The sequence below is a fragment of the Trachypithecus francoisi genome, unplaced genomic scaffold (genome assembly GCF_009764315.1).
Source record: "Trachypithecus francoisi isolate TF-2019V2 unplaced genomic scaffold, Tfra_2.0 Lachesis_group10, whole genome shotgun sequence".
NCBI classification, from domain to species: domain Eukaryota; kingdom Metazoa; phylum Chordata; class Mammalia; order Primates; family Cercopithecidae; genus Trachypithecus; species Trachypithecus francoisi.
In genome coordinates, this window is record NW_022681455.1 from 98,678,499 (window position 1) to 98,822,677 (window position 144,179).

A 144,179-nucleotide genomic window follows, 5' to 3' on the forward strand; every position below is an offset into this window, starting at 1 on the left:
CAACTTCCGCCTCTTGGATTCAAGCGATTCTCCTGCCTCAGCCTCCCGCATAGCTGAAATTACAGGTGTGTGCCACCACACCCAGATAATTTTTGTATTTTCAGTAGAGATGGGGTTTTGCCATGTTGGCCAGGCTGGTCTCGAACTCATGACCTCAAGTGATTCTCCCACTTTGACCTCCCAAGGTGCTGGGATTACAGATGTGAGCCACTGTACCCAGCCTTTCTTTGCCTTTTTATCAACCACAGTGTCCCTCCTGAGGGAAAACAGAGAGATACAACTTCCTCCAAAACAACAGCCTCCCTCCTTGAGATCCACTATTAACTCATCAGCGAGTGCCATACTGGCAGGGACAGAGACATGCTCAGCCCATGTTGACCTCTCAGCCAGATGCTGGTCCTCCAAGTCACTCCTTCCCAGTGAATCCACCCAGCGTTGGCTGCAGGGTGGTACCGTGTCCAGTGCCTTCCGTACATGATCTCATTTCAATCTTGAAACAAGCCTGTAGTGTAGGTGATATTATTATTATCGCCCACGGCGAGGCTGGCTATTTGGGCCATTTGTAAACCTGTTTTTACATTTCTCCATTTTGCTTTTGCTTTTTTTTTTTTTTTTTGAGACTGAACTTCGCTCTTGTTGCCCAGGCTGGAGTGCAATGGTGCGATCTCAGGTCACTGCAACCTCCACCTCCCGAGTTCGTGATTCTCTTGCCTCAGCCTCCTGAGCAGCTGGGATTACAGGTGCATGCCACCACGCCCAGCTACTTTTTGTTTTAGCAGAGACAGGGTTTCACCATGTTAGCCAGGCTGGTCTCGATCTCCTGACCTCAGGTGATCCACCCACCTTGGCCTCCCAAAGTGCTGGGATTACAGGCTGAGCCATCATGCCCAGCCCATTTTGCTTTTCAATATCCAGGAGTAAAACAACAACAATGACCAGGTCTTTCTTGATTTCTGTTTGGCTCTGTTCATTCAGCACCTGCTTATTGGGCACTTGGTCTGTGCTGCTCTCTCCTCAGCATGGGGATAATACAGGGGACAAAACAGATGGCATCCCTGCCTTCAAGGAGCCTTTGGCCTCCAGCAGGTTGGGGTGAGACTGAGAGACCGTGAAAGTGTGTTATCACTTTTGATCTTCATAACATACCGTAGAGGAGCGGATGGGAGGTATAGGTGGTCTTCTGTAAGGTCATGCAGAAAGTGGCTGGCAGAGGACTAGAGTCTTCTGTAGCCACAATGGAAACAAGAGGAATCACAAACGAGAAGGAAGGGGACGCCTGAGAGTGTCACAAAGTCCTGAAGTTTTAACACACAGTGAACTCTAGATGCCAGCATCCTTCCCCATGGCCATGATTTTATCTCATTCTGTTCACAACCATATGAAGTAAGCAGGCAATGCTTCTTCATTTAATTCATTCTTAATTCTTCATTAAGAGAGGCTCAGAAAAGCTTGCTTAGGTCACACAGCTAGCAGGAAATATAAGAGAGAGGGGACTCCAAACCCAGTTCCCTTGCTCGTTCCATCATTTGGTGAAGCTCAGAGGAAGGAGGATGAAACCAAGATTAAAAGGGGCTCTGAGCTGGACTTGGTGGCTCACGCCTGTAATCTCAGCACTTTGGGAGGCCAAGGTGGGCAGATCACTTGAGGCCAGGAGTTCGAGACCAGCCTGGCCAACATGGTGAAACCTCATCTCCACTAAAATACAAAAATCAGATGAGTGTGGTAGCTCGTGCCTATAATTTCAGTTACTTGGGAGGCTGAGGCAGGAGAATCCCTTGAATCTGGGAGGCAGAGGTTGCAGTGAGCTAAGATCGCACCACTGCACTCCAGCCTGGATGGCAGAGTGTGACTCTGCCTCAAAAAAAAAAAAGAGGATGGGCGCGGTGGCTCATGCCTGTAATCCCAGCACTTTGGGAGGCTGAGGTGGGTGGATCATGAGGTCAGGAGTTCAAGACCAGCCTGGTCAACATGGTGAAACCCCATATCTACTAAAAAGAAATCCAGAAATTAGCTGGGCCTGTTGGCACATGCCTGTAGTTCCAGCTATTCGGGAGGCTGAAGCAGGAGAATTGCTTGAACCTGGGAGACAGAGCTTGCAGTGAGCCAAGATCGCACCACTGCACACCAGCCCGGGCGACAGAGTGAGATTCTGTTTCAAAAAAAAAAAAAAAAAAAGGACTCTGGCTTTCCAGACTGACCCACAACATGGTCTAATGCTTGGAGGTTTACAAAACACTTTGATGCTCCCTTTCTGGTAGCACTGTTCTGTCTCTTCTTTTGTGATCCGTTAGGGCAGACCTCACCTGTGCTCCAGAAGTGAGCATATGTATTAGCAGGACATAGGTGGCACATTCAACTCTGTCACTGAGGAGGGCGTTATAAAGGGTCTCTTTACTAAGGTGAAGGCAGGATCTAGGGAGACAGACAAGAGTTGGGGCACTGTCTTGGGTCCTGCAATAACAGCAGGAAGCCATCATCTCCCGTATCTGAAGGGGCAAGGAGGGAGGGATTACTGGACCCACGAAGAATGGTGCTGTATGAAGAAGGCACCTTGGCAGGAGCTGCAACCTTCAGTGGACACACGCAGCCAGTGCATGGAGGCCTGGGAGGGAAGTAGCTGAAAATGCACACTCTGACCTTACTCCCTTCCTGCCCTCCAGTCTCCTTCCTGTGTCTCCCATTTGCTGAACTCTACCTAAACCCGGAAGGCAGGGGAACTTGTTTTTGTCATCTCTAAGGGTCACCCTCCCAAGGCACAGAGCAGGGTGGAAAGGGTGGAGAGTGGCTGTGGAGAGGCAAACAGAAGTGATCCAGCACAGCACATGACCTGGGATTGGTTCAGAGATGACACGTGACCCAAGCAGACCCATAAGCCCTGGGACAGTTGCAGATGGTCTGGGAAAAAGCCACTCTCTCATTTTTCAGGTTGCACAGCTGGTGGGATATGAGCCCATGGCCATCGAACATCTTGTTGCCACACAAGAGCCTGCCTCAAGGTGAAGCCAACACAGAGGTAAACTGAGTCCAGAAGAGAGAAGAGAGTTGGTAACTTGGTAACATCATTAATTGTGTCTCTGGATCCAGCCATGCCTGAAGATGGAGGAAGATCCAATAGATCCTTGTTTTGTTTAACTTGACAGGCGCTAGAATTCTGTCATTTGCACCAGAAAGTGTCCTAACTGACACAGATGCCTGATGCACAGACACATGCAGGTGCTTGACTAACGTCAGGTCAGCATGGAGATCTTGCAGGCCTGGGCCATGAGAGATACTTGTGAACAGCAATCCCTGCGGGTAGTGGGGGTTCTCAGGAATCATTTTAAGCGATGAATCTAAGAATGGGTAGATGTCTCCAAAGGCCACAGCCTTTATGTGAAGTCATGACAACCGCCAACATCATATTTACAGCTCTCACGTGCCAGCGGCTGCATCGAATAGTGTCACCCTCTGCAAGATCCTCTGGAGGCACCACATCCCCATTTTACAGATGAGGAGGCTGATCCATAGAGATGTGAAGCCACTTGCCAGGGCCAAGATTTGAAATCAGATGTCTTGGCCCTTCTTAGCCACCTTCCCCACCTGACTCCCTGCAAACTTCCCCAGGCAAAACAAAGTGAAATCCCAATACACCAGGTCAGATATGATGGCTCATGTCCATGATCCCAGTGACTGAAGGGCTGAGGTGGAGCTTCCCTTGAGGCCCAGAGGCCAGGAGGTTCCCTTGAGACCAGCCTGGGCAACATAGCAAGACTCTATCTCTGCAAAATAAAAATTAAAGCTGGGAGTGGTAGCACGTGCCTACAGTTCCAGCTACTCAGGAGGCTCCAGTGTAAGAATTGCTTGAGCCAAATAGTCCGAGGTTGCAGTGAGCTATGATTGTGCCACTACACTCCAGCTGGGGTGACACAGTGAGACCCTGTCTCAAAAAATTAATTTAATTTAATTTAATTTAATTTAAAATCCCAATATACCAATATATAAAACAGATACCTTTTTAAAGCTGACTTGGGTTTGGATGTCAAAGTCAGGGTTCAGAGAACTCAAGCAGAGCTCCCTGAGGTTCACCGTGACACTGCGGAATTCCCTATACCTCCCCATTTGAGCATTACTAGGATAGGCCCACCATGGAATGTGATGAGGAGGAAGAGAGGTTATTCGAATCCACATTCAAGAAGAACCTCAAACATAGACTTTTGCTTTAAATATCTTATGCGGGAACACAATTATACTTGCATCACTTTTTGTGGGGGGTGGTTAAAAACCATTGGTTTTATAAAATGTAAACACTTGAAATATACTGCAATATGTATAATTCTTAATTTGAGCATTCTTCCTCATCTTCCTTCTCCTCCTCCTCCTCCTTCTCCTCCTCCTCCTCCTCCTCCTCTTCCTCCTTCTCCTCCTTATGCTTCTTCCTTTTTTAAAAGTTGAGGTGTAAATTCTCTGCCAAAAGGAACCAGGAATGTTTGGAGAAATGGCTGATACCAGTTTTGGATAAGGGAAATAAATACAGATGCACATCTAGCTTGCCAAAAGTAAGTGAGTACACAAAAAATGATGGGAACATGTCAAAAGGACACTGAAGCCAGCTTGAAGGGGCTCCTATTGGTCAAATTTGGCACAATTTGAGCATCAAATGGAATAATGGTAGTAAGAGATTATAGCTCATAGCATAAATTGTTTTATTGGTACTGATAAAAATAAGTGTAGAATCCTGACTAAGAAATGTAAAAGGAATGATGGAATTAGAAAAATCACCATTTGACAGCTGTCATAGTAACAATGTATTTAGGCAAGCATCACCAATGAATGCTGAAACAGGTGGGTGAAAGTATGATGAGAAACAGAATATTTACATCGACTCAAAGTGTCTTCCCACAAGATACTGATAAATTACAAAGGAAAAACAGTAATTTTACAGTAGAGAAATCTGGCAGGCACCATCTAACCAAGTGATCAACGTGAAAATCACCACCTAGGTCTCAAATGCCTCCTGATGCACTGCACTGAAAATGATGCTTCAGTTGGTGATCTTCCTGCCCACAATGCAGAACCAGACTCAGATCGCGAGGAAGCATCAGACAAGCCCAAATTGAGAAGCACTGTTCAAAAATAACTGACCTTTACTCTTCAAAAATGTCAAGGTCGCAAGACAAAGACCAATGAACTGCACCAGATCAAAGAACACTAAAAAGACATGACCACGAAACAAAATCCTGAAACAGAAAATCCATTCACTTATTGTACTCTAAAGGATATTAGTAGGACAATTGACATTTTTTTTTTTTTTTTTTTTTTTGAGATGGAGTTTTGTGCTCTCATTGCCCACGCTGGAATCCAATGGAACGATCTCAGCTCACTGCAACCTCTGCCTCCCAGGTTCAAGTGATTCTCCTGCCTCAGCCTCCTGAGTAGCTGAGATCACAGGCATGTGCCACCACACCTGGTTATTTATTACTACTATTTTTTTGTACTTTTAGTAGAGATGCAGTTTCACCATATTGGCCAGGCTGATCTCAAACTCCTGACCTCAGGTGATCCACCTGCTTCAGCCTCCCAAAGTGTTGAGATTACAGGCATGAGCCACCGCGCTCAGCCGACAAAATTTAAATAAGTTATCTCATTAGATAACGCTATTATATCAATGTTAATATCTTGGTTTTTATAATCTTTTAAGAAAATGTCCTCATTTCTAGGAAATATACACCAAAGTATTTAGGAATAAAGAGCCATTAGATTTGTAAGCTACTCTTCCATGTTTCAGAAAAAAACAGAGAGAGAAGCAGAGAAAGAATGATAAAACAAAGGTAGTGAAATGTTAACATTTGGGGAATTTGGAGAATCTGGGTAAAGGGTGTATGGCAATTCTTTATTCTATTTTGCAACTGAAACTATTTCAACATAAAAAGTTAAAAATAATGCAATGTTAAAAATATATTTCATACATCGGGATTATTAATGTGATTCCCAAAGGGGCAATTTATGACTAGAGGCAAAGGTCTAGATTATCATAGGCAAGTTCATTATACAAATTATTTTATCAGATAAAATGAGCTAATTGTTAATCTGTTAAAGCTGAAGGTTATGACTTGTTTTCAGGCTATTACTAATAAAAACAAATAAGTACACAAATGAAAAAAATTGAAGTGTAGCATACATGTGGTAAAGTACAATTCTGTGTTATGTGTGTGTGTGTATATATGTTTGTATACACACACACACACACACACACATACACACATACTACTTCACTGATGCTTATTCATTATTTAATCCTCTCAGGAACCTGGTCAGGTGGGCATCATTATTTTTATTTTACAAGAATGAAGGAAACTAAAGAAGGTCCCACACTAGCAAGGGACAGAACCCAGATTTGAACCATTGTCCTTGGAATTCCAAAGCCGGTGTTTTAAAGCACTCTGCTACACTAATTACTGATGCTATTGTCATCAACAAATATTGACTGGGTACCAGTTACTCCACATCCCTGTGCCCCAGTTTTTTGATTTGTAAAATGGGATCACAACAATACGTGCTTAATAAGTTAAGACATGCTAACTGCTCCGAACAGTGCCTACATATAGTAAATGCTCACATGTGGGTTATTATTATAACCTACTGTGCATAAGGCACTGGGAATACCATGAGGTCTAAGATGCCATTCTCCACTCCTGGGGCTACTGTCTATCCAGGAAGCCATCCAGGCAATTCACACTGAGGACTGGCGTGTGGATCTCTGATCCACAGAACCAAACAGAGGGATGCCTTGGAGGGAGCAGCCTTGGCCAGCAGGACAGAAGGCGGCCTCCCCATATTGCTCCTTGGTATAGGAGGAGCTACTGCACTTATTTGGCAGCCATCCTTCTGGTGACTCCCCAGGCAATCTAGAGCTTATCTAGGCCCTCTGCCCTCCCCCTGGGTCTGCCACCACCGGTGGAATGGTCTTAGTGAATGAGACTTGGCCTTCTGCCTGGAGATCTCCCCACTGGCCCTGATGGTCCCTGCCAGGATCAGTGAGCGTCTAACCACAAAGAGATAAACTATTCTAAAAGCATTTAAAACGGGCGGTGATTGTAGGAAATTGGATACCTAGGTGATGGATGAGTGGGGAAACCAAAGAGGCACGACAGTAGGAAGCCACTGCTGCCTTCCCCTCCCCTGCTCTCCTGCTCCTGGCTGCAGGAGCAAGGAGACAGGGGATACTACTGCATCCCATGGAAGAGACGCAGTAACAACCTGTAAACTTCTTCCATTCTCCTGCCTGGTGGGCTGTAGGTAGCACTGTCCAGCTGACCCAGGGGCCTGGGAAACCGAGACTGAAGGGCTCGGCACCAGCCTTTACCCCTGATCAACCCACCCACCCACGCGCTACCACAACACTCACAGACACAGGGGAGGAGAAGGGTGAGGAATAGATCTCAGGGCACGTGAGGCCAGCACCAGTCCCTGGCCCTTCCACCTGAGCATTCCAATCACCCACCCTGGCCTGGGCCTGGCACAGATTTGAGTTCCATAAATGGGTTGAACAGATGATTGACTGTTGGGGAAAGAGGGCACAGTGCCTCATGTCACTGATTTTTTTTTTTTTCTTAAGTGAGTGCCTGGTATAATCACCCTGGACAACTATTTGGCAGTAACTACTAAAGTGGAACATTTTATGACCTGGCAATTCTACTCCTAAGTGTATACCTAGCAGAGATGTGTCTGTGTGCTCACTGAAAGACATACACACACACACACACACACACACACACACACACACACACTGGAGTGATCATAGCAGTGCTTACTGCAGTAGCCCCAAACTGGGAACTCCCCAGATACTCATCAACAGGCAACAGTGGAACGGATAAACACAATGGAATACTGTACAGCAACGAGCATGAACGATCTATAATTAACCTTCATCAAAGTGGATGACTCTCATTAACATGATGTTGAATGAAAGAAGCCAGTCACAAAGGAGAATGTACTGTGTGATTCCATGTATCATAAATAGAAAGGCAGGCAACACTAATGTCCGCTTCAGAAGTCAGGGTAGTGGTCACCCTTGTGGGTGGCAGTGACAGTGAAGGAGTATTTGAGGGGCTTCTGAGGCACTGGCAATGTTCTGTGTCTTCAACCACGCGCAGATTACACAGTGCACTCAGTTTTTGAAATTATGTCAAGTTGTACTTACAATTTACATGCAGCTTCTTGTACGTAGTTCTTTTTTTCTTTGTGTTTTTGTTTGTTTGTTTGTTTGTTGTTGTTGCTGCTGTTGTTGTTGAGATGCAGTCTCACTCTGTCGCCCAGGCTGGAGTGCAGTGGCGTGATCTCGGCTCACTGCAACCTCTGCCTCTTGGGTTCAAGTGATTCTTGTGCCTCAGCCTCCCGAGTAGCTGGGACTACAGGTGCACGCCACCATGCCCAGCTAATTTTTGTATTTTTAGAGACGGGGTTTTACCATGTTGGCTAGGCTGGTCTCGAACTCCTGACCTCAACTGATCTGCCCCCCTTGGCCTCCCAAAGTATTGGGATTACAGGTGTGAGCCACCATGCCCAGCCTGTAATTCTTTTTTTTTTTTTTGAGATGGAGTCTTGCTCTGTAACCCCGGCTGGAGTGCAGTGGCCGGATCTCAGCTCACTGCAAGCTCCGCCTCCCGGGTTTACGCCATTCTCCTGCCTCAGCCTCCGGAGTAGCTGGGACTACAGGCCCCGCCACCTCGCCCGGCTAGATTTTTGTATTTTTTTTTTTAGTAGAGACGGGGTTTCACCGTGTTAGCCAGGATGGTCTTGATCTCCTGACCTCGTGATCTGCCCATCTCGGCCTCCCAAAGTGCTGGGATTATAGGCTTGAGCCACCGCGCCCGGCCCTGTGATTCTTTAATAAAAAATGAATACCCTAGTGGAAGGACTGTTTTCTTTTCCCACTTCCTGCTTTCTCTTCCCACTTCCTGCTTTCTCTAGTGAGCCTCCCTGGAAACCTGATGAGGAAGGCTGGGTTCAGAGATGAGAAGGAAATGAACCCAAAGGACTGGGCTCTTTTTGGGTGCCAAGCCCTGTGCTGAACCCTTAGGAGAATGGTCCAATGACCCGTCTGTAGCACACAGGCACACACCCCTAAGGGACGGTATCATGGTTATGAGGAACGAGGTTGGAGAGGTGAGGTGACTTGCTTCGTAGTACACAACTAGTAAATGGCTGGGGCAGGATTTGAACCCAGGTCACCTCCAAACTCCCCAGGCCAGGCTCCTCATCCCTTTGTTCCTCTAAGATCCAGAGGAAACAGGAGACACAGGTAATGACTATGGTTCCTGGCCCTTAGCTATGAGTTTCTGATTCTGATTTTTAAAATAGGTGCTATCTTGTCAGTGAACAGGCCACAGCTCTGATGCTTTGTGGGGACTTTGTGCCTCTGCCTCATCCTTGCTGGGACAAAATAATTTCTAGACACCAAAGATGCCTGATGTCCCTCTCTAAATGAGGTCCAAAGACTTTGTCCTGGCCTAGGTCAGGCCTAGATATGAGTCCCTGTAACTTTAGGAAAAAGAGAATCAAGTTCAACATAAACACCAAGAGAAAGCATCCAACTGGGCTTGGTAGCTCATGCCTGTAATCCCAGCACTTTGGGAGGCTGAGGCAGGTGGATAACTTGAGGTCAGGAGTTCACGACCAGCCTGGCCAACACAGTGAAACCCTGTCTCTATGAAAAATACAAAATTTAGCTGGGCATGGTGGTGCAGGCCTGTAATTCCAGCTACTTGGGAGGCTGAGGCACAAGAATTGCTTGAACCTGGGAGGTGGAGGTTGCAGTGAGCCAAGATTGCGCCACTGCACTCCAGCCTGAGCAACAGAGCAAGACTCTGTCTCAAAAAAAAGAAAAGAAAAGAAAATATCCAAACAGCTCACACTAGAAAGGAAGGTCAAAGGGAGCCCCCAGAGAACAGGGAGAAAAACCAAAAGGTGGATATTAGTAATCACCGCCTCAGCTTTTTTTTTTTTTTTTTTTCCTAAAAGATGAATCAGCTGGACGTGGTGGCTCATGTCTGTAATCCCAGCACTTTGGGAGGCCAAGACGGGAGGATCGCCTGAGGCTAGGATTTTGAGATCAGCCTGGGCAACATAGCAAGACCCTGTCTCTATGAAACAAAACAAAACAAAAATTAGCCAGGCATGGTGGTGTGTGTCTATAATCTCAGCTACTTGGGAGGCTGAGGTTTGAACCCAGGAGTTCGAGGATACAGTGAGCTATGATTGCGCCACTACACTCCAGCCTGGGCAACACAGTGAGACACTGTCTCAAAAATAAAATAAAATAAAATAAAATAAAATAGTGAAGCATAGACTGACTTTCCTTCAATTCTTCAAATGCACTCTCTTTTCTCTCCAGGCCTTTGCACAAGCTCTTCCCTTTCCAAATATCACTCTTCCCTTGGCCTTTGCTTGGGGCCTAAGGTTGTGGTGGAGTCTGGCTCACCTGGATTCAAATTCAACTTGGTCTGCACATCTCAGCTAAGACCTTACTTACTCCAGGAAACCTTCCCTGGTGCCTTGAAATCTGGTACACCTTGAACTTCTTCCATTACAGCATTTATCACCCTAAATTGTAATGGTCTATATCAGAGTGGAAGCTCAATGTGAACAGGGACACCACTGGCTTTGCTGCTCACTGCTGCATGTCCAGGACCAAGCATATAGCAGCTGCTCAATACATATTTGTTGGAAGACTGAAAGAGTTTTGTTTTGTTTTGTTTTGTTTTGTTTTTGGTAGAGACAGGTTCTCTGGCAGCCATCAGATGATAATTTTCACAACTTGCCTGTGAGCCTCAGTTCCTTTATCTGATATTGCATTGTTTTTGTTTGTTTTTAGAGACACGGTCTTGCTCTGTTGCCCAGACTAGAGTGCAGTAGCATGATCATAGCTCACTGCAGCTTCAAATTCCTGGGCTCGAGTGATCCTCCTGCAGGTGCGTGCCACCATGCCCAGTGGATTAATTTTTTTTTTTTTTTTTTTTTTTTTTTAGAAACAGGGTCTCACTTTGTTGCCCAGGCTGGTCTCCAACTTCTGACCTCAAGTGGTTCTCCCACCTTGGCTTCCCAAAGTGCTGGAATTACAGGCATGAACCACTGCACCCAGCCCCTTTATCTGATTTTTGAGCAGCTTCCCATTTGGGAAAGAAGAGACCAGGTACTTCTTACTTACGGTTGAAGGTTAATACTTAGAATGGATCAGACCCTATTGTTCAAAACATAAAATCCTGCAAAAATGCAGGCAGGAACAGTATCCCCATAAAGATACTGGGGGCTAAATCAGAGTAAATGGGCCCAGAAAGGTGGAGGGACTGAGCGGGTGGGAGAGGGTGGCCTCTGGACTCAGAGAGGGCAGCCTCACCCACTCTGAGCCCCTTTCTGTTTTTAGCTATCAAGATTAGCAGAGGCAATTCTCATTGCTTTCCCGAGAAGAAATGCCTCTCTGAAGCAGGGGTTCTCAACCTCAGCACTACTGACATTTGGGGCCAGATAATTCTTTGCTGTGGGAGCTGTTCTGTGTATTGAAGGGTGTTCAGCAGTGTAGAGGGTATGAAAATTCATACCCATCTGGTCTGATTTCAGCCCCACCCTGGGAATAGCTATGTGACCTTCAGCAAGTTGCTTAATTTCTTGGAACCTCAGCCTCCCTGTGAGTAAAACGGGGGTTAATGAAGTTACCTGAATTTCACAGAATCCTCAGGCTGATGAAATGAGATAATGTGTAGACTGTGCTTAACACAGTGTTGAGCATACAGCTAGCACTCAATAAATAGTAACTGTGATTCTGGAACAAAGGTCTTAGCAGATGTAATTAGTTAAAGATCTCAAGATGAAAGAATTCTGGGTTTAGGGTTGGCTGTAAATCTAATGATGTACAATTATTATTTGTCAATTAAAAAAATAAACCTTATGACTGGTGTCCTTATAAGAAGAGGAGGGGACACACAAAGCCACAGGGACAAAGTCCATGGGAAGATGGAGGCAGAGATTGGAGTGCTGTAGCTACAATCTAAGGAATGACGAGGTTGCCAGGAGCCACCAGAAGCTAGGAAGAGGCAAGAAAGGATTCTTCCTAGAGCCTTCAGAGGGAGAGTGGTGGTGCAGACACCTTGCCTCCAGACTTCTGGCCTCCGGAACTGAGAGATGATACATTTCTGTTGTTCTTATGGTAATTTGTTACAGCAGGCCTAGTAAACTAATACACACAGCATCTCTGGCTCCACCCATGAAATGCCAATGTCACCCCCTCAGTTAGGACAAACAAAAATGCCTCAGATATTGTCAAATGTCGCCTGGGGGAGGGGGCCAAATCTTTCATGCCAACTTGCTGAGAACCCCTGCTCTAACGGAGCGGAGTGGATTTGTGGAAAAGACAGAGCAATGTGGAATAAGCCTGGGTTTGGATTTCGGCCCCACCCCAAACGGCTACGTGACCTTGGACAAGTTGCTTAACTTCGCTGAACCTCAGTCTGCGTATGAGTAAAACGGGGCTAATGCAGGTACCTGTATCTCACAGAATCATTATGCTGATGAAATGAGATAATGTGTAGAAGGTACTTAGCACAGCGTTGGGCACACAGCTAGCACTCAAGAAATATAGTACCTGAAACAATACTTGTTACGAGTGTTTTTTATTAAGCAATAATAATATTACCTAATTGGTAATAAATACATTAAGAAATAACAATGACAAGTACATTATCATTATTATCACTTAAAGCCTGGAAGCTGACTCAGTTTCTCAGGTGGTAATCTACTATAGACTGCTGCCAAACCAGGGCAGTGGCTCCTCTCAGAGGAGGAGGTGCTGGGGTGCCCATCTTCGTGTCACACTTTCCAAACTGCTGCCTCTTCTTACTTTATCCCATTTGATGGCATATTAGCCTGATGATGTCCTTGTAACATGCATAGGGTAAACGCTTAAAATGTCATCCCCACTTTACAGAGGTGGACACTAAGGCACAAAAACATTAAGTTATTACCAAAGTAATTACCAGTAGCCAAGCCAAGCCTGGAACCCCGGGTCATTTAAACACGATCTGCTCTTGACTCCCCGACCTCCAAGGCATCCCCTTTCCCACTTCTTTGAGACACCTGTTATTACCCCACCCCCTTACAAAGCCTGGCTCCAAGAAAAGAAGCCGATACCCTACAGCTTCGAGTGACTTTATATTCAATCGTCATCTTCCTGAGGGATATTTGCACAGTGAATCTCTGTCTAGTGGGCAAAAAGGTAGTTTTTGGAGCTGATGTGAAATCCTCAGGTAGCTGGAGTCCAGGTGTATTTATTAGTCGGGGTCCTGTAGGAAACAGAAGAGACCTCAGTTCAGCTGAAGAGACCTTAGTGACGGGGCTGTTTCCATTCCCACGGGACTGTGAATAAGGGAACCTGCGAAGATGGTTGTGGCACCCAGAGACCAGCAGCATTCCAGGTAATTCTAGGTGAGACGGGGGAGGGGAGGGATGATAAAACCAGCGTCCTGGGTCAGCCAGACACGAGGTATGATCAAGGAGAGGCTGTGCGCCGCCAAAACTGGGGTGGGAGAGCAGAGAAGAAATACACGGGGTGCTCTCCCTTCCCGCCCGCCTGTCTCCTTGGACGCCTCTTATTGGCTGAAACCAACTCGAAGTCAGCCGCAAGGGGGTCTGGGAAATGGAGTCCACAGGAACCAGCCTCCCAGGGTTTAGGGCAGGGAGTGACAGGATTATGGGGAAGGGGATTGAGGGAGGGAGCATCGCTAGCACACGGATGGGTGAGGTGGTGATTTGAAGGGGTAAAGGGAAAATCAGCAGCACAGGCAAGGAGCTGATGTGGTGATAACCGTATTTGTATGAACTTTTCTGCTAGGAACAGGACGCCTGGAAACATACTGGCTCACACTGACTTTGTATTTTTGGTGCTTGCTTTAAAATCAAACCACTTCGCTTGCTAAGTTGCCAGGACCAAGAAGGGGGCAGAAAGGAGGAGGAGACCTCCTTGGAAGATAATCGAATCTGAAGGAGGTGAAGGGATGAGCCATATGTTTATCTGGAGGAAGAGTGTCCAGGCAGAGGAACTGCCAGGATAAAGGCTGGGAGGCAGGAGGATGCATGTCACGATTGAGAAACAGCCAGGAGACCAGTGTGACTAGAAAGGACTAAGTGAAGGGGTCGGGGTAGGAGCCGAGGTCAGAGAGGAAATAGCTGGGGTGATAGACAGGGTCAGCCACAGTAAAGCACTTTGGGTTTTACTCTGAGTGAATTGAGACGTCATTGGAAGGCTCTGTTAGGAAGAGGCATGATCTAACTTACGTTTAACAGGATCCCTCTGGCTGTTGGTGTGGTGAATGCACTACAGGAGGTGGAGGTGAGAACAAAAGGGGATGAGAATTTGGGATTGGGCAGCATTTCCCTCCCTCCCTCTCTCCCTTTCTTTCTTCCTTTCTTCCTTCTTCCTTCCTTTCCCTTCTTTTCCTTCCCCTCTTCTTCCTCTTCCTTTCCTTCTCCTCCCTCTTCCCCTCCTTTTTTCTTCTTTCAGCTTTCTTTCTTTTCTCTTTTCTCTCTCTTTCTTTCTTTCTTTCTTCCTTCCTTCCTTCCTTCCTTCCTTCCTTCCTTCCTTCCTTCCTTCCTTCTTTCTTTCTTTCTTTCTTTTTTCTGAGACAGGCTCACTCTGTTGCCCAGGCTGGAGTACTGTGGTATGATCTTGGCTCACTGCAACCTCTGCCTCCCTGGTTGAAGCAATTCTCCTGCCTCAGACTCCCAAGTACCTGGGATTACAGAAGCATGACACCATACCTGGCTAATTTTTGTGTTTTTAGTAGAGACGGGGTTTCACCATGTTGGTCAGGCTGGTCTTGAACTCCTGACCTCAGGTGATCCGCCCACCTTGGCCTCCCAAAGTGCTGGGATTACAGGCATAAGCCATCATGCCTGGCCCTCGCCCCTCATCTTGCAGTTTTATTGACCCATAACAAACTGCAGAGTGATGAGATAACTGCTATAATGTAGACAAAATATGATGGTGGCTTGGACTAGAGTGGTTGTAGTAATGAGAAGAGGTCAAGTTCTAGCTTTACTCTGAAAGTTGGGCCAGTGGGATCTGCTGACAGATCAGATGTGGAGGTGAGAGAAAGAGGAGAGTGAAGAGTTAGTCAAGGATTACTCCCAGGTTTGTTGGAAGGAGTAATGAAGTTGTCCTGGAAGGATGAAGTTGTCATTTACTGAGATGGGGAAGAATGGGTTTGGTGGGAGGGGGAAAGTCATGAGTTTAGTGCAGGTATGTTAAGTTTTACGTGTCCATTACACATGTAAGTGCAGATGTTGAGTAGGTGGTTAGATGTAGACAAGGCTGGAGTAGAGAAGACAGCATGTTTATTTGTTTGCTTTACAGCGTTATTGAGGTGTAATTGAAATAAACAAACTGCAGGTATATAAATATTGTACAGTGTACAACTTAATAAATTTTTTTTCTTTCTTTCTTTTTTTTCTTTTTTGAGATGGAGTCTCGCTCTGTCACCACGCTGGAGTGCAGTGGCATGATCTTGGCTTACTGCAACTTTGCCTCCCTGGTTTAAGTGATTCTCCTGCCTTAGCCTCCCAAGTAACTGGGACTACAGGTGCACGCCACCACGCCCAGCTAAGTTTTGTATTTTTAGTAGAAACAGGGGTTCATCATGTTGGCCAGGATGGTCTAGATCTCTTGACATCGTGATCTGCCCGCCTTGGTCTCCCAAGGTGCTGGGGTTACAGGCATGAGCCACCGCGCCTGGATGATAAGTTTTGATATATGTTTACACCCACGAAATCATCACTCCCAAAAGTTTCCTTGTTCCCCTATGTGATCCCCTCCACCATATTCCCACTTCCCTGCCCCCTCCATATCCCAAGCAGCCATTAATCTGCTTTTCATCATTGTAAATTAGCTTACACTTTCTAGAAGTGTGTACAAATAGAATCATACAGCATGTACTCTTTCTAAAATCCAACTTCTTTCACTCAAACTATTTTGAGATTTATGCGTGTTGTTGCCTGCGTCCATGGTTTATTCCTTTCCCTTTTTTTTTGGATGATAGATAGTGTTCCATGGCTCATATATATGTGTGGGTTTGTTTCTGGACTCTATTTTATTCCATTGATCCATTGTTGATTTGTCACCAATGCCATGCTGTCTCAATTACTGTAGCATTATTTTTTTTTTTTTTTTTTGAGGCGGAGTCTCGCTCTGTCGCCCGGACTGGAGTGCAGTGGCCGGATCTCAGCTCACTGCAAGCTCCGCCTCCCGGGTTTACGCCATTCTCCTGCCTCAGCCTCCCGAGTAGCTGGGACTACAGGCGCCCGCCGCCATTCTCCTGCCTCAGCCTCCCGAGTAGCTGGGACTACAGGCGCCCGCCGCCTCGCCCGGCTAGTTTTTGTATTTTTAGTAGAGACGGGGTTTCACTGTGTTAGCCAGGATGGTCTCGATCTCCTGACCTCGTGATCCGCCCGTCTCGGCCTCCCAAAGTGCTGGGATTACAGGCTTGAGCCACCGCGCCCGGCCTACTGTAGCATTATAACAAGTCTTACAGTCAGGTAATATAAGTTGTTCAACTTTGTTCTTCCTTTTCCTTTGTTCTTCTTCTAAAGTTGTTTTTTCTTTGTTCTTTGAATTTCTGTGTGGCCGTTAGAATCAGCTTATCAATTCACAAAAATAAAGTCTGATGGGATATTAATTACAGTTGCATTGATTCTACAGATTAATTACCCAGTATAACTGATATCTTAATATTTAGCCCTGTGATCCATGAAGGTGGTCTCTCTCTCTCTCTCTGCAGTATAGGCATTTTAGTATTTTAACATTGTGTCTAAACACTGCTTTGGATGCATGCTATTTATTTTAATATTTGGTGTTTGATTTTTATTCAATTTAAAGTAGTTTCTAATTTCCTTATTGATTTTTTTAACCTATTTGTGATTTAAGAGTGTGTTATCTTGTTTCCAAATATATTAGAGGTTTTTCCAAATGTCTTTCTGTTTCATTTCTAATTTAATTCTATTGTGGTGAGAGAACATACTTTGTATGGCAAATACTTTTAAATATATTGAAGTTTATTGTTTTATGAATATGGTCTTCTTAGTCATGTTCTGTGTGCACTTGGAAAGAATGTGAGTTCTGCTGTTGTTGGGTGGAGTGTTTTAGAAATGTCCATTAGGACACTTCAGTTAATAAAGCTGCTTAAATCTTCTATTTCCTTACTTATTTTTGTGTCCTTTTAGCCTATCAGTTTTTGAGAGATTGGTGTTGATATCTTTGAAATCTTTATTATTTATTTATTTTTGAGATGGAGTCTTGCTCTGTCGCCCAGGCTGGAGCGCAGTGGCGCTACCTCAGCTCACTGCAAGCTCTGCCTCCTGGGTTCACGCCATTCTCCTGCCTTAGTCTGCCGAGTAGCTGGGACTACAGGCGCCCGCCACCACGCCCAGCTAATTTTATGTATTATTTTTAGTAGAGACGGGGTTTCACCGTGTTGGCCAGGATGGTCTCGATCTCCTGACATTGTGATCCACCTACCTCGGCCTCCCAAAGTGCTAGGATTACAGGCGTGAGCCACCACACCCAGCCTGAAATCTTTAATTGTGAATTCGTCTGTCTGTTTCTTCCTGCAGTTCTATTGGTTTTTGCTTCATGGATTTTGAAGCTCTCTTATTGGATGCATAAATATCATGTATTTATGAATTCATCCCTTTATTATTATAAATAGACCCTCTTTATTACAGGTAATAATATCCTTTGTTCTGAAATCTACTATGTCTGATATTAACATAACTACTTCACCTTTCTTTAGTGTTTGTATTATTGTTTGACTAGTGTTTGTATCTTTTTCCCTTTTACTTTTAACCCACTTGTGTCTTTATATTTAAAGTGCATTTTTTTATAGGCAGCACGTATTTAGGTTTTGCTTTTTTATCCAATCAGATAATCTTTGCCTTTTAGTCAGAATGTTTAGATCAATTACATTTGATGTAATTATTGATATGGCTGGATTTTAATCTACCATCTTGATATTTTCTACTTATTCTTTCTTAAAAACAGCTGTATTGATATATAATTCACATACTTAACAATTCACCCACTTAAAGAGTAAATTCAGTGACTGTTACAATATTCAAAAGTTGTGCATCTATCACCCCAATCAATTTTAGAACATTTTTCTTATCCCAGAAGAAACTCCACACGCCTTATCCATCCCTTATCCCTCATTTTCCCTACCCCAGCCATAAACAACCACTAATCTATTTCTTGTCTCTAGGTATCTGCTTATTTTTGACATTTCATATACATAAAATCACACAATATGTGATTCTTTGTGATTTTCTTTATTTTTACTTATCATAATGTTTTCATGCTTCATCCTTATTGTATGTATCCATACTTCATTCCTTTTATATTGCCAAATAATATTACATTTTGTAGATACAACATTTGTTCATCTGCTCATCAGTTGATGGACATTTGTGTTGTTTCCACTTTTTGGTTAGTTTAAATAATGCTCCTGTGCACATTCATGTACAAGTTCATGCATAGATACGTGTTTTAATTTCTTTTGAGTATATAATAGGAGTAGAATTAGTGGTTCATAATGTAACTCTATGGTTAGACTTTCAGGAAAGATCAAACTTTGTTTTCCGAAGGAGCTGCAGCATTTTCCATTCCCACCAGCAGTTTATGAGGGTTCCAATTTCTCCACATTCTTACTGACACTTGTTTTTATCTGTCTTTTTAATTATATATGTTTTATTATATATTACACTTCCATGATGACTAATGGTGCTGGGCATCTTTTCATATGCTTATTGATCACTTGTGTATCTTTTTTAGAGAAATGTCCATTCAAATCATTTGCTTATCTTTTTTTTTTTTTGAGACAGAGTTTTGCTCTTGTTGCCAGGCTGGAGTGCAATGGCATGATCTCGGCTCACTGCAACTTCCGCCTCCTGGGTTCAAGTGATTCTCCTGCCTCAGCCTCCAGAGTAGCTGGGATTATAGGCATCCACCGCCACACCTGGCTAATTTTTTGTATTTTTAGTAGAGACAAGGTTTCACTGTGTTGGTCAGGCTGGTTTCAAACTCCTGACCTCAAGTGATTTGCCCGCCTCAGCCTCCCAAACTGCTGGGATTACTGGCGTGAACCACTGCACCTGGCCTATTTGCTTATCTTTTACTTATTGAGTTGTAATAATAGTTCTTTATGTATCCTGAATATAAATCCCTCATCAAATATATGATTTGCAATTTTTCTCTCATTCTGTGGATTGTCTTTTCACTTTCTTGATGGTGTTCTGTGAAGCACAAAAGTTTTTAGTAAGTCCAGCTTATCTATTTTTTCTTTATTGTTTTGCTTCTATTTGTTCTTTTTGTTTTGTTTTCCTTTTTCTGCCTTCTTTTGGATCCATTTGAATATTGTACAATTCCACTTTATCTCCTTTGTTGACTTAGCTGTATTAGTTTCATAGGCTATTGTGATCTATTGCCACGAACTTTGTGGCTTAAAACAACACAAATTTATTCTCTTACAGTTCCAGAGGCCAGAACTCCAAAATGGGTTTCACTCAGCAGGACTGTATTTTCTGTAGAAGCTTGAAGGGAGAATTCTCCAGTTTCTAGAGCTTCATTCCTTGCATTCCTTGGCTCCTAGGCCCTCTCCTCCATCTTCAAAGTTCACAGCATAGTGAAGTTCACGTCAAGTCTCTCTCTGCTGAGGTTGTCACATTGCTTTCACTCTTCTGTAGTAGAATCTCCTTCTGCCTCCCTCTTGTAAGAACACTTGTGATTGCATTTAGAGCCCACTTACATAATCCAGGATAACCTCTCCATTTTAAGACCTTTAACTTAATCGCAAAATTGTTAAGACCTTTCCACCCTTTACAAGGTAATATTCACAGGTTCCAAGGATTAGAACATAGATATCTTTGTGGGCCATTATTCTGTCTACTACATTGTCTAGACATTCGGTCTAGAATTAAAGCTACTCTTTTAGTTTTATGTCTTTGCTGTGTCATTTTTGTCATTGCTTTAGGGTTTATAGTACATTTCTTTAACTTAGTAAGTCTATTTTCAAGTGTTATTATACCATTTTATGTATAGTATAAGAACTTTATACCATCACACCCCCATTTCTCCTCTACTATCATTGTCGTACATTTCACTTATAAACTCTACAATGTAAATTTTTTTGTTTGTTTGTTTGTTTTTCTTTTTTTTGAGATGGAGTTTTTTGCTCTTGTCTCCCTGGCTGGAATGCAACGGCCTGATCGCGGCTCACTGCAATCTCTGCCTCCTGGGTTCAAGTAATTCTCCTGCCTCAGCCTCCCAAGTAGCTGGGATTATAGGCATGTGCCACCACGCCTGGCTAATTTTGTATTTTTTTTTTTTTTTTTAGTAGAGATGAGGGTTCACCATGTTGGTCAGGCTGGTCTCAAACTCCTGACCTCAAGTGATCCACTGGCCTCTGCCTCCCAAAGTGCTGGGATTACAGGTATGAGCCACCATGCTCAGCCACAATGTAAATGTTGTAAACTCTACAAGACATAATTTTTATTATATAAACAGTCATTTATCTTTCAAAGAGAATTAAATGAGAGAAATATATTTACTTACCCACTTAGTTACCATTTCTAGTGCTTTTCATTTCTTTGTGTTAATCCAGATTTCCATCTGGTATCATCTTCTCTTCCTGAAGGACGTCCTTTAACATATCTTTATGGTGAAGCTCTTCTGGCAACAAATTCTTTCAAGCTTTTGAATATCTGAAAAAATATTTATTTTGTCTTTATTTTTAAAAGATATTTTTGCTGTGTAAAGTATTCTAGTTTGACAGGTGTTTTTTTTTTCTTTCAGAACTCTACCAACTTGAATTGTTACCTACAAGAAATCTGCTATCATTTTAATCTTTGATTCTTTGTATATACTGTGTCTTTTTTTTTTTTTTCCTGGCTGCTTCTAAGGTTTTCTGTTCATCACTAGTTGTAAGCAACTTAGCTATGATTTCTTTGGTGTCATTTTCCTCATGTGTATTGTTATATGAGATTGGTTGAGCTTCTTAGATCTATAGGTTTGTAATTTTCATCAAATGTGGAAAAATTCAGCCATTATTTCTTCAAATATTTTTTCTGTCTCCTCCACACTTCTGAAGATGAGCAGGATCAAGGAAAGACACTACAAAGGAAAATATCAAGAGAAGGCAGTACAAAGGAAAATGTACTAAGCTTCTTACATCTTGGAGATGCACATTTGCATAGTCAGGACTTTAATCTAGGAAAATAATAACCCAGAGCTTGCTCCATGCCTGGTACCTGATTAAATGTAATCTCAATGAACTCTTCCAAGACCTTAGTGGGAATGGCTTTGGATGGATAGGAGAAGGACTGGGATGGGAAGGAATGAGTAATGATTAAAGGTACAAGCTTTCGGCTCCAGCTCTGCATGTCACCTGCTGTTTGAGTAATTCACATCACCTCTCAGGCTTTCACTTCCTCACCTATACAAATGAGGTGAGTAATAGTGTAACTGACCGAGTCCAGCTGCTCGCCGCTTGGAGGCCAAAAACACGAGAAGTGAGGTGTAGTGAAAGGAAAGCAACTTTATTCAAATACTAGCAGTTGGAGAATGGCCAGGCTCATGCCTCTGAAAGACCATTCTAACTTTTTGGGCTGAGTGAAGGGGTTTAAGAAGGAAAAAGGTGGGGGAAACATGCGGGAGTGGTGCAGCGGGAGGTCTTGTTATCTTGAGTCATCACCTGTCTGGAGGACCGGTTTGCATCATCCTAACTGCAGTAGTGGTGGGCTAACTGCTCCTAACTCCCCCTAATCAGAGGGTTCCGCAGCCGGGTCTCTCTGCCTGGCTTGTTTCAAAATTGATCCCTGGAATTTCTAGGCAAGCACATAATTAGATAAGCGAGTACTGTTCATAGAAGTGGCTGGTGGGAAAGGGCAAAACAAAAAGTTTCAAAGTATGTTTCAAGGCTGGAAGCAAGAAAGGAAAAATATTTTAAAACGCATTTTGAGGCTGGGATACTTGGTTACAATAGTACTTATTTTACAGGGTTAGGGGACAAAGCACTCGAATGTTGGCTGTTATTACTACTATTTTTTTGTTTGCCAATATTTGAAATATCCCTCTTCCTTACTAACTCAATTCTTCCTTAACATCGATTAAAGCAATATATATTGCTCAGCTGTGACTGACTCCACTGACTGAGGATTGAGCCAGGATCTGTTTATTTCCTTCTTCAGCTCCACGTCTCTGGAGCACTCCCTGGGATATGGAGGTTTTCAGGATTAATAACTGGATGAGATACTCAGCTCAGATCAGCCTCAGTCTCCTTTTCCCATCTTGCTTATCTCCCCTCCTCTTCTCCACTGTGCTGCCTCTGTACTTTCCAGGGTGGAGTCTGAGAGAACAAGGGGAGACTTAAGAGACAGAAGAGGTCTCACATGACAGCAATGATTTCGGGCTTATGCTCTTGTGACCTGCTTGTGCCCCCAAAGCTTCTTACTCTCGAAGGGCTACTGTGGGTTCCCTAATGATTCTCCCACAGATAAATTCCACTGATTCCCTGACATGAGCCACAGTGTTTTCTCTTAAGATTCCTCTTGGTCTTCTGCATTTTCTGGATATGTCTCCAGCCTCTTTCTGTGAAGACATCTGACCCGTGAAAATCCTTTCTCTTGCCCCATCTTGGGGTCAGTGCAGCCTGCTCCCTGGTAGCCCTTGCCCCTGCCTCCCGCTTAGATATACAGATCCCTCCAGCCTCTACTTTTAACTTCTTGGGGGCATGAGGCAGATGTCAGCCCCTTGCCCCCAAACTCCAGAGTCTCAATAAGCTCATCTGGTGACAGTCTGGAGACCCCTCATTTGGTATGTGAAACCTCTCCTGCAGTAACCCCTCCTGTGCCTTTCCTTACAGAGAAAGTCCAGAGTACTAGGACAGCTGTCGCCAAAGGAATTGTCACTTCTCAATGGTGTACCAAGAGCAGGGTAGTGGGAGGTTCTACCTATGGTGTAGGAAATAATTTAGAATTGCATTGTCCATAAAGACCTTTAAAACAATAACAAAATCAATGAAAAGTTGGTCTTTTAAAAATTGTTATTACTGGGTGCTGGCAATTCTAAACAATGACAGCGACAAAATTCTCCTCCCCCCAAAAATCATGTGTGGGTCTAAGTCCTAAATAACGGCTACAGTTAATGTTGAGCTTTTATGGTACACATTTTGGCTTCAAATCGGCATATTTCGATTCAGAGAACTGCTTGCTATACAGTCATCCCCTGAAACTCACAGACTCAGTTACACTCATTTATTTTGTGAATAAGTTTCTATAGGTTTGGAAAAGTTTGGGCTTGTTTTGGGTAAAGTTCTCATCTCCAGCTCCTGTGGTATAATATATTCTTGCATTTGAACAACGGGTTCAAAATAAGTGAGGATAGTACAGTGACAGCAAAGACAAAGAAATGGAACTTGAGTTACTTCAATTTTGTTATTCTGTGTGACTTTTTTGGAATTTTAATTTGTGTTTAAAAGCTAAGGCAGTGACTGGGCGCAGTGGCTCACGCCTGTAATCCCAGCAGTTTGGTAGGCCAAGGCGGGCAGATCACGAGGTCAGGAGTTCGAGACCAGCCTGACCAACATGGTGACATTCCGTCTCTACTAAAAATACAAAAATTAGGCCGGGCGCGGTGGCTCAAGCCTGTAATCCCAGCACTTTGGGAGGCCGAGATGGGCTGATCACGAGGTCAGGAGATCGAGACCATCCTGGCTAACATGCTGAAACCCCATCTCTACTAAAAATACAAAAAAATACAAAAAAAAAAAAAAAAAAAAACTAGCTGGGCGAGGTGGCGGGCGCCTGTAGTCCCAGCTGCTTGGGAGGCTGAGGCAGGAGAATGGCATAAATCCAGGAGGCGAAGCTTGCGGTGAGCTGAGATCCAGCCACTGCACTTCAGCCTGGGTGACAGAGCGAGACTCTGTCTCAAAAAAAAAAAAAATTACAAAAATTAGCCGGGCGTGGTGGCCTGTGCCTATAATCCCAGCTACTCAGGAGGCTGAGGCAGGAGAATCGCTTAAACCTGGGAGGCAGAGGTTGCTGTGAGCCAAGATCGTGCCACTGCACTCCAGCCTGGGCAACAGAGTGAGACTCCATCTCACAAAAAAAAAAAAAATTAAGGCAGTGATGGAAGCAATTCAAGTGTCCATCAACTGATGAATGGATAAACAAAATGTAGTATATCTATACAACAAAATATTATTAAGCCTTAAAAAGAAAGGAAATTCTGACACATGCTACCGTGTAAATGAACCTTAAAGACATGCTAAGTGAAATATGCCAGTCACAAAAAAACGAAAGTATATGACCTCGCTAATGTAAGGTACCTAGAGGAGTCAGATTCATAGAGACAGAAAGTAGAACTGTGGTTGCCAGGGACTGGAGGGAGGGGGAAGCGGGTATAGAGTTTTATAATTAATATGGAGTTTCCATTTTGCAAGATAAAAAAGTTCTGAGGATTGGTTGTACAACCATGTGAACATACTTAACACTACTGTATTGTACACTTAGAAGTGGTTCAGATGGGCTGGGCGCGGTGGCTCACGCCTGTAATCCCAGCACTTTGGGAGGCCAAGGCCAGCAGATCACGAGGTCAGGAGATCCGGACCATCCTGGCTAACACGGTGAAACCTCGTCTCTACTAAAAATACAAAAAGTTAGCCTGGCGTGGTGGCAGGCGCCTGTAGTCCCAGCTACTCGGCAGGCTGAGGCAGGAGAATGGCGTGAACCTGGAAGGCGGAGCTTGCAGTGAGCCGAGATCACGCCACTGCACTCCAGCCTGGGCGACAAAGCGAGACTCCGTCTCAAAAAAAAAAAAAAAAAAAAAAGAAGTGGTTAAGATGGTAAATTTTGCAGGGCGGGTGCAGTGGCTCACGCCTCTAATCCCAGCCCTTTGGGAGGCTGGGGCGGGCGGACCACGAGATCAAAAGTTTGAGACCAGCCTGACCAACATAGTGAAACCCCATCTCTACTAAAAATACAAAAAATTAGCCAGGTGTGGTGGCTGACGCCTGTAATCCCAGCTACTCAGGAGGCTGGGGCGGGAGAATCGCTTGAACCCAGGAGGTGGAGGTTGCAGTGAGCCGAGATCATGCCATTGCCCTCCAGCCTGGGCAATAAGAGTGAGGCTCCATCTAAAAAAAGAAAAAAGAAAAAAAGAAAAAGAAAAAAGATGGTAAATTTTATGGGGTTTTTTTTGTCTTTTTCTTCTCACCTGCCTGGGCCTCCCAAAGTGCTGGGATTTAGAGGTGTGAGCCACTGCGCCCGGCCATGTTATGTATTTTTTAACCACAATTTTTAAAACATGTAAAGCAGCTTAAACAGCAAGGTGATCCAAACAATATTTTTGTTTGGCAAGTGCAAATTTTAGTTCATACATGTAATATGTTACCAAATTAGAATAATATCTTTAAGACTGAAATTTATTCTTTGTGTTGGTTTGAGTCCTCCAAACCAAGATAAAATTAGACATGAAGAGATCTCTTTCTCGGGGAAAGCGTCTGTGATGGACAAAGGAGAGGAAGCTGGAGTAGACAAGGACAGCCTCCCACTGTGATGACATCTGGGAGAGGACAGAGGGAGGGCCAGGGAGCAGGCATCCCAGATCAAAGAACAGCGCTAACAAAGTTCCAGCCAGCCTGATGGGGAGTCTTTGAGTCCATGATGCCAATTAGGCCAGGTACAGTGGCTAATGCCTGTGATCCCAACACTTTGAGAGGCTGAGGCAGGAGGATCTCTGGAGGGTAGAGTTCCAGACTAACATGTGCAACATAGCGAGACCCCCATTTCTACAGAAAAACAAAAACAAAACAAAACAAAAAAACAGAGGGAGAAAGAAAAAAAAATTAGCCAGGCATGGTGGCATGCATCTGTAGTCCCAGCTACTCCAGAAGCTGAGGTGGGAGGATGGATTGAGCCCAGGAGTTCAAGGCTGCAATGAGCTATGAATGTGCCACTGCACTGCACTCCAGCCTGGGCAGCAGAGTGTGACCCTGTCTCAAAAAAGTAAAAATATACTCCCCCTTCCAAAAAAACAAAAACAAAAATTAAAAAAAAAAAAGTTTCCAATTAGATGAGTCCCCTGGGGCCATTTCTCTCTCCACACAAAATAGATGACCAGCCGCAAGACCACTTACAACTCTGCCAGTTGGGAAGTTTTCCTTCTCCACTGTCTTTCACCACCTTTTGTGAAGTGGTTGTAATGCAGCCACTGTCCATTTTTGGCTTCCAAGCCAGCCCATCTGTAAACTGAGCTCAAGCCTTTGCCTTCTCTTCCAGGTGGTCATGAACTCCCCAAGCCCCTGCAAATATACTCATACATTTGAGCTGGGGGAGGGATCCTGGTGCAAATGTAGTGGGTGCCACGTTGGTCTGGGCTACCTGCTCATGCAGCTTACTCATAGTCTCTGGTCTTGCTGAGGCCCAACCCTGGATTAACCATTTCCAGGACTGAGGCTGGGCCTGTCCTGCTTAATAACTCAGTGGGTCCAGTGGAACCCAGCTGGTAGAGGGCAGGACTGGATGCATGGTCACTTGGTACCCCATATATTCAGCGTTCTGTCTCTACCAGGGTATAGTAACAGGCCAGGAGTTATTTCTCAAAAGACATATAATTCTCTGCCGTGGATTGTATGGTCTTGTTTCAGAATCCTGGGTCCTTTGTTGTGATTCTCCTGCTGGGTCTTGCTTTAAGATTCCTGCTGCATCTTTTTTCACCACTGATACCCCCAATGCCATAGAGTCTATTGTATCACACAGCCCAGTTGGCAGGGTTGTTTGCATCATAGCCTCTCAACTTGCTACAGAGCCCTTTCTTGCTCTGGGTACACTTGCAGCTGGCACCTTTTTTATGTCACCTGGGGATAGCATCCATTTGTGTCACCTTGAGTATGGACATATTAAGTATTCCTAAATGTGGTCTGCATTGTCCCTAGAACCTAAAGAGGCCTACCGCCAGAGAGAAGGTAGTAGGGCTCCAGCTTTCTGCTGCCATCTCCAGTAATTCTACTCTGGCCCCAACCTTGTGCACCCTGAGCAGCAAAACAAAAACCCTCCCTCAGATCTAGGGAGTGCCTGTCAATGCTAATGCATGTCCTTTGCAGGGGAAGGTGGCTGACATGCACCCCAAGCACTTTATCACATCTTGCTTTCTAAGCACATCTAGAGCTCACCTCCCTAGGAGAAGTCTCCCCGTCCTGCCCTCTGTCCTCTTTTATCCCGATGGGGAGCAGAGAGCTCCCGTATTGCCTCCCTGATCCTTACCATGTCTCACATCAGCATAGAAGTTGACAGCAAGGACTTTGGGTTCCACCGGAGCTTGATTCCATTCTTGAGTGGAATGGAACCTAAGCTACTCCATTCCTTGGTTTTCTGATCTGTAAGATGACGGCAATAATATCAATTGTACCAGATTGTTTTGAGGATTTAAGGAGATGACTACGATGCACAGTGTGACGCATGATGTTGCTGTCTGCACCCCAGGTTCCAGCGGCTTGTTTAGAGGCTGTTTCACTCATTTAATTGGAAGCTCTTTGAGGATCAGAATGGTCTTTTGCAGACATTCCCCCTAGGATACTAAGGACACAGTAGATATTCAGAAACTAGGGATGTCTCTTGAATGTACACCCATTTTTATTAGCCACGTTTTTTCCTTCCAGAAATGCAGGATGTTAATATCTGAGAGGAGCTGCTGTTAGCACGTAGGAAGCCCCAGGTGGTGAACAGAGCAGGGGCCTCCCAGTGGGACAGGCGAAAAAGGACACTGATAAATCGCGTTAATTTTCTGGGCCCCAGTTTCCTTATTGGGAGAATGGAGAGAGTGATAGATACCATTACAAGGTTGTGGCGAAGGTTTTTCATAAACTATGCTTAACACGATGCCAAGGACACAGTAAGTGCTGAGAAACAGCAGCTGCTATTATTACTATCAATTTAAGAGTTATTGTTAAAGAAGTGAAACTGAACGCGCTTAAGTGTGCGGTCAAGGCCAGCAAACTGGCTGGGTCCGCACGGAGACAGGCGGGGCAGGGCGGGGAGGGGCCACCGGAAGCCCCACCCCTTTCCTCGCGTCCGGTCGCCCGGGTAACGTGCCTCCGCATCTCCGCGTCGCAGCCGGAGTGACGGGTGGCCGCCGGCACCCGGAGCTCCTGGGCACACTGCATTGGCAGGGACCGCTTCGGCAGAGTGATGACTGATGATGAGATCGACAGCGTCCTCTCCGACTCCCATGAAGGGTCGGAGCAGGAGCTGCCTGTTATCCAGCTGTGCGGGCTGGTGGAGGAGCTCAGGTACCGCGGCCTGCGCCTGGGGGCCGCCCCTCTTCCTCCTGGGCCCTCCTTCCCGGGCGGCCTCGGACCTGGGGACCAGCATGGAGAAGATCCAAGCCCGCACTGAGCACTGGGGAGACTTTGCCTCTGCTCCTGCGTCTCCACCACCACTGAACCAACAAGCTGTTGGTGGAGCTAGAACGGGGTGGTGGGGCGAGGGGGTGGGGCCGGTGGTGGGAAGCCCAGAGGGTAATTGGGGAAATGAGAGTTTCAGCCGGATGAGTCTCTCTCGTGCCAGACGGTGTGCTTAGCCGATCCACAATTCTACAGCGGCAAGTTGGACCAGGTTACTTCTAAGCCCTTTTCTGATGCTAAGATTCTATGATAAGGCCGGACACGGTGGCTCACGCCTGTAATTTCAGCACTTTAGGAGGCGAGGCGGGCGGGCGGATCACTTGAGGTCAGGAGTTCGAGACCAGCCTGGCCAACATGGTGTAACCCCGTCTCTACTAAAGATACAAAAATTAGCCAGGCGTGGTGGCGCGTGCCTGTAATCCCAGCTACTCTGGAGGCTGAGGCAGGAGAATCACTTGAACTTGGGAGGCGGAGGTTGCAGTGAAGCGAGATTGTGCCACTGCACCCCAGCCTGGGCGACAGAGAGAGACTAAGTCTCAAAAAAAAAAAAAAAAAAAAGTGATAAAACTAACACGGCAGCAGAATAGAAACCTAGCTATTCAGATGGTTTTAGTATGAGGCAACGTGTGCCTGAACCTGGATATAGGCATGGAGATGGACAGTAAAGAATGACTGGCCCAATAGTCTGCGTTTATTTTATTTTATTTTAGTTTTGTAGTCTACTTTATATCTACTACTATAGCAAGTAAATTGGATATCAAGATTGCATGATGTAGTTTTGTTGTACAACTTACTGGTCTTGCACAGAATATCCTAGCTCTAGCAGCTGAATAGATGTTACTTCTACACAGCTACAAATACTTTAGGTCAGAACTGAGGTATTATTACTAATAGTTCTCATTTTTGAGTGTTCCTATGTACCATGCATTTACATATATGATCTTATATGATGACACTGCAACCCTAGGAGGTGGGTAAGGAAACAAAGACACAGAAGTGAAGTCACTTCCCTAGGTTCACACAGTTAGTGGTAGTGCTGGGATTCAAACTCAGGTGTGACTCCACAGACTACACACACCTGGAGCATGATATATGCTGAAAAAGCAAGCTAGTTTGATAGATTGTGTTTTCCATTCAGACTTTTCCACTAGTTTGTTTTGTTTTGTTTTTGATATGGAATCTCACTCGCTCTGTCGCCCAGGCTGGAGTACAATGGCATGATCTTGGCTTACTGCAACCCCCGCCTCCCGGGTTCAAGTGATTCTTCTGCCTCAGCCCCCGAATAGCTGGGATTACAGGCGCCTGCCACCACACCCAGCTAATTTTTGTACTTTTAGTAGAGATGGGGTTTCACCATGTTGATCAGGCTGATCTCGAACTCCTGACCTCAGGTGATCCACCTGCCTCGGCCTCCCAAAGTGCTGGGATTACAGGTGTGAGCCACCACATCTGGCCCCACTAATCTTAAAATTCAGCCAAACAGGAATTATTAAAAGTAATGGCAAAAACTGCAGTTACTTTTGTGCCAACGTAATAGATCAATAACACATGAAAACATCAAAGTTGTTCTCTCTCTGATATATATATACTTACATATGTGTGTGTAACACACACACATACACACATAAGAGAAGTTAAGAAGTTAAAAAGGTTATAACCTTGGCATATACAGGATAAACTAGGTATGTTTTTTTTCCTCTGTTCAAAGTTTTCCACAGTTTATGATAAACTTCTGGTTGATACTTTTCATCTATTGGGTGCTGGAAATAAAAGAACTGAAAAACATAAACCAAAGGAAACATCTGAAGATTGTGGTTGTGTGTAACTTCAATAATATAGTAATTCAGGATGGGCACAGTAGCTATTATTGCCTGTAATCTCAGCACTTTGGGAAACCAAAGTGGGAGGATCACTTTAGGCTGGGAGTTGGCGCCTAGCCTTGATAACATAGCAAGATACCACCTTTACAAAAAATTTTTTAAATTAGCCAGGCATGGCGTTGTGCACCTGTAGTCCTAGCTACTTGGGAGGCTGAGGCAGGAAAGTTGCTTGATCCCAAGAGTTCAAGGTTACAGTGAGTGCAACAGAGTAAGACCCTGTCTCTTAAACAAATTTTTAAAAAAGTATATATATAATATATAGTAATTCAGAAATAATTTCCCAAATGGGTTCAATGATACTTGAAACCTATGACCATTTTCCATGTAATACTAGTGTTCTGAATTTTATGGCTCATTAAACATATTAATAAAAATATCAAATATATAGCACTTACTATGTGTCAGGCACTGTCCCAGAGGCTTTGTCTTCCTTATTGGAACCCTAAAGTTCTATTCCTATACCCATTTTATAGGTGAGGAAACTAAGGCACCAAGAGGTTAAGGGGTCTTGCAGGTCCACTAGTTATTAAACACTAGTTATTTGGGGTTTAAACTCTTATTACTAGAACTTACTCAGGTACCCTGTCTTGCAGCTATGTAAACTCTGCTCTTAAAACTGAGACTGAGATGTTTGAGAAATATTACGCTAAACTGGAGCCCAGGGATCAGCGACCTTCACGATTATCAGAAATTAAAATGTCAGCAGCAGATTATGCACAGGTACACATTCTAGAACATTCTTTTATTGTTTGTCCCCTTAAATGCAAGTGGCATTTGTATATCTGCCTTTGGTGTGCCCTCTATGGCCAATTGACCATGGGACCTTCTTCTCCCTGTTTTACTTTTGATTTTTCTTTGCTCTCTAGGGTTTCTCTTTCAAGTGACTATGAAAGAAACTGGGTTCAGTTAATAGCGGATTGAGTCTCCCAGCATATGTTAGTTTACCTGAAATAATTTCTTTTGGCTAGGTGCAGTGGCTCAGGCCTGTAGTCTTTGGGAGACTAAGGTGGGAGGATCACATGAGACCAGGAGTTTGAGACCTGCCTGGGCAATATTTCTAGACCCCATCTTTACAAAAGAAAATTCTTAAATTAGCCAGATGTAGTGACGTGCACCTGTAGTTTTAGCTACTTGGGAGGCTGAGATGGGAGGATTACTTGAGCCCCGGAGTTTGAGGCTGCAGTGAGCTATGATCACACTGCTACACTCCAGCCTGGGCAATAGAGCAAGACTCTGTCTCAAAAGAATTTTTAAAAAAAATCATTTAAATTAAGGGACTCAACTGTTTACAAGGCCCAGCCAGCCACCTAAATGAGGAAAGTAGGCCTGGCACAGGCCCTTGTCTCAGAGAGGTTGTCTGTGGAGGCTTATCCTTTGAGGGCCAAGCAAACCCATATGTACCCTGGACCACCCACTTCTGACCTTTGCCTTAAATGTGTAGAAAGTCCAAGATGTTTGTTTGTCTGTTTTGCTGAACACAGTCCCCCACGGATGCAGTTTCTTTCCTGTGTTCAGCTCAGGAAGTACCTCTGAGCTTCCCCTGTCTTTGACTTGAATGCTTGTCTATAGCAGGTTCACAGCCTTTCCACCTCAAGACGTTTACCCTTATTTATTTTCACTTCATTGTCAAACACAGGCCTTTGAAGTATTTAGTGCAGGGGCTTAGGATGACTTGAGAAATAAATGTCAGCTCAGGCCTAATATCCAGCATCCTTTTACCGTGAATTTATTCTCCCTGGCTGTCACTCTGGGGAACTTCTAGCAGGTCAGAGGATCATTTCGATGGCTACTAATTCCTCTTTGACATTGGCTTTGTTTCTGTTGGGTTGCAGTTTCGAGGCAGGCGTAGATCCAAATCCCGGACAGGTATGGACCGTGGGGTGGGCCTGACTGTCGACCAAAAACTTGAGCTGGTACAAAAGGAGCTGGAAGACACGAAGGATGACTTACGGCACATGAGGGCAAATGCAGAACGCGACATGCAGCATCACGAGGTACACCTTCCTCCCGGCGCAGCCTGTCCTGCGCGGGCTCCCCACCTCCACCCCATCAAGAGGTATCTAGAGTGGGTTCATGTGATTGTTGGGGCTTTAGAAGAAACACAAGTAGGATGAGGTGAATCCAGGGCCTATCTTCAAGGAACTTACCACCTGCTTGTGGGGATGACACGTTTTTGAACTTTTTTTTTTATGGGAAATTTCAAAAATACACAAATGTAGAGAGGCTAGCACAACAAACCCCTATGTACTCAACACCTGGGTGCAGTGATCATCAACATATGGCCTCTTTTGGTTGATCAACTTTCCCTTCATCTGGCTGGGTTACTAGGAAGTGAATCCTAGTGAATCTCTGTACATATCTCTGTACATATTTCAGTATATATCTTTAATATATGAATTCTTTTAGAAGACATAACCACGATAACCCTAAATGCTCTTAAAATTTTACAATAATTTCTTTTTTTTTTTTTTTTGAGACGGAGTCTTGCTCTATTGCCCAGGCTGGAGTGCAGTGGCGCGATCTCGGCTCACTGCAAGCTCTGCCTTCTGGGTTCACACCATTCTCCTGCCTCAGCCTTCTGAGTAGTTGGGACTACAGGCACCCGCCACCACGCCTGGCTAATTTTTTTGTATTTTTAGTAGAGAAGAGATTTCATCATATTAGCCAGGATGGTCTCAATCTCCTGACCTCGTGATCTCCTGCCTTGGCCTCCCAAAGTGCTGGGATTACAGGTGTGAGCCACCGCGCCCAGCCTATAATAATTTCTTAATAATACAACAGGTTTGAGGTTTAAGTCAGTGTATTCGGGTTCTCGAGAGGGACAGAACCAAGAGCATACATGTATATATGAAAGGGAGTTAAGTTAATTAGGGAGAATTGGCTCACGTGATTACAAGGCAAAGTCCCACACAATCGATCGGCTATCTGCAGGCTGAGAAAAGAGAGAAGCCGGTAGTGGCTCAGTCCAAGTCTGAAAGCTTCAAAACCAGGGAAGCCAACAGTGCAATCTTTAGTCTATGGCCGAAGGCCCTTCAACCCCCAGGAAGCCGCTGGTACAAGTCCCAGGGTCTAAAGGCAAAGAACCTGGAGTCTGATGCCCAAGGGCAGGAGGAGCTGAAGGAATTGTCGGGCGTGGGAAGAAGAGGGAGAGCCAGAAGACTCAGTACACAAGCTTATCCACCTTCTTCCACCTGCTTTGCTCTAGCTGCTCTGGCAGCCAATTGGATGGTGCCCACCCACATTGAGGGTGGATCTTCCCCTCCCTGTCCACAGACTTAAATATCAGTCTCTTCTGGCAACATCCTCACAGACACACCCAGAAACAATACTTTCCCAGCCATCTAGGCATCCCCGAATCCAGTCAAGTTGACACCTAATATTAACCATCACAGTCAGTGAATTGAGTGAAAAGTCCCTAGGTCAGCATTTCTTTTTCTTCTGCTTCTTCTTCTTCTTCTTTTTTTTTTTTTTTTTTTTGAGATGGAATCTTGCTCAGTCACCCAGGCTAGAGTGCAGTGGTGTGATCTCATCTCACTGCAAGCTCCACCTCCCAGGTTCATGACATTCTCCTGCCTCAGCCTCCCAAGTAGCTGGGACTACAGGCACCCACCACCATGCCCAGCTAATTTTTTTTGTATTTTTAGTAGAGACAGGGTTTCACCGTGTTAGCCAGGATGGTCTCGATCTCCTGACCCCGTGTTCCACCCGCCTCAACCTCCAAAAGTGCTGGGATTACAGGCGTGAGCCATCGTGCCCGGCCCCTAGGTCAGCATTTCTATACGGCACACGTGCCCATGGTTCATGCCCTGTTATAGACTAATATAGTAGCGTCTCTTAATGAGTCCAATACAGTCAATTTCCTCCAGAGAAGAAACATCACTGTTAATTCGGTTGCCCACAGGATGACGTTGTTAGCTTGCATTTGAGACCCATGTTGTATGAAAAATAGATACTTCTGTTCTATTTCTAAAGTTTTCTATTTTTCTGTTTCCAAATGTGGGCATTCACAGAATCACACTTGTCTCAAGAGGGACCAATCAGTAGACTCATGTCTCTCTCATTGATGCAACCATCTGTATACATCAACTGATCCCGCTCTCCCACCCCTCCTCTCTCTCTTTCCAAACATGCATTGTTGAATTCTAGCAAGTTAAAGGAGGTTGGGATGTGGTAGCATTATCCTGACCTGCTAGGTTGTGCAATGTAAGCATCAAGTGCAGAGACAGAGATCAGTATGGGCTAGAGTGGTCAAAAAGAATGTGTTGAGGAGGTAGGGCTTAAAAGGGACTTGGCATGATCTTGAAGAATGATGGCATCTGTTTAAGGCACAGGGAAAGAAAGGCACCCCAGGTAAAGAGAATGACATGGGCAAGGAAGTGGAGGTGGGCACAAGCATGGTGAGCTCATGACATTGAGGAGGCTGGTGTGATTAGAGAAGAGGCTACTTTGGAGGCTGCTTTAGGAAGTCAGGTTGAGTAAGGCCATGATTTCTTGAGAGCCATGCCAAGGAGTTTATCTTTGATGTCTTAGAAAGCTGGACCCCACTGAGGATACTTGAGTAGGAGAGCAACGTGTTGAAAGCAGTGTTTCAGGTGGATTGATGTTCTATCATGTAGAGATGATGGGGCTGGGAAGAGGCTGGAGCCTGAGGTCAGCCAGTGAAAATGCTTTTGCTTCTTGGTGCCCAGAAAAAAAGTCTGAACTAGGATGATTTGCAGCCTGGCTACAGATACCATTCCATTTTATTTTCTATAGTAATGTGTGTGTGTGTAAGTGTTTTCTTATTTCAAGGCAATCTATGTTGTAGAATGTTGAAAAATACAGTTAAGCTAAAAGAACATTTGAAAACATTCACAATTTACCACTCACAGGTAATTTCTGTTGACTTTCCATTTACCTCCTACAGTTTAGATAATTTTCTATGCATATATGAATTTCTTCTAAAAAATAGTATCATGTTATTTTGTAAACTGTATTTTTCAACATCTCTTTTTATGTCAATACACATATTCATTTTTTTCTTGTTTCATTCAATTGTCACTTTATTGCAAGATGGTAGAATTAATTGCAAATTTAAACTATAATCTGGTAATCTTTAGTCAGGCAGCAAGTTTTTATAAAGGCAAACTGCTTATTCAGAAGTGATCATGGAACAACCCAAAGGCAGAGTAAGAAGGATGAGAAACATCTGACTGGCCAATAGAGATTTTGTTCTCTTACTATATGAAAAAAATTTTTCATTTTTAGGAAGGGTAAACTATAACTTCAGTAGACATCAATACAGAAAGACTTCGTCAAATAGACTAGTTTCCATTTAGTCTGTCAACTGTTTCTAGCTGTCTCAATTGGGATAGATTCATTTACATAACCGGCTGTGCTTGAGCCTTCTTTGCCAGCAGCTTTAGGTCCGCAATGCACTTGGCAACTGTCTCCTTTTCCTGCTGTGCGGAGATGCTTTGCACCACGTGCTTCTCCACCCAATTTATCATGTGCTCTTGTTCCTTTCGACGCGTCATGTTCTGCACAGCTATATGATAGTCCAGGCGATTCTTTACTTCCTTATATGCTCTATATAGTCGTTTCCGGTAAGTAACCTCCAAAGCCATAGCGATGTTATTCCTTTGCACATCAAAAAAGGTAATGGCGCTTCTGAGTCAGTGCCTGCTGTGACTTCTCCATATCAATTGCATTCTGGATTTGCTGGATGGAAGCCTGCTTCGCCTCATTGAGTTTATCAGCAAATTCTGTAACAGAAGGACTATATTTTTTAATTCCATAGACCATTATCCCTATTAATGACATGGCAGTGAAGGTCTCTGCGCTAATCACATATATTTCTTTGGATAAAGCATACAAGATAAGCCCAGTTCCGAGCACATAGGGTCCTGTTACACCAGTTTTAGGATAAAGAAACTGGAAGAATTCCTCAGGGATCAGTCCATAGCGAACTTTTCCTCCATATTCAGGAAGAGGTGGTACAGGGGCAAGGTGTGGCTGCCCTGTATGGAAGGTCCTTGTTGCCTGCAATACTCCTGGACCTAGGTAGGCTGCATTCTTCAGAGACCGGGCCGCTGTGGCGGCGGCGGAAAGTACCACCCGGGACAGCATGGTCAGCGAAGGCGCAGGTAGCAATCTTAGAGTCCCTGTGACCCCGACAGGAGAACCTGTCAGGGCAGGAGCAAGATGGCCGCTCCCACTTATTCATTTTATAACAACTTTTTTTTTTTTATTTTTAAGAGATGGGGCCTCACTGCATTGCTCAGGCTGGGGTGCAGTGGCCATTCACAGTCACAATCATAGCACACTACAGCCTCGAACTTCTGGCCTCCAGCAATCCTCTTGCCTCAGCCTCCTGAGCAGCTGGGACTACGGGCACCATACCTGACTTTATAATATCTTCTTTATTTTTTTCCATTTTCCCCCCCAAATACTCAGGCTTGGAAGTATAATGTCTTTTTTTAAAAAGTAACAGAAATATAATAAGAGTGCCTCTTTATTTCCCCACTAATCCATCTCTGTAGATGTAACTGTGGTTCATGTTTTGATGTATATCCTTACAGATATTTTTAATGGATAAATAATTTCAAATATGGAAATACATATTTAGATAGATACCTTGGCCAGGCATGGTGGCTCATGCCTGTAGTACCAGCTCTTTGGGAGGCCGAGGTGGGCGGATCACCTGAGGTCAGGAGTTCAAGACCAGCCTGGCCAACTTGGTGAAACCCTTCTCTACTAAAAATACAAAATTCAGCTAAGAGACACCACCCGCATGGTGGTGGATGCCTGTAGTCCCAGCTACTCAGGAGGCCGAAGTAGGAGAATTGCTTGAACCCAGGAGGCGGAGGTTGCAGTGAGCTGAGATTGTGTCACTGCACTCCAACCTGGGCAACAGAGGGAGACTCTGTCTCAAAAAAAAAAAAGGCCAGATGCGGTAGCTTACGCCTGTAATCTCAGCAATTTGGGAGGCCGAGGCGAGTGGATCACAAGGTCAGGAGATCATGACCATCCTGGCTAACACGGTGAAACCCCATCTCCACTAAAAATGCAAAAATTTAGCCAGGCGTGGTGGCGGGTGCCTGTAGTCCCAGCTACTCGGGAGGCTGAGGCAGGAGAATGGCGTGAACCCGGGAGGCAGAGGTCACAGTGAGCCGAGATTGTGCCACTGCACTCCAGCCTGGGAGACAGAGCGAGACTCCATCTGAAAAAAAAAAAAAAGATAGATACCTAACATCTGTTTTGTTTGCTCTCTTTTTATGGATTCTATTTTTCAAAGAATGCTTTTAACTAATTACATTGAATAGTCAAGTTTGTGTCTTAAGGATATGTTCGTAAGACTGAGAAGAAACATATTTCGGGGCACAAAGAGGCCTGGGAACTTGGGTTTTCTTAGAGGACACATCCTTGAAGATTGCTGGACACATTCTTCTCTCTTTGTGCTGATCCCCCAGGCGATCATTGAGGAGGCTGAAATTCGATGGAATGAAGTTGCGAGAGCAGTGCATGAGTTTGACAAAGATATTCTAAAAGCCATATCCAAGAAGAAAGGGAGTATTTTGGCCACTCAGAAAGTGATGAAATACATGGAGGACATGAACCGCCGGAGGGTGAGTTGGCAGACGGAGCTTAAAAAGGGAAAAAACATTCTTGCAGGGATGTTATAGAAATCATCCATGTGAAGCAGCCTAGCTCCATTTGGTCCACCATAAATGTTGCCCACATATGCAGATTTTCTTTGCATCCCTGAAAGTGTATGTGTATATGCATGTTTTATAATGTATGTTTATGGCTGGGCGCAGTGGCTTACGCCTGTAATCCCAGCACTTTGGGAGGCTGAGGCAGGCGGATCATTGGAGCTGGAGGACCAGCCTGGCCAACATGGTGAAACCCTATCTGTACCAAAAATACAAAATTTAGCTGGGTGAGGTGGTGTGTGCCTGTAATTCCAGCTGCTTGAGAGGCTGAGGCAGGAGAATCGCTTGAACCTGGGAGGCAGAGGTTGCGGTGAGCCGAGATCATGCCACTACACTCTAGCCTGGGCAACAGAGCAAGACTCCATCTCAGAAAAAATAAATGAATGAATGAATGAATGAATGCATGTTTATCAAGGTTAACACCAGCCAGGCAGGATGTATATTAACAGTACCTCAGATTGATTTCTATTTTTCTTGAGAAAGGTATGAGACTGGTCTGGTCCAGCCTGTCTAGAGAGATGACTGTGGAGTAGGACAGGTAAATCTCTTCTTCAAATTTTTAAAAAACCTTTTAAAAAATTGTTATAGAGATGGGGTCTCACTGTGTTGCCCAGGCTGGTCTTGAACTCTTGGGCTCCAGCAGTCCACCTGCCTTGGCCTCCCAAAGTGCTGGGATTACAGGTGAATCTAAAGCTCTTTGAGATCCTTTGTTATCAGGAGATAGACCTTGGGCTGTTATGAGAAAAAAGGAGAATTTGGGGGGTAACCTTCATTTCCAGAGATTTTACAATATGTCAAGCTTTAGATCCTGGAGACAAGGTAGGGTTACTAACCCTAACATGTTAAGAGTAATAAAAATTATGTAAACTACCATGGGAATACAAGACCAAAAATCGTAAGATCATTTTGTCAGGAAAGACCCCTACAGTAGCATATACCCAAATAATCTTGACTTTGAAAGCAACGTAAAATTTGCATGTTGCAAAACCAATGTCCTCTGCTTCTTGGTCATGAAATATCATACTAGCCCCAGCTTAAGTAGAAGTAAAAGGACCTAAAATAAGTGACAGAATGTTAGAGGTCAAGGTTTGGTTTACAGCCCCAGAACCATCCACTTTTCAAACCAATGGGAAAAAGGAGAGAAATGGATTAAATGCATTAAAATATGCCTTTATGTTTTAGGATAATATGAAGGAGAAGTTACGTTTGAAAAATGTTTCTCTCAAAGTTCAGAGGAAAAAAATGCTTTCACAGTTGAGGCAGGTATGTGGTCCTTTCTCTCTCTCTCTCTGTTTCTTTTTAAGGTTACCGTGGTAGGCTGAATAAGGTTCCCACCCCCACTCCAAAATGTCCGTATCCTAATCCCTGGAATCTGTGAATACATTAACTTACATGGCAAAAAGGATTTTGCAGATGTGATTAATTTAGGATCTTGAGATGGGGAGATGGTCTTGAATTACCTGGATGGGCCCTATATAATCTCCCTCCTTATCAGTGGGAAGCAGGAGGGTGGGAGAAGCTATGATAACAGAAGCAGAGATCAGAGTGATGAGCTTTCATGCTAGGGAGAAGGGGCCAGGAATCGAGGACTGCAGACAGCCTCTAGAAGCTGGAAATGACAAGGAAACAGATTCTCCCTTAGAGCCTTGGGAAGAAATGCAGCCCTGCTGAGATCCTGATTTGAGCCTCCCAACCCGTTTCAGACTCCTGACCTCCAGAACTATAAGATAATACATTTGCATTAAAGCCACCAGGTTTGTGGTGATTTGTTTCAGCAGCAATAGGAAACTCATATGATGACTGTGCAGGCAAATCAGAGGTTTTCTGTAGACAGAGTTGGCGTGAATTTAAAAGACCCTCAAGACGTACTTGTTGGCCCTTTCTGGGAAAATGGCCTGGTGGCACAGTTATATGTGCTTTGATGTGTCTCGCATTGCCACCAGCTGACCCTAATGGCTCCTGATGAAAGGCAGTAAGGCAAACATGCTTCCGTCCTTTCCTAGCTCAATATTTTGATTATTAACTTGAATTCGGGCACTGGTGGCATGCTCATCAAAGGGGGCTACTGGCAAGGACACAAAACTGGGCAGGAGAATTAACACATTGGGGCACTATTGCTTGAGTGACTTGGGATCCAGAAAGACCTCAGCAAGCTGGGACAGATTTAACAGCATGAAGTGACAAAGGACAAGCGTAACACCCTACACTTTTGATCCCCCAAAATACCTGATCAGGTGCAGGTTGGCTTAGCCATAGAGTACCTGATAAAGTCAGCTCAGCTGGTGGTGATGCTATGGTGTAGGCTGCACTTATAGAAACACAGTACCCAGAACAAGGAAGGGGTAGACTTTCTCTGCTCTGTCTGAGCGGCCCCTACCTGGAGTGTCATGTCACAGGGTGAGCCCCACCCTTGGAAGAATTGGCAAACTAGAGTTCACGTCGGAGAGCAAGCCAGATGTCGGGAATAGAAACCATATCCAAGAGCCTGGGACTGATGGGCCCAAGGAGAGAGGGCCCAGGAGGGCCACAGCCATGTCTCTAAGTGCTCAGGGTTGCAGCAGGAAGGGAGAGCAGAGCTGGGGCTGTGGATGGAGGTGTCAGGGAAGGAGATTTGAGTTCAGTGCAAGAAAAAATTCTGCAGTGAGTGGTCCCAGTGGAGCTGTCTGCAGATCATCAGTTCCTGGTACTTGGAGGTTCATGCAAGCACGAGCATCTTGAAGAGGGGCTTTAAGCTGGAGATAGGGAATAGGTGGATGATCTTTAACCTTAATGCTGCTGCTACACAGAGATAACACAGACACGGGCCCTGCCCTTGTGAGCTCCTAGACTAGTGGGCAGCAGTGTTGTGAGAAAAGGTGTGTATGTGTAATTGTATACAGAAGCTATATACCAAGGACTGGCCGGATGCGGTGGCTCACACCTGTAATCCTAGCACTTTGGGAGGCTGAGGTGGGTGGATCACGAGGTCAAGAGATTGAGACCATCCTGGCTAACACAGTGAAACCCTGTCTCCACTAAAAATACAAAAAAATTAGCCAGACATGGTGGCGGGTGCCTGTAGTCCCAGCTACTCGGGAGGCTGAGGCAGGAGAATGGCGTGAACCCGAGAGGCGGAGCTTGCAGTGAGCCGAGATTGCGCCACTGCACTCCAGCCTGAGTGACAGAGCGAGACTCCATCTCAAAAAAAAAAAAAAAAGAAGCTACATACCAAGGATCACAGAGCTAAAGCTTCCAAGGGCTCATCAGAGAGAGGGATCACCCTCCGGTGTGGAAAACAGGTTGGGAGCATTGGAGCTGGAGGAATGGTTGTACTGGGGCTTAAGGAAGTTGTGTTGTTTTGGGAAGGGGAAGAAGATGAATCCCAGGAGATAGGACAGACAGCATGAGTGAGACGTGGGAGTGAGGAATAGCAGTTCCCAAGTTGGGCTGTTGTCTGCCACAGATATAAAGTGGCATAGACCTGGCAGGGCTGGTAAGGTCAGCCGGGACAGGGAGGGAACCTTATACACTCGGGCACTGCAGTGCAGAAATATCAGATGATCAAAGAAGGGGGAATCTATGGGCTGCTTGTCCTGGGTTTTTCATGTTAAAAACAACTTTTAAATGGCCTGATTCTTTCTCTTCCTTCATGGCCCTGTGAGGCACCACCCACTGTGGGATGTCCTCTGTGCCTGACTCAGTCTTTCATCCTCCCCTGGCCTGGCTTAGCGACTTCTGTGTGCCCTCTGCCCCCACTCCCCCACATTCCCCCCAAACAACACATCCCACTGCACCACACTGTTGAGTCAATGGCTTGTCTGTAAACCCTCATATGCACTGCCTGGAGCCAGGGAACATTGTATTTACTCAAATCTCTATTCCCAGTGCCTAACACCATGCCTGGGACCAAACACATGCCCAATATGTGTTTGTTGAATGACTGAATGATGACTGACCTCCAAAGTCTTATCAAGAGTTGTAAGATGTGAGCCATACATTCAGAATCACAGCTGACGTATCACCTTTTCTTTCATCTTTCTGAGCTGTAGAAAGAAGAGGTGGGTGAGGCCCTTCATGATGTTGATTTTCAGCAGTTGAAGATAGAGAATGCTCAATTTCTCGAAACAATTGAAGCAAGGAATCAAGAACTGACTCAGCTAAAGCTGTCATCTGGAAACACTCTGCAGGTCCTCAATGCCTACAAAGTAAGGCCATCCCTGATGCTGAAGGCTCCCTCAAGGCTTTCCACACTCACCTTTCTGGCCACAGGGAGGTTCTTGTGCACTCCAGTTTCACACAGCACTTAGGTGCCCCCTCACTGTCAAGCCATGTGTCCTGAAATTTCCTGAATGCTCCCATAACCCTGGCTGTGTGTGAGAACCAGGGTTTTTATTTAAAAAGAAAAAAAAATAGATAGATAGATGATAGGTAGGTAGATAGATGGATGGATGGATGGATAGATAGATAGATAGATACATAGATGACTAGTCCCACTCTGACTAATTGAATTAGGAGGTGAGGGCCATGTATCTTATTTATTTTGTTTTCTTCTTTATTGTTGTTGTTAATTCCCCAAGTGATTTTTATGGATGGTGAGTTTTGAGAGCTAACCACATTTAGAGCCCTGTTTAATTTGAGCACATTATAAGCACTTTCCTGCTTAAAACCCTGCAAAGGAAAGCAGTCTTAGCTACAAATCAGAAAACTACTAAATAATTTATCATCCAAACAGAACCCTTTTGGGAGGGAAAAGAGGCACTATTAATAATTAGGCAGAGACTATAGGCACACAAAGGACCTGGCCCCAACAGACGAGGCCATCTGGTCACCCTGCTAGAGACCATCTAATGTAGTATTCAGCAACTGCAGGCCAGTATATCCCCACCCACTGCCCTGTGAGCTAAGAATGATATTATAGAAGAACCTTTATAACCAATTTGATTATAGAAAACACTAACTGGAAACCAAATGAAGCAAAATTGGTTTCTTCCCTAGAAATTCCATTTCTTTCATTAGTAGACCTATATTCTAAAATATTGTACTCAATTATTATATCTTGAATTGAATCGATAAAACATTGGTGGGATTTTTTCTCTTGTTAATATAAGTATACAATACCCATAATTTTGCTTCTGGGCTTGCAAAACCTAAAATATTTACTATGTGGTCCCTTACAGAAAAGTTTTGCTGACCTCTCGTATAGTGCCCAGGTGACAACGTTGGTTATGAGCTTAGGTAACTCGCAGGTGGGCTTTGTTTGGTCCACACAGTTTAAAAATGTGAATGTGAATGCGTTTAGGCCAGGTTTATGTTTGTTCAACATTTTCCTTTTACAAATGAAAAAACCGAGGGTCAAAGATGCAGAGTAGACAGGGAGCAGTGGCTCACACCTGCAATCCCAGCACTTTGGGAGGCCTAGGTGGGCAGATCACCTGAGTCCAGGAGTTCGAGACCAGCCTGGCCAACATGGCAAAACCCCGTCTCTACGAAAAATACAAAAAATTATCTGGGTGTAGTGGTGCACACCTGTAATCTCAGCTACTTGGGAGGCTGAGGCACAAGGATTGCTTGAACCCCCAGGGGCAGAGGTTGCAGTGAGCTGAGATCATGCCACTGTACTCCAGCCTGGGCAACAGAGCAAGACTCTGTTTCAAAAAAAAAAAGATGCAGAGTATTTGCCAAATTCAAGCAACAAGTTACTGACAGAGGTGGGACTCTCAGTCCAGTATGCATCCCACCTAACTCAGTGTGTATCCCACCCGACTGCCTTTTCCAGCATAAAGTATGTAGAAAACAGTGTGCTGGCATTCTGAAGTTTATGTGTCATAAGCATGCAACAGATCCTCTACTTTTAGCTTCTCTCATCAGTTTTTAGCTTATCTGATCACTGTTATTTATAGAGGAAGCCAATTCCTGTGACTCCCAGGCCCTCGTTGCCTGGAGAGCAGGTTGTACTTGCTTAGATCACACTGGACCTCGATCTTATCCCGTGGAATCAGTTAAGTAGCACAGGGTCTTCCTGGTCTTGTGGGGGAAAAGCCAAGCGTTTTGGAAATGAAGCTACTGAGTTTTAAAAATCAAACTGCCAGGTTGCAGGGCCTGACCTCTTTAGGATGGGTCTAAACACACAGTGCAGATTGCTTGCAGTACCCGAGATCAGCAGCACAGGCCACCATGGGCAGAGTGAGAGCCATTCTTGGGGGAAATGGAGGCAGAACAACTGAGTTGTGGAGTCAGACCTTGCCTGTGCTTGAATGTTCTGCTGGGGGAGGTGCTTCATCTAGGCAAGATTCTTCACCTCTTAGAAGCAAGTTTTGTGTCACCAGGATGGTGCTCTGTCTAGCATGTGTTGTGTCCCCAGCATCAAGGATGGTGCCTGGCCAAAGCAGGTGCTTGACCAATATTGCTGAATGAACTGCTTGCAGAACAGGTGTGTATTTGGTAGGCGTGGGAGGGTGACAGGAGGGGCCACTTTGATGTAAATATGAAACATTCATTCTCCCAGCAATCAGAAAATGAAAATAAAGAAACAAATATCAAACACCCAAGTGTGAAACCTTGTTAAAGACATGCAGAATAATTTTCCTCTATACTAAAAGTACCAATACCTTCAGTAGGGTAGGCACCAGGCTAAGTGCTAAGGGTACAGCATTGAGACAGCACCAGGCAGAAATGGGCTCTTCTCTTCTGTGAGTTTCATGTGTAAGCCTGAGTCAAGGTGGCAGCTTTTTCTCTGACTTTATGCCCTCAAGCCTTGCCTGGTGGAGTTTGGTAAAATGTAAGCATGTGACTACAGCTGTGATGAGTCACTCCAGACTGCCTATAAACTAGTGATCTGGGGCCTTGTAGGTAGAATTCTTAGATGTCCCCAAGACTCCCCAGCCCCTGGTATCTACACCCTGTATAATCTCCGGCCAGGACTGTGAATGTGATGGTTTCGGTTAAGTTCTGTTCTGTTCTATGATTCGGTTATACTGTATGGCACAGTTGACTAAAGACAGGGAGATTACCCACTTGGCTTGACCTAATCACACGAGTCCTTTGAAAGAACAGTTTCTCTGGAAGAGGAAGTCATAAATGCGAACCATGAGGAGAAATGGCTGGAGGGGGTCTTCTCCATTGTGGGCTTGAAGACAGAGAGGCCACATGGAAGGGATTCAAGAGGGACCTCTGGAAGCTGAGAGCGACCTCCTGCTGACAGCCCAAAAGAAAACAAGGGCCTTGGTCGTACAGCTTCAAGGAATTACCTTCTGCCAACAATAAGTGAGCTTGGAAGAGGATCATGAGCCCTTAACAAGAACCACAGCCCTGGCGGACACCTTGGTTTCAGCTGGATGTGACTGTGGGGGAGAATCCAGCCACACTGTGTGCAGACTTCTGGCCTATGGAAGCTGCGAGATAATAAATGGGTGTGGCTCTAAGCCACAAAAGTCTGTGGTAATTTGCTACATAGCAATAGAAAGTGAATGCAGTCCTTTTCAGAAGTGGCCTCCTCAAGGGACCCACGTCTTGACTCAGCATCACCAATGCAGCTTTTATTAGCCTTCGTGGAGACTGCCCTGGCAGAGCCGGTGATGGCCTCGCTGCTATTCTTGTACCTCCATTCCTTCCTGCCCTGCCGCTCTAAGTTGGTGACCACTTGTCTTCCCTCCACTCGCCTTCCTCCCACCTGAATTGCTGGATTTGCAGCAAAGTCCTGCCGCATCTCCCTGACCCCCCACCTCACCCTGTCAGTCTGGTCTCATTCACTTTTGCTTTCGTTAGCAGAGCAATTCTCATGCAGGACATGGAACAGGGAATGAGCCTTAAAGAAGTGAGGCCTGAAAATAGGAGTGAGGAAGAGAATGGCCCCTGGGTGCTGGAAGGTCCCCCAGGCAGGTGGTTCTAGTCTTCTCTGTTTTGACACCCTGGGGCAATGCCCTTGCCCCCTCCTCCTGCCTCCACTTCGACTGTGGCCCTGCTGCTCTCTACCCACTCTCCCAGCTCCTGTTAGATCCTCCTCTCCTTGGTTCTTTCCTTAGCTTGGAATGTTCTCTTCCCTCTTCACCTAGACATACTGACTCAACCTTTCAGCTCTCTTTCCAGCATATATATATATATAATATATATAATATTATATATTATACATTTTATATATATATATATATATATTTTTTTTTTTTCCAGGAAAACCTTCTCCAACCCTGTCCTGGCATTCTCATAGCTTGGCACAATTGCAGTCTTACATTTCTTCTTGCAATTATTTTACTGCCTTTCCCCTACTGTCCGGGCTGTGAGCCAGCCTTCTGGTGGCAGAGCCTAGTTTGCTTCACTGGCCAGTGCGTGGTGCAGGGACTGGCGCCTGGTGGGTGGGTTTTCAGGGTTTGTTGAGCGAGCTCCCCCAAATCACTGCGTCTTTCCCTTGGCCCACTCCTCTGCCCAGCAAAGCACATCCCAGCGCCTCTGGCTGACTCTTCCCCACCGAGAGAGAGTGGTCAAAAGGGGACCAATCTAAGAAGCAGGGGTGGGGCCTGCAGGAGCCAGTGAAGGGCAGATGATGCCATGGGAATCTGCAAGTCTGTGCTGCTGCAGGACTCCTCTAAAACTAGCAGGCCCGGCCTCATTAGGTGATGAAACGGTGATGGAGCCTGTGGGCTGTGGAATCTCACTGTATGGGCTCAATTCCTGGCTCTCCCTGGTCTCTGTGTCCTTGGGGAAATGGTTTTACCTTCCTAAGGGTCAGTTTTCTCACCTATAAATGAAGATAGCAGTAGACCCACCTTATGAGGAGTATTCCCCACTCTCCATCCACATGCGATAGTCACGGCAGCTGTTTGTTGAATGTTCTCCATGTGCCTCAGCACTCTACCAGGCTGTCTCCTGTACGCCTCTCCACAACCCTACATGGTGACTGGACCCAAGTTTAGAAAGGTTCTGGGACCTCCCCAAAGATCTTCTTAGTGAATAGTCGGGCAGGATTTAGGTCCCCGTGTGCCTTACTTCTTTGCCTGTCCAGCTGAGGACAAAACTCCAAGATCCTCTCCTCCCGCACCAGTTCTCAGACATCAGGATCTGGAAAATCTGGGCAACAGCGAGAAAGGCAATTTGGACTTTCTGGATGGTCCTGCTTTTCTGTTTGTTAACAAAGAGCTGTCTCCCCTTCCTGCGGTTCTGAGAGGTCATCTTAGCTCACGACTTGCTGTGTTGTTATATTTCAGAGCAAGCTTCACAAGGCAATGGAAATATACATCAATCTGGACAAGGAGATCTTGCTGAGAAAAGAGCTACTTGACAAAATTGAAAAAGAAACACTACAAGTAGAGGAGGTAGGAGAGGGCAAAATGTGCTGTTTCTGGTATTTGTCTCCTTGTGTTTATAAGGGCTTGAGTCACGGTCCACCAAGATCTAAGCCACCTTGCTGGTTTATCTAGAAAAGCCTAGACCGTAAAAATCAAAATAGCTGTGGGCCATCAAAGCACAAAGTGGCACCTGGAGACCTACAGTCCAGGTGTGTCACATTTTACTGCTGGGTTGGGTTCTAGAGTCACCTCAGAAAACAAAAATTTTGTGGAGTCCAAATAACATTTGGGAATTCCTTAAGTGACCCATAAAGTACAATATTCAAAGTTTCGTGTATACAACCCCAGGAAAAATGTTTAATGCATGTAGTAATGTCCCTGATAGGAAAAAAAGTACACATGCCAAAATAGAATGTTTGACGTAAAGGAGAGACAGAGAGAGGAAAGAGAGAGAGAGAGGAAAAGAAAGAGAGAGAGGTCATAACCATATGACATCTTGCCTGATACCCAGGCTGGACACTCATAGCCTGAGTAGCCTGTAGCAGAGACCAGCTGAAGGACAGCAGACCTGTGACCTCTGTCCTGGGCTCACTCCAAGGCCTGTGGTCACTGTGTGAAGAGGTGAATGGAGTCATCTGAGCTCCCTGCCTATCTAAATTGCAATTTACCTCTCTCATTACTTTGCTGAGCATTGATAGCTGAATTTCCCTAACTTAAATGCACGTAGGATGTGATGCAAAGAGAACTTTTTGGGGCGCAGGAGAAAGAGTGCTGGACTCGTGATCAGAAGGCCTGGCATGAGGTTTGGTGCTGCCAATTTCTAGTCTTGAACAAGCTTTTAAATAGGACTGTTTCCACGTCTGTGAAATAGATCTACTGCCCTTATTGTAGTAGCTAGAGAGGACCACATATAATGACACTTTGTTAACCTCTAAAACTGTATGATTATTAGTGTCATTGTCTTGTGTGGCCCCAAATTTGCCTACAGTGGCCCCAAAACCACGGGATTATTCACATCTAAGTTACGTCACAGCATGCACATCATTTTCTCGATGGAGAACCAACACCTTCCGCAAAAAAACCCCAGTCTCAGTACAGAGTGGCAAGAAGCAAAGTTAAAGCAAAAACCTGTGAACTCTCTTAATGCAGAATTGCTCTGGTCCTTATTTATTTTTTCCTTGGGTTGATAGTTATTAGATTAAAAGTAAAACTTAAAATTGATTTTTTTTAAAGCCGGGCATTCACTGCTTAGTATATTTTAGTTTTCTTGTTAATGTTTTGAAAATAGCTTTATTGGAATTTAATGTATATGCCATATAATCATCCATTTAAAGTGTACAGTTCAGTGGATTATAATATATTCACAGAGTTGTGTAACCATCAGCACAATAATGTTAGAACATTTTCATCACCCCAGAAAAAAACCCTGCACCCATTAGACCTCCTTCCCCATAGGACAGGTGCAGTGGCTCACCCTGTAAACCCAGCACTTTGGGAGGCTGAGGTGGGCAGATCATTTGAGGTCAGGAGTTCAAGACCAGCCTGGCCAACATGGTGAAACCCGGCCTCTACTAAAAATACAAAAATTAGCTGGGCGTGGTGGTGGGCACCTGTAGTCCCATCTACTTGGGAGGCTGAGGCAGAAGAATCGCTTGAGCCCATGAGGTGGAGGTTGCAGTGAGCCGAGACTGTGCCATTGCACTCCAACCTGGGTGACAGAGGGAGACTCCATCTCAAAACAAAACAAAACAAAAATCTACTTAAGTACATTTATTTATAAAAAGAAAGAAAGAAAAGAAAAGATCCTTCTCCATTCCCCACACCCCACTCTCACCCTCTAGCTCTCGGCAGCCACTAATCTACTTTATGCCTCTGTGGATTTGCCTATTCTGGACATTTCATTTAAAAGAGATTATACAATATGTGGTCTTTTATGAGGGGCTTTTTTCACTTGGAATAACATTTTCAAGGTACACTTGTATCATGTATCATTTGTTTATTTGTATGGCTGAATAGCATTTCATTGTGTGGATAGATCACATTTTATTTATCCATTCATCACTCGGTGGACATTTGGGTTTCCACTTCGGGACTATCATGAGTCATGCTGATATGAACATCCTGGTACAAGTTTTTCTGTGGATACGTGTTTTCTTTTCTCTTGACGTGTTTTCTTTTCTCTTGGACATATACCTGGAAGTTGAATTGTGGGTTATACATGGTAATTCTATGTGTAACACCTAGAAAAACTAGCAATCTGTTTTTGAAAGTGGCTGCCCCATTTCGTATTCCCACAATGTGTGAGGGTTCCGGTTTCCATACATCTTTGTTATTCTCAGTTTTTTAAAAAAATGGCCATCCTACTTGGTATGAAGTGATATCTCGTTGTGGTTTTTATTTGAATTTTCTAATGACATGGAGCATCTTATCATGTGCTTATTGGCCACTTGTCTATCTTTCTTTGAGAAATGTCTAGTCAAGTCCTTTGCTTGGTTTATACTTGGGTTATTTATCTTTTTAACTTTCCCATTGTAAGATGAAAATATCATAAGTTAAAAATGCATTTAACATACCTGACCTACTAAACATTATAGCTTAGCCTAGCCTATCTTAAATATGCTCAGAACACTTACATTAGCCTACAACTGGGAAAAATCATCGAACACAGAGTCTGTTTTATAATAGGGTGTTGAATGTCTCATGTAATTTATCGAATACTGTACTGAAAGTGAAAAATGGGTTATATCAATACTCGAAGTATGGTTTCTACTGAATGTGTGTTGCTTTTGCACTATCTTAAAGTTAAAAAAAAACAACTTAAGTTGACCTATTGTAAGTCAGGGATCATCTGTATAAGATTCACAAATATTTTCTCCCATACTGTGGATTTTCTTTCACTTTCTTGATAGTTTTGTCTGCAACACAAACGTTTTTAGTTTTGGTAGAAGTCCAATTTATCCATTTTTTTTCTTTTGATCTTGTGCTTTTGGTGTCATATATAAGAAACCATTGCCTTACCCAATATCATGAAGATGTTCTCCTCTGTCTTCTTTTAAGAGTTTTATAATTTTAGCTCTTATGTTTAGGTTTATAATCAATTTTGAGTTAATTTTTTTTAATGGTGTGAGCAAGGAGTTCAAAAGCTGAAAGAAGAAAGGAGATGAAATATGTTCACAGAGTTTGTCATATTAACTTTTTGTTTACATTTCTTCCTGTGAATTTGAGTTACTATCTGGTGTTTCTTATGTAAATACAGCTTTGTTTCAACCTGCCTCCTTTGTGCTGTTACTGTCAAATACACTCCATGATTACATGTTATAGTTCCCCAAATACAATTATATATGTATTTTTATACACTTGCTTTTTAAATCAGTTAAGAAATATGCGATTATACTGTCTTTTATAATTACCTATTATACAGTTAATTTTATTTGCACTACTTTTTTAATGTCGATTTCATATTCCTGTAGGGTATCACTTGTTTTTAGCTTGAAGAACTTCCTGTAGTATTTCTTGTAAGGCAGGTCTGCCAACCGTGACTTCTGTAGGTTTTTGTTAATCTGGGAATGTCTTTATTTTTCCTTCATTTTTCAAAAATAAACTTTTGTTTTAGAAGTTTTAGATTTACAGGAAAATTGTGAAGACAGTACAGAGAACCGCCATACACCTCATACCCAGTTTCCCCTATTTTAACCTCTTATATCAGCACAATGTGTTTATTACGATTAATGAACTGGTATTGATACAGTATTATTAATCAAAGTCTGTGCTTTTGTCACATTTCCTTAGTTCTTACCTAACGTCCCTTAACTGTTCCAGGATCCCACCCAGGATATCCACATTACATTTACTGCTATGTCTCCTTAAGCTCCTCTTGGCTGAGACAGTTTCTCAGAATTTCCTTGATGTTGATGACCTTGACAGTTTTGAGGAGTACTTGTCAGGTTTTTGTAGAATGTTCCTCCAATGGGATTTGTTTGATGTTTTTCTCATGATTACATTGGGGTTTATGTGGTTTGAGGGGGAAGACCACAGACATAAAGTGCCATTCACATCACGTCATATCGAGGAAGTCTACTATCAACATGACTCATCATTGATGTGAACCTTGATCACGTAGATGGATAGTATGTTACGGATTTCTTCACTGTGAAGTTACTCTCCCTCCTTTCCATACTGTACTCTTTGAAAGGAAGTCACTATGTACAGCCCATACTTAAGGAGTAGGGATTTATGCTCCACATAATTTATTTGGGATTCTTCTGTATAGGAGATTTATCTATTCTCCCTCATTTATTTATTTTTAACATCATTTATTTATATCAGTTTCAATTCATAGATATTCGTTTTATATGTTGGGTTATAATATCATAAGCCATGCATTGTTTAATGATGGGGATACATTCTGAGAAATGCATTGTTAGGCAATTTCATCATTGTGTGAACAGTATAGAGTGTACTCTATGATGGTATACCTAGATAGTATAGCCTACTACACACCTAGGCTGTATTGTGTAGCCTGTTGCTCCAGGCTATAACCCTGAAAAACATGTTATTATACTAAATGCTGTAGGAAATTATAATACAGTGCTAAGTATTTGTGTATCCAAACATATCTAAACATAGAAAAGGTACAGTAAAGATACGGCATTATAATCTTATGGGACTATCTTCATAAGTGATTCATTGTTGACCAAAATGTTTCATGTGGCATGTGACTGTATTACATTATTTATTTTGTTGCTCAGATTGTTCCAGGTTGGCCATTGGGAGCTCTTTCAGTTGAATTTGGTGTCCCTTTGACTCTCTTCATCTTTATGGCCTTTTTTTTTTTTTTTTTTGAACACTTCCTTTCTGGCACCAGAAGATGTTCTAGGCTCATCTTAGATATTTTCTGCCTCAGTCCTAGAATCCACCATTTCTCCAAGGAGGCTTGGTGTCTTTTATTTGAGAATGACATTAGAAACCAAGATCTGAGTGTGTTGATTACTTGCTTTCATTTTGAAAGATCATTTTGAAGATATAATATTCTTGAGTGGCAGGTTTTTCCTCTTTCAGCCCATTGACTTCTGGCCTTCATTGTTTCGGATGAGAAATCAGCTGTTAATCTTGTTGGGCTTCTCTTGTATGTAATGAATTGTTTTCTCTTGCTATTTTCGATATTTTCTCTTTGCTTTGCCATTCAACATTTTGAGTGTGATGAGTCTCTGGGTGTGGATTTATTTGCATTTCTTCCGTTTGGAGTTTGTTGAGCCCTTTGGATGTGTGGCTTACTGCTTTTCAACAAATTGGTGAAATTTTCAGCCATTATATCTGAATACATTTTTCTACTCCTTTCTCTTTCTTTTCTCTGTTACTCCCATTACCTGTATGTTGGTACACTTAGTGGTGTTCCACATTTCTCTGAGACTGTTAATTTTTCTTCATTCTTTTTTCTCTCTGCTCCTCAATCTGCATAATCTCTATCAATCTACAAGTTTACCAATGCTTTATTCTACTGGCTTAAATCTGCTGTCAGTCTCCTGTGGTGAATTTTTCATTTCAGTCATCATATTGAAAAGATTCCGGATTTTCTATGTTTTAAAAATGAATTTCTACCTCTTTATTAATTTTCATTACTTGATGAGATATTATTATTACTTTAATTCTTTAAACATGGTTTCCTCTGTTTTTTTGAATAGTTCCTTTGAAGACTTTGTCTGCTAAGTCCACCATCTGCTCTCCCTCAAAGGCAGTTTATTTTGCCTTCCCTGGGTGGATCATGCTTTCCTATTTCTTTGCCTAGCTCATAATTTTTGTTGGAAGCTGTATATTTTAGGTGATATAGCAATTCTTGATATTGATCCCTCCCACCCCTTTCTTGGGCTTGTCATAGTTTTTGCTTGTTACTTGTTGAGTGACTTGGCTGGACTAGATCAGTAAAGTCTATTCCCCTGCTGTTAGTACTATTTTTTTTTTTTTTTTTTTTTGAGATGGAGTCTGGCTCTGTCACCCAGGCTGGAGTGCAGTGGCACAATCTCGGCTCACTGCAAGCTCTGCCTCCCAGGTTCACGCCATTCTCCTGCTTCAGCCTCCTGAGTAGCTGGGACTACAGGCACCTGCCAACATGCCTGGCTAATTTTTTGTTTATTTAGTAGAGACAGGGTTTCACCATATTAGCCAGGATGGTCTCAATCTCCTGACCTCGTGACCTGCCCGCCTTGGCCTCCCAAACTGCTGGGATTACAGGTGTAAGCCACCGCGCCTAGCCCCCTGCTGTTAGTACTCTCTAATGTTTCTCCTTACCTGGTGCAGCCTTGGTCATGGATACAATTGCCCTGATGACCAGGGATAATTGTTACTTCTGCTGAGTTCTCTTTGACTCTGCATCTTCCTACTAAGCTTACAGCTGTTCTACCTCTATTGGCATCACACTTGGCCATCAGCCTTCATTAATTGTTAGCTAATTGCTCTATTGCTTTCAACAATACCCTGAGACATTAATTGTTTTACGTTCTGATTCAATTAAAGTCAGGACCCTTTGCAGGGGCAACGTGTTGCCAGTCTTTGAGGCTCGCCCCAACTCTCAAAGGGCTCTTCTTAGTGGTCTCTTTCTCTGTTCTGTCAAACATATAGCTGGTTTATTATTTTACTTGCTGCTACTAACACTATGGAACTACCAGCCTCCTCTAAATTGCTTACCTTAAAAAACTCCATTGTTTCCCACACAGTTCTTAGGCATGAGCTCCCCATCTCTGTTCCAAATAAAGCAAGTCCCCTTGGGCAACATTCCATGGCCCTCTGATTTACAGCCTGACTTGGTTTGGCTCTGTGTCCCCACGCAAATCTCATCTCAAATTGTAATTCTAATGTGTCAAAGGAGACACCTGGTGGAAGGTGATTGGATCATGGGGGCAGTTTACCCAATGCTGTTCTCATGATAGTGAGGGAGTTCTCATGAGATCTGATGGTTTTTAAAGTGGCAGTTTCCCCTGCATGTGCTCTCTCTACTGCTACCTTGTGAAAATGTGCTTTACTTCCCCTTCACTTTCCACCTTGATTGTAAGTTTCCTGAGGCCTCCCTAGCCATGCAGAACTGTGAGTCAATCAAATCTTCTTTTCTTTATAAAATTATCCAGTCTCGGGTAGTTCTTTATAGCAGTGTGAAAACAGACAAATACACAGCCTGTCTCCCTGGGCAAAACTTCTGCATTGCTGCCCTGGAACTGGGGTGGGACAGTGGACAACTTTTCCCATAGTGACATTGCTGCTCTACAAGTGGGTTGCTGGGTGGGGATCATAATCTCTGGTCTTCTCAGCATGTCCCTCACAGCTGTAGTACTTATGTTTTAATGCCTTCGTTCTTGCTACTTCATAATATTTATCTTAGGTTTTCTCAAATCACCATCTGGACAGGAGTATGCATTGATGGTTCTGCCCACATCTTTGGGTCTCTCCACAGTTGTTTGTTTATGCTAAATAGACAGGAGCTATTCACTGAACACCTGACAATTTATTATTGCATTCGGAAAACAAATTAATAAAAATTAAATTATTGGCTTGTTTTATAGTGTATTGAAACAGTGGAAGGTGCAAACCAATTACCTGGGGATCTTGTTAAATGCAGATTCTGAGTGGGTAGGTCTAGGGTAGCCTGGGAGTCTGCAGCTCCCAGGTGTTTCTAGTGCCACAGATTGTGCTTTGTGAAGCAAGGAATTAAAAGACAATACCATATTGGGAAGATTCAACATAATAAAAATATTAGTTCTCTTTAAGTTGATCTGTGAAATATGATATTGCAATTAAAATACCAAGGAAGGCTTTTTTGTTTGTTAAGAATCTAAATCAACTGACTCAAAAATTCCTTTTAGGGGGGCTAAAAAGAGTATCCCCAAATTCCAAATGAATAAATGAGAGGACTAGCCCTATCAGGTAATGAAATATGTTATAAAGTTACAATATTTAAAACAAGCTCAGGATTAGGCTGGAAGATCAAAGAAAAATGTATAAGGTCCTTTATGAACCCTGATACAGATCATATAAGTATATAAATATTTGATAAAACTTTGATGTTGATACCTTTATGATAAAAGTGGCATGGCATTAATCAATGGACAGCCAGATTTTTTTTTTTTTTTTTTTTGAGACGGAGTCTTGCTCTGTCACCCAGGCTGGAGTGCAGTGGCCGATCTCAGCTCACTGCAAGCTCCGCCTCCCGGGTTTACGCCATTCTCCTGCCTCAGCCTCCAGAGTAGCTGGGACTACAGGCGCCCGCCATCTCGCCCGGCTAGGTTTTTTGTATTTTTTAGTAGAGACGGGGTTTCACCGTGTTAGCCAGGATGGTCTCGATCTCCTGACCTCGTGATCCGCCCGTCTCGGCCTCCCAAAGTGCTGGGATTACAGGCTTGAGCCACCGCGCCCGGCCGGACAGCCAGATTATTGAATAAATGACATGGGGTAACTGGGGTAACTGGGCAACCATTAAGGAAAAAATTAAGTTGGAGCTATGACTTACACTGAAGTTAATTCAGGTATATCAAATATTTAAATGTAAGTAATAAAACCATTAAAATCCTAAAATAAATACTGGAAAAAATTTTAATCTTGGAATGAAGAGGCCTTTCAAAATATAAAACTTAGAAATTATGACATCAGTAAAGTGAGTTATATAAGAATGAAAGTTTTTTGCATAGCAAAAATGATCATAAGCAAAGTCAAAAGGTAAATAACTGGAAAAATGTTGTATCTAAAATCGCAAGGAGCTAATAACTCCAAACAAATAACTTCTATAGATCAACAAGAAAAAACTAATAACTAATAGAAAAAATGGGCAAAGGTTTTCAAGAGTTTACTGAAAAGCTAAAAAACTGAAGCATGAAAAATGTTCTACCTCATTCATAATACAAAGAATATAAAATAAAGCTATAATGGGATATTATTTTCCTTCTCTTAGATTGACAAAGATCAAAGAGTTGATAAAACTGTAGTGAGAGAATGAGGGAAAACTGGCAGTCTCAAACATTACTGCAGAAGTGTAATTGTCTTGATTATTATAAAGGGGAATTTAGCACTGTTTACCAAACATTAACATGCACATATGCTTAAGGCAGGGTTTTTCACCCTAAACACATTATTACTGACATTTGGGGCTGGATAATTCTTTCTTGTGGCGGCAGGGCAGGGGGAGGTCTTGTGTATTATAGGGTTTTTAGTAGCATCGCTGGCCTCTACCTACTAGATGCCAGCAGCACCCCTCTAATTCCCACAGAAATGTCTTTAGGCATTGCCAAATGTCCCCTGGGGGCAAAATTGCCTCTGGTTGAGAACCACTGCCCTAGAGCAAGCGATTTCACTTTTAGTAGTTTATCCTACTGATTCACTTGCATAATGACAATATGATGTATACCCAGATGGTTAGTAATTGCAGCATTGTTTATTGTAATAGCAAGAGATTACACAGTTAAGTGACTGTGGGAGAATTGTTAAATTATGGTACATCCATGTGGAAAATTATGTAGCTGTCAAAAAGAATGAGTAAATTCTTCATGTGCTGATACAGAAAGATCTTCAAGATTTATTGAGTGAAAACATCTGGATGAATAAAAGTGAATAGAGTATGTTACTATTTAGGTCAAAAAAAGGAAACATGTTTGTATAAGCCTAGATTTCTGGAAGGATGCACAAAACCTAAAAACAGTGTATGCTTCTAGGCAGGAGACCCTCCTGATGGGGTGACAGGAGTGGGATGGGAGCTCGTCACAGGGTACCATTTGAACTGAATGTATAGCCTAAACAAAATAATTAGTAAAATAAAAGTTAAAAGGATAATGTTAGTTTTTGGGGGGAGACAGTTTCGCTCTATTGCTCAGGCTGGAGTGCAGCGTCATGATCTCAGCTCACTGCAACCTCCGCCTCCTGGGTTCAAGCGATTCTCCTGCCTCAGCCTCCTAAGTAGCTGGGATTACAGGCCTAAGCCACCATGCCTAACTCAGTTTTGTATTTTTAGTGGAGACGGGGTTTCACCCTGTTGGCCAGGCTGGTCTCAAACTCCTGACCTCAAGTGATCCGCCTGCTTTAGCCTTCCAAAGTGCTGGGATTACAGGCGTGAGCCACTGTCCCCAGCTGATGTTAATTTTTAAAAAATGTGGCCGGGCGCGGTGGCTCAAGCCTGTAATCCCAGCACTTTGGGAGGCCGAGACGGGCGGATCACGAGGTCAGGAGATCGAGACCATCCTGGCTAACACGGTGAAACCCCGTCTCTACTAAAAATACAAAAAAAAAAACCTAGCCGGGCGAGGTGGCGGGCGCCTGTAGTCCCAGCTACTCTGGAGGCTGAGGCAGGAGAATGGCGTAAAACCCGGGAGGCGGAGCTTGCAGTGAGCTGAGATCTGGCCGCTGCACTCCAGACCGGGCGACAGAGCAAGACTCCATCTCAAAAAAAACATAAATAAATAAATATTAAAATTAAAATTAAAAAAATGCATTTTATTAAAAGAGCTAATGAATTTTACAGTATGATAATTTTTAAAATAAATATTTAAAAGACAAGGATTACTCACAAAATTGAATTACCATAGGTTCTAGCCATTCCGCATCTGGGAATGTACCCAAAAGAATTGAGAAGGGAATTGAACAGAGTTTTGTACACCCGTGATGACAGCACCATTCTCACAATAGCCAAGAAGTGGAAGCAACCCAAGTGTCTTATCGATGGATGAATGGATAAACAAAATAAATAAAATGTGGTATATCCATACAACGGAAAATCATTCCACCTTAGAAAGGAAGGATGTTTTGACGCATACTACCGTGTGTAGGAAACTTAAGGACATTATGCTAAGTGAAATAAGCCAGTCACAAAAGGGCAAATACTGTATGATTCCACTTATATGAGGTACCCAGAGCAGTCAAATTCATAGAGACAGAAAGTGGAATGGTGGGGACCTGGGGCTGGGAGACGAGGGAAGGAGGAGTGATTGTATAACGGGTAGAGAATTTCAGTTGTACAAGACAAAAAGAGTTCTGGAGATGGATGGTGGTGATGGTTGCACAAGAATGTGAATGTACTTAACGCCACAGAACTGTATAGTTAAAAATGGTTAAGATGATAAATTTTATGTTTTTTATATATATCTTATCATTTTAAAAGACATGGAAGTGAATTGAGTCTGATCAAAGTACACTTAAATACACAATTTTTCACACACAGAAAAACCCTAAGAAGTCAAAGTAAGTACAACATATTCCTTAATAAAGGAGAGGAAGAGGAAGGAGGGAAGGAAAGGAAAGGGGAAGAGAGACAAAGGAAAGGAAAGGAAAAGAAAAGGGAAAGGAATGAAAGAAACAAGACTATTTAGACCGCCCTAGGTGTTTCTGAACTGGCTTAAAATATGTTTTGCAAAAAAATCAGAGTTTTGTGATTCCCACCCCCTCCCCAACCTCTTTGAAAATGTAAACATTATTTTTGGAACTCTATTAGAATCATGGGGAGAGATGTCAGGGCCAGTGAGTTCTCAAAGCAAGAGCCTCTGGGGTTCCCTGGGTGTAACTGGTCCCTCCCAACCCAGGACCGGGCCAAAGCCGAGGCAGTCAACAAGAGGCTCCGGAAGCAGCTGGCTGAGTTCCGGGTGCCACAGGTGATGACTTACGTCCGGGAGAAGATCTTAAATGGGGACTTGGAGAAGAGCATCAAGATGTGGGAAAGGAAAGTGGAGATAGCAGAGGTGAGCCACGGGGAGCCCCAAGGTGGGCAGTCTTTTATGTCTTCAATGTTTTCATTTAGGATTTTGTTCTTTGGGCTAAGAATACAGATGTTTGGATATATAATTTCTGGGAGAAACCTCAGCAGTTGCTTTAACTATTAAACCAAGATGAAGGATTTTTTTTTTTTAAGTTCCCCCTTTTGCATTGTTAGGGGCAGGGTCTTTTCCATTTTCAGGGAGAAACTCTGTAGTAATAGTGTGTTTTTAGTTGCCTGTTTTCTTAATGAATTCTAGAAGTTTCTGAATCCCTCTGCACTGGTAATTTAGTGATTGTTACTTTATACCTGGAGAAGTCAGTTTTTTAAAAAATGAGATACTGATATATTTTTTAATATCACTCAGGACCTCATTCCATGCATGTACACAGTCGCCATGGGTCTTTCTGCTTTTGAACGAATCCCGCAGACTTTGAATATGGTAGTGTGACAGGAAGCACCCTTGCTCCTGTGAGCTGCGGGGATAAATGGGCAATGGAAACCATATGCTGGCATCAGAAGAAAGACAAGCACCCAGACTGCCATGGCCAGGTTGCAAACTGAAGTCACGCAGGACATCATCAGAGTAGTTTAGAAAGCCAGTCAGGTCACTTGGAAAACTGGGACCTTGGCATTTTCACATGTAGACCCTGGCTCCCATTTCCTGTGTTACTTTCTCCTGCCTCTCCTGTGGCCATTTTGCAGCAGAGAGTAAATTAGGATCCAAACTTGGGCCCCTCAGATCTGAAGCTGAGAAGTAGCAGAATCGTGGCAGGAACATGCAACTTCTCACTTCACTGAGCAGGAGAAACATGCTCTATAGAAAAATCCTCTGGGTGGGTGCTGCCCCTTGGTGGCCCCCACACAGGAGCATGCATGGAGGACACCCTGCCCCACACAGGGTTGCCTGCACCATCACGGGGCTGGATGAGGGCTGCATTCTGAGTAACCACAATCAGTTTTCCCCAAATGACCTTCTCCCCACTCTCCTTTATAGTTTTTTTTTTCTTCTCTTTTCTTTTTTCTTTCAGATGTCCTTAAAAGGCTACCGTAAGGCTTGGAATAGAATGAAAATAACCAATGAGCAGCTGCAGGCAGATTACCTTGCTGGGAAGTAGCCAGAGGCAGGCCACGGCTTACAGAGCGCAACATGACCGATTAAAGTAATCAGCTCCTTTCTAGTCACCGGCTCCTCTCACTGTTCCCTGTCTGCCTGGTGTTCCCACCCCCCCAGCCAGGCTGAGCATCACCTCCTGGACCACATCTGCCCATGGGGAGTGTTTTCACAGCCTGGCCCCTGGAACTGTTACCACTGAAAGAACCACAGGGCACTCTAATGGTTTGACACTTGTTAGCCAGCATTTAGTTCACAAGCATAATGAAAGTGATCTTCCCACACCCGGGAGAGGGATAGAGGAGGGAGAGCCAGCCCAGTGTGTGCTGTGGGCTTATCCATGGCAGCCCTGGTGTGCAACTATTAAAAACAGACACCAAAACAGCATGGTGAATGCCTGGCACTCAGCATTCTGAGCTTACTCTTCAGTTTGGTGGCGTGGCTCCTAGACTAGATACTGCTGCAAAAGAAAACAAGCATGAAGGAAACCAAGATGATTTCTTCATGCTGATGCAACCTTTTCTGACCTGCAGAAATCCTATCTTCCCCCACCTCCCCACCATAATAGTCATAGTATAGGGTTGTACCGATGCCTCAGGAGACCGGCCTGATTCCTTTACACCCTTCTCCCTAACATCTAGATCATCTCTAGAGCTGTTTGCTAGTCGTGAATGCGTGATGGTCCTTCCTTGTCCCTGCAAGTATGATCCAACATGGCCCAGTTCAGAATCAGAATTCTGTGTCATGGCAGCATTTGGTCCATGGTGGGACAAAGAAATCAACTTTTCCCAGTGGTGGAGTGAGGACAGGGGAGGGCCGGCCCTCTCAGCCTTGGATGTGATCCATTTGCTGTAGTCTTCCACCTTGGTGTACAGAAACAAGCCAGGGCACGTCTCACCACCGAAGTTCAGCACTCCTCTCAGCACCCACAGATTGAACTGCTGTAGCTGGCACATCATTGGGCTTCCTGGGTCCCCCTGTGACAAAAGACAGAAGGCTTCAAGTCTTAGAAAAACTAGTTTTTGTTGTAAATCTATCCTTGTGCAATATACTGTTTGTTCTAGAAATGTTTTACGCTGGTTCTCACTGGAAATGGGGCAAATTATAGGATATGATTTCAAATCTAGGCAGCCACCACCACAAATTCCAGGAAGATGACTTTTCCTTTTATTATGCAAATTAGCTGTGGACTTCTACTGATTGCCTATAGCTTCCTGGTTCATATTTCATTTTCTTGCCCCTTTCCAGTCCTTTGGCCAAACCTTCCCTCTCTTCTGGCTTCTGATTCCTGAAATGTTGGTGTTTGTTTCCGTTCTGTCCTGAAATGCTCACATTTTCCCTTCTCTCTGCCTTGCTTCAACCCTTAGTTTAAGCCACTTCCTGCCACCTGGCAGCTGCTCACCAGCCTGGCTGGCTGTACTCTTGGTCTTCCCCACTCCCAAGGGGGCAGTCCTCTGGGATTCAGGAATTCTGCCACACACACTTTACCTAAGGTGAGGGCGTAGAAGCTTGGCATCATTAGCTAGATATGGGACCCTGGCAAGTGACCAAATCCTCTCTGAGCCAAAGTGGGAACACAGTTAATGCCTGTAACACGTGCTGAGCACAGCACAGTGCCTGGCACACAGCACGCACTCAATAGAATATTAGCTACCATCATCTTGATGTCTCTATAAAGGCCATCATTTTTCTGAAAAGTTGGGGAAAACACGAAAAGCAACAAGGCAACTACTAGGTATCATTTACCTTACCTGCCCTGACCCCACACCCCTAGGTCTCCTCTCAAAGGAATTCCTGTCCCTCCTGTGGCCCATCTTTGTCCAAGAAGGCGGTGGTCATCCCCAGGCTAGCCAGCCACCTCTGACCTGTGTGGCCTGCCTGGCTGGAAGGCCCAGGCAATGACATGTTGCTCTCGTGGTTTGGACTGAGATACAGAATGGGGCTGCAATTAACAACAGGAAACAATCTGAACAGACTCAACCACAAGCAGCAGAAAGGCAAAAGAGCAGCCGCCTCAGCCCCTTACCATCCGAGGCCTGGGTGTGTGGTCTGTCTTGGGTATTTCTCTCTCTCTCTCTCTTCTTTCTTTCTTTCTCTGTCCCCGAGGCTGGATGCAGTGGTGCAATCTTGGCTCACTGCAACCTCTACCTCCGGGGTTCAAGCAGTTCTCCCATCTTAGCCTCTCAAGTCGCTCAGCTATGTGCCATCATGCCCAGCTAACATTTTTTTTTTTGAGATGGAGTCTTGCTCTATCCCCCATGCTGGAGTGCAATGGCATGATCTCAGCTCCCTGCAACCTCCTCCTCCTGGGTTCAAGTGATTCTCCTACCTCAGCCTCCCCAGTAGCTGGGATTACAGGCACCCACCACGCCTGGCTAATTTTTATTTTTAGTAGCGATGGGGTTTCACCATGTTGACCAGGCTGTTCTCAAACTCCTGACCTCGTGATCCACTCCCCTCGGCCTCCCAAAGTGTTAGGATTACAGGCATGAGCCACCGTACCCAGCCTAATTTCTGTATTTTTAGTAGAGATGGGGTTTCACCATGTTGACCAGGCTGGTCTCAAACTCCTGACCTCGTGATCCACCCCCCTCGGCCTCCCAAAGTGTTAGGATTACAGGCATGAGCCACCGTACCCAGCCTAATTTCTGTATTTTTAGTAGAGATGGGGTTTCATGATATTGGCCAGGCTGGTGTTGATCTTCTAACTTCGAGTGATCTACCTGCCTCGGCCTCTTTTTTAAAGTGCTGGGATTAGGCATGAGCCACCATGCCCAGTGGGGTATTCTCTTTCAATAAATCTCCCCTTTTCCAAGGAAGCCACACCAGAACAGAGATAAAGACCAGTGGGAGAAGAAGGGAGCAAGTCCGCGGGCAGGGCAGCAGGGAGGCCGTGCTGCAAAGCTGCCATGATTCCCTGGTGATCTCAGCAGGTCAAGGCCAGACACGTGAGGAAGGCCTTGTGGACTTCATTCTGTGCCTCTCTTTGGATGGAAGGGGGTGCTTTAGTGCAGAACTCTTGACTTTTCAATTGACTGGTGAACAGGCCCTTGTGTGCACCTCACTATGTCTGCCTAGGTCATGGGGGCTCCCTGGCTAAGAATGGCATGGTTCCCCCCTTCATCGGTCCCATTCACAGTTTAACTGTAGTGGTATAGCCAGAGCAAGAAAAAGAATGTGATTTAGGATGAATGATTGGATGAATGATTGGGAGAAGTCCTCAGCGATGGTGTGGTTTTGCAGGTCGCTGTTCCACCTGGGCACAGCACATGCGCTTTTTCTCTTCCCCATAATCCTGTAGGGGCTGCGACTTCTGAAGCACAAGAGGCAGAGGTGAACAGCTCCAGATGCCCCTCTGGAGCTACCCTACTTCATCTCCCAAGGGAGCGGCCACAGCCCAGGGTGGGATCTTTCAATGTGTGATCTTTTCCCTTGACATTCAGCAAAAGCCCTAACAGTGGTAGAATAAAGGCTGGACGGGTGAGTGCAGAGTGATTCTGCTTTTGTTGGGTTTTGGGGAAACCCATAGGCAGATTCTGAACCTGGTAGTTGATTCTATAGGTGGGAATTGTGGCTTTGAAGACCTCTGGACATGAGAACATATTTCCAAGACAGAGGATTCTACGGGGACAGGTCACCATTAAGTGGTGTGCAAGCATAATTCTGTTAAAAAATGAAGGCCTGTTTAGAGGTGTGTCACAGTTAAAAACCAACCTGAACTTTGCAGTTAGATTTTAAAAGATGGTCACTTAGAGTAGAAATAGCTTAGAATATTCCATTGAGTCTAAGATACAGTTAGAAATCAACATCTTTGAAATTAGGGTGTGTCTTTTTTTTTTTTTTTTTTGAGACAGAGTCTCGCTGTGTCGCAAGAGGGAGAGTAGAGGCTGGAGTGCAGTGGCGTGATCTCGGCTCACTGCAAGCTCCGCCTCCTGGGTTCATGCCATTCTTCTGCCTCAGCCTCCCGAGTAGCTGGGACTACAGGCACCCACCACCATGCCCAGCTAATTTTTTGTACTTTTAGTAGAGACGGGGTTGCACCGTGTTAGTCAGGATGGTCTCGATCTCCTGACCCTGTGATCCGCCTGTCTCAGCATCCCAAAGTGCTGGGATTACAGGCGTGAGCCACCGCACCCGGCCAGGGTGTGTCTTTTAATCAGTTGACATCAGAGTTTAACTGACAGCATTTTTTTTCTTTCTTGGGATTACATAAAATGATGGTGCATTGTATAATTGGCAGCATCTTAGATCTGAGGAAGTATGATACTTGTTTGATGGAATGGTTGAGGGCAGATTTTTGTTAAAAAGCTCTATCTTCACTGTATTTTAACACATTATCTAATTTTGAAATTGTTAAGATCCCCCACCTGGTAGAGGACCCAGTACGAAGTAGGCACTCAATAGATGTTACACCAACTTTGGAAGGGCAAATGTATTTCTTAATGACAGGCAGTCCATGCTTTTGCAATAAAATGACTTAGAAAAAATTATCTGTATATATGTATTTTTCCCCTTGCTCTAAAAATCCTGCCTTTCTAGATCCTATAGGGAAAAAAAAAAAATTCCCCATCAGGTGTCCTGAAGGTTATTTAAAGGAGAGTGAGTGATAAGCCTCTTAGAAAAGCAATTCTAGAGTAGAGGAGATAAACTCTATCTGGATATCTGGTAGACCTAGGTCCTTGTCTTTGCTCCTTTAACTTTTATTGACTGTGTGACCCTAGTAAGCCACACTTTCTCCAGATTTGGATATGAAGGGGCCTGAACCAGGTGTGTGTGACTTCCACACATTTTTTTTGAGGCAGTAGGACAGCCACATCTGTACAGCCCTCATCTGGCTGGAGGGCAGGGCTTCTCAGAGAAGAAAAACCCAATAACTGATAGCATCAGAGGGAGTCTAGGTTCCCTAGAAGCTGAATACAGCAGCCCCACACGGTAGACCTGCTTAAAGCATATCTGCCTGTGTGGTTTGGACTCAGACTTTCAAATTTTTAGCTAGTTAAAAAGCACCTGTGACTTAGACAAGCTTCATCACGTTACACTGAAAATCATGACTGGTTAGTTCATTCAGCAGATTTTTATTGAGCGCATACTGTCTGCCAAGTGCTGTTCACTCCAGAGACAGCCACTCATCCCAAGCTCTAGTCCCTGCCCTCACAGAGCTCCCCATCTAGGGAGGGGGTCCGAGGCGCCCTTGGATATGATCAAGGCTTACTCTCAACACTTAGCTTCTATTCCATGAGGTTCTTACCAAGCAGGCAGTCTTGGTTTCCTCTTTCGTGTGGCTGCCACATTCTGTCTTCTGGAGTTTGTGTAGGGGACACATGTCAAGATCTTTCACGAAGATTTTCCTCAGGATACTCATCGTCATGTGATTTCCTGTCTGGACCATGCAACAGAGAGCCCAGGGATTATTAATGAGAAGGCAGTCCCCTATGTCAACACAACTCCCACTCACATAGCCAAATGAGAGTGAGAATTTTTTTTTTTTTGAGTTGGAGTCTTATTCTGTCACGCAGCCTGGAGTACAGTGGTGTGATCTTGGCTCACTGCAACCTCCGCCTTTCGGGTTCAAGCAATTCTCCTGCCTCAGCTTCCGGAGTAGCTGGGATTACAGGCATGCACCACAACGCCCAGCTAATTTTGGTATTTTTATAGAGATGAAGTGTCACTATGTTGGCCAGGCTGGTCTTGAACTCCTGACCTCAAGTGATCCACCTGCCTTGGCTTCCCTAAGTGTTGGGATTACAGGCATGAGCCACAGTGCCCTGCCAGAAATGTTCTTATAAATTCCTTTTTTTCATAGAAATAAGAACCTGTGACTGAGTTTTTACTGAAAACTACCTCCACTTTGAACTTGAATGTGCAAACAAGCAGAGAACACCCTTCCTCCTCTTCTAGAGAGCATCCATTTCCTTGTTTCTTTCTTTCCCCAAAATGAAAGAAAACAAGGATGACTTAGACAAGAGGACAATCAGCCCTAGTTTGGAGACTAACATCCCCTCACCCTCTGTACCCTTGTACTCATTCCAGGGTTCCACTGCCTCTGTACTTCCAGTTTTGGTGTAGGGCTAGAGGGTAAAGGACCAATGTGATGTAAGAATGGCCACTGTATGGGCGCAGTAACTCATGCCTAATCCCAACACTTTGGAAGGCCGAGGTGGGAGACTTGCTTGAGGCCAGGAGTTTGAGACCAGCCTGGGCAATATAGCAAGACCCCATCTCCACAAAAAATAAATTTAAAACAATTAACTAGGCATGGTGACATGTGCCTGTAGTCCCAGCTACTCGGGGCTGAGGCAGTAGGATCACATGAGCCCAGGAGTTCAAGGCTGCAGTGAGCTGTGTTGGCACCACTGCATGAAAAAGACCCTGCCTCAAAAAAAAAAAAAAAAAAAAGAAGAAGAAGAAGAGTGGCAACAGAAAGGGAAAGCCCTAGGAGTCTTGACTGATTAGGTAAAGGTTTCAGCCAAACTCTAGAACCTCAAGCAAACTCCATTATTAAATTAAGATAGGCCCTAGATTGGATTATCCAGGTCACCCCCACTGCCAGCACACACACAGCCTCCTCTGGGAGGAGGAATGCCTTAACTGCAGATGTGGGATTCCATCCTGACACCCAGCAGTTCTGCAAGACTGGTGGTGTATGCAACGTTCTGCTGAGGAAGCAGATGGACTGGACCAGGTTGCCAAAATGCATCGCTGTGTCTGTCTTCAGGAGGGCGATGTTGTTGCTCATGGAGTTGTTATCAAAGTCCTCATGGATGATGATGGTATTGACTGGATACTCTGTGTGAGCGATCTTGCTGGGATCCGTGTTACTTATACCCACTATAATGACAATGTCCTTCCTGGAGAGAGAGCAAGAGAATCTTGAGAGGCCAAGACAGCAAGGAAGCTTCACACTTCCCTGTTTTCCTATTTATGTTTTAACACTCCTATTCCATGTGTTAATTCTTCCTGACCCCTTTGGACTCAAGTTTCTAGGAAATCTTTTATGAACCCCTAGGCTTGTGCCCTCTTTTGCGAGCCTGCAGAATCCTGGAGATTCTTCAATCTTAACATCATTTGCCCCACCACTAAAGAAAATCTGTTAACATGTTATTGCTGATTAACATTTTTTCTATGAATAAGTTTTTGTTTGTTTGTTTGTTTTTTACATATTGTAGTTTGCAAAAGTAGTAATTGCAGTTCTACCAAAGATGTCATCTTGACTCCCGCTTTTAGTATTTGACATTTTAAAACAGGCATCTTTCCTTATTATATATTCTGTAAATACATTTTGGAGAAATTAAAGTTCTAATAACAATAGAATTGAGTTGGGTGTTTTCCCTTTCTCCTCTTGGGAATCACCCAAGAAACTATGAGAATGAGGAACAAATACAAACACCATAAAACCAAGAGATGCTAAAGAATTCAGAGTCAAAGGAAGGGCTGATGAAAGGAAGGATGGCAGGAGTGCAAAAGTTATAGATGACACTGACTGCCACAGAGCTCAGGAAAAGCTTGTTGAGCATGTTCTCATCAAAGAAGCAAAAAGAAAAGAAACAAGACCATCACCAAAATGAAGTCCAAATCAAAAGCAGCATAAAGGAGAATAGGGCCCACAGAAAACACAATTAGGGGCATTGAGAAATGTGACCAAAATGAAAATTAACAAAGATTTTTAAAGGCTTGAGAGAAAAATGAAAGATAAGGTAGTCACAGGAGACCCAGCTGACCACAAAGAAAGTAACCAAAATGATGAAACAGGAAAGATATTTCAATATATAATTTAAGAAAACTTTTCAGAACTAAGACTTGAATCTATAGTTTGGAGACAGCTAACCTACCTCCAGTAGTGTTGACTGTCCACTATATAGTTTGGAGTAGTTAATGCTGAGACATAGTTCTGGTCAGGTCTCAACAGGAAATAAATGTTCTACTCAAATAAGATAAATTGGGGTGGGTTTTAAAAAGGAATTTTTTACAAAGGTCTTGGCAGGATGCAGGGAAACCACAAGGACAGCTCTGGGCACTGCATGCTATAGGCAGCTCCTGCTGAGGTAACAACGCTGTACTGACACCGTCTCTGGGCTCTAGGTGAGGGGAGGATGTGATCAGACAGAGCTGTGTGGAGTGGGTCACTTAGCTGGTAAAAGCAGCCAACCAGCAGCCAATATGCAGTAGCCCTCGGAGGAGTAAGGGCCCTGACTTCACTCTCCCCACTCCCTCTGATCTCTTGCCTCTTATATGATTGTTGGCCAAAACCAGCTGGAATCCAGAAGGCAAAAAAGACCACTGGTATAACCCATACAGGTGAGCCTCCTGGGGCCTGGCAGGGTAGAAGAGTAGAGTGGATCTGAAGGGCAGGTGGGGGAAATCCAGCACAACTAGTAAAGTTGCTGGACTTGAGTGACAAAGAAGGAATTCATGGACATCCAGACTAACAAAGATGAGGTCATCTTAATTAAGTTTGGCTGTATTGTCTAACCAAAGTACTGGCATCACAGGTGTGAGTTATTGCACCTGGCTGGTAGGCGATTTAAATTCACCTCTGACAGTCTAGGACAGATAAAGTAGACTTCCTTGCCAATTTTATGTATTGAATTATACACCAACCATGGAGAATGAACTTTTTAATTTACCTGTGAAAATATTCACATAGACCACCCATAGTAGACAGACAGGACAACCTCAACAAATCCTAAATAGATCACCACGTGGTGTAATTCAATAATGTTAGAAAACAAAACAAAAACCCCTAGCACCTGGACATTTTAAAACTCTGTCTTGGCCACACATGGTGGCTCACATCTATAATCCCAGCACTTTGGGATGCCAAGGCGGGTGGATCACCTGAGATCAGGAGTTCAAGACCAGCCTGGCCATCATGGCAAAACCCCATCTCTACTAAAAATACAAAAATAGCTGGGCATGGTGGCATGTGCCTGTAGTCCCAGCTACTTGGTAGGCTGAGGCAAGAGGATTGCTTGAATCCAGGAGACCTAGATTGCAGTGAGCTGAGATCGCACCGCTATACTGCAGCCTGGGTGACAGAGCAAGACTGTCTCCAAAAAAAAAAAAAAATTATATAAAATTTAAAAATCAAGCTCTGACTTTAATAAAACCCTTGAGTCAAAGAGAAAATCAAAACCAAAAGAATGGACCAGATAGAAAATAGCCATAATGAAAACACTACATAGAAAACAGAACTTCCATGGAGGGCTAGTCGGCAGTAGCTCTCAGGATTTTAAATGCATGTCTTTTTTAGCCTAGTCTTTCTACTCCTGGGATGTCTACACTATGGCACACTTGCATGTGTGTGAAATAATGTGTGTACAAGTATGTCTGTTGCAGCATTTTTGGCAGTAGTAACAGATTAGAAATAGCCTACATTTCCATTAACAGAGGACTGTGTAGTTACGGTACTTCCATTACAGGCTATTGTGTAGCTGACAAAAAGAATGCATTAGCCATTTATGTACCAATAAGAAAAGGTCTCTAAAATTTATGATAAAGTGAAAAAAGGCTGTGAGTAAATTAATGTGTATGGTGTGCTACCAGTTGCATGGTGAGTGTGTCGCAGGTATGTTATGAACTCAATTGCATTCTTTTGAAAATTTGTAGGTTGAAGTCCTAACCCCCAATTTGACCATATATTTGGAGATAGAGCCTTTAAGGAGGTAATTAAGATTACATGAGGTATAAGGCTGGGGCTGTAATCTAACAGGACTGGTGTCCCTATAAGAACAGACAGAGACACCAAGAATGCACAGGCACAGAGGGAAGGCCATGTGAGAACACAGCGAGAAGGTGGCTGTCTGCAAGCCAAGGAGAGAGGCCTCAGGAGAAACCAAATCTACTGACACCTGGATCTCAGACTTCCAGCCTCCAGAACTGTGAGAAATAAATTTCTGTTGTTTAAGCCACCCAGTCTGTGATATTTGTTATGGCAGCCTAAGTAGACTAATACAAGGGGAAAGAAAATTCTCTGTCAATAGATATAAGAAACAATATAGCCAGACCTATAGGTATATAGATATCCATGAGTGCTTTGAGTATTTAAGAAGGAATAGGCAAGAAATTGGTGACAGAATGTGACTCAAGGGAGAAAAACTAGTGACTGAGGGGTGGGGGAGGGAAGGAGCTGCTTTTCACTGTACATCCTTTGGTTTCTCGTGAACATTTTACTACATCCTTTTTTTTTTTTTTTGGACATGGAATCTGGCTCTGTCACCCAGGCTGGAGTGCTGTGGCACGATCTCAGCTCACTGCAACATCCACCTCCCAGGTTCAAGTGATTCTCCTGTCTCGGCCTTCCTGGTAGCTGTGATTACAGGTGCATGCCACCATGCCCAGCTAATTTTTGTATTTTTTAGTAGAGACAGGTTTTTGCCATGTTGATCAGGCTGGTCTCAAACTCCTGACCTCAAGTGATCCGCCTGTCTGAGCCTCAGTGCTGGGATTACAGGTGTGAGCCACTGCACCCGGCTGCACATGTATTTTTAATTAAAAATACAAATCCTGTGTTAAAGTATTTACCAGCTACATAATATTCCATCAAGGATTTATATTATAATTTATTTAGCCAATTATAGTCATTATACTCTCTCCCCCAATATTCTCTGTGTGTTTATATGTAATTATATATTATATACTATATGTTACATATAATAGAGTATTGTGTACATATATTCCATATACATATATGTTATAATATACATATATATCACGTATAATAGAGTTAGTATATAATTACATGTATATTATATACTATATATATATATATATTTGTGTGTATAGCATGTATGTATATGAAAAATTATAATTTCATCGCAATAGTGGGACATTAGGTTTCTTTTCAGTGTTTTGTGTGTAATTAACCATCCTAGGAACAACTTTGTACATACAAATTTTCCAGTGGTTGAAATTATTTCCTTAATGTTGATTCCCAGAAATGAAGTCACTGGGTCAGAGAGTGAGAAATATTTACCAAAAACTTTATTCTTTTAATAATATTTATGATTTTTCTCTGGTTTAGAAGAATGCATATTTGTACTACAGAATTTGCAGAATACAGAGAAGCTAAAAGAAGAAAGTAGAAATCGTGCATTCTGAGCATTCAGAGATAAGCACTCTTAAAAGTGCTTCTGTATTTTTTTCGAGGCTCTTCTCTGTGTACATGTATTTGTGGCAGAAACGTTTCTAAGGCCCAAGTGTTTTAAGGTAAGGGCTCCTATCGACTGACTGAACAGGATAAGCGGTAGGGACCCTAGTGTTAGGAACCAGTGCCTCTGTGATGGCAGTAAAATCAGAATGAATATCCCACCTGCATTGAATGGAGGACTCATCTTTTCATTTTTCCATTGCGAGGCCTGCAGTCCTCACAGCAGAGATCAGCCTTGGCAACCAGTGATTTTAGGGCTCACAGCAGAGCAAAGCTGAGCTGGTAAAAAGCCCTGTCCCCCAGAATGCACCTTGCAGGGCCTCCCCAGGCTGAGCAGGAGACAGGGCCACCCCCACCCTCACCCGCAGCGAAGCCGCGGGCCCCAAAAGCAGGGGCACTGGCCTGTTCTGAATGGCGGATGCGATGCTGAGTACCCAGAATTCGCTGAGGATGCAACCGAAAGCCAGGTGTGTGTACTGCGAGTCCTGCAGCGACACCACCCACGGGAACTCCATGCTGCTGACCAAGCCCTCCTTGGGATCAGGACCGTAGAAAACGGAAGCTTTCTGGACGCCACAACCTGAGGAGCAGGTGCGGGGCCTCACTGCCGGGGCAAGGACACCTCAGGACCCTCTCTTCTGCGGGCTGTCTCAATCATCACTAACATCACCCACAACCCCTGTTTCTTTCTTTTTCCTAGTATGTCTTCTTCATCCTAAAAGATGCTCAATGGCATTTTTGAATCCCAAAATTATGTTAGACTACAAATAAAAACTCTCATCTATTGAACACATAACGGTACATATTGGCAGTGTCTGCCACCTTTCGTGTTCATCAGCAGTTCTCAAAGCCTGGTCTGGAACCCCCGGAGTCCTCAACACACTTTTGGGATCTGCAAGGTTAAAGCTATTTTCGTTTTCTTTTCTTTTTTTTTTTTTTTTCTTTTTGAGGGGGGATCTCATTGTGTCGCCCAGGCTAGAGTGCAGTAGTGGGATCATAGCTCCCTGTGGCCTCAGCCTCTCGGGTTCAAGCGATCCTCCTGCCTCAGCCTCTGGAGTAGTTGTGACTACAGGCGCCTGCCACCACCCCCGGCTAAATTCTTTTATTTTTAGTAGAGATGAAGTCTTGCTATGTTCCCAGGCTGATCTAGAGCCCCCTAACTCAAGAGATCCTCCCTCCTCAACCTCCCAAAGTATTGGGATTACAGGCATGAGCCACTGCGCCCAGCTTTAAAACTACTTTCATAAGAATGTGAAGACATTATTTGCATTTTTGCTCTCTTCCTTAATGTACCATAGAATTTTCCAGAGGCTACAGGATGTCATCACTGTGATTGCTAGTAGTATATGTGACCTTGTGCATTCCTTTTTTTATTTTTTATTTTTTATTTTTATATTTTTTAAGATGGAGCCTCACTCTGTCACCCGGCTGGAGTGCAATGGTGCGATCTCGGCTCACTGCAACCTCCGCCTCCCAAGTTCAAGTGACTCCCCTGCCTCAGCCTCCCGAGTAGCTGGGATTACAGATGCATGCCACAACGCCCAGCTAATTTTTCTATTTTTAGCAGAGATGAGGTTTTGCCCTGTTGGCCAGGCTGGTCTTGAACTCCTGACCTCAAGTGATCTGCCTGCCTCAGCCTCCCAGAGTGCTGGGATTACAGGCGTGAGCCACTGCGCCCAACCAGTGACTCCTTTTTCAGCCATGCATCCAACTACACTCAGCCCTGGCAGGTGCTGAGGTAGGGCCTGGGATTCCAAGAAAGGATTTCAGGAGCCCATGAGAGTGACATGCTGAAGAGTGATGGTGATATAGAGGGATATGTGACCCAGGGAGTGTGCCCAAAGTATAAGAGGAGGGGGCATGAATTCTGCCCAGGACATAAAGTCTAGGAGGGCTTCCCCCTGGGGACAATCTTGCATATGAGCACCAAAAACAGTTTCCAAGCCGTGACCCTAAGAACTGATTGTAACATACAGGATTATCATTAAAGGAGCACGGAGGACCTCTCACATCATGGGGCATCATACGAACAGACATCTCCATTAATTGACACTTGGTGACTTTGCTGGAACAATGACAGACTGATTTTAGCAAGATGATGTCTGGAAGGTCACTAAGTGCATCAGAACCACTAGAGACAGGATTCCTTATCTTTGATCTGATTTCTCCTTGGGATGTTGGCAATCTACGGTGCAAGGCATTCGCCAACCTTCCCTAATCCCACAAGAGCTTATGAGCATGTGACTACTTTTGCTTTTTCAAAGCTCTAGTTGGCTAGTTTATCTGACCTTACAAAACCCTTAAAAGACAAGACGTAGTGAGGAAATCTGACCCAGAGATGAAATGCTTGTCTTGACCCCTTAGCTGTGGCTTTTTAAGGAGGGAGAAGACCTTTCTGTGTTTTCTGGGTATCCCCTGGTCTCCTTGGGGCTGCAGGAAGACAGGGAGCTGCAGGAGGCTGAGGGAGCTGAAGGACTCACCTCTATGTGTGCGTGTATGTGCATGTGTGTGTGAGTGTGTGTGAGTCCGTGTGTGTGTGCATGCGTGTGTGCGTGACAGTCCGTGTGTGTGCCTGTGTGTTTGTGTGTGCATGTGTGTGTGTGAGTTGTGTGTGCGCCCATGTGTGTGTGTGAGTGTATGTGCGTGTGTGTGTGTGCATGTGTGTGAGAGGATGTGTGTGGACTTTCTCATGTCTCCTATCTAACCCCAGGAAGGCAGGGCAGGGCCAGCTGGATGGCAGCAAGGTGGGACAGAGCCTGTTTTAGCCAGCTGTCTCCTCTCCACCTGCCCTCTGTAGGCTGGAATTCTTAGTTCTGAGCAGCTTAGAGGTCAAGGGAGGAGGGGACCGCAGCTGCCACTTCTGCCATCTGAGGCTGGGCTGTGGTAGCCTCCCAGACACCTGCAGCAGTAGAAGCCCCCGCTGCTCCTGGGACCAGTCCTGCCGTTGGGGGTTGTAGTTTGCAAAAGAGCAGTATTCTCCAGGAAGGACAGGGCAGGGGCTGGGAGTGGAGAGGCAGGCCTCTCGCTCACCCCTGTACCCAGAGAGCCTTATTTTCCTAACCACACTACCACCCTAAGCATTGGCTCTGACTTTGGTTTCCTCCATCCACGTCCCATGATTCACTTCTTTGCCTGGTTCCTGCCACCAATGCAGGCTGCCCAGTACAAAGTGCCGTGAGTCATCTTCCCTGAGCCCCTCCTTGGACATTAAGGACCACTTCATTTTCCTGGATGATCCCCTTCTAAGCCACATGTGCAGCTAAAGTCAGAGGGAGGAAAGCAGCACACTCACTGGTGGAAGAATGGAGAAGGCCGAGCAGCACCAGGAGCACCCCTCGCATCTCTGCCATCCCCAGAGAGACCCGTCGCGGACACCATGGGCAGCTGGGGAAACAAAACCCAGTGACTCCATCCTCTTCCCAAACACAGGCGGGGTTTCCTAAGCCTCTTTTATCCATCCGCTTCCCAAACACACATGTTCCCTCCCAAATATCGGAGGCTCTCCTTTCTACCAACAAAGGTTCCAAGATGTAGGACACTGACCTGTCACATCCCTAGTGCTTGGTTCTGTGTAGTAAAGAGGCAGGACCAATTGGCTCGCACTGTGGTTTGTGAGATGGCCCAAGAAGAGAAGGCAGCTTACTCTTGTCAATTTTCTTCTCAATTCAGCCCAAGCCTCTGAGCACCTCAGAGAGTTGGGTCTCTGAAAAGGGTTGCTTTTTGACTCGTGGAATTCAACCCTTGCCTTAACTCTGTAGCCGTAAAATGCTGCTGAAAGAAAAGTAGAGTTTTAGTGGAAGCCCACCCTGGGATTAATGCCTCTGCTGTGGTTTTATCCTTCCTACTAAACTCTGCTGGCTAAAAGAATGCTAGGCTTCTGTTAACTCTTCACAGCCTGTTTTTTTGTTTATTTTAGTTTATTTTATTTTGGGACTGAGTCTCGCTCTATTGGCAGGCTGGAGTGCAGTGGCACGATCTTGGCTCACTGCAACCTCTGCCTCCCAGGTTCAAGTGATTCTCTTGCCTCAGCCTCCCGAGTAGCTGGGACTACAGACATGCACCACCATGCCCAGCTAATTTTTGTATTTTTAGTACAAATGGGGTTTCTCCATGTTGGCCAGGCTGGTCTCGAACTCCTGACCTCAGGTGATCCACCTGCCTCAGTCTCCCAAAGTGCTGGGATTACAGGCGTGAGCCACTGTGCCCGGCTGACAGCCTGTATCTTTACAAAGGAACAGCCCCAGCATTTAGCTTATTCATTTGCACAACTGCAGTAGGAAGTAGACACTCTAATTATCGCCATTTTACAGATTCAGAAACTGATACTCAGAGACATCGAGTAGCCAGTCCAAGGTCACACAGCTGTCAAGCAATGCACAGAAGCCCAAGGAAGCCATGTGCATAGTTCTAAGTCACCATGTTCCACTCATGACACTGGATGCCTCTTATCCTCAGAATGGTCCTCAGAGTTCTTCCATGAACTGCTCCTGCTCAAGGAGAAATGAACTCAGGCTGGCCTGACACAGTAGAGTTCAACAGAAGGATTTCTTCTACCGCCTTGGGAAGAATGTTCCATTGTGGCATCACGGTTACCATGGCATCACCAAGCAAATGTCTGGACATGGGGACTTAGGAGGAGCTAGGATGAAAGGCCTCCTTGTTGCTTAGCCTTGGCAGGGCTCTTCTAGAAGCCAGGCTCTCTCCTAGTCCGTCTGAGAAGACATCCTTTTTGCTAGATCACAAAATCCTCTCTGGTCGTGGCCACGGTCTGTCTACCCCACTCAGTGCCTGCCCTGTGTCCACACACGCTTATCAGACTGGACTGAGGAAACCCGCAACTAGGGTGGGTTTGGAATTTCCAGTCCCCGTCAGCATCTTACACTCCCAGTGTGGTTTCTTTCAGACTTAGCCCAGTTTTCTTTAGCCTCTCAGTTTCCGAGTCCAAGCTCTGCCAAACCAGAGCCCGGATGGGATCTGCCACCCCAGCCACTGTGAGCGGCTTTGGTTTCAGCCCAAATGCCAGGACTGGAGAAGTGTTAACAAGGTTGAGGTAAGATGTTAATTCCACGTAGCCACAGAGGGAGGGTGGGCGTGCAGGCCTCTGGTGCAGACGCTCAAAAGATCCTTACTGGATGGGTAGATGAATGACTGATGGAAGGCAGGAAGGCTGGTGAGAAAGTGGAACCTCGCTGAGCATGGTGGCTCACGACTATAATCCCAGCACTTTGTGAAGCTGAGGCAGGCAAATTGCTTGAGCTCAGGAGTTTAAGGCCAGCCTGGGTAACATGGTGAGACCCTGTCTTTTACCAAAAATACAAAAATTTAGCCAGGTGTGGTGGCACACGCCTATAGTCCTAGGTACTCGAGAAGCTGAGGTGGAGGTTGCAGTGAGCTGAGATCGCACCACTGCACTCCAGCCTGGGCGACAGAGTGAGACCCCATCTCAAAATAATAATAATAATAATAATGAAATGAGGCCTGAGTCCAAAGGGAGCCACTACCTCCTTCCCTCATGGTTCCCCTGATGTCCTGCTGGCTTCACCACCCTCCCTAACCTTTAACCCTGTGCAGGGGGGCAGGGGCACTGGCTTCTGCTACAAGAACAGAAAATTTTTGGTTGTGAAAGAAGTGGGAGTTAATTCTTCAATTTGTTCCACATCACAGGTCTGAAAGAGCTGTATTTTAAATTTTTATTTTTCATTGTTTTTAGAGACAGGATCTTGCTCTGTTGCCCAGGCTAGAGTGGAGTGGTGCAATCATAGCTCACTGCAGCCTCGAACTCCTGGGCTCAAGTGATCCTCCAGCCTTGGCCTCCCAAGTAGCTGGAACTACGGGCCTGTGCCACCAGGTCTGGCTAATTTTTCATATTATATTTTTTTGAAGAGATAGGGTCTTGCTGTGTTGCCCACACTGGTCTTAAACTCTTGGGCTCAAGTGATCCTCCCACCTAAACCTCCCAAAGCATTAGCAATTATATAGATATGAGCCGCTGCACCTGGCCCTCAAAGAGCTTTCATTACCATATGTTTCCTCACTCAGAATTCCCCGGCACCCTGGCAGGACAAAGGCATTTCCTGAGCTTTCCAGGTGAGAATATGGTAGGCCAGACTATGTTTCTCATTCTTTTGTTCCTTGCTTAATACCTGTGTCCATATGGATGTATGCCTAAACTCTGTATTCAGTGTGTGTGCAAGAGTTTCTCTAGGAGTAGGATTGCTAGGTCACAGGATATGTTAAGAGAAGCCTAACTTTACAAAATAATGCTGAATCGTTTTCTAAGGCGATTGTTTAAATTTACACTCCTACCAGCAGTGTATGTGGACTTTCATTGATTCGTCTTCTCCCCAACACCCGTTACTGTCAGCCTTAATTTTTTGCCAATCAGTTGGGTATAAAATGATGTTGTGTTGCTAATTTGCATTTCTCTGATTTCTAAAAAGGTTTAGGATGTGTCCCCTCATTTACTGGGTGTACAAGTTAATCTTTGTGTCTTTTACTCTTTTTTTCTGTTGAGTTGCTTGCCTTTTACTTATTGATAAGTAGAAATTCTTAATACAGTCTGCATGTTGTTCATAATATGCATTATGAATATCTTCTGAATAGCTCACAATTTGTGGCCTGTACTTTTTATTTCTTTTCTTTTTTTAATTTTTTTTATTTTGAGATAGGGTCTCACTCTGTCACTCAGGCTGGAGTACAAGTGGCTCCATCATGGCATGCTGCAGCCTCAACCTCCCAGGCTGAAGCCATCCTCCCACTTCAGCCTCCTGAGAAGCTGGGACCACAGGTGCCTACCACCACACTTGGCTACTTTTTTAATTTTTGGAGAGACAGGTTCTCACTATGTTACCCAGGCTGGTCTCAAACTCCTGGGATCAAGCAATCGTCCTGCCTCAGCCTCCCAAAGTGCTGGGATTACAGGCATGAGCCACTGCACTCAGGCCTGATTTCTTCATGGTGCTTTTGAATAACCAGAAGTCTTAATTTTCATGAACTCACATGTATTCATCTTATTCAGTTAGGACTCTTTGTATCTTGTTTAAGAAAATCTTCCGGCCGGGCGCGGTGGCTCAAGCCTGTAATCCCAGCACTTTGGGAGGCCGAGGCGGGCGGATCACAAGGTCAGGAGATCGAGACCATCCTGGCTAACACGGTGAAACCCCGTCTCTACTAAAAAGTACAAAAAACTAGCCGGGCAAGGTGGCGGGCGCCTGTAGTCCCAGCTACTCGGGAGGCTGAGGCAGGAGAATGGCGTGAACCCGGAGGCGGAGCTTGCAGTGAGCTGAGATCTGAGATCCGGCCACTGCACTCCAGCTTGGGCGACAGAGCGAGACTCCGTCTCAAAAAAAAAAAAAAAAAAAAAAAAAAAAAAGAAATTCTTCCCTACCTTAGCATCAGAGATCTTTTCTACTCTATCTTCTTCTCAAACCCTTGAAGTCTTGTTTTTCACATGTAAGTCCTCAACCTGTATGGATTCATTTTTTGTACATGGTGTGGATACTTAGTTGTGCCAGCATCATTTGTCACAAGTCTCCAATGTGACTCCAGCACATATCAAACTATACATTTCTTTGTTGAACTTCTCTTTGTACTTAGTTTTCTAGTTTATTATTTTCCGCCCTTATCTTTTATTGTCTGTTTTCTTCTACTTTCTTTGAGTTTGTGTTATTTTCCTAATTTTTTTTTTTTTTTTTTTTTTAGACTGAGTCTTACTCTGTTGCCCAGGCTCGAGTGCAGTGGCTTAATAGCCCACTGCAACCTCCACCTTCCAAACTCAAGCAATTCTCCTGCCTCAGCATCCTGGCTAATTTTTGCATTTTTAGTAGAGACAGGGTTTCACCATGTTGATCAGACTGGTCTCGAACTATTGACCTCGTGATCAGCCCACCTCGGCCTCCCAGAGTGCTGGGATTACAGGCGTGAGCCACCACGCCCGGCCTATTTTCCTAAAATTTTTAGCTGGCATTTAGTGTGTTAACTTTAGCCTTCCTTTCTAATATAAGTCTTTAAGGCATTATATTTTCCCTAAGTACCATTTCTCTATAGCTCTTAACTTTTGATACCTTGTGATTTCCTTATCATTCAGTTCTATTTTTACATTTCCATTGTGATTCTTGTTTGACTCTTGAGCTACTTACAAATGTGTTCTTAAATTTCCCAAACATATGACTAGTTTTATTTACCTTTTTGATACAGACTTCTAACCCAGTTGGTTGGAGAATGTGATCTGTGTAACACAAATCTTCAAAATCTCTGAGATGTGCTTTGTGGCCTAATATGTGATATGAATTGTTGTACCTGTACCATGTTTGCTTGAGGAAAATGTACTGTCTATATCCGTCAATTATCCTCAAGCTTGTTTACTGTGCTATTCAAATTTTCTGAATTATTCCTGATTTTTTGTCTACTTGGCCTATCAATCATTCAGAAAGGTGCCTCCTATTATGCTAGTGAATTTGCCCATTTCTCCCTATAGTTACAGCAATTTTTGCTTTATGTGTTTTGAAGCTATTTTTGCCCAGATACACAAATTTAGAATTGTTAACTATTCTTGGTAAATTAAACTATGATTGATTCTCATTATTCGCTGTAGCTATGTTTTATAAAGTCCTAACAAACACTGAAGTAATGGATACTGAACTTTTGTTCCTAGGGGAAATAACAAGAGTAGGTTCCCGAAAGCCTCTGGTCACAACAGTTTTATAAAATGGAGTACAATGAAGCGACCTCAGCTTACTGCAACCTCAACTTCCTGGGCTCAAGTGATCCTCGTGGATAATTTTTTTTTTTTTTTTTATAGAGACAGGATTTTGCCATGTTGCCCAGGCTGGTCTTGAACTCTTGAGCTCAAGCGATCCACCTGCCTCAGGTTCCCACAGTGCTGGGATTATAGGCATGAGGCACTGTGCTGGGCCTTTGTCTTTTTAATTGATATCTATACTCCTCTTAATGTTTATTGGGATTATTTATTTATTTTTTCTGCTCCTCACCCTCCTCCCACCTCTAACCCTCAAGAAGGCCCCCGTGTCTGTTGTCCCCCTCTTGGTGTCCGTGTATTCTCATCACTTAGCTCCCACTTATAAGTGAGAACATGCGGTATTTGGTTTTCTGTTCCTGCATTGGTTTGCTAAGGATAATGGCCTCCAGCTCCATCCATGTTTGTTTCTGCAAAAGACATGGTATAATTCTTTTTCATGGTTGCATGGTATTCCATTGTGTATATTCCATGGTATATATGTATCACATTTTTAAAATCCAGTCTATCATTGATAGGCATTTAGGTTGATTCCATGTCTTTGCTATTGTGAATAGTGCTGCAATGAACATTCGAAATGCACATTTAACTTAATCACCTCTAACATTAATTACTATCTTAACTCTTTCATACTAATACTACAAGCTTAAAATACTTTAAACTTATGCTTATGCTCTCATTCCATATTTTAGTTCCTTACATTATACTTTACTATTATTTTATTCAGATAATAATTATTTAGATTTGAATATCTCTTCCATGAATAGTCTTTAGAAATTTCTTTAGTACAAGCTTCTTGATGACAAATGTTTTTGTTTTTCCTAATGTAAAAATGTCTTTTTTGTATCCCTTTCTGAAAAATAGTTTTGTGGGTATACAACTCTAGGTTAAGAGTTATTTTCTCTCAGTTCTCTGGAGATGTTTTTTTCTCTGTCTTCTGAGTACCATTGTTTAAGGTTTCCCTGAAATCCAATTGTTTTCCATTGTAGATGCTCTGTCCTTTTTCTCTGGCCCCTGTTAAGAACTTCTTTCATTTTTGGTGTACTGTGGCTTTACTCTGATACTTTAAGCATGAATTTATTTTTAATTTACTATTTTAGGATATGTTATGCTTTCTAGCTTTGCATATTTATATTTTTTTCATAAGTTCTGAAACAATCTCAGCCATTATCTTTTCAAATACTGCCTCTTCTTCAGGGTCTCTATTCTTTACTTTTGGGATTTCAAATACATATATGTTAGACTTTCTCATTCTATCCTTCATATATCTCATCAAAGCCTTCATATTTTAAATTTTTATCACTTTATGTTGTATTTTGGGTGATTACTGTAGACATATCTTCCAGTTTATTAATTCTCTCTTCATCTTTGTCTAATTTTCTGTTCAACCATCCTCTGGAGGTTTTTAAAAATTCAACAGGTAAATATTTTTTTTTATTTCTAGAAGACTTGTTTTTAAGTCTCCCTGTTTGTTTCTGGTTGCATCTTGTCATGCGCTCATCTGTGTCATTCCATCCATTATTTCTGCAACCATTTCATATATATCTGCTGTATATTTGGTATTCGACAGTTCCAGGATCTGCTATTTGAGGAAGGGGGGGATTCCAAATGTTTTTAGTTTCATCTACTCTCATACAATGTGGTTGCATTTCCCGTGTGCCTTCCTAATAATTGTGAATTCATTTTTTTGTTCCTAATCTAGGACTCTAACTTGGATGAATTTTCTTCCAGACAGAAGCTGCTTCTGCCTCTACTGGTCACCAGAGGGCACCACTAACCTGGTACAGTGGCTTGGCTTCCTACCCTCTCCACTGGTAAAGTGTGTTAACAGCTGTGCTGCTGCCCTAAGGCAACCCCTACTTTCCCAGAGGTTAACAGCTCATTTTTCTTGGAATCCTCTCCTAAAGTCAGTGGGAGCAAAGACAACTCAAAGGGTGTGTCCTCTGCACTGTTTTGCGGTAAGAGGTTGTCTCAGATCACCTAGACTGCAGTGATGCTCAAAGTCGAAAGGGCTGAGCCTCACAACATAGCACACACTCGAAGCTGGACTAATGGATGCCCAGTGGAGCAAAACATAATTTCTAGGTAGTCTTCATACTTCCTGTTTGTACTTTTGGATTTCTGGTTTCTATTGTTTGGCTTTATTCACTCAAGTTTTTGGCTGCTTGCTTGAACTCATCTTACTCTCCAATTCATGTGTCCCAGTGAAAGTGATTCACACTAGAGTCTCAGCCACTCTTTTTTTGAGTTATGGTATTTACACTTCTGTTTTTCATCACTGTTTTTACACTTCACTGAACCTCTTTTAGCCTTCCCCTCATTTTTGTGAATTGGGGCTATAATACCATGCAGGCCTGATAACCCCACAGGCTCAGGGTGGACCTGCAGACAGCCCTGCCAGATTCCCTCATCTCTGGAATTTGAGTCTTGAGCCAGGGGACAGAAAGAGTGTAACAGCTGGAGCTGCCAAGCTAGGCCAACAGCAGGTTCTGTTGGCTCTGCTGTCACATCAGAAGCTCTTTCCTGTCCTGTCCTCCCTGAGAGTTGGAGCTTCTATGTTCTATCTCAAATCCCACCAGCACATTTCTTTTCCACATGCTAGTCAGAGATAGTTTCTGTTGCTTCTGACCAAAAAAACCCTTAATGATACACAAGTCTTGTGCTTGGAATATCTTTCATGCCTAAGCATTTTAATTCCAAGTCTGATCAATGACTAGTGCCAATAAGGTGTCTTCAACAATAAAAACAGCAGCAGTTACTGGAAAACAATTATTTGTTAGAGTAGACTTGGGTTTCATTGTGGTTAATGTTCCTAGAGTTTTTATAAAAACACATTGTAAAACATTTTGTATATACAAAAGAACACATTTAATGTATATCAATAACAGTATAAACACAAAACCAACAACATTCTGAGGTACCTGCAACCCAGTTTATGAATTATATTAGAACGTCACCACAGAGTACATATGAAGCCCCTTGTTGGCCCTTCCCCAATCATGTTCCTCTTCTTCTCCAAGGAGAACAGCACAGGTTTTTTTTCATACACCATCATCTAGTAGGGTTTACCTCTGGAATGCAAGGATGGTTCATCAACCACAAGTCTATAAATCTGATATACCACATTAACAGAATGAAGTATAGAAATTGTTACCATCTTGATACATGGAGAAAAGCATTAACAAAATTCAACATCCTTTCATGATTAAAAAACTCGCAAGAAATTAAGTATAGAAGGAATAAAGCTCAGCATAATAAAAGTCATACTATGAGATAATATTATCAAGCCCACAGCTAATATCATACTGAGCAGTGAAAAGGTGAAAGCTTTTCCTCTAGGATCAGGAACAAGACAAGGATGCCCATTTTTACCACTTCAATTAAATATATTAATAGTACTGGAGATCCCAGAACAACTAGGCAAGAAAAAGAAATAAAAAGCATCCAGATCAGAAAGAAAGAAGTAAAGTTGTCTCTGTTGGCAGATGACATGACTTTATATATATAGAAAACCCTAAAAATTCTACCAAAAAAACTGTTAGGTTTGAGCCTCAGGAAGGCTTTCCCTTTCTCTGGAAGGGGAAAAAAAACCTGTTAGGACTAATGAACAAATTCAGTAAAGTGGCAGGATACAAAATCAACATACAAAAATCAGTAGCATTCTGTCCACTAACAATAAACTATCTAAAAAAGAAATCAAGAAAACAATTCCATTTATAATAGCATAAAAAATTACTTAGGAAAAAATTTAACCAAGGAGATGAATGATCTGTACACTAAAAACTATAAAATGTTGCTGAAAAAATTGAAGAAGACACAAATAAATGGAAAGATACCCCTTATTCATGGATTGAAAGAATTAATATTGTTAAAAGTTTCATGCGATCTGCAGGTTAAATGCAATCCCCATCAAAATTCCAGTGATGATTTTTCTTTTTTTAAAATTTATAAACAAAAGAGGTTTAATTGACTCACAGTTCTGCATGGCTGGGGATGCCTCAAGAAACTTACAATCATGGTGGAGGGCCAAGAGGAAGCAAGGCATGTCTTATATGGCATCAGGAGAGCGCTCTAATGACATTTTTCATACAAATGGGAAAAAAAATCCTAAAATTGGTGTGGAACAACAAAAAGCCCTGAATAGCCAAAGCAATCTTAAACAAAAAGAACAAAGCTGGAGACACCACACTATCTGACTTCAAAATATACTGTAAAGCTATAGTAATCAAAACAGTATGGCACCATAAAACTAGACATATAGACCAATGGGACAAAATAGAGCACCTAGGAATAAATGTATATACATTTATGGTCAATTTATCTTCAACAAAGGTGGCAAGAACATGCAATAGGAAAAGAATAGTCTTTTCAATAATGGTCTTGGGAAAATTGGATGTCCCTATGTGGAAGAATAAAATTAGGCCCTTATCTCATACCACATAAAAATAAACTCAAAATGGATTAGAGACATAAGACCTGGAACTATAAAACTATTAGACAAAAACATAGAGGAAAAAGTCTTGACATTGGCCTGGGTGATGATTTTTTTGGATTTGACTCGAAAACACAGGCAACAAAAGCCAAAATAGACAAATGAGATTCCATCAAACTAAAAAGTTTTTTTTTTTTTTTCTCACAATAAAGAAAACAAAACAGGGCCAGGTGTGGTGGCTCACACCTGTAATCCCAGCACTTTGGGAGGCTGAGGTGGGTAGATCACCTGAGGTTGGAAATCTGAGACCAGCCTGACCAACATGGAGAAACCCTGTCTCTAATAAAAATACAAAATTAGCCGGGGGTGGTGGTGCATACCTGTAATCCCAACTACTCAGGAGGCTGAGGGAGGAGAATAGCTTGAACCTGGGAGGTGGAGGTTGTGGTGAGCCAAGATCACACCATTGCACTCCAGCCCAGGCAACAAGAGCGAAACTCCATCTCAAAAAAAAAAAAGAAAAGAAAAAAGGAAAAAGAAAAGAAAAAAGAAGAAGAAGAAGAAAAGAAAGAAAAAAAACCAACAGAGTAAAGAGACAACTATCAAATGGGAAAAAATATTTTCAAACCATACATTCTGATAAGAGGTTAATATCCAAAATACATAAGGAACTCAAACAACTCAATAACAAGAAAATAACCCAATTAAAAAATTGACAAAGAACCTGAAATCAACATTTCTCAAAAGAAGACACACAAATGGCCCACAGGCATGTTCAACATCACTAATCATCAGGGAAATGCAAATCAAAACTATAAATCACCTCACACCTGTTATTATCAAAAAGACAAAAAAGACAAAGTGTTGGCAAGGATGTGGAAAAAAAGGAAAACTTGTACACTATTGGTGGGAATATAAAACCCATTATGGAAAGGAATATGGAAGTTCTTCAAAATACTATGATCCAGCCAACCCACTCCTGGGTGTGTATACAAATGAAATCACTCTATCAATGAGATATCTGCACTCCCGTGTTCATTGCAGCATTATTCACAATAGCCAAGATATGAAAGCAACCTAAGTGTTCATCAATGGATGAATGGATTAAAAAACAAAACAAAACCCATAGTACATATACACACAACAGAATACTATTCAGTCTTAAGAAAGAAGAAAATCCATTTTCTTTCTTTTTTTCTTTGTTAACATGGATATGTTCTTTAGTGGTGATTTCTGAGATTTTGGTGCACCCATCACCTGAGCAGTACACACTGTACCCAATGGGTAGTCTTTTATCCCTCACCCCACTTTTTCCCCGAGTCCCTAAAGTCCGTCGTATCATTCTTATGCCTTTGCATCCACATAGATCAGCTAGCTCCCAGTTGTGAGTGGGAACATAGGATGTTTGGTTTTCCATTCCTGAGTTACTTCACTTAGAATAATGGTCTCCAGGCCGGGCGCGATGGCTCAAGCCTGTAATCCCAGCACTTTGGGAGGGCGAGACGGGTGGATCACGAGGTCAGGAGATCAAGACCATCCTGGCTAACATGGTGAAACCCCGTCTGTACTAAAAAGTACAAAAAACTAGCCGGGCGAGGTGGCAGACGCCTGTAGTCCCAGCTACTCGGGAGGCTGAGGCAGGAGAATGGTGTAAACCTGGAAGGCGGAGCTTGCAGTGAGCTGAGATCTGGCCACTTCACTGAAGCCTGGGTGACAGAGCGAGACTCCGCCTCAAAAAAGAAAAAAAAAAAAAAAAAAGAATAATGGTCTCCAATTCCATCTAGATTGCAATGAATGCCGTTATTTCCTTCCTTCTTATGCGTGAGTAGTATTCCATGGTGTGTGTGTGGTGTGTGTGTGTGTGTGTGTGTGTATTCTAAATGAGTTACTTACCTACTCGGCATGTTGTAAGTGAGTTTCTTAACTACTCAGAATATTCTAAATGAGTTATTTAACTACTCAGCCAGTGCATATGTTGTGTGTATATGTGCTATTTTTTTAATCCATTCATATATATCACATTTTCTTTATCCACTTGTTGATTGATGGAAATTTGGTTTGGTTCCGTGTTTTTGAAATTATCAATTGTGCTGCTATAAACATGCACGTGCAAGTATCTTTTTTGTATAATGACTTCTTTTCCTCTGGGTGGATACTAAGTAGTGGGATTGCTGGGTCAAATGGTAGATCTACTTTTAGTTCTTTAAGGAATCTTCACTCTGCTTTCCATAGTGGAAAGTTTACCTTCCAACAAGCAGTGTAAAAGTGTTCCCTTTTTACCACATCCACGCCAACATCTATTAACTTTTTATTTTTTTTAATTACAGCCATTCTTGCAGGAGTAAGGTGGCATTGCATTGTGGTTTTGATTTGCATTTCCCTGATAATTAATGATGTTGAGCATTTTTTCACATGTTTCTTGGCCATTTGTATATCTTCTTTTGAGAATTATCTGTTCATGTTCTTAGCCTACTTTTTGATGAGATTGTTTGTTTTTTTCTTGATGATTTGTTTGAGTTTCCTGTAGATTCCGGATATTAGTCCTTTGTCAGATGCATAGTTTGCAAAGATTTTCTCACTCTGTGGGTTGTCTGTTTACTCTGCTGATTATTATTATTATTATTATTTGCTGTGCAGAAGCTTTTTAGTTTAATTAAGTCCCATCTATTTAACTTTGTTTTTGTTACATTTGTTTTGGGTCCTTGGTCAAGAATTCTTTGCCTAACACAATGTCTAGAAGGGTTTTTCTGATGTTGTCTTCCAGGATGTTTATGGTTTCAGGTCTTATATTTAAGTCTTTAATCCATATTGAGTTGACTTTTGTATAAGGTGAAAGATGAGGATCCAGTTTCATTCTTCTACATATGGCTTGCCAAGTATCCCAGCACCATTTGTTGAATAGGATGTCGTTTCTCCACTTTATGTTTTCATTTGCTTTGTTGAAGATCAGTTGGCTGTAAGTATTTGGCTTTGTTTCTGGGTTCTTTATTCTGTTCCATTGCTCTGTGTGCCTATTTTTATACCAGTACCATGCTGTTTTGGTGACTATAGCCTGATAGTATAGTTTGAAGCTGGGTAATATGATGCCTCCAGGTTTGTTCTTTTTGCTTAGTCTTGCTTTGGCTATGTGGGCTCTTTTTTGGTTCCGTATGAGTTTTAGGATTGTTTTTTCTAGTTCTGCAAAGAATGATGGTGGCATTTTCATGGGCATTGCATTGAATTTGTAGATTGCTTTTGGCAGTTTGGTCATTTTCACAGTATTGATTCTACCCATCCATGAGAATGGGATATGTTTCCATTTGTTTGTGTCATCTATGATTTCTTTCAGCAGTGTTTTGTAGTTTTCCTTGTAGAGGTCTTTTGCCTCCTTGGTTAGGTATGTTCCTAAGTATTTTAATTTTTTGTAGCTATTGTAAAAGGGGTTGAGTTCTTAATTTGATTCTCGGCTTGGTCATTGTTGGTGTATAGCAGTGCTACTAATTTGTGTACATTAATTTTGTATACTGAAACTTTACTGAATTCATTTATTAGTTCTAGGAGCTTTTTAGATGAGTCTTTAGGGTTTTCTAGGTATCTAATCATATCATCAGCAAACAGTGACAGTTTGACTTCCACTTTACTGATTTAAAGTGGAGAGAAATAAAGAAATAAATGTCTCCTTTAAATAAATAAAGGGCATCTCTTGTCTGATTGCTCTGCCTAGAACTTCCAGTACTGTGTTGAATAGAAGTGGCAAAAGTGTGCATCCTTGTCTTGTTCCAGTTCTCAGGGGTAATGCTCTCAACTTTTCCCATTAAGTATAATATTGGCTATGGTTTTAGAAAGTTCATTTTCAACTGGATGAATGAATCTGTAGGATATTATGCTAAATGAAATAAGCTAGGCACAGAATGACAAATGCTGCTTGATCTTGCTTATATGTGGAATCTTAAAAAAAATCAAACTCAGGAGCAGAGAATAGAATGGTGGTTGCCAGGGGCTGGGGGTGGGGGCCTGGGGAGATGTTGCTCAAAGAGTACAAAAATTTCAGTTAGGCACGATGAGTACCTGGAGATCTATTGTACAGCATGGTTACTATAGTTAATAATAATGTATTACATTATTGAAAATTACTAAGAGAGGAGGTATTGAATGTTCTCACCACACACAAAGATAACTATGTGAGGTGATGGATATGTTTACTTAGTTGTGGTATAATCATTTCACAACATACACATATATTTAAAGATCACATTGTACACTGTAAATATACACTATTTATTTATTTTTTAGATTGGAGTCTGGCTCTGTCACCAGGCTGGAGTATAGTGGCACCATCTCCTGGCTCACTGCAACTTCCGCCTCCCGGGTTCAAGTGATTCTCCTGCCTCAGCCTCCCCAGTAGCTGAGATTACAGAAGCGCACCACCATGCCCGGCTAATTTTCGTGTTTTTAGTAGAGAAGGCATTTCCCCATGTTGGTCAGGCTGGTCTCAAACTCCTGACCTCAGGTGATCTGCACGCCTTGGCCTCTCAAAATGCTGGGATTACAGGTGTGAGCTACCATGCCTGGCCAAATATACACAATTTTCATTTGTCAATTATACCTCAATAAAACTGGGAAAAAATAAAATAAAGGATAAAAAAGGAGACTCTAATTACTATAATATAATAAATTCCTCTAACATTCCAAAAAAAAGAAGGAAATTGACATGATTGGTGGAGGTGAAGTCTCCAGCATGGCCCAAACAGGCAGCCTTTTCCCCTTCTCCCTCCCCAAGGTCATCACTATAACAAGAACACTGCTGTCTTTACACTTTTACTACAAATTACATGTATCCATAAACAATATGCTGCATTTTGTGTATTTTTAAAATGGGCTCACACCATACATATCATTCTGCTGCTTGCTCTTTCGTTTTGTTTTTCTTTTCTTTCTTTCTTTTTGTTTTGTTTTTTGAGATGAAGTCTCACTCTGCCACCCCGGCTGGAGTTGCCTCTTAGGTTCAAGCAATTTTCCTGCCTCAGCCTCCCAAGTAGCTGGGATTACAGGTGCCTGCCACCATGCCTGGCTAATTTTTTGTATTTTTAGTAGAGACAGGGTTTCACCATGTTGGCCAGGCTGGTCTCAAACTCCTAACCTCAAGGGATCCACCCGCCCCGGCCTCCCTAAGTGCTGGGATAACAGTTGTGAGCCACCACGCCTGGCCTGCTGCTTGCTCTTTCATCATTATTTCAAGATCTAGTCCACTCATTTTCATTCCTGTCAAGTATTATATCCCATAAACACACCTCAATTTATTGATTCATTCCCCTGCCCATGGACATTTGCATTGTTGCCAATTTCTAAAATATTAACAAATAATCCTATAGTAAACGTTTTATACCATTATCCATATGCAAGTGTAAAGGTTGTAAACCAAAAATAAAATTCTAAGCTTGCTAGCCATCTGAATGGACTCCTCCTCTCAGCCAAGGGCATTCCAAAGTTAACCTGAAAAACTAGCTCAGGCCATGATGGGAAACAGGGGTCGGCCTCATTATCCCTTTCTATCTTGGAATTCAGACCCAGCTGACCAGTACTGATATCAACACAGACCTTAAGACTGATAGAACAGACTCTTTAAGTCTGATAAGAAACATTTACAATCTATTCTTTCTGAAGCCTGCTACCTGGAGCCTTCATCTGCATAAAACCTTGGTCTCTAGAACCCCTGTTATAACCCAGACATTCCTTCCTATTGATTCCAGGTCTTTAGATAATAAATCTTTCAACAGTTGCCAATCAGAAAATCTTTGAATCTGTCTATGACCTTGAAGCTTTGAAATTATTGGTAAAGTAATATTAGGAATGTCTTAAGAATTGTCAGCATTTTTTGTTTGCATTTATTAAGCAGTTTCATGCTTATCTCTGCTAAATACTATACTGTGTCAAAATTGGACATAAGGGCTAGAAAAGTATAAAGACAGCCCATGACAGAATGATTCTTTGCTTGTGTAATTTTTTTTTTTTTTTTTTTTTTTTGAGACAAAGTCTTGCTCTCTTGCCCAGGCTAGAGTGCAGTGGTGCAATCTTGGCTCACTGCAACCTCTGCCTCCCAGGTTCAAGTGTCCCCTGCCTCAGCCTCCTGAGTAGCTGGGACTAAAGGCACATGCCACCACACCTGGCTAATCGTTGTATTTTCAGTAGAGACAGGGTTTTGCCATGTTGGTGAGACTGGTCTCAAACTCCTGACCTCAGGTGATCCACCCACGTCAGGCTCCCAAAGTGCTGGGATTACAGGCGTGAGCCACGGCACCTGCCCTGCCTGTGTAATTTTTGATAAATAAGACATTTAATGTCACTGGTTCAATGAAAACAACTAAATCCTATGTTATTGGTAAAATGTCCATATATTTAACCTTAAGTTTCTTATTTAAACATGTGAAATTCACAGACCATAAAAGTTGTTAACAGAAAAATAACTTTAAATGATGATTATCATGGATTTCATAAATAATCTAGATAAACTATTAAAAATAAAATAAGTAATCAGGTAAATGTAATGGAACAAATGCTTGTAAACAAACATCATATAACATAGAATCTGAGGTTGTATTAAAAAATAGATATTCATTAAATGTCTGAGTAATTTTGAATTTAAAAAATTATAGGAAAACCTTTTTCTAAAAAAGTACTCTTATTAAAAGGTAAATAATTTCTGTCTAATTCAAAGGTCATTTAGAGGCTATATTTAAAACAAGGTAAAAGGAACCAGGAAAATAAGAGATACTTAAATAAAGTTATAGATATAAAGAAGTACTTTTGGTAAGACAGGTTAAAAGAAAAATAACTTTGTATGACAGAGAATCGTATATGGCAAATTTTTGTCTTAAAGTAAAATGACTGGTTGTTTAAAAAAGAGGGTTGTTGGCCAAGCATGGTGGCTCACACCTGTAATCCCAGCACTTTGGGGGGCCAAGGTGGGCAGATCACCTGAGGTCAGGAGTTCAAGACCAGCCTGGCCAACATGACGAAACCCCATCTCTACTAAAAATACAAAAATTAGCCAGGCTTGATGGTGGGTGCCTGTAATCCCAGCTACTCAGGAGGCTGAGGCATGAGAATCACTTGAACAAGACATGAGTCACTTGAACCTGGGAGGCGGAGGTTGCAGTGAGCCAAGGTCACGCCACTGCACTCTAGCCTAGGTGACAGAGCCGGACTCTGTCTCAAAAAAAAAAGAAAAGAAAAAGAGAGAGGGATGTTTAGGACAAACCAGAAAGCCCAAGCATGTTATGAATGATCTGTGTAAGTTGTAATAAGGTTAGTAAAAAAAGGATTTGTTTTTAAAATGTTATGATTAAGTTGGCTATAATTAAAAGGGAAATATAACAGTCTTTCTAGAAATTGGACTTTGATATCAAAAATATACCAATACAAAACTAAAGGATTGGTTAGAATAAGATTTTATTTAAAATGTTGACTTATTCTTAATGCGAGAAGTTTTTAATTTTTAAATTCCATAATCAGTTTGTTTTTAAAAATTCTTCAGATTGGTATCTCACAAGTTCAACTTCTGCCATACTCCACTGCCTCAGCTCTTTCTCTCTTTTGGGAAGGCCTGGGATGGGAACTCTCTCTTTCAACTTTTGTGGGCTCCTATACTTTTTTTAAATAGTTTAATGTAAGGGAGATAATTTTTGGAAACAAGCAAATGAAAAATCTTATGGGATCTGCCTTTGTATGTCTGCTACGTCAATATGCTTATATGTGTCATGTGGAAGTAATATTTCACTACCAAACTATTAAAAGAGCTCTAATCAGTTGGCTTAAAATAAGTATTTATCAGACTAATAACAGCTAGCTCAGATGCCTTTTAGTTCACATGACTTTAGTAATATTTGGTAAGATTAATTTGGTAAATATAATCTCAAACATTTTCTTCAGTAGTTTAAAATCTTAAAGTCATGTTATGTTAAATTAAGTAATCCTCTTTTTGTCTCATTGGGAATTTGGGTTACTAAGAGTCAAAATCATAGAAAAATAAAATGTGTTTTGGGTGAAGTTTATAAAAACAGAGGATGTGGTTTAAAATGTAATTTTTTTTAGTTTAGAGGCTATTTAAGTAAAGGGAAAATTATGTACATAAAACTAAATGAATAAAGATAACTTTTTGAAGGTAAGATATGAGAAACCTTTGACTCTTAGGTGACCACGTGGCTAACCCATCTTTAGGGGTTGCAGCTGGGCTGCATTCAGTTACTAAAGGTAAAGGTTACTGTGGAATTTAGAGATGGATCATACTTCTACTCCCAGGAAGTTAGTTCACTGGGTGCATAAGGAAATGCAGACTAATAAGAAAAAAACAAAATATTCAACTGGTTATTGTTATCTGTAATAGCCAAAATGAAAGTCAAAGAGTGCTGAATTGGGCCTTAAGGCTGGACCAAGCTCAAATGTGGATCTTTCTCATGTCAGGCCACTAGCCTGGTAGCTACCCACAAAAGTTAAGATTAAGTCGGGGCAACAAAAGTTACCTCTGAGACCTGTAGTTATTATACCAAGATGATACTTAGTGTGGGGGAAGGGCAAAACCAAGTAACTATTCAAATTGGAGGGTATAATGTAAAATAATTGTTCCCCCTTTTTTTTTTTTTTTTTTGAGACGGAGTCTTGCTCTGTCGCCCGAGGTGGAGTGCAGTGGCCAGATCTCAGCTCACTGCAAGCTCCGCCTCCCGGGTTTACGCCATTCTCCTGCCTCAGCCTCCCAAGTAGCTGGGACTACAGGCGCCAGCCACCTCGCCCCGCTAGCTTTTTGTATTTTTTAGTAGAGACAGGGTTTCACTGTGTTAGCCAGGATGGTCTCGAACTCCTGACCTCGTGATCCACCCGTCTCGGCCTCCCAAAGTGCTGGGATTACAGGCTTGAGCCACCGCGCCCGGCCTGTTCCACTTTGTAGATTGATATCATCAGCTTCCTGAGAAACCTTTACGTAATGGGTTATAAAAATAACTACTTTAAGTACCATATCTATAATTTCAAATGCTACAGAATGAAAGAGCATGTTTAGGTTGATGCGGGACCCACAGCTCACTATTGAACAATCTCTAATGAGTATATGTGATTCACACACATAGGAGGTTTTTCCTGAGAGAACGATCAGCCTAGTAGACTGGATAAATTCCACTGTAAGGTCTGTTTACCCTGAGAAGTGGACTTTCTAACTTTCCCTATAAAATGCCAAGTGGAGCACCCCAGATAAAGCAGCTGGTATGCTTCATATGCAAACCATGTGGGCCTCGCTTTATGGTGATCAGGATATTCTCCCAGTGAATATGCCTTTCCCAGGTCATGGTAAATGCTGTAGTTAAGGGGGGCCCTGCTATATGGGAACCACAGGTGACGTTACTCCTGCAAAATCAAACGACTGATTGAGAAGCCTTACCAAATAATTTGCTGTCCCTCGTGGGTCTTATAGATGCTAATAAAACATTAGAGTAATTAACAAAAAAAAAAAAAATTAGGGAAAGGCAAAAGAGACTCAAAAGATTGGTTCCAGAAGGGTGGAAATCTTTAGATGGCCATTAAGAAATGAAATAAGCTTTTACGTAGGCCTTCGTGATCGTTTGGTATTGTGGAACAATGGCGCTGTCGTGGCACAGCAGAGCAGCTCTGAAGATGCAAAGATACATGAAAGAATTCCAGAATATGCTGGAGAGTATTTAATGGAAAACCGCTTGGTTAAAACCTGACACTCTTAATGGCATTCTGGGTGTGGACGATCAGCCAGTGAAGATAATGAATGTCGGATGTCACTGACTAGCAGCTTCATTTTGAATGAGGGTCGCTGTCTGCCCATTGATAAGAGGCCAGATTGTCTGGAAGTTCCAAAGTTGCAACGATTTCTGGCTAGTGCCACGAGGTTTACTTGACTGTTGTATGAAAAGCTGATGAGAAAACCATCCAGAAAAAAGCTCTTCGTTTTACAAACACGAAAATAAAACATGTAATTTTGAAAAAAAAAAAAAAAAAGAAATGAAATAAATAAAATGAAAATTGATGGATGTTAAAACAAAGGTCTTTACAACACTTACCAAAGCTTGGGTGGACCAAAGGGAGCCACTGCTGGTCTCCCAGTGTTACTGGAAAGGTGTCTGCATCCAGACCCCAAGAGGGGGTTCTTGGATCTCGTGCAAATAAGAATTTGAGGCCAGTCCATAGTGTAAAGTGAAAGCAAGTTTATTAGGAAAGTAAAGGAATAAAGAATGGCTACTTCATAGACAGCAGACCCGAGGGCTGTTGGTTGCCCATTTTTATGGTTATTTCTTGATTATATGCTATACAAGTGGTGGATTATTCATGCCTCCCCTTTTTAGACCACATAGGGTAACTTCCTGACTTTGCCATGGCATCTGTAAACTGTCTTGGCGCTGGTGGAAGTGTAGCAATGAAGATGACCAGAGGTCACTCTCATCACCATCTTGGTTTTGGTGGGTTTTACCTGGCTTCTTTACTGCAACCTGTTTTATCAGCAAGGTCTTTATGACCTGTATCTTGTGCTGACCTCCTATCTCATCCTGTGACTAAGAATGCCTTAATCTCCTAAGAATGCAGCCCAGCAGGTCTCAGCCTAATTTTACCCAGCCCCTATTCAAGATGGAGTAGCTCTGGTTGAAATGCCTGTGATGCCAACATTAAAAGGCCCCACACTAGTTTTCTGCATGTGCCCCAGATTGGGGAGATTTGAGAAAAATCAAAAGGCAAAGGTTATAATGAGAAAGCGGACATTGCCTGGAGCAATACTGACACAAATTAAGATAAAAAATTGACAAAATGGTCTGAGTCCCTTGGCTCAACTCCCTGCTGGGAACCCAAATCCTTTTTCACCAGAAAAGATAAAATGGTCTGGGGGTGGAGAAGAAAAGTCCCTGGTACCAGAACATAAGAATGTAAAGATTGATAAGATTATGAAATTTGAGATGTTTAAACAGGCTTCATGTAATATAGTTGCAACTCCTTTACCTAAATGTCTTATGAAAACAGGTATCGTATCTGACTGGGGGATGTTTCTCTTACCTAGTACTATAAAACTGAAGGCACGTAAATCTGCCTGTATTAGTCTATTCTCACACTACTAATAAAGGCATACCTGAGACTGGGTGATTTATAAAGGAAAGAGGTTTAATGGACTCACAGTTTCGCATGACTGGGGAGGCCTCACAATCGTGGCAGAAGGCAAAGGAGGAGCAAAGGCATGTCTTACATGGCAGCAGGCAAAGAGAGCATGTGCAGGGGAACTCCACTTTATAAAACCATCAGATATCATGAGACTTATTCACTATCATGAGAACAGCATGGGAAAGACTCACCCCTGTGATTCAATTACCTCCCACAGTGTCCCTCCTGCAACATGTAGGAATTATGGGGACTAAATTCAAGATGAGATTTGGGTGGGGACACAGCCAAACTATATCACTGCCCTTTGAGAAATGTTCACTGGACACCCTAAATGGGAACTAGTAAGATTGCCTGAGCCCACAGAATATTGGGTAAAAGCTGGAGTGCTGGTTGGGACAAATCCTCCACTGATAGCTCTTTGTGGAGTGTTCACTGGGGCTTATGGCAAAAGCTGTGAGCACGTCCCGATGACAACTACTGAGACTCTGGAGTGGAGAATTTCCACCTGAGGGACATTTACTGCCTTGCTGTGGGATGTTAACCAAAACTTCCCCTATGCCAATGGAAATAATGGTGCCCAAAATAATTTCATGATAAAAAATGGTTTATATAGGATCTTGCTTCCTGGGGATGCAAAGTGGAGGTATTCATGAGCAGGGAGCCTCTTTTCCCCCTAGGACTGATCTAACCATGTAAGCAGCTGGTAGATTTGACAGTGCCTGATAAATGGCTGTCATCTGACAAGAGCTGCTTCACTTGTGAATGGCAGTTCCAAGGTGAACAAACAACATCTTGTTTGGAAGCCTGCTGCTCTGGTTAAAGACGAGTCAAGGAAATCTTTTTCTTCTGAGTTATTTATAGTTTAGAGCAACTGGGTAAAAAATATTTTTGTGAGCAAATTTACCTTTCTCTCTACCTGAGTTCTCCAAAATTTGGAAACTGTTCATGAGCATTCTGATTTTATATTGATATCATTATTTGCATAAGTTTAGTAAGAGTCTTTTTTCTTTTAAAACAAAACAATGGAGACATTGGTTATTCTACCAACGCTTTGCCTAGAATAACATATTTTTAGTTACAGTTCCAGCAAAGCCAATCTAAAAGCCTATCTGGCCAATCAATCATTGCTGCGTTTTATGTAAATAATCAGACCAAGTATAATAAGCCTAAAACTTATTTTGCAGCCGGGCGCGGTGGCTCACGCCTGTAATCCCAGCACTTTGGGAGGCTGAGGCAGGTGGATCACGTGGTCAGGAAGTCAAGACCATCCTGGCTAACATGGTGAAACCCCATCTCTACTAAAAATACAAAAAAAATTATCCGGGTGTGGTGGCAGGTGCCTGTAGTCCCAGCTACTCGGGAGGCTGAGGCAGGAGAATGGTGTGAACCCGGGAGGCAGAGCTTGCTGTGAGCCGAAATCATGCTACTTCACTCCAGCCTGGGCAACAGAGAAAGACTCTGTCTGAAAAAAAAAAAAAACTTATTTTGCACACAAATTGGTCTTACTGTAGTTTCTCTTTAGTAGAAAAGGAGGGCTAGAGAAAGATAAATTGTTTCAAAGAAAAATTATAACACCTGTTACTAGATTCCAGCCCTGACATTTATTTCTGAGTGAAGATTGAATCATGAATTATTTCTTGACTACAGTAATCCTCTAGAGTATCAGGATATAATTTTCTAAATGTTTTTAGTTGGCACCCAATGAAATAGGTTCTTTTTTTCTCCGATCTGACACATGAATTCTCTTTTGATTGTCAATTTATTTATTTATTTATTTATTTAATTTTATTTTTTGAGATGGGAGCATCGCTCTGTTGCCCAGGCTGGAGTGCAGTGGCACGATCTTGGCTCACTGCAAACTCCCCCTCCCGGGTTTACACCATTCTCCTACCTCAGCCTCCCGAGTAGCTGGGACTACAGGCGCCCACCACCGCACCCAGCTAAATTTTTGTATTTTTAGTAGAGATGGGGTTTCACCATGTTAGCCAGAATGGTCTCAATCTCCTCACCTCGAGATCCACCCACCTTGGCCTCCCAAAGTGGACTGTCAAATTATTAATGTTATTTATCTCTCATAGTTGTACTTCTTCCTAGAAAACCAGAATCATGGTTTTCTGAGATGATTGGACAAAGCCTGCGAATCTCCCTTATTTGGAATCCCCTTGGGGCCCATTTGTTTCTCACTGCAAATGCCCTGCTGCTGAAACTCTACCAGCACCCCACCTCTAGTCGCAGGGACTACCGTGGAAGAGGTGTTCCATCGAAACAGAGAATGGGGTCTAATTCAGTGCCTGGTCCTCCAAAAGCATGAGATTGTAAGGGCTTGTTTTGAGGGACAGAGTTAATTCAGATCCTCCAAATCAAGGATGGGTACACAGATGCCTAAACAGCAGGCAAAATAAGGAACTGTGCCTCCTGGGTTACTAGATTCATGGCACCTTTTCATTCATCCCAAACATAAACAATTTCCTGCTTCCCATAGAATTAAAAGAAAATTATTACTAAAAGGATATAAAGATACCTCATGACAACACCTCCTGGGTATAGCACACCTAGTTATGAGTTTATGGAGATAGATATATATTTTAAAAATGTTTTAAATGAACCACCTTAGGACAAATTACTAAAAGATCACAAAAAAGCATTGTGGCACAATAGAAGTCCCTAAATTCCTTAGCTTAAAAGATTTTAACAGTGCTTAAGTTTTGTATAGCTAAGTTTTTGTATAACAGTGCTTAAGTTTTGTATAGCTAAATTTTGTATAACTAAAACCAAGACTATAGAAGCTTTAAGTCTATAATAAAAACTAAGATTACAGTATCTCAATGCATAGAAGTTAAAGATAAGTCTGTAACTGAAACCAAGATTACAGTAACTCAATGCATAGAAGTTAAAGATAAGTGAATTTTATAACCCTGCCTTTGGCATTTTGTTTGTTGGCTTTTATATTACTCTAAAAAATGTGAGGGTTAATAAATGCTGGTCTATGTCCATGCTTGACTGGCTTAGAACATTTAAATTGGCTGTAAGTCTTTTGACTTGAAGTGCCTTGGCCATAGGGGTCCTACCAAGGGACTAGATGGACCTGGGCTGGCAGCCATGCCACCCTGGCTACACTGTGGGACAAAATAAAAGTTTGGTGACCATTGATGTTGCCTCTGGCAAATTTTTGCCAGAAGGGGGAGAATGTAAACCAAAAATAAAATTCTAAGCCCCTCAATCATCTGAATGGACCCCTCCTCTCAGCTAATGGCATTCCAAAGTTAACCTGAAAAACTACCTCAGGCCATGTAAAACCAAGATTACAGAAGCTTTAAGTCTATAATAAAAACTAAGATTACAGTATCTCAATGCATAGAAGTTAAAGATAAGTCTGTAACTGAAACCAAGATTACAGTAACTCAATGCATAGAAGTGGGGGCCAGACAGGCAGACAGGCCTCATTATACCCTCCTCCTTTCTGGAATTCAGGTCCAGCTGATCAACATTAACATCAACACAGACCTTAAGGGTGACAGGACAGACTCTTTAAGTCTGATAAGAAACACAATCTATTCTCTCTGAAGCCTACTACCTGGAGGCTTTATCTGCATAACATTATAAAACCTTGATCTCTACAGTCCCTTACTATAACCCAGACATTCCTTTCTTATTGATGCCAGGTCTGTAGATAGTAACTTTTTTTTTTTTTTTTTTTTTTAAGACTTAGTCTTGCTCTGTCACCCAGGCTGGAGTGCAGTGGTAAGATCTCATCTCACTGCAACCTCCGCCTCCTGGGTTCAAATGATTCTCCTGCCTCAGCCTCCTGAGTAGCTGGGATTACAGGCATGGCATGCACCCCCATGCTCAGCTAATTTTTGTACTTTTAGTAAAGATGGGGTTTCACCATGTTGGCCAGGTTGACCTTGACTCCTGGCCTCAAGTGGTCCACCCATGTCAGCCTCCCAAAATGCTGGGATTAGAGGCGTGAGCCACTGTGCCTGGTCTTAGATAGTAAGTCTTTCGACTGATTGCCAATTAGAAAATCTTTGAATCCACATGTGACCTGGAAACTCCCCTGCTTCCAGTTGTCCTGCCTTTCTGAACCAAACCAATATACATCTTACATGTATTAATTGATGTCTTGTATCTCGCTAAAATGTATAAAACCAAGCCTGACCACCTTGGGCGCATGTTCTCAGGGTCACTCATATTTGGCTCAGAATAAATCTCATCAAATATTCTACAGACTTTGACTCTTATTGTCAACAAATATTTTCTTTGTGTTCCATAAGCTAACCTATTACACCAAAGAAACATCTTTGCTAGAGCCTACTGAGTGAATGCTACAGTGAGTTTTCCTGGGAGGAACTTTTCCTTGCCATAAACCAACTTGCCATTCTATTTCTCAAGGTCAATGATGAAAGCCCCGGAGGAAATGGAGAACATGTCTAAATATATTCTATTTGGGCTCTGAGGATCCCCTACAGTAAGAGTCTGATCTAGCCACAAACCCCATTTCTGCTCTCTGGAGCTAGCCATTGCCCAGTTCCTCCTGGGACCTCCTTGGTGCCTGGGGACCCCTGGAGTTTCCATGAGTTCCAGGCACATATCCAGCCACAGGCTGATGTGCTACAAAGGACAAAAACTGCCATTTTTCCAAGGATCCCCTTGCAAATTAAGTTGGTGTCTTTGAAGTCTGCTTGTTCTACTAACGATGGCTGGGCTCAAGGCCACCCTTCCCGGTAAGAAAAAACTCCGCATAGAGAGGACTCTTCCGCCAAAACATAGAATGGGGTGCAATTCAATGCCTGGACCTCCAAAAGGCGATCTATTGTTGAAGAGAAAAAGCAAGCTACAAAACAGGAAATAGAATGTGAGCTCATTTCTGGTTTTTTAAAAACTACATTATAAAAAGATATACATAGAAAATGTCTGTCAGGCTACAGCCTCGCCTCTGAAGGGTGGGTTAAGAATGCAGGGATGGTGGGGAGGAGATAGAGATCTTTTACTTTTGACTCCATTTAATTTTGTGCTTTTTCTTTCATAAGCATGTGTTACTTTTATACAATAAGGAACATTTGCGGAAGGCAGGCTATAGTGCTTCTGGCCTTTCTGTGGAGCTCAGAGGAGCACAGTTAATTTTAAGAACATTCTATTATAAATAATTCGTAATAAAGAGTATTGTGTTTCAAACAATATATGGTATCTTTAACACTTATCAGCCAATAAGTGCTTATTGTATAAAAGTTAGAAGGAGGTCTTTTTTTAGAACCAAGTGTGATGCATCTAAACCAACTAACTAACGAAGGGCTCCATGTGTCCCTCGCTGTAAAATAAAGCAGCGTTAAGAGATGGGGCACCCATCTGTCAGACTGGCTGTTAAAATATTCTGCCTCATTGCAGAAATAGACATCCTGGATTACCCGTATCATCTTACTGAGATAGACAGGAGGGACAGGAAATTCCAGGCAACAAATACAGTAGCCACCCCCCACCGCACCTGATCCATGGTTTCAGTTACCCACAGTCAACAATGGTCCAAAACTATTAAATGAAAAATTCCAGAAATAAACAATTTGAAAGTTTGAATGGTGCATCCTTCTGAGTAGCAACGAAATCTCGCACCACCCTGCTCCACCCCTTCTTCATCACAAGAAAAAGGGTAAGTCCAGGACAATAAGATATTTTGAGAGAGAGACAGTCTGCATCCACATAACTTTTATTACAGCATATTGTTATAATTTCTCTATTTATTTTTTGAGACAGAATCTCACTCTCACCCAGGCTAGAGTGCAGTGGTACGATCTCAGCTCACTGCAACCTTTACCTCCTGAGTTCAAGCGATTCTCCTGCCTCAGCCTCCTGAGTAGCTGGGATTACAGGCATGTGCATGTGCCTGGTTAATTTTTGTATTTTTAGTAGACATGGGGTTTCACCATGTTGGCCAGGCTGGTCTCGAACTCCTGACCTCAAATGATACACCCACGTTGGCTTCCCAAAGTACTGGGATTACAGGCGTGAGCCACTGTGCCCAGATAATTGTTCTATTTTATTATTGTTGTTAATCTCTTACTGTCTCTAATTTATAAATTTAACTTTATCAAAGCTATATATATACGGAAAAAGAAATTGTCTATATGGACTTTGGTACTATACATGGTTTCAGACATCCACTGGGGGGCTTGGAGCTTACTTCTGTGTACCTCAACTAACAGGTGCAAGGGATGGGGGAAGGCAGGAAGAGTGTCCCAGTTCTCAGCACGGTGTTTGAGTTTCTTTCCATTGCAGTTTTCTTCCCCAACCTCCCTGTCTGCCACCCCGCCCCTACCCTCACCCTCATGGCATCCTGTGGGTCCTGCCCTTCACTGGTCTCCCTGCCTCCTCCAATCCACCCTCCACCTTGCTGCCAGACATCTGGCTCCAGGCAGCTTTGCCTAGGTCTCACCTCCCTGCCTGCTGGCAAGAAGCCCCCTAGGCCTGGTCACCAGCTCCTGCCAACCCATCTAGTGCCATCCCAGTCCCTCCAGACCTCAGCCACTCACCACACCGCATTTCACCACGTCAGCAAGACCCCAGACATGGGCCCACGTGCCTTGCTCCCGGAAGGTCTCCTACCCTGTCTCCACCCCCGTACCCTCCTCTCTGGTGAATTCTCTGGGTGTGTTTTTAAAAAATCTAGTCCTCAGTCAGGCCTGGTGGCTCATGCTTGTAATCTCAGTACTTTGGGAGGCCAAAGCAGGCAGACCACTTGAGGTCAGGAGTTTGAGACTAGCCTGGCCAAAATGATGAAACCCAGTCTCTACGGAAAATACAAAAATTAGCTGGACATTGTGGCGCACGTCTGAAGTCCCAGCTACTCAGGAGGCTGAGGCACGAAAAATACTTGAGCAGAGGTTGCAGTGAGCTGACATTGCATGACTGCACTCCAGCCTGGGTGACAGAGCAAGATCTTGTCTCAAAAAAAAAAAAAAAAAAATCTAGTCCTCAAGACATAAATTCCACCTTCACCGTTTAAAAACAGCTACTGTTAATAATCAATATGCAAAACATCTAATTATATTGTTACTTAATTTTCACAAAGAACTATTATTGCCATTTTATAGATGAGGAAACTGAGGCTCAGAAAGGTTAAGATCTGGGCTTTGAAGCCAGGTCTCTGCCACCCCAAGTCCTGGGCTTTTAGCCACTGAATCACATCAGAATAGCTTGTGGCTCAGTGGACAAAATCGGTTCTGTCCTCTGCACTGGAACAGGAGGTTCCCAAACGAGGGGCCGTGTGTTTTATGTGTGTTTTATTTGCCGTTATATTCCCAAGGTCAAACACAAGACCTGGCCCAAAAGCACAAGGATGGAGGGAGAGAGGAAGAGCAAGAGGAGGGGAGTCTTTTTCACATTCAGTTAGGGGAGGTGTCACTGGGAACTGGCACTCCTTTTCATTCACCCAACAAATGTTTATTGAGCAACTACTAGGTGCCGGACATGGCTCTAGACAGATGCACCAAACAAAGTCCTTCCTGAGGGAGCTCACCTTCTAAAGTACTGGGAAGAAAAATAAAGCCAGATTAGGGATGGTGTGTGTACTGTTTTGGAGAGAGTGTTCAGGGGAGGAGGTTGCTGAGTAGAGCATAGCTTGGAATGGACTAAGTGGTGGAGTGGAGATTTCAGTCTGAAAGCCTCTGCAGCAATCCGAGGAGAAGGTGGAGGCTCAAGTCGGGGGTAAAAGTGGGTTTTAGTGAGAAGTGGTCGGATTTAAGGTCTATTTTGAAAGTAAAACAGACAGGACAGGAATCCAGAGCTGAACGTGGCCTGTTTTTTCACCACAGTACACCTCATGGAGAGGAAAAGCCAGTTTCACTTAAAAATGTCTGTGATAAAACCATTAAGATTATTAATTCTATGACATCTTGACTTTGGAGTACATGATTTTTTAATATTCTGTGTGATGAAATGGGAAGCCCTTCTGCAAACCGGAAGACAGTGATTACCTCCAGGCAACACGCTCTGTGCCTGAGCTGCCGGCCTCCCAGCCCTCTCAGTGATGGAACTTCGTTTTTACTTAAAAGAATGACTGACAAACTGTGCTCTCTCAGACTTGGGTATCTGGTCGACATTTTCTTGAAAATAAAAGGAGTGAGCCGTCGCTTCAAGGAGAACAACTGAAATATTTGTTGGCATGATAAAAGTTGAGCTTTCAAATGAAAATTAGCATTTGGGAAACTTGTATCCACCATTGTAAGTGTGGACACTTTCCAATACTTTACATACTTTTCTGATGAGATTGGTGGTGACGTTACCAAATGTGATTTTTAAATTTTGTATAACATTTGGAAAATCTGCATCACTCCACGAACTGATATTTTCCAAATGACCAAAACACAATTTGATGAAGCCATGCGTGAGTAAAGATCCATCGAAAGAGCAAGTGCAGGCTGGGTGCAGCGGCTCACGCCTGCAATCTCAGCACGTTGGGAGGCAGAGGCAGGTGGATCACCTGAGGTCAGGAGTTCGAGACTAACCTGGCCAACATGGCGAAATCCTGTCTCTACTAAAAATACAAAAAGTAGCCATGGATGGTGGTGCAGGCCTGTAATCCCAGCTACATAGGAGGCTGAGGCAGGAGAGTAGCTTGAGCCTGGGAGGTGGAGGTTGCAGTGAGCCGAGATTACGCCACTGCCCTCCAGCCTGGGCAACAAAGCAAGACTTCGTCTCAAAAGACAAAAGAAGAAAGCAAAGCAAAATAATGGATTTTAATATAAGAGAATATGAAAAAGTCATTGATGTGGCTTCAGAGTCCACATGCAGCTAACCTATAAAATAAAGCATCAATTGTTGAGTTTGAGTATGGTCAGGCAGGGCATGGTGGCTCATGCCTGTAATCCCAGCACTTTGGGAGGCTGAGGCGGGTGGATCATCTGAGGTCAGGAGTTCAAGACCAGCCTGGCCAACATGGTGAAACCCCCACCTCTGCTAAAAATACAAAAAATTAGCTGGGCATGGTGGTATGCACCTGTAATCCCAGCTACTCAGGAGGCTGAGGCAGGAGAATTGGTTGAACCCAGGAGGTGGAGGTTGCGGTGAGCTGAAATTGGGCCACTGCACTCCAGCCTGGGAGATAGAGCAAGACTCCATCTCGAAAAAAAAAAAAAAAAAAAAATTGGGTATACTCAAAGAAGGCTATGTACAATGATCTAAAAAGGCCTTTAAAATATCTGAACTTTTCCAGCTACACTATCTGTATGAGGCCAAACTTTCTTCATATATACATTAGCCTGATAGAGCTGCCCTAACCAAGTACCACAGACCAGGTAGCTTAAAGAGCAGAAATTTATTTTCTCACAATTCTAGAGGCCGAAAGTCCAAGCTCAGGGTGTTCCCAGGGCTAGTTTCTCCTGAAACCTCCCTCGTTGGCGTCTGATGTCTGCGCGCTTCTGGTGTCTCTATGTGGTCTTCGCTCTGTGCCGGGGTCCAAACTTCCTCCTCTGATAAAGACACCAGTCATAGTGGATTAGGGTCCACCCTAATATTTTCATTTTCAACTTAATTGTACCTGTAAAGACCCAGTGTCCAAATACACTCACATTCTGAGGTAGTGGGGACATGATTCAGACTGTAACAGTATACTTCAACTAAATAATAACATATTACAGGAGGTTAAATGTAGAGGCCATGTAAGAATTCAGCTGTCTTCTATTAAGCCAGATATTTAGACTATTGATAAAAATGTAAAATAATGCTACACTTTGCCCAAAATTTATTTGCCCAAAGTATATTTTTCACAAAAAATGTTGTGTTAATATGTAATTGGTTTATTATTTTTAGAAGAATTAATAAAGGTTTTTAAATTTTCTCAGTTTATTTTTTCCTTGAGATAGAGTCTTAACGCTGTAGCCCAGGCTGGAGTGCAGTGGCTCACAGCAGCCTCTGCCTCCCAGGCTCAAGCGATCTTTTCACCTCAGCTTCCCAAGTAACTGGGGCTACAGCTCTACAACTCCACACCCAGCTTTTGTGTGTGTGTGTGTGTGTGTGTGTGTGTGTGTGTTGGAGAGATGGGGTCTCACTATGTTGCCCAAGCTAGTCTCGAACTCCAGTGATCTGTCTCCAAAAGTCCTGGGATTACAGGTATGATCCACTGTGCCCAGCCTTTTTTTAAATTTTTTTTTTAAGACACAGGGTCTCATTCTGTCCCCGACAAGCTACTGCACAGTGGTACAATCACAGGTCATTGCAGCCTCCACCACTGGGCTCAAGCAATCCTCCTGCCTACGCCTTCTCCTCCCAAAGTGTTGGAACTATAGCTGTGAGCCCCCACACCTGGCCTCAGTTTTAATTTCTAATAGGTAATTTATTTTTGGTAGATATAATCTGTATAAATAAAACCTCTTTGGAATTCTCAGTAATTTGTATAGTGTAAAGGGGTCCTGAGACCAAGAAGAATCACTGGTTTACAGTGATGAATATTTGTGTTTAGATCTTTTATCCAAATATCCCACTAGGAGACTGACCTCAGGGCATTTGCGCTTGCTCTTTGAATACCTTATTTGTCATGCCCTGTACTGCGATAAAGTTGTGTCTTAGGGGACCTTATCCGTCACCTTCCTTTCCTGACAGTAATTATTGTTTTCTCAAAGACATACAGCTTCAACCCTTTTCATCTACCCTGAATACTGTCCTGAATCATCTCCTATACAGAAAATCTGGAGTGCCATTGTTCAGGTCTTAACTGAAATGTCACTTTCTGGGAGAGGCTGCCTAAAACCCATAACCCATGCCATAGATCAGAAATAAGTTCTTGGCCAGGCACGGTGGCTCACACCTGTAATCCCAGCACCTTGGGCGGCTGAGGCGGGCAGATCACCTGAGGTCAGGAATTCAAGACCAGCCTGGCCAACATGGTGAAATCCTGTCCTGGAAGGCAGAGGTCACCAAGATTGCACCACTGCACTCAAGCCTGGGTGACAGAGCAAGACTCTGTCTCAAATTAAAAAAAAGAAAGAAAGAGAGAGAGAGAGAGAGAGGAAGGCAGGAAGGAAGGAAGGAAGGAAAAGAAAGAGGTTCTTATGGCACCCTGGGTTCTTCCCTCATAGCACCTAGCAGGGGAATTGTAAAGTTGCTTCTGAGAATATTAGTTCAGCCTCCCCCATTCAAAGTAGATCTATAAAGCTAATGTCCTTGTCTCTCTTGTTCATTGTTGTATCCTCAGTTTCTAGGACGTTTGTTCAAAGAATGAATGAATGAAGATATGCATTCAACTGCTGTGGACCAGTGGAAGCTACTAGTGGAGTCAGGGGCGCTGCAGCTGTGCACATAGGCATGCAGTGTGGGAGCATCGCTGGTGCATCGCCTGACTTCTGAGGATGCTTAACGTTTCAAACCACAGCAAACTTCATTATAGAACCTGTTTTCCAGAGCACGTATACAAGATAGTGCTGTGTTGAGGAAGAAATGAGGTACACCTAGGATCATCAAAATCTTCACTCCACCCCCAACCTCCTATCCCCACTTTTTTGTCACTGACAGATGAGCCCATTGGAAATAAGCCAGTAAGTCTTCCTGGGACCTCCTTCAGCTCCTTCTCCAGGGAAAAGGCAGAATGCAAATACAGTTTCTGATCTTGTGTGAATCTGGAAAATGTGCAGTGTGGAGAGGCCCCATGTGCATTTCATGGCAGATCCAGAAAATAAGGTTTAATGATGAGAAAAGAAGGAAATGATTGTCAAAATATGACTTCATAAGGTACAGCCGCAGGGGGCCTACTTTGGCAGTAACGATAATTAAGCTTAGATTTTTAAAGGTCAATTTTAAACAGCCTGTGAGGCAAATGGCAACAGTAACATCATCCTAGCCCTCTGTATCTATGGCAACTGAATTTCTCAGCTGTAATTAAACATAAAACTACAACTACTGCATTGGTCCCAGCATCAGCTGCAAATACATATACGAGAACAAAGTAGGCAAACTTGACGCATCCTTTGGGAATATTCTGGCCATTTACTGGGAAAACAAGCAACAGAAGCTGCTGTTAAACCCGCTGCTAATGAGGCCAGGTTGCTGGTCCACCAACCTGCCTCTAGGACCTTGTGTGAGAGGAAGACTGATCCCAAATCAATTCCTTTTCATTCATATATTGGTTATAAGCTGGAGGGCAAAGGTAGCAAAAAAAAAAAAAAAAAGTGATTATTTGGATATTTGAATTATCTTTTTAAAAGTATTTTTTTCTAATCTCAAACATGATTAAAAAGGACCAGGCACAGTGACTCACGCCTGTAATCCCAACACTTTGGGAGGCCAAGGCAGGCAGATCACTTGAGGTCAGGAATTTGAGACCAGCCTAGCCAACATGATGAAACCCTGTCTCTACTAAAAATATAAAAATTAGCCAGAAGCAGTGGCATTTGCCTGTAATCCCAGCTACTTGGGAGGCTGAGGCAGGAGAATCACTTGAACTCAGACGCAGAGGTTGCAGTGAGCTGAGATCGTACCACTGCACTCCGGCCTGGGTGACACAGCGAGACTCCATCTAAAAAAAAAAAAAAAAAGATTTTAAAAAGAAACCAACACATATTTATTGTAGAAAATTTCTAAAATTCAGACAAATGTCAAGAAGAAAAGAAAAAGTACCTAAAGTCCCAATTAGGTTGTTTCCTGTCTTTTTTCTGTATGTGTATTTCATACAATTAGGATTAAGCATATAGTTTTGTGTCCTGTGCTTTTTTCCCATTAATAACATGTTACGATCTTTTTTCCATATTATTATTCTTCAAAAGCACAGCTTTTAACAATGGCAGAAAATTTTTACCATATAACTCTCCTATAAATTGTCTTTGTACTTTATCTCATTTACTCCGCATTGTGGGATTAGTCATTTTTACAGCCTGTCAGCATGTCCTACATAGGCAATCTAGCTCCCCAATTTAGGAGGTAGAGTTCTTGGCATCTGTTGCACTGATCTCACTCCACTTTGGAGTCTCAGCTGAAGCCAAAACGAGAGTCCCATTTTAGCATCCTGTTCCATATGTAAAATTGGAGGGAATAACTAAGACAAATTAATAAAAATACAACAGTGGTGGTAGACTTTCACCCACTTGTTTCAGTCTTTGTTGGACTAAATAGAGAAAAGAAAGTAAGGCTATTACAGAGGAGGAGAATATAATGACTAAATGTTCTGAACTGTATGTATCCTTTGAAAAGGGTAGACTTCTTTTCAATTAAATGGAAAAAGGTATAACGATGTCCACTGATGAATGGGTAAACAAACTGTGACATATACGTACAAGAAGGCCAGTGTGGTGGTTCATGCCTGTAATCCCAACACTTTGGGAGGCCAAGGTGGGCAGATCACTTGAGGCCAGGAGTTCGAGACCAGCCCGGCCAAAATGGTGAAACCTTGTCTCTACTAAAAACACAAAAAATTAGCCAGGTGTGGTGGTGCACACCTGTAGTCCCAATTACTTGGGAGGCTGAGGCAGAAGGATCACCAGAGCCTGGGAGGCAGAGATTGCAGTGTGCCGAGATCACGCCACTGCACTCCAGCCTGGGTGAGAGAGCAAGATCCTGTCTCTAAATAAATAAATAATACACACAATGGAATAGTATTCTGCCTTTAAAATAAAGAAATCCTGTCATGTGACAACATGGATGAACCTGGAGAACATGATGCCAAGAGAAATAAGCGAATCACAGAAGGACAAATACATGATTCTACTTATATGATGTCAAACTCATAGAAAGAGAATAAAATGGTAGTTGCCAGAGGCTGGAGGGAGGAGGGAATGGGGAGTTGCTAGTCAGTGAATATAAAATTTCAGTCATGCAAGAGGAAAAAGTTCAAGAGATCCGCTGTATAACAATGTAGCTATAAATAACAGTATTGTGTTGTACACTTTAAAATCTATTAAGAGGGTAGCTCTTACGTTAAGTGTTCTTGACACAATGAGATAAAGTAAAAAGGAAAGCCCATTGTATATAACAAACTGGAAATTTTACAGTCATATTCCTGATCAAAATGCAAGAACACAAGAAATAAGTTAAAAGTAGATGAACTGGATGTCTTTTGTAGTTGGCAACAAATAAAATAAAATAAAATAAAATAAAAAGTAGATGCAGAAAGACATTTGAGAATGTCAAGCCTTTCTATCGAACTACTCTAGAACAAAAATACATTTATAAGATATTTGGGAAATAATGCTAATAAAAACACTCCATATAAAAACTCATGGATCACCCTAGAGCTATACTCAGAGGAAAATGCCTACTCTTAAAACATTCTGGGAGTAAGAAAAATAGAATACAGCAGTCAATTAAGTCTTCCCAAGAAGTAGGGAGGAGAAACTTCGTTTTCCCTTCAAGAGCTGCCTGAGGTGACGTGCCCATTTTGTTACACTCCCCAGAGTCAAACACTTTAGCAAAACAATAAAGATCACAACTCCAAGGCTTATTTGGAGCTCAACAGGTTAGACATAAGGTGTTTCGTTGGTCTTGTTAAAAAGCAGATATACTGAGATATAATTCATATCCCACCATACAATTTACCCACTTAAGGTCCAAAAATGAGTGGTTTTTACCATATTCACAGGTTGGTGCATCCATTACTATAACCAGTTTTTAGAGCATTTTAATTTAATTTTAATTTTAATTTTTTTGAGACGGAGTTTCGCTCTTGTTGCCCGGGCTGGAGTGCAGTGGCGTCATCTTGGCTCACCACAACCTCTGCCTCCCGGGTTCAAGTGATTCTCCTGCCTCAGCCTCCCAAGTAGCTGGGATTACAGGCATGCGCCACCATGCCCGGCTATTCGTATTTTGCGTAAGACAGGGTTTCTCGATGTTGGTCAGGCTGGTCTCAAACTCCTGACCTCAGGTGATCCACCCACCTCGGCTTCCCAAAGTGCTGGGATTTCAGGCGTGAGCCACCGTGCCTGGCCAGAACATTTTTATTACCATTGAAAAAACTCCATCCCTTGGCCAGGTGGTGGTGCACGCCTTTAATCCCAGCACTTCAGGAGGCTGAAGTGGGAGGATCACCTGAGGTAAGGAGTTTGAGACCAGCCTGGCCAATATGATGAAATCCCACCTGTACTAAAAATGCAAAAAATATCTGGACTTGCTGATGCACGCCTGTAGTCCCGGCTACTTGGGAGGCTGAGGTGGGAGGATCACTTGAGCCCAGGAGGTGGAGGTTGCAGTCAGCTGAGATGGTGCCACTGCACTCTAGCCTGGGTGACAGCACGAGACTCTGTCTCAAAAAAAAAGAAAAAAAAGAAAAAAGAAAAATCCCATTCCCATTAACAGCCATTCCCCATTTCTCTCCATCCCCACCCTGCTGGCAACCACTAATCTGCTTTCTACATCTGTGGATTTGCCTATTATGAAAATTTTATATAAACGGAATCCTGTGGAGAGAGAGAGAATGGAGAATGACTGCTTAACTGGGTACAGGAGTGATGAAAAAGTTCTGGAACTAGATAGTGGTGATGGTTGCAAAACATTGAGAATATATTTAAACATGCCTAAGTTGTACACTTTAAAATGGTTAACCAATCTGGGCAACATGGTGAAACCCTGTCTCTACCAAAAATATAAATAAATAAATAAATAAATAAATAAATAAATAAAGCCAGGCATGGTGGTCCCAGCTACTCGGGAGGCTGAGGTGAGAGGGTTGCTTGAGTCCAGGAGGTTGAAGCTGCAGTGAACCAAGACTGCCCACTGCACTCCAGCCTGGGTAATAGAGTGAGACTCTGTCTCAAAAAATAAAAAATAAAAATAAAAACATCTATAATAAAGTGGTTGATTTTATGTTATGGTGGATTTTATGTAATGTGTTTTTTACCATAATAATATTTAAAATCCAAACTAAGGAAAGCTAGTATTTGTGAAGTCATTAGGCAGAACCATATCTAATTTAAGAATTAGTCATGAGTATTGAAGTGGATTCCTTTTTGTCACGTTGTACTAAGAGAAACAACAAACATTGCCAACAAAATATCACCCAAAACAACAACTATTTAAGCTTATTTAACCAAAACACGGAGGTTAGGCATTTTGTTTCTTTGAAAGCAAGGTATAATAATTTTAACAAAACAAACATGTGGAGCTAAAAAAGATATTTTAGCAATAAATATAAAATTTTAATAGATTGTTACCTAAGTGACTATGAAAAGCTTGAAATGTCACATTATGATGCTGGCTTCACCTTGCTCTGTTTATTTACAGACTAGGAAAGAGAGAAAGATAAGCCTCCAGCCTTATCAAGCTCCTAAAAATTTCTCACTTTGGCAGCATTAAACTATTGTGCAAGAGCAAGTAGGGTCAGGCTCTGTGACTCACGCCTATAATCCCAACAAGCTACCAGCTTTCAGGTCCCAAATGTAATAAGACTCAAAGAAGTGGCATCAAATTCTAGAGCAAAATCAATCATCTACCATGATTGTGCTGAATATCCTTCTGTTTCCACGTAAGGGAACATTAGAGTCAGCTTCTGAATGGCTTGCGACTTTAAAAATAAAACTATCAAGCCTGTAATCCCAGCACTTTGGGAGGCCGAGATGGGCGGATCACAAGGTCAGGAGATCGAGACCATCCTGGCTAACACCGTGAAACCCCGTCTCTACTATAAAAAAATACAAAAAACTAGCTGGGCGAGGTGGCGGGCACCTGTAGTCCCAGGTACTTGGGAGGCTGAGGCAGGAGAATGGCGTAAACCCAGGAAGCGGAGCTTGCAGTGAGCTGAGATCCGGCCACTGCACTCCAGCCTGGGCAACAGAGCGAGACTCCGTCTCAAAAAAATAAAAAAATAAAAAAATAAAATGAAACTAGCCAGGCGTAGTGCCACACACCTGTAGTCCCAGCTACTCTGGAGGCTGAGGTGACAAGATTCCTTGAGCCCAGGAGATCAACGCTGCAGTGAACATGAGTGTGCCACTGCATTCTAACCTGAGTGACAAAGCAAGACCCAGTCTCTATTTTTTTAAAAAACTATTTAAGAAAACTGCAACCAAGTATTAATGCAGTGATTTGTGATCTTGGATGCACATTAGAATCATCTAAGGACTTTTAGAATCTTCCATGCCCTGGTCACACCCAAGGCCAATTTTTTTTTTTTTTAATTTATTTTAGGTTCCGGGATACATGTGCAGAACATGCAGGTTTGTTACATACGTAAATGTGTGCCATGGTGGTTTGCTGTACCTATCAACCCATTATGTAGGTATTAAGCCCAGCATGCATTAACTATTAGTCCTGATGCTCTCCCTCCCCCTGTGCCATCGACAGGCCCCAGTGTGTGATGTTCTCCTCCCTGTGTCCATGTATTCTCATTGTTCATCTCCCACTTATGAGTGAGAACATAGAGGCGTTTGATTTTCTGTTTCTGTGTTAGTTTGCTGAGGATGATGGCTTCCAGTTTTATCTATGTCCCTGCAAAGAACATGATCTCATTGCTTTTTATGGCTATATAGTATTCCATGGTGTAGATATACCACATTTTCTTTATCCAGTCTATCATTGATGGGCATTTGGGTTGGTTCCAAGTCTTTGCTATTGTGAAAAGGGCTGCAATAAACATACATGTGCATGTATCTTTATAATATAATGATTTATATTCCTTTGGGTACATACCCGGTAATGGGATTGCTGGGTCAAATAATATTTCTGGTTCTAGATCCTTGAGGAATTGCCACACTGCCGTCCACAGTGGTTGAATTAATTTACATTCCCACCAAGAGTGTAAAAGCGTTCCTATTTCTCCGCAGCTTCGCCAGCATCTGTTGTTTCTTGACTTTTTAATAATTGCCATTCTGACTACCCCAGACCAACTGACTCAGACATTGGTGTGAGACCCAGGCATCAGTATGGCATTAAAGCCTCCCAGGTGAGTCCAGTGTGCAGAGGTTGGCTGTCATGGCAAGAGATGCTTGACAATTAAGAAATTGGGAACACCTGGCCAGAGGCGGTGGCTCACACCTGTAATCCCAGCACTTTGGGAGGCCAACGTGGGCAGATCACCTGAGGTCGGGAGTTCAAGACCAGCCTGACCAACATGGAGAAACCTCCATCTCTACTAAAAATACAAAATTAGCCAGGTGTCGTGGCACATGCCTGTAGTCCCAGCTACTCGGGAGGCTGAGGCAGGAGAATTGCTTGAACCTGGGAGGCAGAGGTTGTGGTGGGCTGAGATCGTGCCATTGCACTCCAGCCAGGGCAACAAGAGTGAAACTCCGTTTCAAAAAAAAAAAAAAGAAAGAAAGAAAGAAAAGAACTCGGGAATACCTTCTTTCTATTTGCCAGCGGTAAAGCTACTCAATTTTGCAGAAATAAACATGTAAGAGAAATCAAAGTCCTGCTCCCAAAAGAACCTTTCAGACGTTGTTTTGAAAGCTCTGGGCCAGCTACATGGATGAAGGAAATGCTACAAGGGACTTGTGAGCGTCGCTTGCATTTAGCCACTCATTCATTCTTTCATTCATTCATTCACCCATTCACTCACAAGGTCATTTATCACTGTTATTTATTCCTTCACTCAGTCAGTCATTCGCACAACGTTTCACAATGTCAAGTCCTGGAGAAACTAAAATGGAAGGATGGTGCCTGCCCTAAGAAAGCTTGTGATCTGGGATGAGGGTGAGGGGTAACAGATGGTGGTAATTGAGTTCAGGGTGCTCAGGAAGAAGACTGTCCTGGGTGTGACGAAGTGTGGGGGGAAGGGGTGTGTCACCCCGCTGAGTGGGGAGGTGGTGGAGGAGGGGGCTTCCTTGAAGACAACGTTCTGAAGGAGAGGACACCTGAATAAGACCTGAAAAAGGACCAGGTGTGAGCCCATCTGCAACAAATTCCCTGTGAGTGTGGCTCTCAGCCTGGCTGCACCTGGGAGATTCCTTCATGTCTGGCTCCACCCCCAGAGACTCAGGTTTCATGGGGCTGCAGTGGGGCTTGGGCATTCATATGTGTTTAAAATATCATGATTTTTTAAAGTGAAATTCACATAACATAAAATTAACCATTTTAAAGTGAACAATGCAGTGGCATTTAGCACATTCACACTGTCGTCCAAGCACCCCCTCTACTTGGTTTCAAAACATTTTATCACCCTTAAAATAAGACCCTGCGTACCCATTAAATAGCCACTGCCCATTCCACCTTCCCCCAGTCCCTGGTGACCACAAATCTGCTTTCTCTCTTTATGGATTTAACTACTCTGGATATTTCGTAGAAAAGGAATCAATCATACAAAATGTGACCTTTTCCATCGCTTCTTTCACTTGGCTTAATGCTCCGCGGTTCCGCCGCGTTGGAGCATGGGTCAGCCTTCCTTCCTTTTTACAGCTGAATAGTATTGGCTGCACCGCAGTTTTTGTTTGTTTGTTTTTTGTTTTTTGAGATGGAGTTTCACTCTGTCGCCCAGGCTGGAGTGCAGTGGCGCGATCTCGGCTCACTGCAAGCTCCACCTCCCGGGTTCACGCCATTCTCCTGCCTCAGCCTCCCCAGTGGCTGGGACTACAGGTGCCCGCCACCGCGCCCAGCTAACTTTTTGTATTTTTAGTAGAGACGGAGTTTCACTGTGGTCTCGATTTCCTGATCTCGTGATCTGCCTGCCTCGGCCTCCCGAAGTGCACTGCAATTTTGTATTCATTCATTCGTTGATGGACATTGGGGATGTTTCTGCCTTTTGTGGCTATTGTGAGTAGTGCTGCTATGAACGTGAATGTACACGTTTGTTTGGTATCTGTTTTCCATTATCATTTGAGGTATATATTGGGCATCTGTAGTTTTCTTGGTTTTTGTTGTTGTTGTTATTGTTGGTTTGTTTGTTGTTTTTTCTTTCTTTCTTCCTTTCTCTTTTTTTTTTGAGACAGAGTCTCACTCTGTTGCCCAGCTGGAGTGCAGTTGTGCAATCTCCACTCACTGCAACCTCCACTTCCCCAGTGCCCGGGATTCTCCTGCCTTAGCCTCCTGAGTAGCTGAGACTGCAGGCACGGTCCACCATGCCCGGATAATTTTTGTATTTTTAGTAGAGACAGGTATCTCGCCATGTTGCACAGACTGGTCTCCAACTCCTGACCTCAAGTGATCTGCTTGCCTTGGCCTCCCAAAGTGCCGGGATTACAAGCGTGAACCACGACACCCGGCTGCATCTGGGTTTTTTAAAGCTTCCCTAACGATTCTAAAATGCAGGCAAGGCTGCGAAGCACTCAGTCCAAGCAATGTCCCCACCCTGTGGCTCTGGTTTGAGAAATTAGGTTCCTGGGTCATGGCTCTGGAGAGTCTGATTTAGTGGACTTAGGGGTCTCTCTCTCCTTGAATTGCTCTCTTCCCTGATTGACAGGTCAGCCTACCTATTAGCCACAGGAGTGCCTTGGTAAATGTCCCCTTTGTGAAGGCCAAGAATAGCCCCCTTTCCCTCCAGAGTGAGGTCCCTCACTCCCAGCTCAGGGCCTCTGGCGCCCCGGCCGGTTCCACTCCCCCATTCTTCCTGCTTGAGTCAGCCTCTGCTCCCGATCTGTGGCCCAGACTTGGGCACCCAAATTCCCCAAGAACAAATCACCCTGTTTAAAGACAGGGCAGCCTGAATGGATCTTTAAGGCCCAGCGCCCTCTAACCCTGTAAGGACACAGTTGGGCTAAAGATGCCTCCATCATTCTTGTGGCTCGACAGGATATCTTGGTCTGAAGCACTGGTATTCTGGTTATGAGCCATGACACAGTTGTCACCAAGAATCTTTTATATTTGTGTGACTAACGGGCCTATCCTGTAGATTTTCCCCAAGCAAAGGAAGCTGCTTCGAAAGAGATCCCTTGGCCGGGCATGGTGGCTCATGCTTGTAACCCCAACACTTTGGGAGGCTGAGGTGGGCAGATCACTGAGGTCAGGAGTTTGAGACCAGCCTGGCCAACATGACAAAACCCCATCTCTACTAAAAATACAAAAATTAGCCAGGCATTATGGCGCATCCTACTTGGGAGGCTGAGGCAGGAGAATCACTTGAACCTGGGAGGCAGAAGTTGCAGTGAGCTGAGACCATGCCGCTGCACTCTAGCCTGGGTGACACAGAAAAGACTCCATCTCACCAAAAAAAAAAAAAAAAAAAAAAAAAAAATCCCTTAACCTCCAGAAACAGAACTATGCCAATTTTCAAATAGCCCTTCTCCAGTCTCAGAAAAATTAGAGTCCACGGAGCACTAGTTTTTTAGATAAACCAAAATGGTATAGACTCTGGCACCAGTGTCAAATTCAAGGACATCATGGGGCTTCTATGAGTGTCCAGTTACCTGGTGTGACCTCTCCAGGAGTGAGGCAGCCGCTCCCCTCACTTGAGAACTAGAAAACCGGGACGAAGCAGACTTGTTTGCCAGAGTAGGAAAGGTCAAAGTGGCTATAAAAGCTTGCACAATAAAAGGCAAAACTTCTGGAAATAAATACTCTTGTGACAACCAAGTCCCATTCTACAAGTCAGGGAACAAAGCCAGTTTAATATATTTAATCCGGGCAGGCGTGGTGGCTCATGTCTGTAGTCCCAGCACTTTGGGAGGCCAAGGCAGAAGGATCGCATGAGCTCAGGAGTTCAAGACCAGCCTGGGCAAAATAGTGAGAACCCCATCTCTACAAAAGGAATTTTTTAAAATAGCCAGGCATAGGCCAGGCATGGTGGCTCACGCCTGTAATCCTAGCACTTTGGGAGGCTGAGGCAGACAGATCACTTGAGGCCAGGAGTTCGAGACCAGCCTGGCCAACATTGTGAAACCCCATTCCACTAAAAATATGAAGAATTAGCCGGGTGTGGTGGTGCATGCCTGTAGTCCCAGCTACTCGGGAGGTTGAGGCAGGAGAATCACTTGAACCTGGGAGGCGGAGGTTGCAGTGAGCCAAAGGTTGCAGTGCACTAAGATCGTGCCACTGCACTCCAGCCTGGGTGACAGAGGCTCCATCTTAAAAAAAGAAAAAGCCAGGCATGATGGTGTATGCCTATGGTCCCAGCTACTCAGGAGACTGAGGTGGGAGGATCACTTGAGTCCAAGAGGTCGAGGCTGGAGTGAGCTGAGATTGTACTGCTGCACTCCAGCCTGGACCACAGAGCAAGACCCTCTCTCAAAAAAAAAAAAAATACACTTAGTCTAAATGTTGAAATGCTTATACCAATATTTATTTCTCCTATAGGCCAAACTCTGAACTCAGTGTGTTAACACATATTCACCCATTTAATTCTCACAACAACCATGTGGGTAGAATGTTAAAGACGAGGCAGCTGAGGCCTAGAGAGGTTAAATGACATGCCCAAGGCCACACAGCTGGTAAGCAGGGGCACTGGGATGCAAACCCAGATATGTCTGACTTCAAAGTGTGTGCGTTCTGAATTACAAATATCTTGAAAACAACATCTGTTGGTCTTTGGGAGGCCGAGGCGGGTAGATCACTGGAGGTTAGGTGTTTGAGACCAACCTGGCCAGCATGGCAAGACCCCATCTCTACTAAAAATACAAAAATTAGCCAGGCATGGTGGCACGCACCTGAAGTCCCAGCTACTTGGGATGCTAAGTAAGAGAATCGCTGGAACCCGGGAGGCAGAGGTTGCAGTGAGCTGAGATTGCACCACTGCACTCCAGCTTGGGCAACAGAAGGAGACCCTGTCTCAAAAAAAAAAAAAAGAAAAAACATCTGTTGGAAAATAATGACCTACCGATCTTCATAAATGCTACAATCACTCAGAATGATAAGGATGTAAGAGATAGTCACTGGGCATGTTTTACAAATAGAAAGAACATGCTGTAAGCTAACTGCTAGGTTGGTAGTCTTCGAGATGAGGGACGTGGCGAATATCCTTGTGTTCACAACACAGAGTCTGGCCCTGGGTAGAAACAGTGCTGGGTAAAAACTGGCCACTACCGACATATTATTCCCATGAGAGGGGGCTAGTTACTCCAGTGGCCCTCTAAAGCAACATGTTTTGTAAAAGAAGTTATGTGTTGGATTGCTCTTTAAAATTGAATAAACCATACACCGGGTGCGTTGGCTCACACCTGTAATCCCAGCACTCTGGGAGGCCGAGGTGGGCAGATCACTTGAGGTCAGGAGTTGGAGACCAGCCTTGCCAACATGGTGAAACCCCATCTCTACTAAAAATACGAAAATTAGCTGGGCGTGGTGGCACGTGCCTGTAGTCCCAGCTACTCGGGGGGCTGAGTCAGCCAATCGCTTGAATCCGGGAAGGGAGGTTGCGATGAGCCGAGATCGCACCGCTGCACTCCAGCCTGGGTGACAGAGTGACACTCCATCTCGAAAAAAAAAAAAAAAATTCAGTAAATCATAAATCTATAAAATATCTTCTTTTATTTTATTTTTATTTTTGAGACGGAGTCTCGCTCTGTCGCCCAGGCTGGAGTGCAGTGGCGCAATCTCGGCTCACTGCAACTCTGCCTCCCAGGTTCACACCATTCTCCTGCCTCAGCCTCCGGAGTACCTGGGACTACAGGCGCCCGCCACCACGCCCGGCTAATTTTTTTGTATTTTTAGTAGAGACGGGGTTTCACCTTGTTAGCCAGGATGGTCTCGATCTCCAACAAAACGTCTTTTTAGAGCTTCTATTTCACAAGAAGATGAGCTTAAAAATATATTATTTAAAACGTTGTTTTATATATTATTTAAAATATTATTTATAATATGATAGAATATTTAATATTTTATTAAACATTAATATTTAATATTTTATTAAACATTAATATTTAATATTTTATTAAACATTAATATTTAATGTAATATTTTAAATTTTATTATAATAAAATATTATTATTTAAAGAATCATTCACTGAACAACACACCTCACTCCAGAGGTACAGAGAATTCCAGGACAGTTGCAGTAGACATGGGAACATTTTTTTTCTCAACTGGGTGAGTGTGAAGCTCTCATTCGTTTCCTGTGGTGAACGCATAAACGTTGTCACCCATGCATTGCCCAAGAAAGTTAAGTATTTCCGTCCTCCCCCAAGCAGTCCCGTCAACCAAATACCACACCGGTGCTTCCGTGCGATGATCATTTCTGCCGACAGGGGGCGATCTTGCTCGCCACATTCTATATTGGCGCTTCCTCAAGCCGCCTGAACGTGGCACTCAAGAAAATTAAGGTAAAAGATTTCTATGCTGACGATTCCTTGGCGGAGAAACTATTTGCAAACAGCAAGAGAAACGTGCTCAAAAGCCAAAGCGCTTTCCCTGGTTTCTGATCACTGTTTATAGGAGTAACTGCTGTAGAAAAGAAAGAAAGAAAAAACCGCTTGTTTTTGTCAACTTGTTGCAAATGTTAAAACTTTAATTAACATGTTAGCTGTTTGTTTCGGTGCCTTTTCTTCATTGACGTCAGGTGACTTTTTAATCGGCCGCATTTCCAATGAGGCAAAGTGGCAAACTCATCCTTTCTGTGAAATGAACTGTCACAGCCGATGGGCCATGCAGGAGGTGTCACCCTCGCTGGGTGACAGTTTGGAGCGTTAATTCCTCATCTCTGAAACGTGGGCTTCTAGCCACTCTCTGGCTTCCCTTGCAGCCTCTTACAGACCTGAGTGAACCCAAGAGACTAAACAGGGCCCTTTTCAGCCTTAGCACCGGTTTTGTCTTGGAGCTCAAAGGTAAGATTTCATGCGATGGAAAGTCTGTTGCTTTAATAGCAAACCAACCAGGCCGGGTGCAGTGGCTCACACCTGTAATCCCAGCACTTTGGGAGGCCAAGGCGGGTGGATCACTTGAGGTGAGGCGTTCTAGACCAGCCTGGCCAACATGGTTAAAACCCTGTCTCTACTTAAAAAAAAATATACAAAAATTAGCCAGGCATGGTGGTGCACACCTGTAGTCCTAGTTACTTGGGAGGCTGAAGCAGGAGAATCACTTGAACCTGGGAGGCAGAGGTTGCAGTGAGCCAAGATTATGCCATTGCACTCCAGCCTGGGAGACAGAGTGAGACCCAGTCTCAAACAAACAAACAAAAAAACCAAAAAAGTAAACCAACCAACCCTCTAAAACTGCTATGTTACAGAGCTGTCAGGAGCACAAAGAGGCAGCTGGAACTTAAACTCCAAATCTCTTGACTCGAAAAATAAATCAAGGCCGGGCGCGGTGGCTCAAGCCTGTAATCCCAGCACTTTGGGAGGCCGAGACGGGCGGATCACGAGGTCAGGAGATCAAAACCATCCTGGCTAACATGGTGAAACCCCATCTCTACTAAAAAATACAAAAAACTAGCTGGGCGAGGTGGCAGGCACCTGTAGTCCCAGCTTACTCTGGAGGCTGAGGCAGGAGAATGGCGTAAACCCGGGAGGCAGAGCTTGCAGTGAGCTGAGATCCGGCCACTACACTCCAGCCTGGACGACAGAGCGAGACTCCGTCTCAAAAAAAAAAAAAAAAAAGAAAGAAAAATAAATCAAGTTGACAAAGATGAAGCTCTTGACATAGATGGCGTTTAAGCCTCGTTAATCCGTTGGAAGATGTTCTCAAAAATTTGTGTTGGTAAGCTTGAATTCTAAATGGAAGTCCAAGAAATCCAAGCTTCAGAGTGGAAAACTGTAATCACAATTATTTACTAATTTTTAAAAAGACAGTGTCTTGCTTTGTTGCCCAGCCTGGAGTGCAGCGGTGCAGTCTTGACTCACTGCAGCCTTGAACTCCTACCTCAAGCAGTCCTCCCACCTCAGCCCCCCAAGGAGTGAGGACTACAGGTGTGTGCCACAACACCTGGCTACTTTTATTTTTATTTTTTGTAGAAATAGGGTCTCAAACTCCTGGGCTCAAGCAATCCTCCCACCTCAGCCTCCCAAAGTGCTGGGATTATAGGCATGAGTCATAGTGCCCAGCCCACAACTATTTTTGAAAGATGACCGACATACGACCCTAAACTCTTTTGTTTGGGAAGATGAAAATAGGCCTCACTACTTATAGCACAGATGAGTTTTCAGGAGCACACCTGGCAATGTGATCGCCCAACATCCACAAAGTTACAGCACAGTTTTGAGCCGGAGGAAATGCCTGGATGGAGAAGGATATCCATGTGAACAGACAATGGACATCTGCTTGTCTCATACAGACTTTTCTCCCAGGGGAGAATTCTGGCCTTCCCTAACGGACAGGGTGGGGCCGCTCCCCACTGCGAAAGAAAAAAATTATTTTCATATGTTTTTAGGGAGCAGGTGGCATGTTGGTTACATGAGTAAGTTCTTTGGTAGTGATTTGTGAGATTTTGGTGCACCCACTACCCGAGCAGTATACACTGAACCCAATTTGGAGTCTTTTATCCCTCACCTCCTTTCCACCCTTCCCCCATACCCAGAGTCCCCAAAGTCCATCGTATCATTCTTATGCCTTTGCATCCTCATAGCTTAACTCCCACTTATGAGTGAAAACATACGATGTTTAGTTTTCCATTCCTGAGTTACTTCACTTAGAATAATATTCTGCGGGCCGGTGCAGTGGCTCATGCCTATAATCCCAGCACTTTTGGAGGCCAAGGTGAGCATATCACCTGAGGTCAGGAGTTTGAGATTAGCCTGGCCAACATGATGAAATCCTGTCTCTACTAAAAAATACAAAAAAAAAAAAAAAAAAACCTTAGCCAGATGTGGTGGCAGGTGCCTATAATCCCAGCTACTTGGAGGTTGAGGCAGGAGAAATGCTTGAACCCAGGAGGTGGAGGTTGCAGTGAGCCAACATTGTGCCATTGCACTCCAGTCAGGGCCACAAGAGTGAAACTCTATCTAAAAAAAAAGTCTGCAGCTGGGCGTGGTGTCTCATGCCTACAATCCTAGCACTTTGGGAGGCCGAAGTGGGTGGATCACTTGAGGTCAGGAGTTCGAGACCAGCCTGGCCAACATGGCGAAACCCCCCTCTCCACTAAAAATACAAAAATTAGCTAGGCATGGTGGCATACACCTGTAATTCCAGCTACTTGGGAGGCTGAGGCACAAGAATCTCTTGAACCTGGGAGGCGGAGATTGCAGTGAGCCGAGATTGCACCACTGCACTCCAGCCTGGGTGACAGAGCGGGACTCTGTCTCAAAAAACAGAAAAAAATAATAGCCTGCAGAGGGCTCCTTCTCTCCTTTCCTTCCCTTTCCTCAAACCTGGATTGCGCTCCATATTGTTGCCCCTGGGAAAACCACAGTCACTGTTTCCGCTGTAGCCCTGACAACAGGTGGTCAAGGCCACAATGGATAATTTTGGTTTGGAAAGGACAGAGCTCGGATGGTCCAGTTCCCTCAGTTTGCAGAAGTGGGGGTTGGCGAGTCGCCTGCGCCACCTTTGGTAGCACAGCTGTGGCTAGAGGCAGCTGATCTGGTATTTAGTTAGGAGTTTCTCCCATTGCATCCCAAGGGATCAAGACTGGAGGGACCACGCACATCGGAAATTGCCTTGAAACGTCTATGACCAAGTCCCTAGAGAGTTCTTTTTTTGGCTGCTCACAGAACTTAGTTCCTGTGATCTGAAAGCCAAAAGAATGGTGAGATTTTGGAATATTCTGTTGTTTTCATGGCCCTACTCTGTTTAATAAAAGAGCTTTTCAACCTCCCAGCTTGATTCAGTTGTTGAAAATGTAGAATTTAGGCTGGGTGCAGTGGCTCACACCTATAATCCCAGCACTTTGGGAGGCCGAGACGGGCAGATCACCTGAGGTCAGGATTTCAAGACTGGCCTGGCCAACATGGTGAAACCTCATCTCTACTAAAAATACAAAAATCAGCTGAGTGTGGTGGCGTGTGCCTGTAATCTCAGCTACTCGGGAGGTTGAGGCAGGAGAATCGCTTGAACCTGGGAGGCAGAGGTTGCAGTGAGCCAAGATCGTACCACTGCACTCCAGCCTGGGTGACAGAGCAAGACTCTGTCTCAGACAAAAAAAAAAAAGAAAAAAGAAAATGTAGAATTTAAGTTAGACATTGTTTCCAACTCAGAAGCTCTTCCTCTCTTCTTCTCAAAACCTCCCATTTTTCCAGGCCTAGTTAAATGTTTCCCCCACAACATCCCTCCAAGATCTCCCTCAATTAACCCAAGTAAGGTGATTGTCTTCCTTCCACACAGCGCTGGAAACTCTCTCACTCAAAATCTCTCTTCCTCTCCCTCATATTAAAAATGGTATTAAAGGCCGGGCGCGGTGGCTTACGCCTGTAATCCCAGCACTTTGGGAGGCCGAGACAAGTGGATCACGAGGTCAGGAGATGGAGACCATCCTGGCTAACATGGTGAAACCCCACCTCTACTAAAAAATACAAAAAAAATAGCTGGGTGTGGTGGCGGGTGCCTGTAGTCCCAGCTACTCAGGAGGCTGAGGCAGGAGAATGGCGTGAACTGGGAGACAGAGCTTGCAATGACCCGAGATCACACTACTTCACTCCAGCCCGGGCAACAGAGAGAGATTCTGTCTCAAAAAAAAAAAAAAAATTGTATTAAAGCTACCTTTCCCAGACCAGAGTCCAGATCCACTGGTTTCTTCATTCAATATATGAGTGTCTGTCCCCCTCATGCATGTATCATTGACGTCTCTATCTTTGCCATTCTGATACGTAAAAAAAAAAAAAAAATGCTATTTTTTTCTTTCAGTAAGAGTTTATAAGCTTTTTTTTTTCAGTCAGACATCATAAGCCATTTTTGCTTCTTTTTCTGGGTCTGCTTATTCTTGCACTTTGTCCATTTTTCTATTGATTTGCTGAACTTATTAATCAATAGGAACTGGTTATGTATTAAATAAACTCTAAAATAGATCATGCCATTTAAAAAATATTTATTTATTTATTTAATTTTTGAGACAGGGTCTCACTCTATCACCCAGGCTGAGGTGCAGTGGTGCAATCACGGCTCACTGCAGCCTCCACCTCCTGGACTCAAGCGATCCTCCCACCTCAGCCTCCTGAATAGGCAGGACTACAGGCTTTCACCACCATACCCAGTTAACTTTTCTTATTTTTCACAGAGATGGGGTTTTGCCGTGTTGCCTAGGCTCTTCTCAAACTTCTGGACTCAGGCAGTCTGCCCACCCTGGCCCACCAAAGTGCTGGGATTACAGGCGTGAGCCACGGTGCCCAACCTTAAAAATACATATTTATTTAAGGCTGAGTAAAGGGGCTCATCTCCATAATCTCAGGAGTTTGAGACCCTGTCTCTAAAATGAAAATAAAAAGATTTTAAAAATTAGCCGAGTGTGGTGGCATGCACCTGTAGTCAAAGATACTCAGGAGGCTGGGGTGAGAGGATTGCTTGAGCCCAGGGGTTTGAGGCTGCAATGACCTCAAACTCACAGCAGTGAGTATGGCTACCAGCCTGGGTGACAGAGTGATGTCCTGTCTCTAACTATACATAAATATATAGTTTATACCATAAATCTGTGATATAAGTTTTTCCTGTGCATATGTTTTAACCTTTATATGGTAAAATTTATCAGTCTTTTTCTTTAAGGTTCCTTGATTTTTAACCTAGCTTGGAAAAATATTCCTGACTTCAAGATTTTAAAAACACTCTTTTTTTCTAACATTTTTCAAGTACTTTTAATGGTTTTACTGTATTGAAATTTTTGCTCCGTTTGGAACATATTTGGGTGTGAAGAGTACATTGGAATTCAACATAAAAATTTCCCAACCCACTTATTAAATAATCTACCTTTTCCTACTGATTTGAAGTGCCATGTTATCAAAAAACAAATCATCTTTTGGGTTTTTGTGAGCCCTCTAGTCTGTCCCATTGATTTGTGTGGCCACTCGGGTGCCAGTATTTAGCTGTCTTTATTACTTCTTGGCTTTCTTATGGTGTTTGTTACTTTCTGCACTACATTATATAAATTCACAGCAATGTCAAGATTTGTCACACTGCCAAATTTTAGGCCGTTTTTCCCCCTAGACAGCACTCCCCTTCATTCCTCCAACCCAGCCCTGGGGAACTTTTTTTCTTCCTCTTTCTTTTTTTTTTTTTTTTTTTCTTTTTTTGAGACAGTCTCACTCTGATGCCCAGGCTGGAGTGCAATGTTGTGATATCGGCTCACTGCAACCTCTGCCTCCCAGATTCAAGCAATTCTCATGCCTCAGCCTCCGGAGTAGCTGGGATTACAGGCACCCACCATTACACCCGGTTGATTTTTGTGTTTTTAGTAGAGACGGGGTTTCGCCATGATGGCCAGGCTGGTCTCAAACTCCTGGCCTCAAGTGATCCGCCCACCTTGGCCTTCCAAAGTGCTGGGATTACAAGCATAAGCCATTGACCCCAGCCTTCTCTCTTACAAGTATTATCTCTATCACTCATGTGAAGCTTAGTGTCATGCAGTCTTTTCTGGTTACTCACTATTTTTATACACATCTTATTTTTCCACCAAGATTGTCTCTCCTGGAAAGCTAAGCTAATCTTTCATGTACCTACACCATCCGCAGCAGTATCTAGTACACTGCTAGGCACATAGAGAAATTCTGAGGATACTGTTAAAAAGCATTGTCTCAAAATTGATAAGAATTAACATGATAAGTATTAACTTCTAAAATAAATAACATTTATTTAGAACATTTATTTTAGAAGTTGTCTCTCTCAAAAATCAGTCCTTTTTCAACAACCAATATTTTTTATCTGCAAATTTTGTTCAAGGTTATTTTACATTTTAAAATTTATTTTATTTTTAGTTGTAAAATTTACATAACATGATATTTACCATTTTAACCACCTTAAGTATATAGTTCAGTAGCATTAAGGACATTCACAGAATTGTGCAGTCATCACAACCATCCATCTCCAGAACTTTTTAATCTTGCGAAACTGAAATTCTACATCTATTAAACACTAACTCCTCATTCCCCCTCTCCCCAGCCCCTGGCAGCCACCATCCTACTTCTTATCTCTGTGAATTTGACTACTCTAGGTACCTTATATTAATGGAATCATACACTATTTGCCTTTTTGTGACTGGCTTATTTCACTTAGCATAACATCCTGAAGGTTTATCCATGTTGTAGTATGTGTCAGAATTTCCTTCTATTTTAAAGCTGAATAATGTTCCATTGTGCTTATAAACCACATTCGGTTTATCTGTTCATTCAACTAGGGTCGCTTCTACCTTTTGGCTATTTGTGAATACTACAGCTGTGAACATTGGTTTACAAATATCTGTTCCAGTCCCAATCTATTTCAGCTCTGTTGGGTATATACCCAGAAGTGGAATTGCTGGGTCATATGGTAAATCTATGTTTAATTTTTTGAGGAACTGCCATCTTGTTTTCCACAGCAGCTGCATCATTTCACACTCCCACCAGCAGCCCACAAGGCTTCCAATTTCTCCACTTTCTCATCAACACTTACATTCTGTGTTGGGTTTTTCTTGTTTGTCTGTTTTCTTTTCTTTCTATAATAGACCTCCTAATGGGTGTGAGGTGATATCTCATTGTGGTTTTCATTTGCATTCCCTGATGGTTAATGACACCAAGCCTCTTTTCATGTGCTAAATAGGTATGTGTCTATGTCTTCTTGAGAGAAATATCAGTTGAAGTCCTCTGTCCATTTTTAAGTCTGGTTACTTGGTTTTTATTGTTGTTGAGTCATAGTGGTTTTTAAAAAATGTTCTGGATATTAACATCTTTTAAGATATATGATTTGCAGACATTTTCTTCCATTTCATTAATTTCCTTTTCACTCTGTTGATAGCATCCTTTGATGCACAAAAGTTTTAAATTTTTATTTTAGCCCAATTTACCTGTTTTTCTTTTGTTGCCTGCTATTGGTATCACATCCAAGAAGACCCTGACAGTCTGACAGTATGAAGTGGTCCCTTAAAATGGGCTGTCACCCTAAAATATTAGAAATTCTAATAAGAGAGCCTGGGCCAGCCAGTTATATAGGTTTTTCCAGAAAGTATAAGTTGTTCCAGAAAATGTGAAAGTATGTGTCCCAGCTCTTCTGGTCAATAGATTTGGCTTACAGGATCCGTGTAGCATGTTTTCATTACTGAGTGCAACTCTGTCCTCAGAATACCTTGTCAGAGTAGAAGGGGGCAGATGTGGTCCTACAGACACAATTGTAAGACAAAAATGTTGGGCAAGGTCATCTTGGAAAAGGTTGTTACGCTTGGAATTTTAATAGGCCCAACTGTATTATAAATTGTATCTGAAAGGCACAACTATGTAAAGTACAATTTATTCTTCAAAATACCATGGAGGATTGAGTGAACATGCAACTGTAACCACAGGACAGGAAGAGAATCCTGAAATATGCTCTCATGGTAACTCTGGGCTTATCTTGGTATCAGAATGGTCACACGTCTTAGGCCGGGCAAGGTGGCTCACGCCTGTAATCCCAGCACTTTGGGAGGCCGAGGTGGATGGATCACTTGAGGTGAGTATTTCAATACCAGCCTGGCCAACGTGATGAAACCCCATCTCTACTCAAAATACAAAAATTAGCCAGGTATGGTGGCATGCACCTGTAGTCCCGGCTACTTAGGAGACTGAGGCACGAGAATCGCTTGAACCCAGGCACAAGAATCGCTTGAACTGGGAGGAGGAGGTTGCAGTGAGCTGAGATTGCGCCACTGCACTCCACCCTGGGTGACAGAGTGAGACTCCATCTAAAACAAACAAACAAACAAACAAAGAATGCTCAGAAGCTTCAAGTTCGATATCCAGAACATTCTGCTTAACCCCTAACATACTTATTTTTGTCACTTGTTTCTGGTATTCATAAAGGTATCTTTGTCTACTGTATATGATTTAAATAAATTTCTCTTACATTTTCCCCAAATTTGAAAGCAGCAACCTTCTGTTCTGTAGACCTGTGTGAAAATGTCAAGTTCACATGAACATGAGACTTAAAATACAGATACATTCTCAAGTCATCAAAAATATGTAAAGGGTCAAAACTACATTTTTAAATTATATTCTGGTTTGGAGTTTTCAAACCTTCAAAAATCACAAGTCATTTTTTAAAAAGTCCTGAGCCTTTACACTAAGATGTAATTTGACCTTTTTCAAACACAAATGTTACTGATACATAGAACAGAGATTATAAAGAAATGTATGTGCGTTATACCTAGCGATTCATATTAATGGCGAGTTTTGAGAAAAGAGTAGTAACAGTAATAACATTTCAGCGTCACTAGGTTAGAGATCAAGATTACAATAATTTTTTTCCTTTTTTTGATGTTGCAGCCTATCCAAATCAAAAGAAAACAAATATATTTTCCACCTATAGATGGCAATATTTGTACAATGAGTTTATCTTTATTAAAGGAAGATTATTAGAAATAATCTTGATGTAAAAATCTTCAAAGCTTTTTATAATGGAAAACTTCCAGCATACCCAAAGGTAGACAGGGTAGTATAATGAACCACCGTGCTCCCACGATCCACGTCAACAGTTACCATGGCGAGTCTTGTTTCATTCACCCACATCCCCTTCCCCTCCATCTGGATTAATTTGAAGCAAATCCCAGACTACTGCAAAATTAAAATAGAAAAGTAAAGTTATGATACCACCTGCACAACACCTTCAAGGAATTCTGTTGGTACCCATGGAATCCTCAAAATAAATAAATGGTCAAATAAGAAACAAACAAAAGCAACCCTGATGCTGTGAAGATAAAAAACACTGAATGGCGGCCAGGCACGGTGGCTCACGCCTGTAATCCCAGCACTTTGGGAGGCCAAGGCAGGCAGATCACGAGGTCAGGAGATCGAGACCATCCTGGCTAACACGGTGAAACCCTGTCTTTACTAAAAATACAAAAAAAATTAGCTGGGCACGGTGCCAGTTGCCTGTTGTCCCAGCTACTTGGGAGGCTGAGGCAGGAGAATGGTGTGAACCCGGGAGGCAGAGTTTGCAGTGAGCCGAGATCGCTCCACTGCACTCCAACCTGGGTGATAGAGCGAGACTCCGTCTCAAAACAAAAAACAAAAACAAAACAAACAAAAACCACTGAATGCCATAACATTTCATGATAAAACTTTATGTCTATCACACACTGTAAGGTTTATATACGTACAGTGTATACAGGTAAAATAAAAGGTAATACTTTAACTCTTTAAAACAATTACTAGGCCTGGCACGGTGGATCATGCCTGTAAACCCAACACTTTGGAAAGTTGAGGCAAAAGGATCACCTGAGGTCAGGAGTTCGAGATCAGCCTGGCCAACATGGCAAAACCCTGTCTCTACTAAAAATACAGAAATAAAATAAAATAAAAGCAATTACTAACTTACAGAAATAACAAAATACCAAATGACAGAATATGTGACATACACATCCTTCTTTGGGGGAAAAAAAAAAAGACAAGGTCCAATTATAAATTTAAAAATTAACTAATAATACAAAACTTTTAAGTGAGAAAACCAAGTTAGAAGCCCCTGCAAAGTGAGTGATTAGATATAGAAAAGAAATCCAAGGAAGCAAGGGGAGTGGAAAATTACTGACTTGTTAGAACAAAGCAGTGACAGCTGCTGGCTCTAAAATTAGGAACGGAGACAAGGAATTTTCAGAGCACCACCAAACAAATCACAAAGGCACAATTCACCCAGCACCTTTCAGAAAGATTTTTAACTCCTAAAAGAATACAAGGCAAGCGACCACCAGATTGATCATTCAGGGGCTGGGTGCTTCCCTAAACCTTGCTGCTCACTGAGTCCAGGGCCGTTTCTCTACAGAGGGCTGCTCTTGAATGACAGCTCAAATGGTAACCAAGGGCAGAGAGGATGCACCTCTTTAAAGTCTTTTGTGTTTTCTGTGCTTTTCTGAGATTTTGCTGATTTCACAGACAGTCTAGAAGTCTAGCACACACTACTTACATTTTCATCATACTCTTTGAGCTTTTCCAACCCAAACTCTGGGAATAAATTGATTACCCATAGCCCTTTAGTTGCCTAGGTACCACACTTTCAGGCACCTGGGTGGCAGATTCTTTTACGTATCTGGAGCAGAAACTTAGCCAATTATACTTTTTAAAAATCCCTATGTGATCATCTGTAAACAGAGCAGTTGTGCCCTCAGGATGAACAAAGGGCAACTTTAAGAGCCCAAGATCTGGCGTCTGTTTGGGCCTCTGTCCTGGAGTGACTGAGGACCTCAGACAGGACACTCAGGCCTTTAGTGCCCTCCCCTAAGACGGGGTAGCCGTACTTGCCCTAAGTCACAGGGAGACCAAGGAAACAAAACATAAAAACACTTTTAGGCTGGGCATGGTGGCTCATGCTATAATCCAAGCACTTTTAGGCTGGGCATGGTGGCTCATGCTGTAATCCAAGCACTTTGGGAGACCAAGGAGGGAGGATGAATTGAGCCCAGGAGTTCGAGACCAGCCTGGGCAACATAGGGAGACTCTGTCTCTAACAAAAAATTTAAAAATGAGCTGGGCATGATGGCACGTGCCTGTGGTCCCAGCTACTCAGGAGGCTGAGGTGGGAGGATCACTTGAGCCTGGGAGGTGGAGTGAGCCGTGATCACATGTCTGCATTTCAGCCTGAGTGACGGAAGGAGACCCTGTGTCAAGAAAAGAAAAAAAAGGACTGATTGGTTAACATTAGGTCACTTCTGGTTACTTTTTTGAAAGGTTTAAAGCAGAGGAAACCTTCTTATTATGCTAACTCAGATAGACTGGAATCCCCTGTTTTCAGGAGAAACTGGTCTGTTTGAAATCTCCCTGCTTCCTTAATGTTTCAGTTTAATTACTAGTATGTAGCATGAGTGATTCCACTTTGGTTTGGTCTGGTCTGCTGGGGGCATAGTGTAGGAGCTCAGCCCAAAACAATGGCCTCCCAGGAATTTTGTTTAACAATACAGAGAAGTTAACTACATCACTAGGTATCTAACTTAAACTCAGGGATTCAGTTAGTTGCTAACTAGCTTATTAGATTTTGGGACTTCTCTTGATTACTTCTAAATTAGACTGTTAAATAACATCTAACATGCCTAGTTTCACTTCCTCTTCTGGGAAATCAGGGAAATACTAGTCCTTGGAATGTTGACGATTTCTATTGCAAGACGTTGGCTACCAAGTAGAGAGAATTGGCTGGGCACTATATATTTTGGATTAATTGCTACATAGTGGTACTAATATGGAGATATTTGCTGCAAAGAAATACATTTGTGGATTATATTCATTTTCCAGACTGCTTGAGAGCTGAGAGTTTGAATCTTGCATAATGACTAAAAGAAGGAATTCTAACCAAAAAGTTATCTCCAAAAAAGCCAGAATACTGGTACAATTTGTGGTTTCTATCACAAAATGCCACAAATTTAAAGTAAGATGTAGGCTTGGACTCGGGAAGGGGAACATCACACACCGGGGCCTATCATGGGGAGGGGCAGGGGGGAGGGATTGCATTGGGAGTTATACCTGATATAAATGATGAATTGATGGGTGCTGACGAGTTGATGGGTGCAGCACACCAACATGGCACAAGTATACATATGTAACAAACCTGCACGTTATGCACATGTACCCTAGAACTTAAAGTATAATAATAATTTTAAAAAAGTGTTAAAAAAAGAAAAAAAAAGTAAGATATAGGAAAAGGTTGTAGGAAAAGGTTATAAAACTATCACCTAAGGTGAAGTTTTGGAATCACTGCACAGGGAAAAGGACCGTTCAGAAATCTTTTTGTTGGTTGTAGACTGAAGCAGTTAGAAGCCCTCTAGGTCTCTTTTCGGGACAAGCAGATTCTTTTCAATTCCATTATGTTCCCTGTGATTCCTTGATTGGGAAATCGCGGTCAGTGTGAAGCAGAGAAACATCACTACTGTGTCGATCAGGATTTCTCAACTGTGACACTGTGGACGTTTTGGCTGGGTAATTCCTTGTTGAAGAGGACTGCTGAGTGTACAGTAGGATGTTCGGGAGCACTGTCCCCCAGTTATGATGGCCAAAAATGTCTCCAAACATTACCAGGTGTCCCCTGGAGGCAAATTGTCCTCACTGAAGGACTGCTAGTGTACAGATTCAGCCACTGAAGCAGAACTGTAATCAAGTTGAAACTGAGCTGGTTACATCCACATAGGACTCAGGATACCATCTGGTACAGCCATTATGAAGATTAATGAAGAAGCTGTCTACTGTGGCTCATTTGGGAAATTCCAAAAAGTAAAATAGGACTGATCATCCTACAGCAGTTAATCAGACTGTAATATATTCAGAGAATTTATAAACTGTAAGCAATTTCAGTTCAGTAGTTTCTTTTCTTAAAATCATTCTTTTAGTGTAAATGAGAACTACAAAACTATGGATTTTGTATGATTGCACTCATATGAGGTACTTAGAGTAGTCAAATTCATAGAGACAAAAAGTAGAATAGTGGTTACTAGAGACTGAGGGGAAGGGGAAATGGGAAGTTGTTTAATAGGTACAGAGTTTCCATTTTGCTAGCTGAAAAGAATTCTGGAGACTGTTTACACAGCAACGTGAAACAATCAGAACTTAGCACTGCTGAATTATACATCTAAAATGATTAAGGTATTAATTTTATGTTACAAATAGATTTTTCCACTTTTTTTTTTTTTTTTTTTTTGGTGGAAGAAATGGAGTGAAGGGACTGGAGGGAGTGAACATTCTCCACACGTTTGAACATCCTCGTTAGCTCCAAATTAACAAACCCAGAGAAGTGCTCCGATTGGCCTGGCCTTGGACTGGTCCATGCCTGGACAAATGAAAGGTGAATAGGATGGGGCTATCATTATTTTCCCAGGATGCAGGAGAGAAGAAAGAGCAGATACCCATTCCTGATCCAATTTAACTCTAGCCAGGAGTCTGGAGTCTGCAATTGCCAGCTCCCATTCAAACTACATTGCTGGTGTGGACAGAGAAGCATATTTCATGCAAAAATCAGTTCTAAATGGACTAGAGTGTTAAATGTAAGACCAGGAACTACTAGAAGAAACTACTAGAAGAACTTCTTCATGATATTGAACTGGGTGAGGCTTTTTTTTTTTTTTTAATAAAACCTCAAAAGCACAGGCAACAAAAACAGGCAAATGAGATTACCTTAAACTAAAAAGCTTCTGCACAGCAAAGAAAACAATAAAGTGAAGATACAACCTACAGATTGGGAGAAAGTATTTGCAAACTATATATCTAACAAGAGGTTCATATCCAGAATACATAAGGAACTCAAAGCAAAAATCACCAAATAATGTGATTTTTTAAATGGACAAAAGACCTGAATAGGCATTTCTCTAAAGAAGACATACAAATGGCCAACAGGTATATGAAAAAATGCTCAGCATCACTAATCATCAGAGAAGTACAAATCAAAACCATGATGAGATATTAGTTCATCCCAGTTAAGTGACTGTTATTAAAAAGACAAGAAATAGCAAATGCTGGCGAGGATGCAGAGAAAAGAGAATGCTTATACGCCATCGGTCAGAATGTAAATTAGTACAGCCATTATGGAAAACAGTATGGAATTTCCTCAAAAAATTAAAAATAGAGCTACCATATGATCCAGCAATCCTGTTACTGGGAATTTATCCAAAGGAAAGGAAATCAGTGCAACAAAGAGACATCTGCACCCCCATGTTTATTGCAGCACTATTCACAATGACCATGATATGGAATCAACCTGGGTGTCCATCAAGAGATGAATGGATAAAATAAATGTGTTAGATATACACAATGGAATACTATTCAGCCACAAAACAGAAGGAAATCCTGTCATTTGCAGCAATATAAATTAACCCGGAGGACATTATGTTAACTGAAATAAGCCAGGCACAAAAAGACAGACACTGCATGATCTCACTCATATGTGGAATCCTAAATATTTGATTTAATAGAAGTAGAGAGTAGAATAGTGCTTACCAGAGGCTGGAGAGAGAGAGAGAAGGAAGGGTACCAGAAGAGGTTGGTCAATGGGTACAAAATTACAGTTAGACAAGAAGAATAAGTACTGGTGTTCTATTACACAGTAGGGTGACTACAGCAAAAAACAATGTAGTGTATATTTCAAGATAGCTAGAAGAGAATATTTTGAATGTTGTCATCACAAAGAAATAAATGTTGAAAGTGATGGATATGGCAATTAGCCTGATTTGATCATTATGCAAATGTATACATGCACAGAAACATCAAATGATACCCCATAAATATATACAATTATGCGTCAATTATAAATACGCCATTAATTTTCAAGAAAGAGGAGGGAGAAAGAGGTTCAGGGCAGACAGAACAATGACTTAATCATGCAATATCAACCACCATAAACATGATCTAGTCGTTTTCTGTCCTTGTTGCCTCCTGTGTCAACTGTCACCAAGTTGAACTGAGCTGATTACATACACACAGGGGTTAGGATACCATCTGGTACGGTCCTGAAGATTACTGAAGAGTTGCAGTCTTCTGCAAAGGGAAACATGATTTATAAAAACTAAGCCTGTGTTGAATAAGAGCCTGCATTGCATAACCTGGGGAGAGGCTACGGTTGACTCAGCTTTATTCGTTGCCTTATCAATTAAGGCATTAGACTTTAGGCTGCCATGAAGAGAGCCACACCACCACGAGCTTTGGAATTGATAAAACTGAGTTCACAGCTCAGCTCCACCACCTTGCAGACCATCTCATTCCTGGGCACCTCTAAGTGCCTGAGAAAATTTTAACCCAGGTGGCAACGTAGAGTCCCTGTATTAGGCAGGATTTGGAGGACCAAAGATGATTTATTGGGGTTTAATGTGAAGGCTTATCATGAAGCCTTATGAAGCTTATCATGAAGGCTTATCAGGTGATTTATTGGGGGTTTATCATGAAGGCATCTGCAGTAGAAAGATCAGATACACCCAGCCGGGTCCTGCCTACCAGACTGCTCAGAAACAGCCACAGCTGGGCCTGATGGAGACCCGTGTAGCAGTAAGATTGCAGCCGGGCTCTGAGAGCAGGGTATTTCACCTCCCTCTTCCCTCCCCCTGCCCTTGTTTGGGTCAGTCCCCACTCCTTTCCCATCCAACCTCCTTCTCCACTCTGCACCTTTCTCTACCTCATTGCTTCTGTTTATTCATGGCAATCTGTGCCTGATGGGCTCCTGTCATGAATCTTTCTATCTTCTGCTTTTGCCACTAACCCTGTCTTCCCTTGTATTTTCGAGTTAAAATTCCCTGCAGAGAATCTGATATGCCCAAATAATCACCATCAACCCTGATTGGGTGGAATGTCTGCAGTGGGGCCCTTCGCAGCCTGCTGATCCTCCAGGGGTGGGGTGTTCTGGAATTGGCTCTCATCTCTAGTTGGGGCATCAGTGGTCCAGGAGTGGAGTTTCATGGTGTGGAAAGTGACTGATCCCTCTACACAGGACTAGGGCAGAGCTGTTTTCGAGGAGAGGAGCACCGAGATTATGACAGGTACCATCTTGACCTAGCTCAATGCCCACCTGTACAGTAGGCATTCAACATGTGTTTCCTCTTATCTTTTTTATTTTATTTTATTTTATTTTATTTTATTTTATTTTTGAGACGCAGTTTCACACCTGTTGCCCAGGCTGGAGTATGATGTCATGGTCTCAGCTCACTGCAGCCTCCGCCCCCAGGTACAAGCAATTCTCCTGCCTTAACCTTCTGAGTAGCTAGGATTACGAGCGCCCACCACCATGCCTGGCTGATTTTTGCATTTGAGGTTTCACCATATTGGCAAGGCTGGTCTCAAACTCCTGACCTCAGGTGATCTGCCTGCCTTGGCCTCCCAAAGTGCTGGGATTACAGGCATGAGCCATCATGCCTGGCCTCCTCTTATCTTTAGACCATTAATGTACTCTGCTCCAGCCACTGTGTTGGGCACCAAGGAGACACAGACACGCCCAGTCAAACATTTACTATTTATTTGTGTTGGGAACATTTCAACTCTTCTATCCATTTTGAAATATTCAATACGTTATAAACTATAGTCAACATACTGTGCTATTGAACACGAGAACTTTTCCCATCTAACTGTAAATTTGTACCTATTAATCATCCTCTCTTCATCCCCACAACCCTTCCCAGCCACTGGTAACCATCATTCTACTCTCTACTTCCACGAGAGATGAACTTGTTTTGCACCCACATATGAGTGAGAACATGCAATATCCATCTTTCTGTGCCTGGCTTATTTCACTTAGCATGAACAACCTCCAGTTTCATCCATGCTGCTGCAAATGGCTGAACAGTATTCCAGTGTGTGTGCGCGCGTGTGTGTGTGTATCACATTTTCTCTATCCATTCATCCATTGATGAACTCTGAGGTTGATTCCATATCTTGGTTATTGTGAATAGTGCTGCAATAAACATGAGGATGCAGGTATCCCTTTGATATACTGATTTCCTTTCCTTTGGGTAAATGCCCAGTAGTAGGATTGCTGGATTTTATGGCAGTTCGATTTTTTGTTTCTTAAGAAGTTTTCATAGTGTCTTCTATAATGGCTGTACTAATTTACATTTCCCCGAACAGTGTATAAGAGTTCCCTTTTCTCTGCATTCTCGCCAGCATTTGCTATTTTTCATCTTCTTGATAATAGCCATTCTAACTGGGGTGAGCTGTTACCTCATCGTGGTTTTGATTTGCATTTTTCTGATTATTAGTGATGTTGAGCATTTTTGCATAGATCTGTTGGCCATTCATATGTCTTCTTTTGAGAAATGTCTATTCGGAAATGTCTTTGTCCAATTTTTAATGGGATTATTTTGTTTTGTTTTTGTTTTTATTGTTGAGTTGTTTGAGTTCCTTCTATATTCTGGATATTAGTTCCTTGTTGGATGAATACTTTGCAAACATTTTCTCCCATTCTACAGGTTGTCTCTTTACTCTGTGGATTTTTTTTTTTTTTTTTTTTTTTTTTTGCTGTACAGAAGCTTTTTAGTTTAAGGTAGTCCTATTTGTCTATTTTTTGTTTTGTTGCCTGTGCTTTTGAAGTCTTTGCCATAAAACCTTTGTCTAGGCTCTAGGCCAATGTTCTAATGCATTTTCTCTATGTTTTCTTCTTGTAGTTTTATAGTTTTGAGTCTTATGTTTAAGTTTTTAATCCCCTCTCGGTTGATTTTTGTATCTAGTGAGAGACAGGGATCTAGTTTCATTCTTGTGAATATAGATACCCAGTTTTCCCAGCACTTCACATTTATTAAAGAGACTGTGCTTTCCCCAGTGTATGTTCTTGACACCTTTGTTGAAAATCAGTTGTCTGTAAACAGGTGGGTTTATTTCTGGGTATTTTATTCTGTTCTTCTGGTCTATGTGTCTGCTTTTATTCCAATATTAGGCTGTTTTGTTTACTATAGCTTTGTGCCATATTTTGAAGTCAGGTTGTGTGATGCCTCCAGCTTTGTTCTTTTTACTCAGGATTGCTTTGAATATTCAAGGTCGTTTGTGGTTCCGGAAAAATTTACAATTTTCTTTCTATATCCGCAAAGAATGTTATTGGTATTATGTAGGGATTGCATTGAATCTGTAGATTGCTTTGTGTAGTATAGTCATTTTAATAATATAAATTCTTCTTATTCACGGGTGCCTGATGTCTTTCCATTTGTTTGTGTTCTCTTCAATTTCTTTCATCAGTGTTTTGTAGTTGTCATTGTAGGGGCCTTTCACCTCCTTGGTTAAATGTATTCCCAGGTATTTTATTCACTTTTTTGTAGCTATTGTAGATGGGGGATATCTTCTCAATTTCTTTTTCAGCTAGTTCATTACTGGTGTATAGAAATGCTGCTGATTTTTTTTTTTTTTTTTTTGAGACATAATCTCACCCTGTCACCCAGTCTGGAGTGCAATGGCACAATCTCTGCTCACTGCAACCTCCACCTCCTGGGTTCAAGCAATTCTTCTACCTCAGCCTCCTGAGTAGCTGGGATTATAGGCACCCACCATCATGCCTGGCTAATTTTTGTATTTTTGTAGAGACAGGGTTTCACCATGTTGGTCAGGCTGGTCTTGAACTCCTGACCTCAGGTGATCCACCCGCCTCAGCCTCCCAAAGTGCTGGGATTACAGGCATGAGCCACCATGCCCAGCCAGAAATGCTACTGATTGTTATAAGTTGATTTTGTATCCTGCAACTTTACTAAATTTGTTTATCAATTCTGAGTTTTTGATGGGTTTTTATATATATGAGTACTTTCTGCAAAGAAGGATATTTTGACTTCCTTTTTTCCAAATGGATGCACTTTATTCCTTTCTCTTGCCTGATTGCTCTGGCAAGGACTTCTGGTGCTATGTTGAATAACATGGTGGAAGTGGGCATCCTTGTCTTGTTCCAGTTCATAGAGAAAGGCTGTCAGCTTTTATCCTTTCAGTAGGATGTTAGCTACAGGTTTATCATATGTGGCCTTTATTATGTTGAAGTATGTTTCTTTTATGCCTAATTTTTTATGAGTTTTCATCATGAGGGGATGTTGAATTTTATCAAATGTGTTCTCTTCATCTAGTGAGATGATCATATGGTTTTTGTCCTTTCTGTTGACATGATATATCATATTTATTGATTGGCACATGTTAAAACATTCTTGCATCCCTGGAATAAATATGACTTGATCAGTATGTATTATCTTTTTGATGTGCTGTTGGGCTCAGTTTGCTGTTGATAAACTGCTAGCTAGACTAACCAAGAAAAAAAAGAGAGAAGACCCAAAGAAACAAAATCAGGAATGAAAAAGGAGACATTGCAACAGATACCACAGAAATAAGAAAGATCATTAGAGACTATTATGAACAACTATATGCTAACAAACTGGAAGAGCAAATTGTTTTTTGAGGAAGTGGATAAATTCCCGGATAAATTTTGTTGAGGGTTTTTGCATCTATATTCATCAGAGATAGTGGCTTGTAGTTTTCTCATTTTGTGTTCCTATCTGGTTTTGGTATCAGGCTAATGCTGGTCTCATAGAATGAGTAAGGAATATTTTTCTTCCATTCAATTTTTAAAAATTGTTTGAAAAGTATTAGTATTAGTTCTTCATAAGTTTGGTAGCATTCAGTAGCAGAGCAATCTGGTCCTGGGCTTTGCTTTGTTGGGAGACTTTTCATTATTGATTTGATCTCATTTCTCATTATTGATCTGTTCAGGTTTTCTACTTCTTCCTTATTCAATCTTGATAAGTTGTATGTGTCCGGGAATTTATCCACTTCCTCAAAAAACAATTTGCTCTTCCAGTTTGTTAGCATATAGTTGTTCATAATAGTCTCTAATGATCTTTCTTATTTCTGTGGTATCTGTTGCAATGTCTCCTTTTTCATTCCTGATTTTGTTTCTTTGGGTCTTCTCTCTTTTTTTTCTTGGTTAGTCTAGCTAGCAGTTTATCAATTTTGTTTATCTTTTCAAAAAACTAGGTTTACATTTCACTGGTTGATTGTATTGCTTGATATTGTATTGCTTGATATTGTCTTGATATTCTTTAGTTCTGCTCTGTTCTTCATTATTTCTTTCCTTCTTTTAATTTTGGATTTGGTTTGTTTTTGTTTTTCCACTTCCTTGAGGTGCATCCTTAGACTACTTATTTGAAATATTTCTACTTTTGTTGATGTAGGCATCTATTACTATAACTTCCCTCTTAGCACTGTTTTTCTGTATCCCATAGGCATGTTGTGTTTCCATTTTCATTTATTTCAATTTTTTTTCTTCTTAATTTCTTCATTGACCCAGTGGTCATTCAGGAGCATGTTGTTTAATCTCCATATATTTGTACAGTTCCCAGAGTTCCTCTTGGTATTGATTTCTAGTTTTATTCCGAGTGTGGTCTGAGTAGATACATGACATAATTTTGACTTTTAAAAGTTTGTTGAGGCCAGGCGCTGTGGCTCACACCCATAACCCCAGCACTTTGGGAAGCTGAGGCGGGTGGATCACTTGAGGTCAGGAGTTCGAAACCAGCCTGGCCAACATGGTGAAACCCCATCTCTACTAAACAATGCAAAAATTAGCCAGAAATCACTTGAACCCTGGAGGCGGAGATTGCAGTGAGCCAAGATCATGCCACTGTACTCCAGCCTGGGCGACAGAGCAAGATTCCATCTCAGAAAAACAAAACAAAACAAAAAACACAGTATCTCTTTGTTGATTTTTTTTCTAGATGATATGTCCAACACTAGAGTGGGGTTGAAGTTCCCAGTTACTATTGTATTGGAGTCTGTCTCTCCCTTTATTTTATTTTATTTCATTTTATTTAGTTTACTTTTTAGTAGAGATGGGATTTCACCACATAGGCCAGGCTGATCTCGAACTCCTCAGCCTCCTCAAGTGATTCGCCCACCTCACCTCAGCCTCCCAAAGTGCTGGGATCACAGGCAAGAGCCACTGTGCCCAGCCTATCTCTCCCTTTAGATCGAATAACTTGCTTATATATCTGGCTGCTCCAGAGTTAGGTGCATATATATTTAGAATTGTTATATCCTCTTGTTAAATTGATATCTTTGTCATTATATAATAATATTCTGTGTCTCTTTTTACAGTTATTTTTTTAATTTTTAAATTTTATTTTTAAAATTTCAATAGTTTTTAGTGGAACAGGTGGTGTTTGGTTGCATGAAAAAATTCTTTAGTGGTGATTTCTGAGATTTTGTTGTACTCATCACCTGAGCAGTGTACACTGTACCCAATGTGTAGTATTTTATCTCTCACCCTCCTCCCACTCTCCCCACTGGGTCCCCAAAGTCCATTATATCGTTCTTAGGCCTTTGCATCCTCATAGCTTAGCTACCACTAATTGTTCCTTTTAATGGCTGAGTAGTATTCCATGGTATATATAAACCACATTTTCTTTATTCACTTGTTGGTTGATGGGCATTTAGGCTGGTTCCATATTTTTGCAGTTGTGCCACCATTAACATGTGTGTATGTGTCTTTTTCATGAAATGACTTCTTTTCCTCTGGGTAGATAGCTGGTAGTGGGATTGTTGGATCAAATGGTAGTTCTACTTTTAGTCCTTTAAAGAATCTCCATACTGCTTTCCATAGTGGTTGTACTAGTTTACATTTCTACCAGCAGTGTAAAAGTGTTCCCTTTTCACCACATCCACAAACATCTGTTTTTTTATATATATTTTAATTATGGTCATTCTTGTAGGAGTCAGGTGGTATCTCATTGTGGTTTTGATTTGCATTTCACTGATAATTAGTGATGTTGAGTATTTTTTCATATGTTTGTTGACTATTTGTGTATCTTCTTTCAAGAATTGTCTATTCATGTCCTTTGCTCACTTTTGATGGGATTATTGTTCTTTTCTTGCTGATTTGTTTGAGTTCCTTGTAGATCCTGGATATTGTCCAGGATCTTGATTTGCCCTTGTGAGACTATTTCCTGGATACTGTCAGATGCATAGTTTGTGGATATTTTCTCCCACTCTGTAAGTTGTCTGTTTACTCTGCTGATTATTTCTTTTGCTGTGCAGGAACTTTTTAGTTTAATTAGGTCCCATCTATTTATCTTTGTTTTTGTTGCATTTGCTTTTCATTTCTTGGTCATGAACTCTTGGCCTAAGCCAATGTCTAGAAGAATTTCCCCAATGCTATCTTCTAGAATTTGTATGGTTTCAGGTCTAAGATTTAGTCCTTGATCCATCTTGAGTGAGTTTTTGTATGAGGTAAGAGGTGAGGATCCAGCTTCATTCTTCTACATGTGGCTTGCCAATTAGTCCAGTACCATTTGTTGAATAGGGTGTCCTTTCCCCACTTTATGTTTTTGTTTGCTTTGTCAAAGATCAGTTGGCTGTAAGTATTTGACTTTATTTCTGGATTCTCTATTATATTCCATTGGTCTATGTGCCTATTTTATACATGCTCTTTTGGTGACTATAGCTTTGTAGTATAGTTTGAAGCTGGGTAATGTGATGCCTCCAGATTTGTTCTTTTTGCTTAGTCTTGCTTTACCTATGCAGGCTCTTTTTTTGGTTCCATATGAATTTAGGATTTTTTTTCCAGTTCTGTAAAGAATGATGATGGTATTTTGATGGGAATTGCGTTGAATTTATAGATTGCTTTTGGCAGTAAGGTCATTTTCACAATATGGATTCTACTCATCCATGAGCATGGGATGTGTTTCCATTCATTTGTGTTGTCTATGATTTCTTTCAGCAGTGTTTTGTTGTTTTCCTTGTATAGATTTTTCACCCCCTTGGTTAGGTATATTCCTAAGTATTTTAATTTTTTGCAGCTATTGTAAAAGGGGTTGAGTTCTTGATTTGAGTCTCAGCTTGGTCATTGTTGGTAGATGCCAGTGCTACTGATTTGTGTACGTTGATTTTGTACCCTGAAACTTTACTGAATTCATTTATCAGATGTAGAAGCTTTTTGGATGAGTCTTTAGGATTTTCTGGGTACATGAACATATTATCAGTAAACAGTGACAGTTTGACTTCCTCTTTACCAATTTGGATGCCCTTTATTTCTTTCTCCTGTCTAACTGGTTTGGCTCTTTTTACAGTTATTGACTTAAAGTCTGTTTTATCTGAGGTAAGTATAGATACTCTTACTTGCTTTTGGTTTCTGTCTTTGAGGAATATCTTTTCCATCTTTTCACTTTCAATCTATATGTGTCTTTATGGGTGAGGTGAGTTTCTTGTAAGCAGCATAGACTTAGGTCATTCTTTTATTATTCTATTCAGCCAGTCTGTATCTTTTAAGTGGGATATTTAACCCATTTATATTCAAGGTTATTACTGATAGATGAAAACTTATGCCTGTCATTTTGTTAATTGTTTTCTGGTTGTTTTGTATATCCTTTGTTTCTTTCTTCCTCTGTTATTGTTTATCATTGTGATTTTGTAATTTTCTGTAGTGGTAACATTTGACTGTTTTCTCTTTCTCATTTGTATATCTGCTTTACCTGTGAGTTTTATACTTTCATGTGTTTTTATGGTGGTAGATATTGTCCTTCGCTTCCAGATGTAGGACTCCCTTAAACATTTCTTGTAGGACTGGTCTAGTGATAATAAATTCCCTCAACGTTTCCTTATCTGGGAAAAACAGCTTTGCTTGCCATAGTAATCTTGGTTGACAGGTGTGTTGTTGTTGTTTTCTTTTAGCACTTTGATAGCTTTCTCTAGGTTTGGGAAGTTCCCTGTTATTATTCCTTTGAATAAACTTTCTATGCCATCTCTTTCTCAACCTCCTCTTTAAGGCCAATAACTCTTAGATTTGCCCTTTTGAGGCTATTTTCTAGATTCTGTAGGTGTTCTTCATTGTTTTTTATTCTCTTTTCTTTGTCTCCTCTGACTGTGTATTTTCAAATAGCCTATCTTCAAGCTCAATAATTCTTCCTTCTGTTTGATCAATTCTGCTATTAAAAGAGTCTGATGAATTCTTCAGTATGCCAATTGCATTTTTCAGCTCAAGAATTTCTTCTTTTTTTTTTTTTTTTTTTTTTTTGAGACGGAGTCTCACTCTGTCGCCCAGGCTGGAGTGTAGTGGCCGGATCTCAGCTCACTGCAAGCTCTGCCTCCCGGGTTCCCGCCATTCTCCTGCCTCAGCCTCCTGAGTAGCTGGGACTACAGGCGCCCACCACCTCGCCCAGATAGTTTTTTGTATTTTTTAGTAGAGATGGGGTTTCACCATGTTAGCCAGGATGGTCTCGATCTCCTGACCTTGTGATCCGCCCGTCTTGGCCTCCCAAAGTGCTGGGATTACAGGCTTGAGCCACCACGCCCGGCCAATTCTTTTTAATTATTTCAATCTCTTT

At 42.7% G+C, this 144,179-nt stretch overlaps 2 protein-coding genes and 1 pseudogene across 5 annotated transcripts; 1 reads left to right on the top strand and 2 right to left on the bottom strand.

The window, feature by feature from the left end:
• Positions 1–28,165: 28,165 nt before the first annotated feature.
• On the top strand, positions 28,166–60,201 carry CCDC113 (coiled-coil domain containing 113). 3 transcript variants are annotated; one of them, XM_033218621.1, is made up of 9 exons: positions 28,166–28,358; positions 30,946–31,072; positions 32,185–32,346; positions 37,804–37,959; positions 39,229–39,309; positions 42,075–42,230; positions 47,223–47,330; positions 58,850–59,005; positions 60,051–60,201. In XM_033218621.1, exons 1-9 carry the CDS (start codon positions 28,258–28,260, stop codon positions 60,135–60,137), a joined length of 1,134 nt encoding a protein of 377 aa, XP_033074512.1. In that variant the 5' UTR covers positions 28,166–28,257; the 3' UTR covers positions 60,138–60,201. The 3 variants fall into 3 exon arrangements, with proteins under 3 accessions (XP_033074512.1, XP_033074514.1, XP_033074513.1); XM_033218622.1 differs by having other exon boundaries at positions 28,231–28,683; XM_033218623.1 differs by lacking the exon at positions 32,185–32,346 and having other exon boundaries at positions 28,179–28,358.
• On the bottom strand, positions 35,377–36,542 carry LOC117087874 (annotated as a pseudogene). Its single transcript, XR_004438934.1, has one exon. The product of XR_004438934.1 is annotated as an ATP synthase F(0) complex subunit B1, mitochondrial-like (transcript).
• A 155-nt stretch (positions 60,202–60,356) lies between the features above and the next one.
• On the bottom strand, positions 60,357–74,657 carry PRSS54 (serine protease 54). The gene is given in 7 exon segments (XM_033218620.1): positions 60,357–60,711; positions 60,714–61,110; positions 65,382–65,513; positions 66,723–66,981; positions 71,682–71,859; positions 74,572–74,620; positions 74,622–74,657. Coding segments are annotated over 7 exon segments (1,179 nt in total). The 3' UTR covers positions 60,357–60,583.
• Between the last annotated feature and the right edge of the window lie 69,522 nt (positions 74,658–144,179).

Excerpts from the sequence above, each read along its gene's own strand:
- CCDC113 (XM_033218621.1), top strand. The coding sequence starts at position 28,258 with ATGACTGATGATGAGATCGACAGCGTCCTCTCCGACTCCCATGAAGGG. Across the intron at positions 42,231-47,222 it reads AGGTCCTCAATGCCTACAAA|AGCAAGCTTCACAAGGCAAT; the intron begins GTAAGGCCATCC and ends GTTATATTTCAG. Across the intron at positions 47,331-58,849 it reads AAACACTACAAGTAGAGGAG|GACCGGGCCAAAGCCGAGGC; the intron begins GTAGGAGAGGGC and ends CTCCCAACCCAG.